This window comes from Blennius ocellaris (assembly GCF_963422515.1).
Source record: "Blennius ocellaris genome assembly, chromosome: 12".
NCBI lineage: Eukaryota > Metazoa > Chordata > Actinopteri > Blenniiformes > Blenniidae > Blennius > Blennius ocellaris.
The window spans coordinates 13,004,130-13,147,686 of NC_137661.1; the positions used below are offsets into that span (position 1 = coordinate 13,004,130).

A 143,557-nucleotide genomic window follows, 5' to 3' on the forward strand; every position below is an offset into this window, starting at 1 on the left:
CAGTTACACACAGGACCCCCGCTGAGAGCAAAGATGTTGTAAACAAGGCGCCACACATGAGATACTGCAGTGGGCGTCTGCGTGTGTCCCTTTGAGAATACATGTAAAGCACACAAACACATGCAAATGTCAGCAAAGAAGCAGGTGTCAGCATTGGCATTTCATTAAACACACACACACACACACACACACACACACACACACACACACACACACACACACACACACACACACACACACCCACACACACACACACACACACACACACACGTTAACATAAATGTATGTTAACATTTTCCAGACATCAAACTATGTATATATGTACTACATCAGGACCAATCACAAGGGACTTTTTCTTTATTATGTGTTGACACTGCAAATGAGGAAATATTGCAATAATAATCTATAGTTTAGATCTTTTCATCGGCTTTTTTAATAAATTGCTGCAGGATAAATGGTGTATGACTATTGAAATCAATTGAAAAGAAAGCGTTCCCCACAAAAAAATACAAACACATTTTTTTTGTTTCTTATTGCAGTTTTGAACTGTGTAATTTTCCCTTATACAAATATTTTCCTTATGTTTTACAGGTCTACACTGTTGCCCTGTAGAAAGCAAGAACAGCTGAAGTTCATAACTACTGTGTGGAGTTTTATGCTCTCCAAGTCCAACAAAGACTAAATCTATGCAGATTTTTCTTCTTCTTTTTTTTCTTGCCTGCTTCCGCTTCGACGGGTTAAAGATATCCCTGACAGATTAATTGGTCACTCAAAATTGTCTGCGGGAGTCATTATGTGCGAGGGTGTCTGTCTCTCTGTATTTGCCGTGTGATAGACTGGTGACCTGTCCAAGGTGAACCCTGGCCTTCACCCAGAGTCTGCTGGCAGACTGAGTTTAATAAACCAGGGGTACAAAAGACCTCACTCATTTTTTGGGGGACGTTCTGTGACATTTGATAAGTCAACAGAGCTAATAATCCTGAACAACTTCCAACAATGTGCAAATTGGTGCATCTCTATGACATCACGCAAATTAATTCGCCAGGTTTCGCCTATAGTCTGTGAATATCCACCAATGAGTCACCGAACAGGGAGACGGTGCAAAGCTGTGACAGGAGATGACCTATAATCAGTCTTATATGGAGCAGATACACCTCATACCTTCCTCGACTTAAAGGATTTGCTGCCCACATGTTGGTGCCAGATACCACAGGGTGCCCACGGAGCTCTCAAGGAGCCCCTGCCATCATGAGTCATGGCTTTCTTGGCAGCCAGCAATAAAACCAGCAGCCTATACAGCAGACGTGATTATAGTGTTTTGTACAGTGTATAGTACAGTGCATGTTGTCATAAGTACACACATTGGTAGGAGACCCACATAATCCACACATTCACATATACCATGTCAAACACAAGCAATATTTGTATGATAGGAAAGGTCACGTTTGTCATTTGAAAGCACATAGCCCACCAAAGGCTTCACTTTTAAACCCTCAGCAGGAGGGAAAAGGAGGGCATCCGTGGCTCTGGACACCTTGCTCAGGCAGTCGTAATTATGGAATAAACTGCGCTGCTCTTTTCCCTCCATGTCATTTGAAATAGTGGATTAAGAGCAGATTTGAAGCCTGGCCATCTGTGTTTTGCACTCGAGTGTGCTTTCTTATCTCATCTGAACCATCCACCTCTTACACAGCTCCCAGTCGCTTTTTCACTCTCCAAGCTGGAGAGGTCGGCTTAGGGCCTTGAAACTGGGTCATCGGTTGTGCTGCTATTTCAAAAAAAAAAGGCCTGGGTACTGGCTGCAAAGCTTCCTGGCCCTCAAACAGGTAGGGGGAAAGGGACGGCTGAAAGGATGGAGATGAGTAGAAAGGTCAGGACATAACAGCACAGTCCCATAGCTGGGGGAGATATTTTTTGGACAGCACACCAGGGTCGCCATGCCAGACAGCATTTGCTCCTGTACTCTGGTATAGTTGCAGGGGTTGTGGCCAAGGCAAAGACCAGAGGGCCTCAAGGTCACGGCCTGCCCCTCTTCTGCTGACAGAGAGAGGGAGGACTGGGGAGGAAAGGGCATCAAAAGCTGTACAAGGTGCTTCTTTTAGAGTCTAAATAAAACTGACTCCATTCCCTTATGCACGCTATGACGACCCCAGAGTGGCTTTGCTGTTGTATTTGCATGTGTGGGAGTCTGCTCTACTCTCACTTTCTTCTCTTTGTCCTTTTACCTGGCCAACCGAAGTCCCCCATAGTTGTTCTATGGGGGCGGGGGGTGTTCATACCTTTTTTCAAATACAGTGGGGCTAAATACCAGGTCTCGAAAACCCAGCTTGTGGCTTGCAGTACTACGCCACATTTCTTTTGTCTATTTGTCCTTCAATCGCAACCAGCATATGCACATTTCCTGTATACACACACACGACATGATTGCACCGACAAGAAATATAATATGCTTATGATTATACTTATGCCATGCTTTATTCAGCACCTTGTGTGTGCATAAATATTCTTTGCTAACATTCTCCCCTTTCTCACTTTGTTTAGTCATGGCCTTCAAACCAATTGTGACAACACACACATCAGTGCAGCGTGTTACAAAGAAGGGCTGCTGGGCACACGCTTTCTGAGGCGAGTGACAGGTCAGAAGTGCCACCTGTCCACAGGGGCCTCGGCTCTGAAATGTAATATCACTCAGAGTTAAACACAGATAGCCTCAGAGGTGTGCCAGTAATGGAAATCTGGCTACTGGGAAGTTTTTAAGCCATTTCTCTTTCAACGGCACTCATGTTCAGTTTTGTAATTAGATCGTCCAGTTTACCTGTTCATTGTGTCACTTTTGCTACAATATTTTCAATGAAATTATCTGAGGTATTTAGCTTCAGAATAACACAAAAAATTTAATACTGAGGCTCCCAAACAGCTGAATCAGTGTGTGTGTGTGGCTGTTATGATATTGTTGACAAGCTTGTATTATATGAAGGAAGAAAGATGGCCTATGAGGAGTAGTCGCTTCCCTCCTGACTGACTGGAGGGGTGTATGTTAATGTTAGTGTGTGTTGGTGTGTGTTTGACTGGCAGCAGCTGGTGAAGAGCCAGATTGCCGATGTGACAGCCGGGAGGGAGAGATGAAGCAGAGAAGCCAGCACTACAGTATGGCCATGTATGCTACAACCAGACGGTGTGTTATTGAGGAGCAATGACCACGCAGCAACAAACCGGTTCCAAGTGACATTTACTTGTACATTTCCATGATGTCGAGCACGCTGCAGCAAAGCAGTCACTTTGACGTTCGGCTTGCAAACCAATATTTGCACTGGACAGCTCCCAGCTCCGCTGAAAACCACTGAACCAGCTAAAGTGAAGATTTTTCTCAATTTAAGAGAAAATAATTCTTACTGCAAAATATTAGTTATGAAATAAATGAATTCAGTTGTTGATCATTTTAGCAAACCAAGAAGCTAATCTCGACTTAAAACGACTCAAACCTGAGGACATAAACTAAACACAACTGCTTATCTTAACATGAACAGGAGAAAAGATGGACACCAAAGAAAAAGGCAGTTCACCCAACTGCACCTGAACATTATCCAAAGCACTAGTCCCAAAAAGATACAACTAAATCCAAAACTATTCACAGCGAAAGATTAATTTAATAGTTGAGTATTCTGGCGATTAATCAAGTAATCAGATACAATTTTTTTTTTATTTCATTAAATTACTTGAACCTAATTTAATAGATGACAGAGAAATTAATAGAAGTCAGTTAAATGAACAAACAATTCAATTCCTCTTAAGATAAACATTTTTATTGGCAGACCGAACATAACCGCAGTGGTAGCTGCTTCTTTAAAGAAAATAACAATAGTAACAGTAATTTCACATTGCTTTTTAAGAAGGTGGAAATAAAAATGAAGGATAAAACTGAGGCATAATAATAAACAATAAATGTCTTTATCCACACTGATCTGTGTCTGTGTGCACGCTCAGTTCTTTAATGGAGTCTGTGGTTGCAATCCTTCATACTAAACCGTGGACAGTGGGCGCATGTCTGTGACAATCATGTTCAGAATGTTGCCTGTGAACTCAGCAGCTTGCGCAGTTGAACATGATGGAGCCCTCTGTACGAAGCTGTCCAAAGTACCACTCTGCGATTTACTGTAAACAAAAAAAAGGAGTAGAATATAATTCATTTGGTTATTTATTCATTGATTACTAGGCCTAAATTCATGGCTAATGTATATACATTAAGATGACCCTCCTCTCTGCAATACAATTATAATGAATGATGCCAATATTGTCATTAAAATAATATACCTAAACAAATAAAAGACAACGACCAGGTCTGACAACCTCTGATGTGTGTGTGTGTGTGTGTGTGTGTGTGTGTGTGTGTGTGTGTGTGTGTGTGTGTGTGTGTGTGTGTGTGTGTGCGTGCGTGTGTGTGTGTGTGTACGTGAGAGAAACAAAGCGTGTACATGCACGCACACAAGTGAGGGGTGCGTGTGTGTGGCACAATCATAATAATAACGTGAATGAAGAGTAAAGTAACAGTAGCATTTTAAATTCTGTGTAGTTTTCTAACGACGCTTCACTTATACACTTTTTCACATAATACCGAGCCATGTGGCCACTACAACATTTCCCCTTTTAATCAGCCATTATTCAACGAAGTATATGTTCTTTACCTGCCGAAATCTCCACCAGTGATCACTGATCTAAATTAAATACTTTTGTGAATGTGACAAACGTAATGTTAGACCTACCTGTTGGGTCCGCTCTGCAGGCTCGATGCATAAAGCGGATGCTTTCCGCTCAGGTGTTGTAGCATTGAACAAGTGCTGTTATGGAAAGCTCACTCTGTTTTGCAGAACACGCATTGTGCTGTGTTTTGCGTCCGATTTACATTATAATGCTCCCACACTTTCGACAGTTTACGTCGCTTTCTTTGTTCTCCATTTTGCATGTCGCACTTTGCATGACATCATCAAAAGCAGAAGTGGCATAAATGAAGCATCGAGTCAGAGAATTTTGCCTCGAGGCATTTTAGTAATCGACTTACTTGGATAACTTGAGGAACCATTTCAGCCCGAGACACAAGGCACATTTCCTCTATACACTTGCATTATTGAGAGTGTTTTGACTCAGAGTATCATCACCTGGATGGGCAGCAGCACCCAGGAGCACTTCTTAACCCTGAGGAAGGTGGTCCGCTCGGCGGAGTATGTTGCCCCTCTGGTGTTGTGACAGCGACGTTCTGGTTGTCTCAACATGTGGAGCTGTGGTATGAATAGAGTAGACACACGTTGAGCTGATGTTGATAGTCATGCAGGCAGGTTTATTCTTCCTCTGCGTCCTAAATCTACTCTTGACTATCCTTTTTAACACTTCATACAATACAAATAACACATTTTTACCCTCAAACATCCTTAACACCATTTTAAACAATATGAAATATGCTTAAATCACAAAACCATGAACCATTTTACTTGTCTAATATATACACTATTTAAAGTACAGCACAAACTCATATAATAACAAAACCTGACCAGTCGCCTACAATATGACAAATCTGATCTGATATCTACCTTGAAGATTCTTTTAACTTAAAAATATATCAGAATTATCATAGTGCATGAACATTATTCTTAAAGTGCAACATAATTCAGTTTAAAACTCATCTCAATAACTTTGGGTAACTTCCCTCACACACTATCCAACTCTGCTAGCGTTAGCAATAGCTAGCAGGCTTTATTAAGTGCTGTTCCATCCCCAATCTCTTGTTAAAACACCAATTTCACAAAGACGCCCCTTCTTGTCAATCCACACTTCTATAACATTAAAGTCTGCACGTTGGTCTCATTTTAAGTGACAATTTACTAACCTGTGCCATGAACAGAGCAGACATGTCTAGCTGATGTTAGTCATGCGAGGAAGGTTTACTCTTCTTCTGCGGCCTAAATCTGCCCTATACCACTCGCGCGATGCGCCCCCAAGCGGCTGAATGTAGGAGCGCGATGTGTATTTGGATGACCAATAAAATTAAATAAAACTCAATGAAAAATAAAATTCAATAGGGGTGTCTGATTTTTACTGTATCATCTTTTGTCCCTCTACAAGGGCACCACAAGAACCACCCTCCCGAACCGGCAGGACATTTACAACAAACGATGCAGGTTAAAGGTCAGGAAGACTCTGAGTGAGCCCCACCCACCCCAGCCACAGACAGTTCTCTCTGCTGCCGTGAGGGCAGCGCTACTGCTGCCTAAAGACAAACACAGAGAGGATGAGGAAGAACTTCCTTCCTCAGGCTGTCCGCTGTCTGAACCTTGGAAAATAAACCTGGCAATTTGCCTTGTGTATACTGTATACTTGCACTATTGACACTGGTCTACCTATAGTTATCTATATGTATCTATTTATCTTTTGTGTGCCTTAATTTTCTTTATAATAAATATTTTCTTATAGTGTGCTATTTTAATTATTGTGTGTTCTTGGTTTCGATATTCTTATCATATTAAAGCGGTTGTTTTCGGTGCGGAACATGTACTTAAAGCATTTGACTGCACATTATATTATGTATAATTGTTTGTGATTAACAAAGGACTTGACTTGACTTGTAAAGCTAGATTTTTGGGAAAAGGGGAAGACGATGAAGTGATTGCAGTCACATTAAATGTGCCACTGACTGCTGAAGTTGGGTCTGCTTTGGTGAGAGGGTGCTGATGTTCCAACTCATCGAGCCTCCAACAGACTCAGACCATGTCCCTCCACCTGAAACAAGACATAAAAATCATGCAGAGACAAAAGCTCTAACCCACACACAGATTTACAACTGAGCACTTCATCTGACACAGACAGCTAACACACAACACAAACATAATGCAAACAACATGGCCAGGGTTGGAGCACGCAAGTTGATCATAGTTGCCTCCAGTTGTCATATAAGAAAATAGTTTTAGTTCCAATAACATTGTTTGTTTTGACTCTGAGGCAAGGACTAATTATGCTGATACCAAAAGGAGGTATGATAAAAGAGGTGCAGAGGAGCATATGGACTGTCTGGCCAACACTCAGGGAGCAGCTCTCCATCTGCCTATGGCTGAAAGGGGGCAGAGACGAACAGTCACATCCTGTCAAAGCTCTGAAGCCTCAGACTCATAGAAGCCAGATCAGGATGGATGGAAATTGCTTGTTTATTGCTCAGAAGTGTAGGGTGGCTTTGCTACAACAAGCAGCTCTTTCTTTTGAAATTGGAGGATCTCACCGGGCTGACTGCATTTTACAGCTCAGTGCTTCAGGCTTGGCAGGTCCTTATAGCTAACAAGATGCTGGGTATATGAAGGTTTGAATAACCATTGTCTTTCAACAGCTGCCTTCAAGTTTGAGTTTTACTATCTGCCAGCCTTTGTTGAGGGTCACTCTCAATAAAGGCTGGCAATACTGCACCTGGTCACCTGCTAAAGATGACAGTGAGTACAGATTCCGTCCATCAGCCAAGTGTTGTGGGAATGGCACAGTGGCGATGATCCTCCATCCATTCATCTTCTACACTACTTATATCTTGGTTGTGGTAGTGAGGTACTTGAGCCAACCTCTCCTAACTATGGGTTAGGGCAGGCTACAGCCTGGACTGGTCACCAGTCCATCACAAGACAAGCACACAGAGACAGACAACTACACACTCACCTTCACACCTCGAGGCAGTTTATATCACCAAATAACCTCACATGGTAAAATAGTAAATGATAAAGCAATTTCATATATATAGCACTTTTCCACTGCTTGTGAATCCCTCAAAGCGCTTTACATCATTAGTTACAAAATAAAGAATAAGGAAGACTGCGGGAGCAGTCGAAACATGCCAGTCATGTTTCACCTCTTTGTCTGTAAAAAAAGAACCCATAACACAAAATTAAGACAGAAAAATGAAAATAATTCAGCCAAATCTATCCATTGGGAGCAATTTGGGGCTCAGTGTCTTGCTCAAGGACACTTCGGCAGATTTGGGAATCTAGCCTGCGTGTTTTTGGACTGTGGGAGGAAACCAGAGTGCCTGGAGGAAACACGCACACACACACACACACACACACACACACACACACACACACACACACACACACACACACACACACACACACACACACACAGACGCCTGGCCAGCATTTGAACCGGCAACCCTCTCACTGTGAGGCGAGAACGCAAAGCACTGCATCACTGTGCCACCTGGAGGTGATCCTCCGCTCTCTTCTTTCAACCTCTTGCCTGGAAAGGTTCAAGGCAGCTGAGTGAAAGGCAGCATTTCAAGTCTGTGTGAAGTCCTGAATCTGCATTCTGCACAGGGATGAAGGAGTTGAGGTGAACCAGGTTTTTCATCCAGATTTTTCCCTCAAAGGCAACTGGCCAACCCTGTGCAAGCTATCAGAGCATACTTGAATCGAAGGGTTGGAATAAATTGTTTTATTCCCAAATTGAAACCTTTTCGTTTATTTGTTGAAAGCCTAGGAAGACAGATTTTCTTACTGTTCGGTCAGACTGACAATCTGGCTCACGTTGGTGAACTGGGCTCAGAGTGTTAGTGTGGAATTGTTACCGGTTTGCGAAAGCTGAGAACTATTATTTTAAAAATGAAAATGCCTGATGGAAAACTGGTGTTTAAACTTTGATTAACCGGTATAACTACGCATTTATACTTTTTCCAGTGTGGCATTTTTTTTTTCCCCCACAGTTTTGAGTTACATTTTTACTATAGATCTGTTTGACTGGTTGGGTATTTCCTCCCCGTTGGTACAAGTACCCTGAATAGCATACATCGTGGCTGAATATTTGATCATAGGACAGCTCTGCTTGCTCTGCAACTTAGTCTCAGATTGTTGATGTGGTTCAATCTCTAAGTTTTGATCCTGAGACCCACCCAGACCCCTCACAAAGGGATAAGCATCATAATGAGCTTCTTTGTCTTAACTGTTCAATAATGTCTGGTTTTAGCCACAATACAGCCTTCAGTGCAGCGAGCGTTCACTGGGTTAATTAACTTTTGCTCATCTATGACTTGACCTGGATTAAAATATCATGTTTTGATCGCATATTTATTCATGTTTTGAACTTCAAATGAGGCTGAACAATTTTGGGGCCTGTTTACTTGAATAACACTCCTGGCACAAACCAGGCAGCCTTAAAACTTCATTAAAAAGTTAATTGCAGTGTACTTTTCAGTACATCATATGTTCTTTTGAATTATTATCGCAGGGTTCTATGGGAGCGTAATTTACTCGCTAATGATTGTTTATGTTTTAGCAAGCAATTTTTCATTCACCGTTTCCGTGAACGCCTTTTTTTTTGTTTTGTTGAATAGATGCGTACACATAGAGTTCTTCGAGTTTGATACAAGAAGTCGGCTCTCGGGGCCAACTTGTGACACACTTCCCGATGACACATTACTCGTTCGCACCAACCTCTGTTTTCTTCGCTCCCTCGAGCTTTTCTCAACAGACACGTCGAGTGGCTTTTGTGGCGTTATCTAGAAAATATAGCGAAAGTTTATCACTGTAATCAGTCTCAATTTCATTGCCATCCTATTTCAAGACAGGCCCCCACGAGTTAATGCCGTCACCTCACAGCAACACGATTCCATGCTCAAACCCCGCTGAGCGTCTTGACTTTCTGTATTGAGACAGATTCCAATTTAGCGTCATTGAAAAGTGGGTTAACGCCTACAAGCAATTTGTCTCAGCAGGTATGTATGCAAACGAGAATTTAAATACAAGACTGAGGAAAACATAACTCAACAATAACAAAGCGTGACATATAAACAATGAGAGATGCCGCAGGTATGTTAATCCCACCCCGTGATACAAACCTCAGTGTCTGAGCGCACCCCGTATTCCTTGGGCTGGTCTCGAGCCCCTGAGCCCCAAATATCAATTGATTAGGTACGCAGCGCAAACAAATGCGGCCATTTTTCTTTCATTCATGTGTTTTGTTACATTCACAACAAAACTTAATTTTATAAGTATGAAAATCAAATTGAAGTCCTCCCGTCTCTAATCAAACACAACAGATTACATTGTTTGTTTAAACATTTTATTGCTATGTAAAATTAAAAATCTCATACTTTAAATTAATGATTACCACTCTTAAATAATACGAACAAAATCAGGCAGAAACAAAACAAAAATAATATTTGGCATTTGTGAATTGATGTTCAGCTTTTGGGGAGAACTCAGTCAGATTTATCACTGCGTCACTGCTACACTGTTATAAATTGGACATTACAATGTGTGTCACATAAACAATCGTGTTTAAAAATGTCATAATCCAGTGGCGTCGTAAACAGAGCAGGTAAATGACAAAACATGTAACACCGTGTTTCTCCCTCTCAACATTTAAACTTGTCTATCTGAGGTCCTATCATAGTTTATGACATACTAACCAAAAAGAAAACAAAACTGAAACACATGGATCAGATGTGCTAATTATTGGCACACCCGTGAAATCCCTGCACTTGGTGGGGAAAAAGGCTGCGGCCGCTCATCTCAGGCAATTTCACTGCTTTTACAGTACAGTACATTTGAGCTGGTGAGCCAAGTCATTCAGTGTGCTCAACAATCTCTGTAACGTGCAACGCATCCTGGATAGCCGCAACACAGCCATACTCGGTTCGACAAATGCAAAAGTGTCTTCTTATGAGTGCAGCCGATACAAAGACACAGTAATTAATGACAACACAAAACTTCAAGTATCTTCAGAATGCATCTCCTCCATCTAATCACTATATCTGGGTCGAAAGGGGCTAAAATCAAGCATGCAAACACGACTAATGTGCAGCCTATTTCTTTTGTTGCGTCATTAGTGCATATCAGGAGCCGGGTGGGGGCTCTCTGAGAGGTTACAGTCTAAGATGTGGCATCAAGTCGGCTCCTTCTCTAACTTGGCTTGGCTTTTTTCTACATTTTTAACATTGTGTTCCCTAACAGTTCCTCACACAGTTAATGCATAACGCATCATCATTCAAGAGTGGTCCGTGCTCCACGTTTCTGGTGTTTAAGCAAAACTGCAAAAACCACAACATGAAATGAGCGTACAAAACTTAAATTAAGCAAAATTTGACTTACTTAACAGAATGACTTATTGCAGACAACAACGAAAAAAAAGGCATTTTTACATCCACTTGTTTTTAAATGAGGGGTGGCTTTGTTGATACCATTCCATAACTGCATACCGTATCAGGGTTCGATGCATTCATGAAATACCTTACAAAATAAATACATACATTATTCAAGAAATAAAGAAATAAACCTTGCATTTATTTGTTATTCTTTCCTTTTACAGTACCATGACTTGAAACTGTGTCGTGAGTATAATACAGCAGTTACAATGAAGAGAATCATTGTCTTGTTCACTGGGGGTGAGGATACCGGTGGTCTGCTGGTCTGAGCAGGGCCCAAATAAACCAAACCGAGAAACGCCCTTTATTTATCCAAAGTCATCCAGCCTCGCTTGGTTCTATTCTTCCACGAGGAGGCTGGATTGTGGTGAGGCCCCATCCGGTGTCCAGAGCTGCGCTGTATTCAGGTCCAAAATGGGATCGCTAAAATCTGAGTTTGGCGGGGTGGGAGTCAATCGTGGGAGGTTGAGGTCAAAAGGCGACGCGTCAGAAGCGAGGGTTGCCACTGTGACCTCAGAAGTGGCCCAACCTCGCAGCAAAAAGGCTGCGGGAGCGTGGCAAGGCCGAAGAGAGGCGGCCAAAGCTGGACGAAGGCCACTTCATGATGAACTGGGAGGTCACTGGCAGCAGATACCTGGACAGACGCACAAGACCGAGGGATGGAGGGATTAGGGGGAACGGATGAACATAATGAGAGGATTAGTCATGCAAAGGTCACAATTTAGAGGTCGGGGTGCCTTAGCCGGTACTGAGACAGCGAGCTGCCCTATTTTCATATATTGATTCTCCCCTTTATCTCCATCTCTATTAGCATATTACAACTTTAATAATGGTCTGGTCATTTCAAGGTATTAGAAATAAGAAAATGGCAGGAAAAGGGCAGGGGTAAAATGTGATATGAATATAAACTGGACTATTTTGTGAAGGGTTGTACCGGTAATGACCAATCACTGACAATATTGAAGAAAATATGATGTGTTTATAACATGCTGGTTTTGAAGGGGCATCAAGAGGGAGTGGTCACCCCCCTCAAAAAAAAAAATAATGTGATGAAACTATAGAGAGTGGCAACCCCTAATAGGAGAATAGAGAAAGAAGAAGGAGAAGAGATGGTGACAGCCCGCCCCATGCTTTAAGCCCTTGCTTCAAACACAGTGATGGGTGACATTCAGACGTTCATGTTTCATGACTCAAAATCGACCAAAAAAAGTTTATTATACATTTTTCAAAATCTGTGGTTTTTGTTTTGAAATTTGCCAAATGTTACTATTTATCCATCCAACATGTTACTAAATATTGTGTTGGTTTTTTTTGTAATGAGGTGACTTATTAACTAGATTTTTCATTTTATGTCAAATGCATGGTTTCCGTGTCTAGATTTTTTTTTAAACATATATCATATATGAAGTAATCATGTATCTTCCCTCTCTTTATTTTTAGGACACCTAGTGTATTCAACTTTGACCCTTACATTTGTGGTATCGTGAACAGAAAATCCTCACCTATCAATCCGCGCCATAGACGTCAGTACCTTTCTAAGACTTTTCTATGACACCTTCCACCGAGACAGAGCAGTGAGGCAGCTCCTGCTAACAGCGTTCCAGTACCTGAGAATGAGACCAGTGTCAGGGTGAGATAGAGTCAAGGAGGGGCTGAACCCTGCTCCCATCTTCCTTAGTTACTGTAAATGAGTCAGATATGGTGGTCAGAGCCATGTTAGATGAGATGATCAGATCCTGGACAGGGTTAAACTGAGGGTTATGCAATTGTTTGTGTTCAGTTCAGGACATGAGACGGGAAGTTTGAGCTCCAATTTTAAAAGAGATGTCCGTTTAAAAATGTTCCCCATCATATTTTCATATTATATATATATATATATATATATATATATATATATATATATATATATATATATATATATATATATATATATATATATATATATATATATATATATATATATATATATATATATATATATATATATATATATATATATACATATATACATATATATATATATATATATATATATATATATATATATATATATATATATATATATATATATATATGTGAGAGATACTTGTTTTAGTTCAACAAGCACAATGGTCAAAAGAGATATTCCCTGTGGAAACGTTTGGGATGTGACAATTTAATCAAAATGGCGCCACTGGGGCTGACGATTACAAAGTGAAGACATAATATCTTCTTTTTAGCAAGTGCCGGGACACTACACGTTTCCCTCTGACAACCCTCATTCCTTGTGAAATAGCTCTTGGACAAATTAGCTGAGCGACTTGTTCTGAAGTCAACCAAAAAAAAAAAAAAAAAAAAAAGGCACGTCGCTGAGGGCGTCCGTTTCAACACAGCCCTAGACCCAGGAGAGTGAGGAAGGATTTAAATTAACTTGATTTAGCCCAATGAGAGTGTCCTTGAAAAAGCTTCAAGTGGGCCGCAGGTATCCCTCCAGCACATCCTCTTCTTCTGTGGCTGGACTCTGAAGACTGGGCTCAGTCCGACACTCCTTAAAGTTCTGAACTGACAGCCCAGAGAGGAGGGCAGAATAGCGCTTTGCTGTCAGTCTTTTACATTTGTGTCCATTAGGCAGCTCACAGTGCCGTCTTAGAAGGCACATTTAGTAGTTTCATGTGGTGTTTTTCATGCCACCTTTGAATTTACTTCTGTTTTCCTTGTGGGGGGATTTTTTTCCCCCGCCTTAAGCGCTTCTATGAGATTCTTGCTATATCCACTGGGATTCCAACCATGGATTTGCGGTGTGGTTTTCCTCGTGCATTTGATAAGATTTTCACTGGAAACCCAGAGCCTCGGTATGGAAATGGCGGGAAAAAAAAGAAAGAAAAAGAAGAAAAAAAAGAAAAAGAAAATCAAATATTGAACATCCATTGGGGGCTGAGTGTGTGTTCTTCAGAGCTTCTCTGCTATTCACTTTGAGAATATTCAGCTCATAAAAAGAATCACTGTGGTGGTTGTGGCGAGGGGTGGGATTGAGAGGGGGCTTCTCATGTCCAAGCAGCTGATGTCTCTCCAGGCTATAGTTAATTGGACCCTCATTCTGCATCTTCCAGGTTCGTCCTCCTTTTGATCATGAAGAAGGTCTTCGTAAGAACGCGCACGCATGAAAGCCAGAGGGAAGATTGTTCACGCACTTGTGCTTTACTTCAATACATCAGTTGACAGGGAGGCAGACAGATACTCTGTGCTCCAGTCCGTACATGCAAAGCTACAATCTACCACTGTTCCACCTGACAGGCCCTCAACCGCAATTTTGCCATGTCCGTTGAGATGTGACTGCCACGGCGCATTAAGAGGAGGCCAGGCAAAGCAAAACACCATGACTAAAGGTGGCGAAGGAGAGTGCCGCGATCGCTGACGCGATCATAAACCAAGAGGCGGAGAGAGGCTTGAAGGTTATCTGCAGCCCACATTCAGCTCAACAACCCCTATTAACCCTAATTACTTGCCTCACTTTTCAGACAATTCAAAGTTAATAGAATCTGAAACTTTTGTCATCATGGGAAAATTGTCTTTGGATATTGACAGGCTTATTCCAGGCTTAACAGGAAAGTCATTAGCGGGGCTATTTGGTGACTTCTTCTCATCTTCCCACACAAACCAAAGGCTGTTGACACAACTGATCAGGGCACTTCACAAAGGAAGAATGCTTGAACGGGAGCAAACAGGTGTGGTCAACAATGAGACCCTGCAGACCCAAGCTAAAGTCTTGAGTTTAATATAAGCCAAAACGCTGTGCCACTTTATAGGCTGTCCATGTGTGTGTATGCACAGTGTGGGGCTTTTGAATTGAACAGAGCTAAATTATCTTTTTAATATTTCTGGTTTCAATGTTCCAGTGGCTGTGAGAGTCACACTTTAAGGCTCTATCAAAACTGGGCTCTGAGCCAAACAGTTTTCTGATTGAAATACAAAAGCTGAATAGATTATATATAATACATTTTGACTTGTTTTATTCTATAACGTGTCTACGCTTAAAGTCTTTGAGAAAATGTTTTACATTATAAAGTGTAAAGACTTCACAATCTTCACAATGATATGGATAATTTAATCATTAAAAACATGAAGATCCATGGGTCTTATAATGACATTGAAAATGACATATTTAGTAAAGGCTTTGTTAGAAGACAGGCTTATGTATATACAATATATATTTCCAGATTAACGGATTATTTGTTGTTTCCTTGTTGAATCACAAGGTAAAAAAAAACAAATACGAAATTCTCAATCTTCCTTTTGTGAAACAAGTATCATAAATTTGATCATATGCCACTTCATTGTCCTGTTTGAATCCAATATTTTGTTTGTTAGTTTTGTTGACTGGCTTAGAAACTATGTACTCCGTGAGTCTGTCCAGGAGAGGTCTTTTACAAATTAAAAATAATAATTCTAATCACTATTACGTGTATTATTAGAAATATTAGGTCACAAAATGTGTCGGTTTGTCAGAATTCAATTCCAAGTTTGTGTTTTAACCAACAATCTCAACAAATCACCTTTAAATTAGCAAACTTGTTTAGTCACTGTTATATTACTTTATGGTAACTACAATTATTCATCCAACTCACAATTTGATTAAGGCCTATCACCTCTTTTATAAAACATTTCCTTCATAGCACCTCAAACTTGTGGTGAATTGTCATAATCTGAATTCTATAAAGCTCTGTGGTCCCATGTGTCCTCTTTTAACTTCTTTTTGCTCTCGAGCATATCCTTTTTTTTTCTCTATCCGCTACCCCAGACCAGCACAGCATAAAGTCACCACCTCTGAGTCTGGTTCTGCAGGTTTCTTCCTCTTCAAAGAGATTTTTTCCTTTCCACTGTCTGTTACACTTGCTCATGTGGAGTTGTTGGGTTTTTCCTCTGTAAAAGTGCCTTGAGATGACTGTGTTGTATTTGATGCTATAAAATAAAACTTCATTCAAATACATTTGAGCTGTTGAAATTTAGGTGTAAATCTATGGAAGAGAATGCAAAATGATTGGGTCTGTGTGAAAAACAGCACTTCGTTCATCTGACCAATTTTTTTTTTTTTTTTTTATTTAATGTATTTTTAGGCCTGTGGATTTCTTTCTTACAGCAGAACTATTGTACATAAAATGTGGGACAGCAAGCAAAGTTGTTCATAGGAACATGTGAACACTGTGTTACAATGGTTTTGAAGAAAGAAAAAAAAAACTCGGCATATTCTTGAAACAGGCAGGGTAGTAAGAGTTGCAGTAAGTTTGAGGTTAGCAGAGTGTGAAGAGAGACGGATGGTTGTCATGTAACAGTGACATAACACATGCATGCACACCCGCCCTCTCACACACACACACACACAATTTACCCTGTCAGCTCATACATCAATGGGAAAATAATCGTAATCACTTCTCCGTTATCTAAAGTGGTAGTGGGTTGCAGCTGTCCTCAGCATGCCTTGACGGAGAGATGCGAACCACTTGTGCTGTGAAACTTCAAAACCATACGATGTGAGTCGAGCCATTTTCTGTCTTCTTGTGACAAGAAGAGAGCAGTGCTTACGTTGATCGCGGTGCAGGTGAGGCGCTCAGTTCTCACTGAGGACACTCGTACTGAAAATGCACTCGGAGTGAGATGCTTTGATAAAAGTGTTGAGTGAAAGGCATAGTTAAGCATGTAGCAGCAGCATGATTGGCCTGTGATGTACAAGCAAGCTGGCACAATGGTTGCAGTGACGACCAACAAGGCTCCAAACAGTCTGAATGTGCCTCCGTCTCCTGTCTCTTTCCCACTCAATACACTGTTTGCAGGTTTGACCGACATGATATTTGAAACACAGTCTCATTGCTGATTTAAATATTAGGTGAGGGGAAGGAGAGGAAGACATGGTAGACTGTTAGGTGTGCAGCCAGAGCAACCATCGTTAGGACAGGAGGGACAAAGCCTGTATAAGAGCTGTGAAGTGGTGGGATCAGCAGTGAGCAGTGGGTAGGGACTGTGCTGGAAAATGGTGGGGGGGGGGGTTTAGCAGAACTAAACCAAGCAGAGACCTGCATCGAGGGGCGAAGAGACGGAGGAAGAAGAGGAAGAAGAAGCGGCAGCGGCAGTGTCAGGAGTGGAGCCATGGGTAGAGGTCTGTCCAGCGGCAAATGGTAAGCTTTTTTTCCACAAACATATATAGACACAGAAGAAATAAGGAGAGACAGACCAATGCATGCTAAAATGGACTCTGAAGGATACCTATTGCAAATATATGGATACACCTGTGTACCATGTCATGCAGAATAAATGGTTGGAGTCCGACTATGGTCACACAGCTTATAAATTGATGTTCTTGAAAGAAGTGCTTTGAAATATGAATACTAGTATAAACAATAAAAAAGTACATAGTTTTTCAACTGTACACAAAGGCCGCAAACTCTTCTAACAGCTGAGGGTTTAATATAGTATGTGCAAAGTGATAGCTTGTTATATATTCACAAGAGTTATGAATCATGTAAAACGAGGCCTCAGGAAACAGGGATCTCTCTCTCTCTCCCTCTCTCCCTTTCTCTCTCTCCCTCTCTCTCGTAAGGTCATTTGCTGCACAGGCTCATCTGGGCTCTAATTGAATTAAGCAGGCCTCGAGGGGCCCTGGGCTAACCTGAGCGCTAATCTGTGGGCCATTATTTCCTGTTAACAGCATACTCCCTCTCTCCAGCGCCAGCCCAGCTTTCTCCCTGTCTACCAGCCCAAAGCATACGTGATTTAAAAGTTCACTCATTTTGAACCTGAGCTGCTGTCTCCTACGGGGATCAGCCTTAAAAATAGAATGATGCTGATTTCTGCTTGCTTGTTTTATCAGGGGTTTTGTGATGAAGATGATGGCTCTGGGGCTCCATGGAGGGGAGTGAGGAAATGTGTCCTCTGGGAGGTTCAATGATAGCTTTAGAAATTTCAAATCAAAGTTTTCTTGTCTGCATGATACACCCACTCTGTTTTTTGTCATAATGTTTTCATTCCAAAGGGAGATTTAGTCTATCACTGGGTGTTAGTCTGACGCTCAAACTGCATTAAAACACCTTCGCTTTCATTTCCACCTGCTCCATAATGCCTCAGGAAGTCGCTAAAAAAATATCCAAACATGTTCTCTTTGTATACGCTTTTATTTTCACAGGTGTGATCGTATCAATATATTTTGGAGTGTTTTAATATTGTTTGGCATCGTAGTGGCCTAGAGGTTAGAGAGGTGAGCTTGTGTTTGTACGTTCATCCTATCCATAGTTAACTATGGATAGGATGGGTTACAGCTATAAAAATATTTTCCCCAAGGGAATCACTTGTATAGTATGTTATTATTATAATAATAATTATTAGTATAATTATTACCATAATTAATAAACATGTGATGCACTAAAGTATGCTGTAAATGACACAAAAGGTAACTGTGAATATTCAGATTTTTGTATGAACTACTACCTGGTTTTCAGGTATTTGAATTAAGTCTCATTGCAGAACTGAAGCTCAACATCATACACGCCACCTCTAAACTTCATAGCTTCAACCTGGGACCACTAGACTGTGGAATTACCTTGAACATTATTCAGTTCCTCAAAAGTACTATGCCTTAAGTTTTGCAGTGGGAATGCTAAAAGAATCTTTGAAAATGAAGCACAGAGTGAGGCAGTGTCTCGGGCTTGTGAGTCTTTCTCACCTTGTATCGTCCCAATCGGGGCTGAGTCCAGTCAAAGAGCCACGGGACTCGTGCACAAACTTGTAGACGACCAACAAACAGTCTCGGCACAGCTGGACCAGCCGGCGGCAGCACTGAAGCTCCTGCGGTGAAACCACCTCACTGCATTTGCTGAAGATGGCCTCCCACGATGAACTGTTGAGCAGACACAATGGAAACTCATACATTGGAGGTGGACACATAACAATTGCGTGTAAGAAAATAACCAACATTTTGAGGGCTATTATTAATTTAGGCTGAAAAAAGACATTGTAAGTGCCCCAAAAATATATACATTAAGAATCACAACATAGTTTTCTAATAGTAAAACTCCAAATAGGTAGCATGTTAGGCTCATTTTCTTTTTTTTTCGATTTATTTAGTATCTCTGTAGTTATTGCACATTGTTGTCATACTTGTAAAATTATTTTTATACTCTCACAGGTCACAAGATTTTTGTTTCAAAAAGAATTTGATTAAGCTTAAACCGTATAATTCAAGGATGTCAAATATGAGGCCACATGTCAAAATAAGCTAACAAAAGGCTCCACTCTGGCCCGCCAAACCACCAATCAAATTGTAAAAATTTCAAACAAAACATTAATAAAAAAAAATGTTAATCTTAAGAGTCCTGGACAAAACACAACACTGAAGACCTAAATTGAGATATTGGTGATTCTGCCATGAAAGTCTATCAAACCTCTGGAGCACTACCATCCACCATGTTTACGCTGATCCGCAACAAGCCCATTTTGAATACTGCTATGTGTGATACATTAACCTTGATTGATGATGCACAGCAAACTGGAAAACTCAAACACAATTTGAATAATAATTAAAGTCGCAGCATAACAACAAATTGATTAATAATCCATTCGCCACTGTACACACATACAAAAATACAGATGTCACCCAGGATTTGAGTGTAAAATTATGTATATCATGTGCATCAAGATGACCACCCTGGATAATAAATATGCATGGCCTCTGTATGCACATACATTTGTATGCACTCCCTTATGCATGGGCACACAGAAAGACAGACAGGAACAGAAAGGGAGGATGAAACATATCCAAGTACAGTTAACCCCTTTTACAACCCCGGACATACCTCTGACTGTGAGAGAGCTTCGACAACTGAGACACACAATTCCAGGGGGTACTTTTGATGTCTACCCCCTTTCACTTCTTGGTAGGTGGGAGGCGCTTCTGAAAGGGTTCAAAAGTATGTTTCCATTCTTTTCCTCTAAGTCGTTTTCAAAGTCTGTTGAATTCATCTTGCACAATAGCTGCAAGGCCGTTTGATTGTTGTTAAGTCCCTTAGATAAAATATCAAACAGGAAACAGAGCAGAGAAGGGGGGGCTTCACTCGGATTTGGAGAGTGCTTTTCGAGGTGCACTGCTTTACTGTCTCCACATGACTCCAGGGCCCCCTGTTGGGTTCATCCATGTTGAGGCTATGGCCTGCTGTTGGATGGAGCTTAACAATAGACAAGCAAGCTAGTTGGATCATCTATGGCAGGCTGTGATCAGACAAAGGCTGCATGGGGCGCAGCATGCTGGGGGTGGCTGAGGCTCGGCTCAGGCTAATCCTTGCGGCAAATGCCCCTCCCCACGCCACTTCCTCTGCCTCTGTTACTTATTTATTCATTTATTGAGGGTTTCACTATGTCACTCTCCTCTTCCTTTGCAAACGTGGAGCATCATCTTCATTCCCTTCCATTATCAACCCGCTCATCGTCACCTCATCTTTGCCTTCCTCCGTCAGTGTCGACTGCCAAGGAACCATGTGGGGGTTGACTTACAACTGAGGTTACACTCTGAGCCCCTCTCCGTCGAGGGGAACACGGCCACCGAGCTTCTCAGCCATACAGAAAAAAGGGAGGGGGGTAATATGATATGCTCACACCTTAATCACAGATGGAATTAAAAGCTACTCGCAGCTGTTGGCATGTCTGTGTCATGTAAGAGTTTGTTAACATATATGTCTGTATAAGAGAGCTACTGGGCATCTTTTATGGATTATTGCACATATCAGTAAGTTGGCTTTTGTATGTTTTAAAGAAGGTTTATGTGAAGTTCTGGTTGTAAGCAGTTCAGTGTAGCCTGTGTCTTAGTAAAACAATGGAGCACACTTTGACTGCAGTGGGAATCATCTTGTGGGAAGCAAGATTACAAAAAAGCAACCCAAAAACAAACCTATAATAAAACTTCAGAATATCAGATGACGCCTTGAAGTAAATGAACGAAGAGGCCTTCCTTTACCTTCACCTACCTTTCTCTCTCTTTTTTTTTTAATACTCCCACCTGTGAAACAGCCCTGATTAAATTTGCACCCTGACTCCACAGAGTAACATGTTTCTTTCATGCCTCGGAGCTTTCAGTAAAAGTGCAGCGAGGTCTGGTCGATCTGTCAGTCATTCTCTTTCATTCAGCTTCCTTTTTTTTTCCCACAGTCATACTGAATGAAAAGGACAAATTGAAGCTCCTCTCACCGAAGCTGCTACGTCGAGGTGAACAGAAGGCTTGAGGACATGGGGAAATTACAAGGCACATGAACTTCTAGTTATGGAGATTTTGTTGCTCTGGAAAAAGTCTGAAGTGTTGATTCTGATGATTAAAATTAGATGAACATCCTGATTCATTCATTCAGTGATGATCAAGGAGATATAAAAGTTGTTATTGTCTTGGTGCTTTTTAAAGGTTCTGAAACCTCTTTTCATTATTGATTCTCACATGACTTTCATTTATTATTGCCTCAATTTGAAAAGAAATAGAATGTAAATTTTTAGAAAGAGAGTTGACTAAATCCAAAAATCTATATGAATTTCATAAAATCAATTGGGGGTTTTTAATTCTCATTGTTTACATCTATTACAGCACAACCCTGTGTATGGCAAAGCTCCAGTAACATTTTAAAATTACCCATTGGGAAAAAAATGTAAATAAAATTTCCACATTTTGATTTTAACACTTTTCACATTAAGTTATCTGTCTTGTAAAACAGCTTTGGATAATGGTTTGAACAAGGGACTGTAAAGCACATACACGAGGATTGGCTCCCAAAAATGTCAATCAAATCTGAATTACAACCCTTTATACACATAAATGAAGTGCATTAATATATGGAAATCATATAGACATCTCTTTGCAGGCCCATGACACAATAACAATCTCAATATTTTGCCAATATTGAACAGGTCTTTGAAGTTTTTCCCTTTTTCCTTTTAAACATAACCATGTTGTTATTGTCTAAACCCAAGTGTAGCAATCTATCATAGTATGATCCTTCACGCTTTGTTTCTATTCACCTGAAAAATGTTGTGGCAACTTCTTATATGAACCAATTCATTTAAAAATGCAGTAAATTAAATTGAAGTGGTCAAAATTAATTAAAACACAATTTCTCTCTCTTTTTAAAAAAAAAATTGAAATAGAGAAATGGCTTTTAATGGAAAATAATCTCAACAAAGAGCATCTGCTAAAATTAGTTTAAATTCTCTTCGGCCTTTTTGGAATAAACTTCAAAATTTGTCCTTAAGATAATAACTGTATGAACTTTCATTTACGAGATTGTTGTAATCAAGCAGATATTTTCAAGTATATTTCTATGAGCCACCAAAAGTTAAAAATTTTTTGGTTTTACATTGTTTTCATTACATTTGTATTAGATCTTTTTTTAAACTAAATAGTGGTGGTACTGTTTGGCATGTGAGACTACAATCTATCTAAAGTAAGGAGAGTGACATTTTAAGATATGAATAAGATAAAATAATGAGTCATTCTTAAAAATGATCTGTTGTTTTTAGCAACATTATACTGTATTTTATTTGACAGCAATTGTAGTGAAAAAAAAAACACATAACTGTTAACTTTGCAAACCAACAGTACTATATAAACGTCAGCCAAATAAAACTTGTCAGGTGATTCTGTGATGAAATCAAAATATCAAATATTCTGAAAACAATTGATGACAAAAGTTCTTGGTAAGATTTTGACTTCCATATTTAAAGGTCAAATTGGCCTACCCAGTGTTGGAGAAACAATTCCACAAGCCTTGACCATGACTCCAGAGCATTCGGATGAAGACGCGGTTAAATAGCCGGTAGAGGTGAAGGCTCTCCACATCGGGTTCCCTCCAGATTCGCTGCAGTGCCGAGCGCACATTAGTACGCACGATGTCCAATACCTGAGTGACAGAGAGTGGGGAGGGAAGAGAACGCCATCATGACAGCAATTAATGCTTTTCTATTTGAAGTGCATGACTTGGTATAATGTGATGAGCCTTTGGGCTTTCCCTTAAAAAACATCAGGGACATTTGTGATGTCGGTACACACAAATGCATACACATACGTAACACTGTCATATACGGTATATGCCCAAACACATCCTGAAACTAACTTTCATCAAAACATACAAACATTTAATGATAGTTTTGAGCTGTTTCAGCTCTGCATTTATGCCTTCGGAATCATGCTAGATTGCATGCACAGATACTCAACTCGCTCTTGTGTGTGCGTGCGTGCGTGCGTGCGTGCGTGTGTGTGTGTGCGTGCGTGTGTGTGTAGGACAAAACGTACCAGGGCAGACAGCGGAGAGTGTGGGACTAATTGCTGCACCAACGTCAGTCTTGGAGATAAGGTGTCAGAAGTTCCCAAGCTGTCGAAGGACACCGGCACCATCCTTCCATCTTCCTATCTTTTCCCACCTCACTCCCTTGTTTCCTATCTCTTCTTTCTCTTTTCACCCCGCTCAGAGAGCAGCGCTGTGGCTCTTTTGACTTTGATTCCTCGCTCCTCATTACTGATTTGCCCATCTGACTGTGTGTGCATGTGCAGTGCACAGGGGCAAGATTCCCCCCCACAGCAATAGGAGGCGAGCCGGAGACGTGCATACACACTCAAACAAACTGATAGATGAGTAAACACACAGAGATATGTTTTGGTATGGTAATCAGGTGGCAGAGCGGTGGGCGCCATGTTCCTGACCTCTGCCTACTGCTCATTAAGCTGCCCCACTCCAAATAAAACATCAGCTCGCGCCACCACAGCCCAACACACAACCGTGCACAGTTGTGTGGAAAGCCGCGGCTGAGAGATCACATCATTACTGACACGCCCACTGGATGCCATTTCACATCTCGTCCCCACTTCGGTTTTGTTTACATCCTATTTGGTGTCTATGCCTCTCACTGTCTGACATGGTAATGATCTTCATGGTTGTCTTATTTTTGGCTTTTTCTTCAAGTCTTTTTTGGGGATTGTTTTCATCCTTTAAAAGTTGTTCAAAAGCTTTCAGGGGAATAGGTGGGAGTGGTGACAGCTTGTCATAGTCACTGATTTTAACAATGTCCATTCACTACAGGGTGACAGCATAGAGCAAGCAATTTATATAGATTTCCAAAGTTGTCTGGGATTGACAGATGAAAAAAATGAGATATATGTGTTGCATTTCTGACTATGCAACACCTGTTGCTCGTAATAAAATTACCATTTATATATATGTATATATGTATATATATATATATGTGTGTATATATATATGTATATGATATATATGTGTGTGTGTGTGTGTGTGTGTGTGTGTGTGTGTGTGTGTGTGTGTGTGTGTGTGTGTGTGTGTGTGTGTGTGTGTGTGTGTGTGTGTGTATATAGTTTGTTTTGTTTTTTTGTTTTTTTGGGGGGGGGTGCGTATTCACTCCCTAATCAGTGATCTCAGTGAGCAATGTGCAATTAATTAGTGAAATGGTTGGGATTCCAAAAACATACTGTGTTGGTTACATAAATACATGTATGGTTATGTATTGTAAGTAATACAAATACATACATAGTCGGTGGTTGATGCAAATACCTGAAGTCAACCTGTCTTAAAGAGCGTTGGTCAGAGTTAAACTCAAGCTCACAAATCATGTGATCTAGATTCCAGCATGAAACTCACTTTACGTTGTTTGGTTGAATCCAACTTCACTAACCAATAGGAGGCCACCTTTGGTTTATGGTATTTCCAGTTGTCGAGGATCTGTGAGGAAAAGTCACAACACACTTGTTTTTCCAACATGTACAAAATAAAATGTAATACAGACTTAAGGAGGAATGCAGAAGACATAATGCACAGATGAAGCGATACTTCAATTTTATTTCATTTGTTTCCCAACAATACGCTGTTAAAAACTCAATGTCCTTGTTTAACAGGCAGTAATTGGACCTTGCAGCTGAATTACTGCCACAAACAGCAATAACAGAAGCGACAGACACTGGCACTAAAAAGGCAACCATTAGAAGAAAAAAAAAAAAACACCTTTTGACATGTTGAAACTTTTTATATCGGGTTCCCTGAAGTTTCTGTGCCTCTTTTAATCTGTCTGTCATGACCTGACCACAGAAAGCCATGCGAGACAATGGCTATATTTTAAGTACTTTCTTTCTTCATTCCCACAAGAATGTCTCAGAAATATAAGAAGCACATATGGTCAACTTCTAGACCTTATTCCCACAGTCACACTCATCCTGGCAGGGCTTCTGTCACACTTCAGCCCAGTAATGGAAATTGCAACATTAATGCGGTAGCTGTTACTCTAATCAGTTCTTGGCCATCACCTACTGGTCTGTGCTATAGAAAAGTTCCATGTTCTGACGTGAGAGGACATTACAGATGGAGCTTCAATCCCTGGCACAGAATTTGACTAATTACACAAGAAAGCTTAAATAAAAATCCAATTGGAAAGGTAAGTAAGAAACTGTTTTGTACATTACTAAAACGTCTTGTTGTTTTGTCCTTACAATGTAGTGTTGTGTCTGTATAATCTAATAAAAGCATAATATTTAAAACATGATGCCCTATTACTTTGCCTTTGCCTTTGTACAATACATGAAAGAAATAAAATTGGCACATATATTTACTCAGACATCAGCTTGTGTGTCTTTTATTGGTGGACTTAAAATTGCTAAGAAATAATAGAAAAATGAAATAAGTTCTGGTCTTTGGTTCTTTAGGACAGAATCCTGACGGTTTATGTGTGTGTTTTGTGTTTGTGTGTTTGAGAAATCCTTTGGGTATTTGCTGTTGTGCTCAAAAGCTGTGCAGGATATTCACATGCACTTGCTCCTCGTGCCAACAACACTGTGTACCTACACGCACTGTTGTTGTTGTCATGTTGACTTAATCTACATTTCCCCACCGGTGTGTATATCTTGCATGTCGTGTGCTAGATCCCCTAACAAACAGTGCTCCCATTGGGAAGCTCCAGTGTAAATTCCATGTGTGCGTCGCATGCACCCATGCACGGTTGGATTTTCAAGATTATAGACGACATTACATTGATTGTATTGTGATTCTACTTCAATCATTTCTTTCCTTACAGTTACAATAGCCCTGAACTCAATCTGCATGTAAATATAATTATTTGCATTATGGATTTGCATAAGGTACATTGCAGAAGGTACGCAGGAAACACTTTGCTCAGATTCTTGCTTACTCAGTTTGCGTTGCTCTCTTAGTTAGATACTTATGAACAAGGTGGGAAAGTGTTTACTGTGGCACATAATGGGTGTCTTCTCGTGAGCTGCGTACTCATTTGTCCCATTGTGTTGCATGCATAAACAAATTATCTTCAATTAAAGCCGAACACAACAAATTTGATACATTTCTTTTTTTTTGTCCACGGCCCCAACTGCAACAAAAAAGAGCAAGGTTTTCGGTGAAAGATAAAGGAGGCAATTATTCAGATACACACACATCGTTAGAGCAATTAGGCCTCAACTCATAGAATCATGGAAACAAAAAAAAAAACGTCAAAGATTGTTTCCATGCTAAGTGAACACCCCTCCCTTGAGGTAAGAATTCAACGGTACAGGTGCAGTTGCTCATCTGCGTTACCATGGTGTTCTCATTAAGGTTAGTTAACAGTACAGGTGGTGGTAATTGTCTCTCAGAGCCCTGACCCACCCAGATGTTTTGCGCACACGCACCCACCCACCCACGCACGCACGCACAAGCTTCCGGCTGTTATAAAGACACTTCAGCAGGCAGATGGCTTATATTACAACTAAAATGAATTAAAACACATTTTATTAGTTTTAGGAGTTTTGTTAGTCAGACATCTGTATTTGTTAGGTCATTATTAAGAATGACAAACCTCGTCTGTTTTTCTATTCTATTATGTAAGCAAAGGAGATTTTACTAAGCTAAATTAATAGATGTAAACCTTGCAGGAAGGTATGAAAGCTGTAAAAACAAAGCTACCGGTACTGAAAAAAAATTGTTATTGTCCTCTCATGCCTCTGTTCAGCCCAACAGAGTGCATATGAAGAAAAGTCAATGATTTTCTGCTTCAAAGTCTGCAAAGTGTTATTCAGGTGATCAATAATAGATGTGCAAGGGCCTCGCTCACCCTCTCTACACAAACTATAGAAAGATTGAAAACAGTAGTTAGAAGGACCACACACAGCAGTGTGACAGGCTGCATCTAGTATTTCTAAGTTATGGAGCTAATAGAGATGAACTCTAAACTTTGTGGCCAAAAGTGACATAAAAACTTTGTACAAACAAAAACAGGTATACTTAACCTCCGGTACCGATGAGAATTTATTTATTTTTTAACAATTGAGCATTTTGCTGGCGCTTTCAGGTTTTGTCTTAAATGTAAAAACGTAACAGTTAAAAACATATTAAATGCTTTCACAGCACTCTTATGATGCTCACGGTATGAACTGAAGGTCAGTGTCTGCTGCATTTTAATTATTTTTTCTGTTTACATTGGAAATAGAGTTCAACCTTTTCAATCGTAGGTATTTTAATAATTTACATATAACCAAATAAAAGTATTTGTGGTACATTTTCATCAATACACAGAAATGTAAAGAAACATAATTACGGTTGCAGACATTAGCAATAAGAGTCTACTTGACATTTTATTTGGACAATATTTCAAAAGATATTATGTGAGACACAGAGCGCTTACTGAACAGTAAATGTATATACAAACATAATTGCTGGATTTGACATCTAGAAATGATGAAACATTATAAGGGACTGCATAGACCGATTTTGCTGTTGTTTCAAAAATAGATTTATGTGATTTGGTTTTGAGAAAGCACAAGCAAAAGCGAAATGTGTGTGATGCTGACACCTTACCAGAAAAAGAAGAAAAAAAAAGACACTGAATAATACAGGGGAGCCGGAGGGAACAGTGAACGGCTGCAGACTGACCGACAGGTTGTCGCTGGGGTCACTTGAAAGACAATGGGAGCCAAGCCAGAATGAAGTGGCTACTGTGAAGGGAGGCAAGCAGGTCATTTTTAGTCAGGCAGCAAAGTGACCGCACCTGGCCACAAAGGGGCTCTGGGAATACATTGTGTCGGGACTTCTGGTTGACCTCTGTGCTCCTTGTTCAGCTCAACTCTATTTTCTAACCACTTCTTTTTGTAAGACTACGTGAACGCGCGCACACACGCATGTTCTCTAAAATCACAGACAGACTACACAATCACATATTATACAATGAATAGGCTGCACTCACTTCATCCAGTACAGCCTCTGCCTCTTCTTCTGTTTTTCCGGGAAACCTGATCCTCATAGCGGTGAGTACTGCCAGGGTCTGCCCCACCAGCTCTGCTTCCTGCTGTTTAGTCCTCAGATTTATGAGAGGATCACCCTTCAAACACAAAAAACGAAAAAAGAGGCCGTTTTAAGCCCAGCCTACCTGAACGATTACACACAATATTACTTTGCCACAACATTTGAGTCACAAAATGTGTTTTATTCCGAACACAATACAGAAAAACAAAACATGAATACAATTAAAATGAAAACTTAAGACGCTTAAAAATTTTCAGGAAGAAGCATAAACGTATCAAATCCTACCCCCTCTACCATCCATATGTTTGCATCGTGTGGTTTTCTAAAATGCATCTAAAATGCATGAGAACAGATTATCACATGTAAATCATATGTGTTTTCAAACATGTTGCAAAAATGTGAATGGATGCTTTGTATTACTTTACAATGTGTGTATGAGTATTTCTATTTTGCAGGTTTTATATATATATATATATATATAGTCTTCCACTCTTTTTGTTCTCAATGCCTGACATTGCTCTTTCAATCCAGTGTATCCAGAGATGAATTTGTAAAAAAGAGAAGGGAAAGGAGAAGGCCGACAGAAAAGTCACGAATGGTTACATAAAAGGTAATTGAGGGCTACAGCAGGCCTATGCAGTACCGAAGGAACTGTTTCAAAGACTCTTATCGGGTTGGGATACAATATACTGTAAGTCCGAAAAGCAAAGATAGTAGTGATAAAATGAGTGATGGCAGTGCAGGGGCATTTGTTTCTCTGACTATAGTGCAATCAAACTGGAAAGTAAATTGTGATTGTTTTCTTAAAACTCACTTGTTTGAACACGAGACACTCTCCAGATATGACAGCCCAAGTGTTTCAGAAAGTAGTTATTTTTTTGTGTGACTGAAAGCTGTAAATGTCTGTAAATGTCAGAGTGTTGAGTATCCTACTATATTGGAGTGGATGGTCCCCAGGCTGTTGCTGTGAGGTACTCGATGAGAGGAGCCACTGCGACTCAGTGAATGAGAGCGAAGGGTGGCGGAGCTGGGCCGAATGAGGGGCGTGGCCATGGGAACTGTCGGTCGAGTGGACAACGCCCGCACGTCATTGGTGGATGAGAGGGAAGAAATGGAGCGAGGGCAGGATATGGACCGTCTGATTGGGCCAGAGAGGGTTGGCGAGGCGGTGGGGGCAGTGCTGGTTTTGAGTGACTTGACTGGAGGTTTCCAGTGCATGCGACCTGCAGAGACAGACAAGAGATGAGGGAGAACAGAGAGGATGACTCACTCACTGTCACACTTTTATTTCTTTTCTTCCGACAGGTTGTCTCAGTTCCCCCGTCAATGTCAAGATCTCGTCTCGATTTCTAGCCCTTTCCGATTTTCTTTTGAAAGGAAGTGCGGCATTGAAACTCCCCATCGTGACACTTTAGTAAATTAGTCCAATGGCCCAGTTTGTGTGATGATAACAACCACAGCATGTGTCGTCAGAACAAGAAACTAAACAATAGCCCTGTCTGGGAGTGGGGCGGATTAAAGAGTTGCTCACTGCCTGTCTCCCTAACACATTGAAAAAGTGAGGCAGAAAACCTGCACTAATGTTCTGGATCACCTTTGAATCTCCTCCAGCTTGTTGACCAGCCAGTACATTAGTGTGTATTTGCCATTTGTTCAGTGTATGTGTCTAACATCAAGGGTGCACACATGTAGTTGTGTTTGTGTGTACGCGTGTGCCCACTGAATGTTCAGAGGCACTGCTGATGCCAAATCGGAGCATTATGGGGCTTAGTTGTTGCAGCCTTTTGGTGGCTTGGTATGGAGTAGGGCTTGGCAAGGTTGCCGTCTCCACACACACACACACACACACACACACACACACACACACACACACACACACACACACACACACACACACACACACACACACACACACACACACACACACACACACACACACACACACACACACACACACACACACACACACACAGTTGGCATTCTAATGGCTTTGTCCCCATATTTTGTGATAAATAGAAAAATCTCGCGCAATGGCGCTGTCTATTGGAAAGTGAAATTGGCAACCTATAATGCAACCAGAGATTCCAAGGTCGGCACATACGTTGCCATAAAAAGGTGCTCTTTTTCTCACATCTGAGAGCTGAAAATGAGTTGATGCATGCAACTTATGTGAATTTGAGGACATGCTTGACACTTATCATTCTCGCTTTAAAGCAGATTATTTCCACATTAAAACTCAAGGTGTTTTCAAGGTACACTACGAAAAGTGCCCTTTTCTTCTTTTTTGAATCAAATTCCTTCATCTCAGCCTTTATGCTCACCTTTACTGGAACTGCACTGGTCAGGACACCTTTGTTTTGTCAAGGGACTTATAGTGCTTCACAACTTTACTTACACAGTCCTTTACTCAGGAACTCAAGTCTAACGCCAAGGATCTGTTTAGCATTTTATCACATCAATTACAAACATAAAGAGCAGATTGCTGATGAACATTCATAATATATATAGCATATCTATCTATCTATATATATCTATATATCTATATATATATGCTCCGTAGGCACTGACCAAAGCAAGTCTCAACATTTGTAGAGTACTGTATGTGTATATGTGTGCATGTGTGTGTGCAGTTTGAAATATGTCGACATTACAAGTAGGAATATACTATTTGAAAACCTTTTTTAATGTGAAAGTCACACCAGGCAGGAGTGTATGTAATGAACTTGTAACATCTCAAGCTCAATTCCACTTTCCTTATTGGATCGTTATTTACATTCAAGGCTCACTATGTCACTCCTCTCCACACTAAATTCTGCATTACCACGAAATACAGTCCACCTGGAAACACAAATGTGCAAGTGTAAAGGTTTGCTTTAATAACGAGGCTAACTACTTGATTCAGATAAACATTTTTGGTGAAGAAAAAAATAAATGACCATTAAACAAAGAGTGTATGATTAAATATGGAAGAAAAAGTGGGGGGGGGGGATGAAAGAGAAACATGATTGCAGGAAACATAACCTTTAATAAACCTCTACATTCTGGCTTGTGTAATAAATATTTACTTTGACACATGTGCACAAATTGCTGCTCTACCTGAGCGCTCAGCCATGTTCTTGTCCTTGCTCTCGCCAAGGTCGTAGGAAACTTTCTTTTCTCCTCTCTTTTCTCCACTTCTTCTCCCCGCTGCTTTTCTCCTCTCCTCGTCTTCTTCATCCGAAGAGGAGCAGGAGTTATCAACGCTGCTGCAACTGGTGAAATCTGTCAGGTAGTCTGGTCGTAGACGCCTCGGTGTTTGACTGCACTCTGGCATGGTGGTCAAGGGCTGGCAAGGATATACAGGCACAAAAAAACACACAGCATATGTGCACTTGTACATCAGGGCAGCATGAAGAAGCGCATGTGCATACGTGCAAAGTCATATTCACAAATATACAGTCAAAAGTACACGCACGCACGCACACACACACAAATCTGCATGCCTGTGCTTTCCCACACTCACAAATAACTTTTTGACTTCGACTTTTATTTTATTTCTAAACCCTAAACAGAAGCAACAACAACATTCTTTTAACAAAGGCCCACAAACCCAGCAGGGACTCACAAGGACATAAGTACACAAGCACACCCACGTAGCAAGAAGTTGTGATGTTGTCAGCCTCGCCTCACCCTAAACCCATTACCATCTGTCACTGGGAGACCTGGTGGTGACATGGCAAGCCCAGTTGCCCATATGCGTGTCTGTTTCCTTGCAGGCTCATTATGCACAAACACACAATTACACGTGCACTGTCAGTATAAATGGGAACACGGTTGGCTTCATACCTTGAACAAATTCGACCTGATTGGACATGCAAAGGTTAAAATCAAAATTCATGTTGGTCAGAAATACCGTGATCCCTGATTTCTTCAGAACATACAATACTTACAAAAAGTAAGGAACGTTCAACTTTCAAGTGAAATTTCAGGATGAACCGAAAATTCACTATAACCTTTATAGATTAGCTTAACTGTTCAATGTTTCAGTGATTTTTGTACATCTTGCCGTTCTCTAACAAACCTAAGGGCAAAATTCACAACAGGTGTTTGATCCAAGAATGAATCAATGAACTTCCTGGCTCAATTAGAATTGGTATTTACACAGTCTTCCTCATCATGCTGTTATCATTTTAAAACCATGAGACCAAGATGACACTAGAGAATTGATCAACAGCACCTCGCCATTGCGAGGCTTCAAACAAGATGTTCTGAGACAAAAGTGTCGACTGAGTTAAGAGTGTCACAGACTGTCATCAGCAAGTTGAGCAGAGACACAGAGAGACTGGAAGAGTCACAGAAAGACATAGAAGTGGACGCTCTTTGGCTTCATCCCTCACTGATGGCCACTTCATTGTGACCAGTACCCTGCAGAACTGGATGATTAATGCCACTCAACTCCAGACAAATTTAAGGAAGGTGAGAGGCACCAAGTGTCACATCAGACCATTGGAAACCGGTACTCGTCAAATCAATGTGTTCTGTGTGTTAGACGACCTGAAATTTTACCTGATCACACCACCAGCCACAAGAATTCATAGACCAGGGAAAATTTAGAATGCACAAGGGACCAGTAGGCCTCAGTGCTGTTCTCTGAAGAAAGTCAATTCACTCTGAGCAGCAATTATGGCTGCCAGCAATGTTTGAAACATCAACGAGAGCGCTATGCATCAGCTACTGTGGTGGTGGTGGTGGTGGTACAGTGTGGAAAGGAGTTTTTAGTCAATACACAACTGCCCTACACTTTGTGAACGGTACAGTGACAGGCCCATACAACCTGGATAACATCATTAATCCAGTCATAATGCCCTGTATGAACAATGCAGGCCTAATTTAATCTTCATGAACGATAATGCTCCAGCCCATCAAGGTCACATCGTTGGGTAACGACTGCTGGAGACTGGGGTAACCTCAAAAAGAGGGGCCTGCACATTCTCCAGACCTGAATCACATAGAAAACCTCTGGGATCAGATGAGTCACCGTGTAGAGTCTCGTAACTCGGAAACCCACAACCTCAATGGCCTGAGGGCTGTCCTTCAAGAGGAGTGTGATGCCACGCACAGCAGACAATAAGTCAACTTGTGAACAGCAGGAGACGTCGTTGTCAAGCTGTTATTGAGGCTCAAAAGCACATAAGTTATTGAGACGTTGACATCGACATGGAAATTTCCATTGCACGCTTATACTTAAATGCCCTGCTTTCATGATATATCACTGGAGCATGATTTTTTTTTTAAACATTTTCCACGAATTCCAGCAGAATTGGTATTATGTCCCTAATGCTTACGCAGCTTTGACAACATCAATAGCCTGTGAATGCTGCTTGTAGACAACTAGAGGCATCTTGTTGAACTTTGTTCTTAGTTGCGCTCATGAACTGTCATCTGTCAAAAGCTCATTTTCTAGTTTGCAAATGTTTCTGAAATTTCATATTTCAGCTCCATGTAATGCTTTTTTGATAAATAGCATTTCAAAGCATTTCTCAGAGTCAAACGTATTACACAAACTCCTGCTTCTAAGTTAGTTTGAAAAATAAGTATATCGTCATCTGAAGTGAAACATTAACTGGAGAAGAAAATCTGAATTTATTATAATTTCTCCATAGGGTACACCAGTTTTTCATATCGCCCTTGCGTTCACATTTCTGTAAATTATATAAGATACTACATTTGTGTTTAAAAGCTGTTGCAAATTTAAATCTTTGTATGACTCCTCTAAGACATCCAAGGTGAAAATACTTATATTAGTATGTGATCTACTCATTAACAAACAAGCTCTTTATTTCAGTCTGAAGGTCATTAAATTGTGCGTCTATTTTATATCCAGGAAGAGGACACACTGATAGCATTAATAAAGCATTCATACATCTGTTATTCAAAAGTCAGCTTGGGCAGAGCTGTCATGCCACACAAATTAATGGGCAGGAAGTGATCACAGGGCTTACACAGTCACCGCCGGGTAGTCGTGTGGGTGAGTGATGGAGGAGGATAGAGACAGAGAGAGATTAAATACATGAGAGGAGAATAAAAGAGAAGATGGGAACATCAGATTGATGGGGTGAGAAATAAAAAGAGGGGAGAAGGTGAATCTGAGTTTGGCAGTGCTGTTGAACAGTAAAGAGGCTCTGAATAGGCAGAGAGAAACGGAAATTAAATGAATGCAGAAAGAAAAGAGAAGGGCTTTGGAAATGTAGTAGTAGTGTGGAGGCAGATATCAAGTTAAAGGGTGAGTTGAGGTGAAGGTGAGGTAAAGAGAGGGCAGCACTAAGAAGAACAGATGTAAAAGCGTTTCTGTCAGAATGGGTTGTCGGCTTTTTTGTGTTTCTGTTCGGTTTGCGCACGGTCGGTGGACATGCAATGCGGAATGTATGGAGGGGCTTTTAGGGGTGTACGACGAGAAAATAAAAATATCTTGATAACTTTTAAACATAAAACAATAACGATATCCTGATGATATCTTATATAATGTAGTTTCTTTACAAAAAAAAGGGGGGGGGTGTACTATGCTTCTTACATTGTCCCATTCATACCTCAGACTTACTTATATCTTCTCATTTCTCTCTCAGCTGCATCAATGGCTCATCTTCTCTCCATGCTCTCGTCTTTCTGCCCCCTCTGCTCCATGTCTTTCCAGATAATAACACTGGGAAACATTCTACAACGTATTTGTGAGTCTGATAAGTTTTGAAGGATATGACACTGTTTGCGATTTTAACACTTCATCTGAAAATGGCAACATTTGAACCCAGATTGACACAAATGCTGAGTATTTCTTCTTTATCTGTTTTGGCATTCTCTGAATTATATACATTGCTGTAATTTTGTTCTCTTTGTCCTTCTTCTCGTTATCCCCCTGATCTGATTCCTCAGCTCCATGTCTTTGACATCTGCCCTCTTACATTTTTTCTTCGCTCCGCCCATATCTGCACTGTTTTCAACACCTCTGGTTCTGCAAAACGCCCTTTAAAAATCATATTTCTATCTTCCTCACCTTGTTAGGACAAAGTCGTGGTATTGCAGGTATCATGTGCCGCTTCATTTGGACATTTAGTGACACGGATGTCTTGTTTCTGTGCACTGCACTCCCTGGCACGGAGGCTGTGTTTAAAGGTCTTTTTTTTCTTTTACAAAAACAAAAGAAAAGGAAGTCTTAACTATACCTACAGATGTTGTGAGATCTGAAACCCATCCGCGACTAAACGTGGAGTTATGGACGGTTTTATACAGCGCACAGGGTGAACTTGCGGGGAGGACGATTGTGCAGCAGGTGGACTCGGCCTGTGGACGAGCGCACACACAGCCCCATGTGTGACGTTTCTCCGCACTATAAAAGATTGATTAGCGGGATTTGCTGAACATGTGTGAAGATTCCTATATATTTCCTTCATGCTAGACACATCAAACAAATGTCCTGCCAATGGTGTCCCTGCGGGCATCATTGCACTGAAACAAAGATAGTTTGGGAGCCCCTTTCTCCAGCTGCATGCCATTCTCGGCAAACGATGGGCCACACCGAACCGCTGATCCTCCTCAAGAGGCCAGGCTCTCTTGCTCTACCTGCACGCGGGGTGACCCACCCCACCTGACTGAATAATGGGGCAGCTGAAGTAAAAAGGACAAAGAAAGGAGGTCAGGTGGTCAAAGAATATGACAACCTTGAGCAACTTGATTTTTTTTCTTTGGCTCTTTTACCATCTGATTTCCTAGTTCGTTACTTTTTGTCCTCTCTGCCCTCTCTGCCAGAACATGTCATTAGCTTAATTTCCGGCGCTCAGAAGCCAGTTTCCTTTAGCCACACTCCTAACCTCAAGCATTCCGCACACTGTTGGTTCAGTATCAGCTGATGGCTTGTGAGCACATCACCCTAAGGAGTGAATCCAGCTGTCAAAGCACTTTTTCCCCTTGTACTTGATGTCTCTCTCCACACACTCCAGCAACATTGAAACTGACAGAGCCCAAATTAATTTGGACAACAATAATTGTGTCTGAACAAATCCTCATTTCAGCTAAGGCCTCTCTAATGCAGCATTGAACTGCCCTGTCGAGTCCCTAACACACTCTTTAAGTGCTCTAGTCAATTTAACCCTCGAGTGAGAGACGGATGTGGAAGTGCGTAGAAAGGAAGAGATGGAGAGGTGAATGGAGAAGAGTGAAGCTGGGTGATGGAGGAAGAAATCTGCTGTCATGGGAAATCAAGGGTGTGTATAGGTGCATGTGACAGTAGGGGAGAGGCGACAGATAGACAAAAAGAAAGATAGCTCGGAGAAAACACAAGAAAGTGGCTGACAGCCGTCCCCAAGGGGAGCTGGGGTTTTTTTCTTTGCAGCTCTTTATGATTCTTTTTATTCTTAACTCTTAACCCGCTACCCCCCTGCCCCTTTATTTTTCTGAATCACATTGTATGTGCTGTCTATGGGAGTTAGCTGCAGGCATCCACCTTGCATCCATCCCCACATCCTGACACTCAACTTTGCACTTTTCCTCTCGTCCCATGAGAGTAGTGGACTCTCTCTCCCTCTCACTCACTCACTCACTCACTCACTCACTCACTCACTCACTCACTCACTCACTCACTCACTCACTCACCTTAGGGCCCCGTTGCCTGGTGGATTTGCCCATTAGCTTCTCATCGTCTAGTTCACATTGTTCCAGCAGATCCAAAATATCCTCCTCCTGTACAAATGTTGTTCCATTGAAAAAAAAAAGTACAAATCATCAGCAAACAGTAACAGAGTAGTTCAATCTTGTTGATAAATTGATAAGTTACAATAATAATGCTCTGAAGTTTCAAATCTCTAACATCCTTGAAGTCAAAAGAGGCGTGAGTAAACAAATATATTTTCTTTTAACGATTAAAACAGGGCCAGAAAAAAAAAAAAACGTAAAACTTCATAAGCATATGTGGCTTATCTGGAGGTTAGAAAAGAGGCCCGAGGTGAGCAGTCAATGCTTGTTGGCAGCACTCATAGAGACTGAATTTGGAAAAGGCAACCTTCCTGACTTCGCCAAAAAAAAAACACAATCCTTGGCCATTTGGCTATAGCTGAAATACAGGAAAAGGTGATTAATGTTGGTTCACAGCTGGGACACAAGGTCCCACTTGCTGCTCAAAAATGGATGAAAGGTGATTGTTCTCTTTCAGATTAGCCATCAAGCAGCTTTCGGGGCCCATGAAAAGGGCAGTGTGCCCCTGGTTTTCTGCATTAGTCTACATGTTATAGATGTGTATGTCAGTGGCATATGTGTGTGTCTTGAGCAATTCTTATTTCAGTTTTACTCTCAACATCAGTCGAGTCATATTGCTTCCTCTTTTTTCAAAAATGTGAAACTTAAAATTATAGTTTTTCAATTTATCTGACTTTTAAGTTGGCTTCAAATGTGTAACCTTAGGTTTTATATTTTAAGTAAATCAATAAGAACAAATTAAAATAATTTCTATAAAAATTTGAGACTATCAGAGTTAGTTAGAATGATCAATTACAACCTCCTTAACTATATTTTTTTATCTAAATTAACTTGTGAAGGTCGCATTAAAACTGGCTCTGCTGACCTTAATGAGCATCCCTGTACATTTGCCCTTTTTTCTATCTGCCTTGGTCGACAGATGTGTTCAATAAAGTTATTATGGCTGACCATTAAAACACACTGAGAGAGAGAGAGAGACAGAGACAGAGACAGAGACAGAGACAGAGTAATCACTAATTCTAGATTATTGTAAGAGTTTAGCAATCAGCAAAGTTATATACACATATTTCCATTAAAATGCTTTCCTGGGGTGTTTTTTTGTACAACTATTGACAAACAATTCTGGTTTCCCACTAAGATGTGAGAAGTTAATTGCACTATACTTACTGTGTAAAACACAACAAAAAGATACAAAAGAGAATGAGTTCACCTGCCGTCATGGCTATTAAGACTGGCTAAGTTGTTTACTTGTTTGTTTGTTTGTTTGTTTTTTGCTGATGGAACTACTACTCTGACATTTACAGGGTCTATATTTATAATCTGTCTTGTGCATCTCAAGGATTTTGTGGTCAAAAGACACTTGCTAAATGTATTCCACTCCAACAATAAAAAATGGAACAAAAACTTAAAGGGACCTGGGATACAAAGAGGTTTGCACAGTGGATTTAGTGGTTGGCACACATCTAACAGTAAAAGAAATCCCTGGTTCAAGGTCTGGCTTTAAGGCCTTGCTGTGTGTCATGTTCGTTCTGTGCATGCATTTTGTCTGGTTACTCCAGTTTTCTCACACGGTCCAATAATCTGTGTTTAAGGTTACTGACTCCTGGATGAGATCCTAGAACTCCCAGTTTGCCCAGTGACGGCAACTCTGGCAACCTGTCCACGGTGCTTCATGCTGGACTGCCTCCAACCAACCATTGGACCACAGAGGCCATCCTTCACTCCCCAGGTAAAGATTTGGCTACTTGGATTATTTTTGATTACTACTGCAGAGTTGCAGTTTGGAGAAGCTCTGAACGGGTTGCCCAACCATTACCATTTGGACCTTGTAAAATGTGTAAATAATGATGCCTTTTCTTCTCCTAACATATCAACTTTGAAGATTAAGTTTGAATTTAAATGTAAATCTGATCAATATTTTCTTGATAGAACAGGAACAGGCCAACTGAGTGCACACATGCTTAACACCTTTTTTTTTTTTTTTTCCACATTAAACACGAGGAAAAAATTGAGAAACAGGGAGATAACCGAGTGGCTCGGAAAATAGTGATAGCCAACAACAGACCTAACCATTTAATCCATACTTCTCAACCTAACTGTAGTAGATGTAGCACAAGGGGGTGATGCAAAGCCTTTAAAAACTCGTGTCTACAGCAAAGCAGCTGAAGTCAGGAGGATGCTCTGCACTCAAGCAGCATGTTATCACTGGGATTACACTTTCTTTGACAGTATGACAACTCTTGACATTATTCAATAAGAGGCCAAATGAAGCCAAGAAAAAAGCAAAGTGAAGGCATAATGGTACATGGTTCTCAGATTGGATATGTTTCTATTATACTTGCTAATAGCATTTTTTTTACAATGGAAAAGACAGTTCTTCTGACCATATCCAATCTTTTTGCTACGTTTCTGATAGACAAACTTTCCAGGTGGAACTTGATAACCATCTCTCTTAAATCAAGTGATATTTCTTCAGTCGTAGCCATCTTGACTATGTGAAGATTGTATGACAAATGGACTAAGTTATATAATTGACCGTAAATTTGAGTATGACAATTAAGGTGTCCAGATTAGCAAGTAATGTTTCATTTTGTTTAGTCTGAAACACCAGACAGCAGAATTATTACATAATTAGAAAATACAAGAACATGGGGGCAGTTTTGAAATGCATGCACTGGAGTTTTTGAATAATTTTTGGTCTTATTTTTACACCGTTTTTCAAAGTAGTTTGGTGCATTAAGGTTTTTTTGTTAAAAGCAGTCAAATTGTATCTAATGAGGTTGTTTGTTGACATAAACATGAACCATGGGGTCCAACCGGCACTATTTCTATTAAAAATAAGTCATTCAGATCGTGTCTGAAACATTTTTGCATAAAAAGCGTAATGTCTGCTGTGGCTATGTATTTATTCAGAAACATCCCCTCTTTATATATGTCAAGATTGGCATCTGACCAGCTGACCTCCAATAATGACAGTCCAGTAGTCAATCCTGATTGTGGTATGATTGAGCGACATTATCCATCCTTACTTTGATCAAAATCCACATCTCTGTGTGCTAACTAAATTAAAAAGCTGGGTGTTTCAGCTCTTCCTGATCTTTGATTGACACCTCCATACAGAATAATTCTCCACAGAGATTCCATTCATAGAAATGCCCATAATAACTTTTTTTTCAAAACCAACCCTGAATGACTAGAATATATTAAACAAAAACTGCAGTAGTTACATATGACAGTTCTCCATAATATTAATGTAACTAATACCCATACATATTCTACAATATTACTATTCAATTACAAAGGTATTTTTGTCATCTGCATCCATCCTCATCTGTGACTCTTCCTTCAGTGTATTTGAATGCTCACTCTGTATCTGTATTTTTTTTTATTGTTGTACTCTTCTCAGGTCTTTAAAAAGTATCTTACAAATAACAAAATCCCTATTGGTATCTGATTATCTTGAATTTCAATGAGTGAAAATGTTCACCACCAAAACAGTTTACATGTTTCTCTTTTCAAGTACTTGCCAGAATAAAGATATGTGATTTGGAAAGCACGCTTTTTAGAAGTGTTACTATTATGATATTTTTCTTTAAAAGCTCACTCTATTAACACAAACTATTTTTCATACAGAGCTGTTCGGTCCTTGTATTCCCGGAGCAGGAGTCTGGTTCGCATTGCCGGCAGTAAGTCGGACCTGTTCCCTGTGCACGTTGGCCTCCGGCAGGGGTGTCCTTTGTCACCGGTTCTGTTCATCATATATATGGACAGAATTTCTAGACACAGCCGGGGGCCGGAGGGGGTCCGGCTTGGGGACCACAGAATCTCATCTCTGCTATTTGCGGATGATGTGGTTCTGTTGGCCCCATCAAGCCTGGATCTCCAGCGTGCACTGACACGGTTCGCAGCCGAGTGTGAAGCAGCTGGGATGAGGATCAGCACCTCTAAATCCGAGGCCATGGTTCTCGACCGGAAAAAGGTGGCTTGCCCCCTCCAGGTCGGTGGAGTGCCCTTGTCCCAAGTGGAGGAGTTTAAGTATCTTGGGGTCTTGTTCACGAGTGGGGGAAAGATGGAGCGTGAGATCGACAGGCGGATCGGTGCAGCATCTGCAGTTATGCGGACGTTGTATCGGTCCGTCGTGGTGAAGAAGGAGCTGAGCCAAAAAGCGAAGCTCTCGATTTACCGGTCGATCTTCGTTCCTACCCTCACCTATGGTCATGAACTATGGGTCATGGCCGAAAGAACGAGATCCCGGATACAAGCGGCTGAAATGAGCTTCCTCCGTAGGGTGGCTGGGCGTACCCTTAGAGATAGGGTGAGGAGCTCAGTCACCAGGGAGGAGCTCGGAGTAGAGCCGCTGCTCCTCCACATCGAGAGGAGCCAGCTGAGGTGGCTCGGGCATCTATTTCGGATGCCCCCCGGACGCCTCCCGAGGGAGGTGTTTCGGGCATGTCCCTCCGGTAGGAGGCCTCGGGGCAGACCCAGGACACGCTGGAGGGACTATGTCTCTCGGCTGGCCTGGGAACGCCTTGGGGTGCCACCGGAGGAGCTGGAGGAAGTGTCTGGGGCGAGGGAAGTCTGGGCTACTCTGCTCAGACTGCTGCCTCCGCGACCCGGCCCCGGATAAAGCGGTAGCCAATGGATGGATGGATGGATTTTTCATACACTAACGTCCAACCCTTGTAAAGAAGATTTTGCCAAATGCAAGATGCACACAGTTAAGCACATGTTTGTTTTCATATATATTCATATGTCATCATGTTTTTATTGGAATTAGAAAATAAATAATAACCACTGTGTGGCCAGCCACTGTTATCGAAAGTGAAGCTTCTTCAGCGTTAACTTTGACAAAGAGAAAGAATTTAGAAAAATATGGAGAGACCAAGAGTGTCTAAAACTGTAAATAAATAAAAATAACATTGTTGGGTGGGATTTGATTTGCTTTTAAAAGCTAGAGTACAGAGCACAATAAATGTATTTGAGAAGACAGAGTGAATGACAGTAGGAAAAGTCAGGCAGATAGAGAAAGAGCGAAGAAGGACACATTGTCAGATGTTCTAACATAAACCAAGGACTGCGGCACACTTTCCGCATTATTTGCGCATCCTTTTTTTTGCCTCTGTGGACAGAATCCTAATAGAAATGCAAGTGTTTTTTTTTTCTTTTCTTTGGAATGTGCTTATCCACAAGTGTCTGCACGCTGTGTACATGTTTGACTGTGGGCCGTTGCTGGTTTTAGTATGATGTGTGTGTGTGTGTGTGTGTGTGTGTGTGTGTGTGTGTGTGTGTGTGTGTGTGTGTGTGTGTGTGTGTGTGTGTGTGTGTGTGTGTGTGTGTGTGTGTGTGTGTGTGTGTGTGTGTGTGTGTGTGTGAGTGCGTGCGTGCGCGTGTGTGTGTATGTGTCCATGACGGTCTGCCACTGACGTACGTGCCTTCATTCGTTTCAGAGGATTATTCATTTCCTTTTGAAGTGAGGCAGCTCGCCCGGCAAGGAAGGTCTGAAAGGCGGCTGAGAGCAGGCTTTCATACTTTTCCAACAGCAGCTTGTCGTCTGGGGGGTAAATACGTCTGTAGGCCGCAGAGACAGTGAGAGAAAGGCAAGGAGAGTGAGGGAGGAGTGACAAAAAAAAAAGGAGAAAGAAAAGACAAAGCCAAAATGTTATCAATGTGGGTAGAATGGAGAGGGGTAAAAATGATATAGAGATCGAGAGAAAACATAAAGGAGATGTTGAGTGTGACGTGTGGAAAAAAAGAAACAATGGGTTGAAGCAAAGAGAGACACAAAGTGAAATTAGGAGCAGTGACAGAATTGGGAAAGAAGTGGTATTGAGACATAGAATACACACGGGCGAAGCAGAAGGATGGCAACATGAGGGAAAGATAAAGAAAATATAAGAAAAAAGACCATAGTCTCAGGGATAGAAGGCCAGAAAGAGGGGAAAAAAACATGATAAAAGAAAAGGTGAATGGATGGAATAACGGAGAGCAGAAAATAGTGGTGGGCAGATAAAAATACAAGAAGAGGGGGAAAGATTAAAGGTGAAATTCATTTAAACCTGAATCGTAAAATGGGGAGACAGAAGAAAGACAAGTAGAAGGATCGAGTAAAAACAATGAAGGAAGGAGCCAAGAGAAAATCTTTGTTTTTAAACTTTCTAAACTTGAATTGCATGCTTTTTTTTTTTTACCTGGTGAAATGGCTTTTTACACCCATTATTCCAATCTACGATGTGCATTTTGGTGTTTCACATAGCCTTCGTCCATGCCCTCAAGACTAAACTAACAGTGTTCAGTGTTTATCTTCGGCCCAAGGGGTTTAGAACAATGTATAAACATCGGCCTGATTATCCACTAATACATCTCCAAACGCCGCTGTCTTATCACTCTGGCCATCATATCAAAACAATTTTCAAGTTCTAATCCAAATAATATATATAATAAATACTTTGGCATTTGCAAAGGCATTGCAAAGAGCCAAACTATTAAATCAAAAGGATTATCCAAACAAAAAATATGCAGCTAGAGGAAGTGCCTCTAAAGCAGCAGTGAATACACTACAAAAAGGAGACTTTTTTGAATAAGAACAAAAACGCTATTAGTACCGAGCTAGTCTTGTATTATATGTGACATTGAATTATAGTTCAAGTGCAATGCCAGGCTCAACAATTTTCACCATTAAAATATGTACTGCACCCCATCTGCCATTTACAGTTTTATGCCGTTACTGTTCCACGTGCATGATTTCCATACTGTTGAGGTTGACCTAGTTTGATGTGTTAATTTCGTTACTGCGGTTCAGATCAAGACTGCTGAGACCTGAACCAAACACTTCAGTGTCTTCCCCTGGCGCAATTCTTTATATTTTTCAGTGACTTTTGTGAGGTGATTTTCCATCATGGTGCATGGACCTGGATCTTCTATCCCCTGAGACACATGCTAAAAAACTATGAAAAGCTCTCTTCATAACAGTTCAATAAACGACAGAAATTGTAGCACCTGAAAAGAGACACAACATTTTTTTTTTTGAGAGAGTGGGATAATCCAATTAGAAGGCGAGGCTTACGGTCAAGATTTAATTGACTGTGCAGTCTTTTTGGAAACCTCTCCCCCTGAGCAAATCCATAGATGATTCTTCAAAATTAAATAGAACAAAAAAAGTATTCACATCCTGGATTCTTACATGAATCCTTCATTTTGCATTAAACTAAAATGTCTTTTTTTCCCCAGCCTTTAGTGGTCCGCTGATGTGCCAAATGAACAGCAACCACCAGCTGATGCTCCCTCCAATGTCAAAGGTCTCTCATACAGGTTGCCTGTAATAGCTGAATGTAAGTAAGTTCATTACCCAAACGCATCAAATGAGAAGCAATGTGTTAATCAGACTTCAATGCTGGGACCATCACACTATTTGAATGCTGAGAGGCCTATATTGGGCGTGCTCCAGACAGACCTCGGCCTGTCTGATTGACTGTCTGACTGCCTGTCGGAAAAGAGGAAGGAGGTGACAGCATTTCATGCAAGCCCAGATCAGCATTCCCACTAGCCAGTAAGTCAAGTGATGAGTCAAGAAGTCATTCAGACAGCTTGAACGGTGTGTCTGTGTGAGAGGGAGGGGGAGGGAGGGGGAGAGAGAGAGAGAGAGAGAGAGAGAGAGAGAGAGACAGAGAGAGAGAGAGAGAGAGAGAGAGAGAGAGAGACAGTTATGTCTGTTTGTGAAAAATATCAGGAGTGAGGGGACATGGGAGATAATACACATGTGTACTGCTGGACAGAAGGAACCCCCCCCCCCAAAAAAAAAATAAAAAATCAACACAATCATTCTATTTACAGATCCTCAAGAATAATTTGAAAGGATAGATTTAATGAATGTTGATTAAAAATCACAAGTGACAAATCTGAGTCCCTCTAGTGTCAGATTTCGTTTTTCCCAGCCAGAGTTTGAGGAAAAGAGAGTACATGAGTGGGCAAAAGAAGAAAAAGGAGAATATCTTTCATCTGTCCAACAAAGTATGTCTGCTAATTCACGCTTCTAAAATCCAGTAAATTTAAACGTGCGTGCTCGAAACTATTAATGTAAAACTTGTCATAGCATCCAAAATTGGTTCTAATTTATTGGTACGCCACTCCATTTAACATATGTTAAACATATCTCTTTCATATATCTTTTATTCTTTTGAGAGCCTGTTCCTTGGCAAATATAGAAATGTAAGCCGCTGACACAGACAGTGGGTGGAGCTTGTGGGCAAGGCAGCCTCCTCTGCACTGGTTTTATATTCTTTCTTACCTGTAGTTCCCCAGATGTTGCTTTTCATGTTCTTCCCTGGAAATCTGCTTACGAACCTGCGCCAATCGTTCTTTCTGAAAAAGAGATGAAATCTTTAAGAAATATGGCCTGAATAAATATTTTACCAGAGGTCCTGAAGAGAAATAATACAGCCATGTGGGGGGGAAAAAAACAGACCTGAGAGAAACATGGTGCAGAAGGAGCCTAGCTCATCAGTGACTCATAATTTATCCCATTTGCTCTCCTATTAGTATATTACAAAGGTATAATTGTGGAGCTCAGTTGGCCAATTTAGCATAAAATAGGTAGGAGACGTCTCGCTGACGAGCATAGCAAAATCATTGCGTAATGAGTAAATGTACCTTCAATGGACCAGAACCCTGTATTGCACTTCATCCAGAACAGCACTCAAAGAAGAGGTGATGCCCTTAAAAAAAAAAAAAAAAAAAAGTGCCTCCTCACTATCTTTCCCTATTCCACTGATGACTGCTGTGGCTAATCAAAAGGCTAATCAAAGAGTGTGGGAGGCGTTGACGTACGAGTAGCTGCCACTTTATCCCATATAGATGAGAAAAGCTTCATTTCACTTCAAGAAAAAAAAAATCTTTAAATGTAAGCTTGTCTCAGATAACTTTGACTCTTTTGACACAGAGTACGAAGGCAGTGAAAATGCCTTTTTTTGGATGAACTTTTTCTGTAATTTCAAGCTTCAACTTGTATTTGAAGTGTATAATACACTTGTGTATTATACACTTCATTAGACTGTTTGAACTGTCACAAATTTCATGTTTGTTTTCTTTCTTTCTTGTATCCGCGTGTTTACCGGAGGTCTCTTATGCAATGTCTGTCTAAACATATCTCCAATAACTATCTTGTCTTGATACTCTGGAGAAGAACTACGTGAAGCACTACTTGAGCTTTATTGGCAGAAACTGAATAGAATAGAATAGAAATACTTTACTAATCCCAGAAGGAAATTCTTTGCAATGTTGCTCCACACAGAAAAACACTTAGAATAAAAGTTGAAATGCCAATAAAACAGAATATACATTGAATAAGTAATATTGAATCTTAATATCAACAGGGATAAAGGGAGAAATTGTGACTGGTACAGGAATAGAACATTTAATTCACAGACAAAACACAACAACCACTATTTACAAGGAAGAACTATAGAGCCTTCTGGCTAAAGGCAGGAAGGAACTTCTGTGGCATTCTGTACTGCTCTTTGGTGGAATGAGTCTGTTGCTAAAGGTGCTCCCACTACTGACCGGAATATCATGGAAAGGGTGAGAATCATTGTTCACAATGGATCACAATGGATCTCTGTTTGAACCGAATCCTTTCAACGCGTCCATTTTAATCCCCAGCAATCATTACGTTCCCCATGATGAGAGGCGGGAGACAAAGCTTGAAACTCCTCTTCTGCGCCCAACGCCATCGTCTCTAATGTTGTGATACATCCGTTTTTTGGTTTTTGTTCAGGTGCTTTGTTTTCCCTCTGGATCCCCTACATGTCTTCTTCCCAGCCTCCTGTGGGAGGTCCAAGAGGTTCTGACGGTCCGAAGGGTTTACACCGACGCTGACCGGCCTAAGGGCGGTCATCTGTTCCCTCGTGACACAAGCAAGCCGACCATTGGAAAGTAAACAGTGTCAAAAGAAAAGTCCAGTCACAATTAAGTCTGATAAAAAGGGCATGTTGGATAAACTGGAGAAAAGCTCACCAACACACCTGGAAGAATGAATCCAAAAATGACGAAAAAAGTTCAAATAAAGCAAAAAGCAAGAAGAAAAAGCTGCATGAATCTTGCGCACATGCACTGCCACTCCTGATTGGTACCTGATGAGGTCTACTGCTGCACAACTTTTGTTGTGTAGATTTGAATATTTGGGTGAGGAAATGAATGAGGCTTGTTATCTTTAAGAAGCACTACTGTACAAAGATGGTTGGTATCCTACTATACTTCCATTGGTCAGTGGTCAGTATCTCTCACATGTAAATAATTCGAAATTAATGAACTGCTCTTGTAGCGTGTGTCTCACCAGTTCTTCTCGTCTTCGTTCTAATGTGTGACGTTGCTTCTCCCAGTCTGATGAGGCAGCTGATAGCTTCTTCATGGAGCCATGTCCGTAGAGCCGTCTCTGAGCTTCTGCTTTCTGCTGGGCCAGGTTACGTTTCTTATCACTGGCTCTGAATCAACATGAAATGAGTGAGAAAATTTTTTTTTTTAATACCTGTAAGTAAACTATTCTTACAGCTTTGTTTTGTTTTGTTTTTTGGTAACAATATAGTGCATGTGTGCAATGGTTGTGTCAGAGCATTGTAAATATAGATGAATTTGTCTTTTGATCATCAAATCAATGTGAAAAAGTACCTAAAAACAAATCTACAACTGCAAACAATACGAGATGTAAACAAACCCTGAGATGAACAGACAGTTAATTCTGAACAAGGGAGCCAATGCAGTTTGGAAAAAGGGCAATTCATTTTCATCAATCACTGGCCCTTTAAATTGGATATTGAGTGCTGTTGGGGGACTGAGGTTTATCAATGTCCGGCCAGGTCTGAATTGATCCCATTTGATACAGTTGGTGTTGTGAGCAGAGACAAAAGCCAATCCCACTTCAGCACACCACCAACCCCTCTTCCTGGGAAAGTGACGTCATAACTACATAAGGAAAACCTGAGCAAAGAGCAAAAACCTCACTCCCTCTGACATGAACATAAGCAGTTTGATTCCTGCTGCCTTTCAATACCTCCTCGACTTTATTTGCCATGAACAAAAAAAACAACAAATGTTTCCTTTTAATTTGTTAGAACACAACGAAAATTAGCCAGGACACAAATCATTTTTGATAAGAGATTTTTTTTTGTGCCAGTCAAACAGGGGCGGGATGATGGAGAGAGTTTTTATATGGGCTGGCTGCACAATGCACAACACTCGGCCAAAGCAGATATATGATGCCATGTGTAATTGCTCCACTGTGTCTGTTTGTGCAATTATGTGTTTGCGAATGTTTGTAACTAGTAGAACCGCAGCTATATTTAGAGCTGTAAGAGAAGGACAAGCACAGAGATAACACAAGGGCAGAGATCCAGAGGTCTGGTGTGAAATGATCAATCAGACGGCAGACTTATTGTAGCAAGGGGGCAGAAAAGCATGCCAGTACACGCAGGCGCGCACGCACGCGGCATGTCTGACTGAGCACAATAAAGGAATACTCTAGCTTTGTCTTTGTGTCCACAAACCATACACAAATTTAAACCTCCCGTCAAATTAAGACAAATGCTGCAAGTGTTTAATTATTCTAAAACCAAAGCCTGAACATGCCAAAATACTATTGAGGAGATTTTCAAGACGACCAAACAAAGAAATTGATTTGAATCTTCATACTTTTCCTGTCCTATAACGTATGTTGTCACATGAGTTTTAGATGATCGATTTATTTGATGTATTGTACTCCTGGGTCTAAAGTTTAGACTCAGGAGTGCAATAGACTCTAAACTGATTGCATATACCTGCATACCCATGCTTATGTGTACAGGGCCATTGCAGAAAACCGTACCTAATGTTGAGGAGTTTCAGAGCATTGAGCAGCGCCCCTTTCTTCACATCATAATCAATCTTCTGATCGGTCCCAAAGCTTGGAGCTCGATTGATCTGCCACAGAACAGAGAAGAGAAACAAGTAAATTCGGAATGTTCTTCTGCGTCGTCTCTTTTTCTGTTGTTTTCAGTTCAGCAAAGAAAAATGCCCTGCAATGAAACAAATGGATTTAGGGCATATTTATACAAAAACAAAAAAGATAAACCTGTTGACACTAGAAAAGGAAAGAAGAAGAACAGAAAAAAAAGGCATAGAGACATGGATGGTGAGAGTTTTCTTCACTTTGAAGGACACTTTGTAGCCGTTAGCCTTTGCCTTGCCATAAGTTCTGTCTGTCACTTTGTCCTGCATGTTTGTCCATGCAGAACAGCCTGACTCTATATGTGTGTGTGTGTGTGTGTGTGTGTGTGTGTGTGTGTGTGTGTGTGTGTGTGTGTGTGTGTGTGTGTGTGTGTGTGTGTGTGTGTGTGTGTGTGTGTGTGTGTGTGTGTGTGTGTGTGTGTGTGTGTGTGTGTGTGTGTGTGTGTGTGTGTGTGTGTAAACAGATTGTGTAGGTTAAATGCTCCCCACATAAATGACCCTGTATTATGACAAAGTAGCTTAAGTATGATGGTTGCATTCTAACAGAGCAACACCCTGCCGATAGCACCATTACACCATTATAACTTACAACAACTCTGTTATTTTTACTTTTTGTGAGGTCCTCCGTTTCACCCCCTATGTGTATAAACCATTATGTGACACCGGATTAGGACTAGGTAATTCAAAGGAAGAGCAGAAAAAGGCCATATGAACTTGCAAGTCTAACTGGAATTATGCTTTCATATAAGGTAACTTCAGTTGACAATGCAACAAATTCCGGTAGAAGCAATGGCTCAGATGAATAAACTTGGATTTTTCAGATGAGCCATCTGAAAAATCTGCCATACTGTTCTTCAGCATGATCACCACATCGCAGATCATTGTAGACTAAAATGTGTTTCAGACCTATTTCTTCATATAGAAATATACTGTAGATTGATTAATCTTTCCATCAGTTTTCTTCAGAGAAAATAGCTCCGTACACAACAAACTGTCATCAATAGTTTATTCTGACATCTTTGTTTCAGAACCACCATCACCTCGTGCCGCTACTGGACATACACAAGCTTACTGGGATTGGACCATGCAGACCAGCATTCACTCGCCACGAATACACAATATTTGGATGACACTTCCTGCTTCCTGTAAATGTTACACAGCTCATACTGATTTTGAGTATATTAACATGTAAGATATGCAACTTCTTAACAGTCCTGTTTGCAAGCGAGAAGGCCACTCACAGCCTCATTGTCAGCAGGTCCAGTTCAGCCAGATCTGGAATGAAGGATACTGCCCACCGGTATGACTTCTCCGTTGAAGGACAATGCCAAGGAATACCTGCCTGCAGACACCACGCCTCCAGATCCACTTGTAGCCCGCTGCCTTTGTGTGAAAGTCACAAAGGTAAAAGGCTAAATATGGCTTCCAGCAGCTTCCTTTCTGGTCTGTTGTCTTCTCAGTCTGGCATAAGCTACTGAAGGACGCTGTAAAATGGCATGCAGGGAGCTCGCTTCACCGGGCCAAGTGTTTCCATTGTCTATTAAGAGGGTGATTTTACATGTGTGTGTTTTATTGAGAGATCCCTTTGCCGTCCGAAGTGACGAAAACATTTTTTAATGAACTTATTAATTTGCCAAGCTGAGCAGCTGTGGTAAGATTTTATCTTTCGTCCCCTCCCTTCCAAGCCCATAAATCATTGTGCTTTAGCAGACTCCTTGGACTGAACATCTGCTCCCAATACACCCACACATTTGCTCTTATTGACAGTTTTACCCTTTTCTGGACCTGCCTCTTTGTCTTCAGGGCCAACATAGTACACTATGTAGCAGGCAACCATGTGTATCCAACACCCAGTGATTGACTTTTACCCTAATCTTCCTCCATCATACACCAGTATGTCCCACTGTACTCTTCATGGACCAGCAGCTTCAAACACCCCACCACCAGCTTGCAAGTTTCAGTTCCAGTTAGGGAGCATGACAGAGTCTCTACGTTTGAGGTTAGGAATAAAACATTTTCCATATAATAAAGCTTACAGTTAGGGTTGGTTCAAGGCACCCTTTATAATTTTCTAATTAAGCTGCTATAGGTTTCCTCCATAGTGGGCAATTTCTCTGCACCTTCCTGCAGCACTCTGACAGAGAAACTGAATGGCCAGAACCTCCTGCCCCCCCCCCCCCCCCCCCCCCCCCATCTAATTTGCAAGCAAGTGAATTGGACAATCTGTTTCCGTCTCTATGATATCATTTACTCTCTTTCTAAAGGCATTTTTAATTAAGTTTCTATATTTCCAGTGGCGGGCTGTCAGGCCTGCAGAGAAGGCCTTGCAGGCCTTAAGAAAATATCTGAATCACAAACTGATGTTATTTATATTTTGTCCATGAATACTTATTCAATAATTCCAAATGTCCACCTATCTCATAGCTTGTCCCCTGGCTGCGCCGCTTCCATACTTGTAGTTTTGCGTTAAAGCACTTAACCAATTACATTTCAGCCATCATCTGTTGCCAGGCGTCATCAAAATCTGCCTTTGGCCTTCACAGTCAATTCCGAAGGCATCTGCAGCATAAAATAAGTGCCGATCACGTTTTTGCTTCAACTAATCAAATTTTGAGTTGGCAACTCCACGCCTTGTAGAAGGTGTACGGCTACATCAAGAGCCCGATGATTGGATCGTCAAACTTTACTCGCCAGTGAGAGCTAACTGCATCTGTGGTGAGCTGCAAAAAATATAGTTGTATTGATTTAATAACAGGTTTGTCGACCTACAATGGATGAGGGAGGAGAAGAAAGTGATTTTGTTGTAATTTATTGGTGAAGCCATTTTCAAGACAGACTTTTCAAGGGGTCACTGAATGCACGGCAGCGCTCCCTGAGCATGAAGCTGGACCTTGCCGACACAAGATTTCACAACCACGAAAAACTGACGTTTCATGTTTGCCAACCTCCTCGACCCCCACGAGTTTTGGGAATAGGAGAAACATTTCCCGAATGCAGCCTCCTTCAGCTAGACTCAGACATGGAAACACTTTGGATCCGTCCTGTTAAAGAACAGAACTGACTGTCATGTATGCCAGCTGATTTATGAGGAACATCTGCCACTGATCTCCTTGACCTTCGTCAGCAGACGATTCTGAGTCAGGGCATGAGGGAGCTTCAATGGTGATAGAACATTCATGATGGAACTGAAACATACAGAAAATCTGTACAAATGATTGTGGAAAGACAGGCGGATGGCTTTTGTGTTCAAATAATCAGGATATTAAGTGAGTTAAATTATGTTATTTTCCTTAATAATATTACATTTTTATTAGTTATTATTGATGCTTGCTTTAATGCAGCTGAGCTTCAGTAGGAGAGTTGTGCAGTCCAGGTCTATTTCTAAAGTAAAGGCATTTATTCTGGCTACACAGGTAGCTACCCCTGATTTATACCGCATTTCTGCATCATAACATGTTTTTTATGGCCATGAAAAGTTGCTGTGGGGTGGACGGATTCAGACCGAGCCCTACTGAAGGTCGAGGTCTGAAATGCATCCACTGTACCTTTCAGATACAAAATATATGGTAAATGTGTAAGGATTAATTGGGCCACACGGCGGAGCAGTGGTTAGCACCCTTGCCTCACAGTGAGAAGGTCATGGGTCATTGTGTAAGAGATTGCATGTTCTCCCCGTGGGGTTTCCTCTGGGTAGTCTGGTTTTCTCCCACAGAAATAGGATATTAATACAGTACAATAAAATAAAATAAAAAAAATAATATGTGATGTTCCCCAAGGCTCAATCTTGGATCCCTTTCTTTTGCGTTTTTACAGCCCACCTTGTTAAAGTCACTACTTATTTTATACTAGCCTGCTTTGCTTTGGCCTCACATGTCAGTATATAAACAATGGTTGTATTTCATTGTATCAATTGTTTCTGTGTTTTAGACATATTTCAATAATAATTGAAAACTAAGAGATAACAGGACCCAAACATGTCTGCTCAATGGAGGACTGCTAATAGCAGAAGTCGATGTCAGGCTCAATATTCATCTTTCCCAGTGGACCTAATCTGCAGTCAGAATGTGTTTTTACATCAGAAACACTATCTGTCCTGTTCCTATCTCCTTTGATAAAGGCCGTTGGACACAGTTCAATACTTCAAAGCAACACAACAGACAATTGCAAGTCGTAATTTCAGCATGAGAGCAAAACTGAGCTAACTGAGATTCTATTGTGCAATATAGATCCACTTTTTCATCCAGTCAAGAACGCGGGTAAAGGATGATTAAAAAGGCTCAGGAGAAAAACACATCAGTTCGTAACATCAAGTAATTTGAAACCACAAACTTTTTGGGGTTTGCGTGTCTGAAAACCAAGCCTCACAATGTGAAAGCTCTTTTCGACATGTGAATTGTATCTCAGGTATTATGCGGCTGCGTCTCAAACTCCATCCCTCTTTCTCTGTTCTTTTTAACAAACCATTGCTAATCCTGACACAAACGTGCTGACTGCTATATGGCTGATTTTGGAACAGTAAAGGAAAAATAATATTTCCAACACAACCAGCCTTCCAGAAACTGACAGCCCCATAGTGTATTCAGCAATACATTAGGTAGGCCAAAGAAAGCTGTGACTACTGAAAGATTATTTATTAAGGTAATTAGCCATCGTTTAAAAAGAAAAAAAAAAAAAAAAACTAGTATTCTGGATAGGTATAACAGAACTAGTAAAACTGACACAAATATCCTTGACAATCTGAGGTAGCTATTGATGGTAGACACATCCATCTATAAAAAGTAGAAATGTGGTTTTACAAAGAAAGCTCCATGTGTGTAAATTTATGTCGCTGTGTGCATAAGCACTCACAAGATTAAGAAATGTCATACTGAGTTGGAGCTGTCAGTGAAGTATTGGTACACTCTTCCTAGAGCCAGCATTGTTGGAATCTTCTCCAGTGTTACAGACAGTAGCTCCACAAATACCACAGGTAAGCTACTAAATCCTCCCCAGTATGAAAGTGGGTTTGTATAGAAATGCCTTTCTGAGGGTCTGTGAGCACCCATATGTGCGTTTTTTGATACAGCAACCATTTATCACAAGGTGGGTGATGAATGTCTTCCGGCACAGTGAGAAAAATAGGAACAGAGACCATATCCAACTCTTTCACTCAATAGAAAGAGGTATACAATGCATCCCTCTGTGCACTAAGGACAGGGCTTCACTTCGATCTCCTCACCGAAGACAAGAAGAAAAAAAAAAGGCAAAGAGGTCTGTTTTCATTTAGAGCACTCCCCAATGTGACAGCCACAATGAAAAGAGTATGGCTTTAGAGCACCGTAGCCTATAGGTAACAACCAGACTGGCAGTGATCTTTGTGACGGTTGTCTTGTTACCCGTCTTCATTTCTTAGTTTGATTTGCAATGTCAACCTGTCAAAGGATAGACTGGCATTGCACTGCTCACTTTCTTTCTGTGTGCTTCCAAAGTTTTGGGGGATTTATTTTTTTGATTTTTTTGTCCCTCTCCTTCCATTCACTGCCTGTCGCACACTCCTCAATGGTTTCTATTCCCCACTCCATTTATTGATGTCTTCCACTATGTTTTGTAACTGGTCACCACCTCCTTCCCACCCACATCCCTCCTATTTCTTGCTCCCTCTCATTCTCTGGTTGTTACTTCTCTTCATTCCACTCTCCATGTTTCTGTGTTCTCCTTTCCCTCTCTGGCAGAGGAAGTTGGGCCAGTCTGGTCCTAATGAACCCCTGCAGGCTACCAAAACCCCCACTCTGATTTCCTTAAGGGACTCTGGCAGGGTCGTACAAGAACCAATCGTTGTTCCAAGATGCATTCAATAAAAATGTCAGATGAAAAGATTACAAACTTCTTTTTTACTGATCCTTTGATGTGTTTCAGTATCAGTATCGCATCAACATAGGCTGAACATCAATCAGTCAAGAAACAGAAGGAACACATCAGCCCATAATTTTTCACAGGACATATTTATCTTCATCTGATCATCCAATTAAAATATTCAGAGATCAAAAGATGATCTGCTGAACAGTAAAACTCAACCGAATATAGAACAATTTTTATGTCAGCATCTGGAGGTGTGGTTGAGACGTACAAGTAAGCTGCTGTTGTTTAGGAAAGCAGCTGCGGACTAAAGGTTGTTGTAGCTGAGCCTCATTACTTTTTGAACTGGCTGTTTTGTCTGAATTGTCTCAGAATTGCAAGTCGATCTACTGATCTTTATTACAGGCCCTCAAGTACAAACAGAAAAGAGGAAACTGAACCTTCAAATTGTACATGGCTTATTTAATTTCACATACTCTATTAATTTTTGGACATAGGGCCTGTCTCACAGTGTTTTGCTTACTGAGGCATGGGAGGAAGAAGCATACTGCTTAAGGTTATTTAGTTAGCAAATGGCAACCAAACAATAAACGCAAACCCCAACAATAACATTGGTATTAAAATAGCAACAGGCCATCTTGCATAACTACAGTGAAGGAACTGTATTCATACTATAGTGTGATAGTAAAATTCCATTTGTATCAGTTATGATCATAGTAAGTTTTTCTTTTTTTTCTTTTATTCATAGATTTATTCATATGATCCTTTCCCTCCTTGTTAGAAATGTAGTGGGCAAAACAATTTAAACTTAATGCTTGTGGCTTTGTGACTACTAGTCTCACTTTAATAATATAGCAACAGTGCTAGATCAACAGCAATCAGCTGCTTTATTTCCAAAACAAATTGCTTCCTCACATCGACATCTATTCTGTGTCTGGAATACTCTCTAACACAAGTACAAGAGCTGCTCGTGATTAATCGGTTCAGAAAAACGACCCCCCTCCCTTATTATTCCTGGCAGTGTGTAAACAACCACTGCTTTGACAAGGCTCCCATTTTGCCCCTCACACTCAAGTATATCGGCACAGTTCAACCGCTGTCAGAATGGAGCGTTTGTTGCCACACAATGGTGGAAAGAGAAAGGGAGGCAGAGGGAGAGAGAGAGAGAGAGAGAGAGAGAGAGAGAGAGAGAGAGAGAGAGAGAGAGAGAAGCCGAGCATGAGTAGGAGAGCGACAGAAAGACGGACAGCTGGCCGCCGTGTTGAGTTGCTCTCTTGTTTCAGCCGTCTTCTCAATCACGGTTTTGTCCTTTTTGTGGCATTCTACGTGGTCCTCTTGGACGTGGGGAAACCTTAGCAGTGTGCCGGTAAAGGTCCTGGGAGTGCCAATGCTTTCGCTTCGCCACCAGTCAGCCTGACCTGCCTGACTGGTTGAGTGGCAGGCAGGGGTCAACGAGTCTTGCCTTTGGAAGACATCATATCAAAAAAGGGCTACAAAGAATCAAAGGTTCACAACGTTGTGCAAAAAACAAGGTAAACATAGTAAAGAAGGTGCACACTAATCTGCACAAGAATATATCATGAAAGCTTTCCCTGAGGTGTAGCCATCCGTCATAAACATGCAGAAAATATGTAATCCTCTCACACCACAATTTCATATGTCAGGTATAAATAGTTGATGCAGTTCATATTTCTCTTTCTAAATTGCATGCATGCACACAGACACAGTCACTGCTTAATGCCACACATGTCTGATGATAAATGACTAAATGTTGGGGTATGTTTTCAACTGCCCCAAATACAAAGCCCATGCACTCCTAATTTGATACTTATTCCATGAAATAGTCATGTTGGGGGAAATGGATGTGAATAGAGACAGACAGTCTCATACATCATTCTAATTATTCTTTAATAAACTGATGTTGAGCACACAAGTCCCTACTGCCACCTAGGGTTCACAAGTGGAAAGACACCCCATCTGAGGTGAGGGCACTGCCAGTGTACAGTTTAACAAGAATGAATCACACAAAGTTCCAAAGACGAATCAAAGGCAAAAGGAGAATGAAATATGGAAAAGGGGCAGGAGAGCCTCAGAATAATAATAGAGTGCATCAAACTGTAAGTATTGTCTATCTATTTTCATCCTAAAATATTCAATCAAGAGGGGATGATAATTATTTGGAGAGCACAGGTATCCAATAAATTCCTCTTTAATCATCCAGAATACACAATCATGTTTGACTCAGCTCTTGTAGGGGTTAGGAAAAACTTCTCAGATTTCCTGGAGAAATATAAATATGTAAAGCGCAGGCTCATTCTCTAAGCCCATGCTGTAAAATTATTTTTGAAGCAGCAACGAATTAGGTGACTACTCTTAATTTCTATTCCACACCGCCCATTTTATGCAATACTTAACGCAATGTATTCCAGACAAGAACAAGAACTCTTTTTTTCGCAGTGTATACACAAGTGTGCTGTGCGTGCGTGAGAAGGTGGGAAACAGTGAAAATACTGTATGTGTTTATTTCTGCGCGTCTGTGTGATTGTATGTGTTTACAGTTGCCAGTACAGACGACTTCCCACAAACACATCCCCAACACAAACACACGCACACATACACTTCCACTCAAACGAAAAGGAAATCTGGATTATGTTGGCTGAGGTTCGGACAAAACTCATCTTGAAACAATTGGAGACTGAAAACAGAATTAAAGTTGCAGGAAGGGGTGAAGAGAGGAGGTGGTGGGGGTGGGGGGGAGGTGGTGGGGGGGGGTGGGGTTGAGGACTCACCACACTTTGTCAGAGCAGTCCAGCTGCAATTTGTTGACCTGTTGTTGTAATGCCCATTCAAACATGCACAAACACTCAGAGATGCTGACGCTCTTAGACACAAACAAACCCACGGCACAGTTGACCGAACTACGCCTGCCTCATTAGTTGCCAGTCATTCTACATAACCGCCCCGAAGAGGTGAAGGACAGGAATAAAAAGAGAAAAAAAAAAAAAGGAAGATGAATGGGGAAGTGGTGCTTAAGTTGTTTCCAGCATTAATCATGCTGCCTTAGCTTCAATGGTTGATTGTATCTCAACACAGAATTATGACAACTAAAACACCATGAAACGGTATCTTCACCCTGGCCTTTTTCTGGCACAATTTTAATTGGTTTGTATATATGTTCTACACAGAAAACCTTCCTGCCTCACTCACTGGACAAAAATATGGGACTGTTGGCAAGAGTTTGATCATAGGCTAATCAGAAATCCAACCAGACACACGCACGCACACACACACACACACACACACACACACACACACACACACACACGCTCACGCACACAGACGACCAGAAAACTACATATACAAATACACAAACAGATAAACACACAGACTCACCCACAGCCATGTTCCACATGATGTGTGTTTATGATTCTTGGACAACTCATCCACGGATGAAATTTCGGAAGTTTTAGGAGAAAATAAATCCTGTACAATGTACTTTTATATATTATTTCTAATTGATACTTTATATATGTTTCATATATCTAGTATATGTCTATATATATTTAGCATGGTATGATATGGTTATTATTCTCGCGAAGAATGGTCTTCTTTGCGCACATTAAAGTTGGTACTCTCTTTACTCGCGTAATGATATTGTCACGTGTGTTGCATTTGTGCCACATGTAAGCTGCTGGTCCAATAGGAGTGCGGCGACCTCAAGTAAATTAACTTATTTTGAGTCGCATTGGGTTTGGCGTGGCGTTCTTTATCACTCACACATTCTCATTTTGATACACAAATATGTGCTTGCAGGATTTATAGATTGATAGTACATTTTGTTTCTGGTGGTAGTTCCTGTAAACGAATTATCATTGACTGACATTGCAAGATTTGTTTTTTCACCTCACAATAAAACTAAGAAAACACTCAATGAACTAATCAAAGCAAAGGCCTTGGCTACAACAACAGAAGATACTGTTCAAGCAGACTGCATGTGTACTTGATGCATGTGTAGGTATGTGTGTCAGCATGCACTCACTTGACTGTGTTTTTTTATGAAGTAAAGAAAAAAAGAAAAATAAAGGCTCAATGAAACGCCTTTCCAATACAAGGCACAGATGCTGTCTGGGCTGTTGTAATGAAAGTGAATGTATCAGGTTACGACATTTGAGCAAGTGAGTGTACATGTGTGATTGTGCTTACGTTGTTCTGATGTTTTGAATGTCTATAGGAGGGAAGACCCGTGTTGAAAACGCTGATGAATTAAGATAAAGATCACACGTCTCTCCTTTTTTACCATTTGTTCTCTCCTCCATGCTTTGAGCACAGTGTCTGCTTGATACTTGGCCTTGGTTTGAGAGTCATTATTCTTGTCTTCTCTGTTCTCACCCCTTAGTGACAAGCTATTTAGTATATGTGTGCCAGTGTGATGGATGTTTGTTGCGTATCTATATTGGTTATCAGTGTATTTGCAATGATTACTCTTTGTGTTTGTCTGTTTACAAAAAGCTGGTATGTCGCATCTTGCACAGAGGTTTTCTTGCAATGGCAACGTAGCAAGAAATAGAAACATTGTCCCATCATCCCAGGAGTTTCGTAATACACTTTTTGAATAACTTATAACCATAAAAATAGCAGTGGCCATTTTGGTGGTGAATAATTGGAGGACGTGAAAAGCAATCACGTTTCTTTTACCTCCCGTCCTACATAAACTCAGAAAACAGCTGACAAAAATACAAATGCAAAGGACACAACTAATATCATCTGACAGTTTCTTTTACATGATACCATCTAGCTTTCAGGTTTCCGGCTGACTTTGAGCCTACACAGGTTGAACTTTCATTTCCTGGCTATGGGTTTGCATGTCTAACAACCAGCTTTGACGTTTTAAAGAGTTACGAGAGGACGTTGTTGGAACAGCAGTCTGGTTAAAGCCGTGGCGACGCGTTGCACAAGTAATTCACTCTGACACTGATAAGGAAATCTGAGCAGTGGAGTCTACAAATTAAAACAAACCTGTCACACCCACAATATGTTTCAACTCCTAGCGCAATTTTTACTGTTTTTTGAGAGACTTGGTGGCTGAATTAGAATGAATAATTTAAAACAATGGGATAATGTGGTGAAATGGATATAGTTTACCCCAAAATGCTGCAAATGGGGTATTCTGAAAAATTAAACTTAGACCTGAGGGCTTGCCATTGGGTACCGTTAGTGGCAATCAGCCTATAGGCCAGACTGAGTATTGTGTCCCTGTTGAATAAGAACGAATGACAGTGGGGTAAAAAGTGGTAATAAAGTTATTTTCAGGCTTGACAGCATCCGTAGTGAGGATGTGAGAAGGGGGTCTCTGTGCGTACAACTATCCCCTGACTAATCAGTTGGATTTTGGAAATAAATGATTGTTGCTGTAAATGTTGCGTGAAACAGAAGCTGTGTGTGTGTGTGTGTGTGTGTGTGTGTGTGTGTGTGTGTGTGTGTGTGTGTGTGTGTGTGTGTGTGTGTGTGTGTGTGTGTGTGTGTGTGTGTGTGTGTGTGTGTGTGTGATGTTAATTGATGAGAATTATAGAGAGCTGCTACTAGCACAGGGGGGATCATTACTGCTGGAGTGGAACAACTGCATTCACGGCTGTTTACTATGACACACACACGCACACACACACACGTGCATGCACGCAAGCACGCACGCACGCACGCACGCACACACACACACAGTGTATCAGCAGTCAAAAGGAACACAATCCTTTTGCCTCTCTCTTGTGCATCATTTTGTTTTGTACTACAACTGTTCAGCCACACATAAAGAGTCAAGCAGGGCAATAATAGCACATTAATTCCACACAGAGGGAAAACAGCAGCACCTGAAATCACAAACATGCTCTTAAATGAACTTCTTTTCTTTCACCCAAAATCTCCCATTTTTATTTTCGGTTGCATGATGGAGAAAAGCAAACAATTATCCCCAAGGCATTTCCCATCCTTGAGTCAGTTTGTAGGAATGAGGTGGGGGTGCTGCCACTTTGGGTTAAAAGATTTGGGTCACACTTTAACTGACTGGCTGGCATCAGAGTGGTGAGACAGAAATCCTGGAGTGGACTCTGAATTCAGATTTGTTTCCCAAATGACTGACACTTGACAGACCGACGGAGAAAGAATAAAAGACAAGTACCTCTCTCTGCAATCTGCCATCCTGACCTACATTTCCATACCCCTGACAATATGCTGCACTCTGTGCATGCATTCTTATATGTATGCATCGGTGTGTATGATAGCACGGATGCATGCATGCATACTCACGGTCATACGCAATCATATTCAGCGTAGAAGGTTCTCTCAATGTGTTCAGGTATTTTACAACGATGCAGTCCAGACTGTGGCGTTTGTGCGGATACAAGAATATGTAAGCAAAATCAGTGTGTGTGTTTATGCTTTCTGTCAGACTGTCGTAAGATCTCCCTCCCTCCTGCTTATGTCAAGTGATGTCAGAACTTTCAGCCGTTCTCTCATTTATATTACCAGACTGGTGAGATTCAACAGGATTTCATTCATAACAAAAGTGAACGTACCGTTGCATCATTACTTTAAAAGTCAAAATGCAATCATTTTGTATTGTCAAAAAAAATTGCATTATAAGATAAGTTCCTTTACATTACATTGCGAATGTTCTCGGTATTTTTTAAACACTTCTTTGTGTTTGCAGCATTCAGTAGAAATAACAAGGAAAACAGAGAAACACACTTATTTAAATTCACAAACGCACAAAAAATAAGGAATTGTACCTCCAATAGCCAGGGTTTGAGTTTCCGGTCGAGGATGATGTCGAAGCCCAGGATTTCAAAGCAGACACTGTCGCTCCCTGGTGGTTGGCCTGGGCGACACATTCGGTAGGCATGCAGCACATGGGGCTCAGCCACTATTAACGTTTTCACCACCAGCTCCTGGCAGGAGACAGAGGGAGACGCAGAAACAGAAGAGACCAACGTTTTATTTTTCATGTCGTCAGTTGCTTTGATCCATAGGCTGTAGCTTTTTGATAGCTACAAATTAAATGTCTTGATAACCTGAAAATGGTGTCATTAGGGGTCTTACTTTAACTGAAGGTTGAAATTGCAGACAAATGACTGCACCTTTAGATTCAGGGAAACACAGACAATGAATCAATCATAACGCATTCTCAACCTGTAACCTTACAGAGATGGGAAGAGAGACAATCTGTGATTTCTGAATCCTTCTGTGGCTCCAAATAATAATAAGACGTCAATGTAAAATCCAAGGAGAAACTAAATATTACTGGCAACAAGGAATTTTGTCACATGTATTGGCGGTAGTCCATGTGCGTGCTTGCACGTGTGTTTTTGCATTTGTTTGCTGGCAGCTGCCAGTCTGCCCACTCTCACTGTGCAACAGGGGCAAACATGTTCACCCTAACACACCAACACACAATACACAAAGCTTCCCCTGCAGTTTGCTCAGTCTAGTCTAACTGCTGAGTACAGGAGAAAGGTATGATGGTCTGGCCTCAGCCTGATAAGGAAGCGAAAACCACGTTCTTTTCCTATGTCACTCACGCAACTCTATCCACACGTCAGCCCTTCCACCCATCTGAGCCACAGGCTGCCAAACACAAACACTTGGTTCCACCGCCATCACCAGCATTTATGCCTGAAGTCCCCAATTCTGGCCGCCATGTGTATCCACATCACCTCACTCCTTATCCTGAGCCCCCAGCACTGGCCGACATCTTAGACATGTGCAGACAGACTTAGTGGTACAAAATGTTGTGTTAAGCCTTTTTATTTCTGTGCCTTTTTATTTATGCTATTCATTGGTATGAATAAAAACAATATTGGTTAAAGTTACTCTACCAGATCAAATCTTTAAAATATAGTTGTCACACTATGAAACACTTCTGCACAGAGAATAAACCAATACACAACAACTAGACCATTACCAGTCATTTCCACAAATTTCCAAACTGCAATTCCTCAAATCGATCACACCAAATCCAATATGTTTACAAACAAACTGGATTTTTTTTTTTTTTTTAGCCATCGAACTGTGTTTATGTGTCACTTCTGGGATATCAAAGATGGCGTCGCAGCAGCTCACATGAAAATATCAATGATATTTGACCAATTCGGTATGAAAAAAAGCCATATTCTTATAAATGATTGATTACATTCAGACAACACCTCAATAAATACTTTGGAAACTTGTGGTGAAGAATAGTGCTGAAAAAGCTTCTTTTTTTTCTTTATAATTCTCAACTATAAACTTAGTAAAAACTTGAATTAATGAAACGGCGAAAAAAAACCCAACAAGAAAGGTATACTTTTAGACACTTGCATTCAACACATTGTTTTGGGGATTTCTTTTTTCTGCCTCTGTGTGTGTTTTACAAAAACAGCAGGCTACAAAAACAAACACATTACTAGTCAGACCCTGCTTTCAGAATTTAAGCCCACAGAAAAAACCTAAAGCCTTTCTACTTGACCTTTGGCCTCATACCTTCATCAATAATACCTCAATGTGAAAAAGATGTCAGTGTTTCACAAGGGGAAAAAAAACATATGCAGTCTTTTTAAACCCCAGAGACGATCTTTGGGAAAACAAAATCTCTGCCTGTGACCATTGGCGGAAAGAGTCAGAGCAGTCTGCAAGGTTAGTACTGGAACAAGATGTAAGAGGAGAGATGAAAGGAGAAGAAGGGAGAGAGAGCAGAGCAGAGAGCGTAAAGACAGAGTGAAAACAAAGCACAGTGTGTGAGTGTGAGTGTGAGTGGACAGCAGTAACACCAAAGTATTGAAACTTCTGAAGAAAGTGCAGAGAAAAAAAAATGTGAGAGCAACAGAAGAGGTGGATGGTCTGGCTGAGTCAGAGAGTGACACTCTGGTGTGTCACTAGGGGACAAGAAAGATGTGAGACAAAGAAAATTACTTATTTTCTTCAGTCCACCTCTTCATTCCCGGTTCTGTTTTCCTTCCGAATTATTTTACTCCCTTTTCAAACAAGTTTAATCCAGATGTAAAGCACACATGATAAAATTGGAGTGTGTGTCTCTTGAATCCTGGATCTTTTTAACTTTGTTTGTTTCTGTTGTTCTTTTTTTTTGGTACTTGTTAAAAAAAATTAAGATTCATTCATTCATTAGCGTAAACAGAATAAATGATGTTTTATAGTGCTGCATTCCAGGACAAAATAGAGCAACTGGTCAGATTATACAAGCCTAATAGGAGAAAAGAGTACAGCTGCTCAATTAAAAATATCAATTGATAAATTGGTCCAAAATAAAATTGTGGTGGTGTAGAGCCGATGAACGGGAGTCAGAGGCGGAGTGTCCAGCAAGGCACTCCAAACTTTATTTTCCATTTTAAGAAACGCTTTTCTTTTCTCTCATTTCTTCTTTCATTTTTTTCCTCTCATCTCTCCAACGGAGCGAAACACGGTGTAACAACAAAGCGACTTCCGCTCGGAAACAGCGTCTCTCTACAAAATCAAGTTCCCCTCCGCCCCACAGTAACTGGGCGAATTATGACCTGAACTGATCACCAGAGTGGGGAGCTTTATTTTGTAGAGAGGCGGGGTTTCCGGTCAGTAGTATTTTAGTGTAACAGCGTGTGCGCTGCGATCTCTTGTTGGAGAGAGAAAGAAAAAAAGAGTTATTAAGAAGTATGGATTAAAGGAGAATAAAGTTTGGAGTTACTTGCTGAACACGACGCCTCCGACTCCCGTTCATCGACTTTACAACATTATCGTTTTTCCTTGATTATATGAATTTTGAGAACGTCTGGAGCCAAAATTGTAATCACAATTAAAATTCAATTAATTGAGAAGCCCTAGAACAGAGTGAGAAAAAGATACTAATGCAAAGGGAAAACTTCGGGACGAGGAAGGTAACGAAATGTGAAGTTTGATGAAAAGAAGAAATATAAGCTTGTGCTGAGTAGAGGATAATGGGATTTCGTTTTGAACTTCAGTACTGCTAAAATGCAAGCAGACCACAGAGCTAACATAAAGCACTGACAGATGACACATCCAGAGTGGGTCAGGACTTAGGGACAAAGACTCAAAGTCATGAAGAAATAAACAACAAAGTCATTCAGAAGGGAAAAAGAATCAGGACTGAAATAAAAGTAACTACTGAAGAAGCCATGTAGGTGGCTAGAATTTGGCATGTGGACATTTATGGTCAGCTGCGTGTGCATACAATATGTCTTATTGTTGGCATACGTGTGTGAACGTGAATGCATGAATGTCTATGAATGTCTATGTGTGCGGGTCCTGACTTGTATCTGTGGGTCAAAGTTGATTATATTTGATTGCAGAAACATAAATAATATTTTAAGAAAAAAAAAAAAAATAGAACAAATCAGATTCAATCATTTTCAAGTTAAGGTGTTTGGTTGAGCATAGAGCAGTGCCAGATAAAGAGAGCTCACCCTCCAGGAATGATGTTTTCTCTAATGTCTTCCTGCATTTAAATAAGCTCACTGAATCAATGTCATAAAAAAATCATATTAAACCTCAGCTGGTTCACTTGTGTGAGGCCCAAACTATATTGGTGAGAAAAAGTATGTGTCCATATGGAGGGTTACAGATGTGGATGCATTCACTTGTTAGCATTTGTGGAGTGTTTTGTTGTTGTTCAATATATCATTTCTGTTAGGGAAGAACTATTGTAGTACAGCTGCATGTAGTAGTATCTGTGTTTGCATTTGTTTGAGTGAACTACCCACGTACAGAGACATCTCCCCAGAACTTGGCCACATCATAGTCGTTGGCACGGAGGAACTCTGTGAACCAGCAGATGGACCTCTTGCTGCCTTTGTCCACTGTCTCATCGCGCTCAAAGTTCTCATTGTGTTTGTTGACTGAGTAGTTGGTCAGATGCATGAAAAGCTGACTCTGTATAGACAAAAATGAATTAGTTAGTTGTGTAAAACAAGTAAACATCTTTTAATACATTTTTCACAACATCAAAAATCTAATCTGCAGAGCAGCCATAAATGTAATTGGTTCCAGATGGCATGTTTTGTTTGTTGGTGTGTGAAAATGTTACTTTTTAAAAATTTTCTTGGATCCCTTTATTCACTTGTGATCCTGAAAAAAAAAAAAAAACTTCTTTCACCTCAGTCTACTCCCACCTATTAGTCAGTTATATCTGATTATTGGTCCGCACACCGGGCTTCAAATCGCTGTCTCACAGGAGAATGCAAATTAAAGTTAAGACGAAGAAACTGTTGAAGACTCAACAGTTTACCAGTCAACACTATAAAATATGGGCTGCAACAACGTCTTGAAAAATATATAATTGAAACCATTAGTCTCAAGTTCCTCTTTTTCAAAACCAGAGTTCTAACTAACGTGACATACTCATTTTGTCTTGATCACCCATCCGATAATTTGGTTTTGCAACATAGTACAAGCCTACAATACAATGCCAAATATGTTTCTCCAGAACAATAAGTGCAAACATAATGGAGTAGGAAAAAGTAGAAGAGGATGTGGTATAGTGAAGTAAATCAGGTCATTGTGTGACCTTCTAGTATACGGCCAAAAACGATGTGTTTATTACGTGAAACGGCATTCTTGTGTGGACAGGCCTTTAGAAGCATCCCATCCTGCAAGGGCCACAGGTATTAGCAGTTACAAGCGCATGGCTCGAATGCATCATTTAACGCTTGACTATATAATCAGCGGTTGAGTAATGCTTGTTGGATCCCTCTCTTTAAACACCATCCCTCATATTCTGAGACAACACATCCTTGTCCTTCGCCTAAAAAAGGTATTAACTGTGTGACTGCAGGCCACTTCAGCCGCTGATGGCTGTCTGGGAGCCGCTCTCCGCGGGACTGAACATCCATCTCTATGGAATGACTCCCTCTGTCATGTGCTACAGACTAAGACAATACACACTTGTGTCACGAGAGCCATGCAGCATGTCTATGCGTGTGTGTTCATATTTTAGATGAGCGTCTCTCCTGATAGGAAGCTGTGCGTGTGTGTTGTGCGTGCCAGCATGTACGTGTGTGTCCGTCCCATCATGAGCAAACAGACTGTGCTTCACCAGGTGCAGCACCTCAAGGCAAATATGAGCGGCTTGATATTACAGGAGACACCTGGCATGTGGACATTTTTGCTCAGCTGTGTGCATTCAGGATATCAGTGTGTGTGAATGTCCCTAAAACACAAATTGACATAAAACAAACAGACAATAAACATAAATAGATTGATTGAATATTTTGATTGTGCTAAATTGCAGAAGCATGGATACTAAAGATGCATACAGGTTATGCAATGTTGTTATCAGATACATTTTTGGTGTGTGTGTGTGTCGGGGGGGGGGGGTGACTCACCAAGTTGGCTTCACTGGGCGCATGGTACTTCTCTGTGCCCATTCTGACCAGGCCATCGTTGTACAGGAATATGCGGAGCGGATCACAAGAAGTGACGAGGACATAGATGCGGAGGTCAAACTTGTATCCCTCCATCAGGAAGGGCTTGTCCAGGTACTCCTGAACTATAAAGTGCTCATGCACTGGCAGCTTCTCACAGTTGCGGATAAGTGAGATCCTGGATCGACAGAAACATTATTAATCCTCGGGGGAATTAGGGTGTCGTCAGCAGCATAATAAAATATGGGATAGTAAAGACAAAAAAGATAATTAAAAAAGTGATAGATGGGACCATAGAAGAGACCATGAACAAGACTAATAACATTGGTACTGTTTTATATACATGTTGGAGCAAACAAGACACAGCTTTTATGGCTTAAAATGTAATATTTCATTACAAAGTCATTTGGAAAAATTGGAGACATAATTATGGTGTGACAAATATCCCGTACTATTAATCTTTACAACCCTAGAATGACTTTGGACTTCTGCTTTTTTAAATTACTGGATAATACCATAATCTCAAGTATTATATGGAGTTAAGAGAGAAAAGGAATGTCCATGCTTTGTAAACAATAATTTCAACCCTTACATAGGACATTCAGCCTTCAACTGAAAGTGGTAAAGAAATTATGGTATTCATGTGAGCTTCTATAGGCATGCAGCCCTGGATGAAAAAAAATGCAAATAGGTGTATTGAGAATTAATAGAATAAAATAGAATTCTTTATTGCCATTTATACAGATTGTGTTACCATTTCCTTGTCTTTCATGTCTTATCAAATTCTTTCAAATGCATGCAAGCATTCAGAGACAACACAAATGATGGTTTGTCTCACCCAAAGCCTTAATATAGGTTGTAAACCTTTTTTTTTTTTAAGTCAAACTGCAGGGCAGTGCAAATGATCCATCAAATGTTTTTGTTTTTTAAAACTGTGAGCAGGTTAATAGAAGTGGGCATTGCGCTCTGTTTTAAACTACTTTAATCCGCTTGCTTTGGTCTCATGTCAGGGGTGCTCAAGTCTTACAGTCCACAGACCCTTACTAGCTCAAGACTCAAGAAGGAGGTGCATTAGTTTCTGTACATCCACGAGGGGATTTTTTTTTTTTTTCTCTAACTGTGCGTCTGAAAGGGAGAGGCTGTCTGAACGTGTGTACTGAGGGTGAGGGGGTCATTTATAAACAATCCTCCACTATGTAGAAGCAAAGCAACTGACCTGTATCACAATCACTCATAGTTAAGGTTGACTTGGGCTAAATTGGTTACATGCGTGACCAGGAAGGCTCCATTACACACTTGCAAGCATGCACACGGCACACACAAACAACACTCAGCCAAGATGTAATGACTTGATTGTTTCATTCATAGAGCGAGCGGTATGGGATATTGTGGCACCAAGCTACCAGAGGGCAAACATTTCTCTGGCTTCTGTAATCAAAGTAAGAACGTACAGTACCCCGAGAATGAGAGCAGTGCTGCCTTGGCTGTTGTGATTTCATCAAATAATTAATGCGCTCAGTTAGCTCTAATGAAGCAAAAACACTGAAATAAAGTTGGAAAACTTCAAATGAGGCTTAATAAATAAAAATAAACAGATTAGGATCAGGTATTATTTGCCAAAGAGTGATAAACTAATAAAATACCATTTTAACTCGGTGTCCATTCCATAAGGACTTGGTTAAAATCCTCCGAGTGTTGGGACTCTTCAGTGTAAAACTATTTGTTTTTTGGGGTTCATAAAACAGTACTTCCAAATGTCATCTGAGTTGTGTTAAAAAAAGAAAAAAAAAGGCTTCATTGGCCTCCTTATCACAGTGGATGAACAGAAAAGAGCAGGAAGTCATTTGGAGCCTGATCAACAAGCGGAGGGGCCACCCGAACAGACAGCAAGCTGAGTGATGAGGACGGGGTTAACAGTGTTAGTTAGTTGAGTTGAAATAGCTGAGGAGAAGACGACATGATTGATGAGCTGCGGTCGTCAGATAATCACGGCCCACTCTCCCCTGCCTATTTAATTTGCCACTGGAGGGGATCTCGCTTTTTTTTTTAAGCTCCACACACGCTTTTATTTTGTTTCCCCTTATAATAAGCTGGGCTTCAGACACAAACAATAACTTCATTTAGTTGGTCGACAGAAAAATAAATTACAGGGGGGAGAGATAACTTAATTTCCTGCCGCGTCACACCATGCAAAAAAGAAAAAAGGAAAGAAAAGAAAAATCTAATCTTGTGAGCCGCCTGCTGTTGAGTGGTCGAGCTAAACTCATCATCTTTCATATTCTTAATGTATTGCAATAATTCAGCCTTTGCTGCCTTTTATTCTTTAATAAATAAGGGCTTAGTGCAGCATGGAGGATAAGTAATGCTCACATTATACCAGAAAGGACAAATTCAAAGAGAATTACAGGGGGAGGTGAGGCACACTGAGCTATTTCTACTTCAATATCCCCACCTATTGGTGCCAGAGATGAAGGTACTCAAAATTATTTCTTCATGTTTCATACCCTCAGGGATTAAATTTCAAAGAATAAGTCCATAAAAAATATTGCACAATCTGAAGAATTTGAACAGATTGCGAAGTGCTCCAACGACAAATATGTGAGATGTAAGCATACATATTCATTTTAAAGCATAGTGAAATCCCAAAATATATATTTACTGTTGTGGCACTCTTTGATTTATTTATTTAATTTACGAGACTGAATTATCTGAATCGATGAAATTGGAACCACTTCATCTGTTTTGTCTGAGAGGCCTTGGCCCCCACGAAGATCAGCAGAAAACCTATTCAGCTTGAGTACCATACAAGTATCTGTGGCACAAAATTATACAATCAGTTAAAAAGATTGTAAAAGAGACAAGGGAAAGAGAAAAATGAATAAAAGAAAGGTGGCATTACCAGGAGCGAGGTAGAGCTCATTTTATCTGACAAAACACAAATAGCAACCTGGACAGATCAAACGCCCATCTGGGTTTTCCCAATCCTATTTAAATAATTTAGAAACTATAAATAGCCATTCTTAAATTAATGTCAAAAACAACATCACAGTCTTGAAACTTAATGGTATCTTCGACTCAAAAGTAAAGACCCAACAGGTTGGACTGGATTTTAACTGAATCAACAGCTGTAAATAAAAGTCATTTTACAATGCTTGCACGTAAAATGATGCTATTTAGGGACAGAGCGCCCTGCAGCAGCCTTCTGTGTCAATTCTCTAGTCTGACCCGTCTCTGCTGATGGTGCTTCATAAAAAAAATCCAGTAATCACACGTGGAGACTTCAGAAACAGGGAACCGTGTGTATGTGTGTGTGTGTGTGTGTGTGTGTGTGTGTGTGTGTGTGTGTGTGTGTGTGTGTGTGTGTGTGTGTGTGTGTGTGTGTGTGTGTGTGTGTGTGTGTGTGTGTGTGTGTGTGTGTGTATACCCTGAGATTTATGATCAAGGACACTGACATTCACACCGTCTCAGTTCAAAAGCTCAATCTGGTCCTAAACCATAATTCTATTTCCATAGACACAAATGTCAGGGTTGCAAACTTCTTATTGTCTTGTCCCGTTTGCTCTCCTAACAATTTTTTTTTTTTTTTTTACTCTGCATCTTCCCAACCAGTCAGTGTCACCCTGTCAATGTCAGTCAATGTGAAGAGACAGTATACATGCTAGCCTCTGACCTACCCATGACCCATGGCTCCGTTGGCAGGTTTGACAATGAAGGTCTTCTGCTTGCGCTTCCTGCGTAGCTCTTGGACATAGTTTTGGAACTGCGTGTACTCAGCAGGGAAGATCCAAGTTTTGGGTATGAAGCTGTACTCTTGAGCCTGGCACTTGACCATTCTTGAAATATTCAGAAAAGGGACAGTGGGGAAGAAATGTACATTTTTAAAATACTAACAGTTTAAGGATTCTTTTTTTTTTTTTTTTTTTTTATAATTCAAGGAGGGATGGAGCTTTTAATCCCATTGCACTGCCTACATACTTGGCTCATAATTTTGGAGTGCTACAAGTATGCAGTGGTATTCTAAGATCAAGGTATCCTTGATGCTAATTTTTTTTTTTTTCCATGCATATGCAACTAAAGCAAAGTATCTTATTTGGTGTTAAGAAAAACAGAAAACTTACTTGGACATGTTCCTTGCAAGGCAGTCTTTGCGGCAGATTTCGCCCATGCCAGGGAAATGGTTAATTCTCTACAGAGGGACAAGCAGACATAATAATGTTGTTAGGGCCATTACGCCACTCAATTCCAATCCCACCCCTTCATAAAAATGAGCACATTAAAGGCAGCAACCTGAAGTGAGCTTACAATGTTCTGACATTTATGCCCAATTACAGACTCAAAACAAAAAGGTGACGCTGAGACCTTTCTCAACCCTTATTTAGTTTACCGTGTTCTTTTTTTTTTATATATATACTTTAAAAGGTTGGGGAGGGAAGAGGCAGGGAAAAAAAAAAAACGATCAATCTCAACTCAGAGGGGCCAAGGTAATTGGTTCTGCATCGCAAGCTCCTGCAGTGACAGTTGAATGAATTGCTTTGAATGTGCTGAAAGGAGGGTGGAGGCAAAGGAAAAACTCTGGGTTTTCTGTATTCTTTGACCAAATGAGCCTGAACAGGGACGTTAATTAGGCTCATATGAGCAGAAAGTTGACAGCAAACTCTCACAGTACATCACTGAGAGGAAAAAAAGGAAAAAAAGAAAAGAAAAGAGAGAAAAAGAGTGAGAAAGAGAATGTGTGATTATTATCCAAACGAGACAGTTGTAATTATGGATTCGGAAGAGATTGCATAATTACGCTAAAGCCGTGGGATTACATGGCTTGTGAGGGCAAATCAAACCCAATTGTTGAGAGTCTTGTACTTTTGCTGCAAACAATTATCTTATGAAGCGACACAGTGGCATGAAGGAGAAAAAAGAAGCAGCGAATCACCAGATGCATGTGAAAAATGGGCCACATTGTTGCATGTTAAGCTGTTAAAGCAGTTGTTATATTCAATTTACTGAACTGAACTCTTGCTGCCCCCTCCCATCTGATCATGCCATACTCCTTCTGACTAACCAGTGATTCAATCGATCATTAGTGCCCAGTCTAATCAAATAAGCACGATAGACGGCTAATGTTCCTCAGAGCTGAGAGTAAGCAGTCAAGTTCACTCAGCAGGACTGGGGGTGGGGTCAAACAGAGGTAAGATCACTCTCAGAAAAGCATGAATACTTCAGATCAAACCTTGCTGGGGCCTTTCTGATCAACATCAGTTCTGAATTAGACCACCACCACCATTTGAAGTTCACGATCCGTGTGTGTAAACGTTATCGCTCTCCGAGTTCAGCCAGGTTTTCTATTTTGCTGCCTGTCACTGGCTACCAGGGCTCTCAGTAAATTGAATCTTAACTGTTGCTCTCCTTTGCTGAAAATGTCCCAAGATGCTAGATGTACGATCTCTGCCATCTGCTTTCAGTTTTGTTTCATTTAGATTTTTTCCTTCTTTTTTTTTATTGTTTGTGTGACTATGTGCCTGGGAGACATGGGGAATTTAGAGATGCCACATTGTACATGCAGAACTACTGCAGAACATACTTTTACCTGTTAAGTTTTATTTTCACTCTATTAAAGGCTGGATATAAGAACTTTCTTATCCAGTCAGTTTTTTGAAGATAGACTAAAACAGTTTTTACTTCAATGCACACATCACAATTATAGTTCATCAATGTGTTTATACAGCTTGAAACGCCTTTGTTCTATATTCATGTATATGTTGTTCTTAAATGCTTACAGATGTTTAACTTGAAAAATGTAATATTGTGATTTAAACTTTACTGTTCAGAGGTATCTTATCTGTCAACTTTCAATTGAATCCAAATACTTTGGGGGGATTCTGATATACCTACTAAAGTGCAAATTCTTTTTATCACGTTTTAGTATAAAATATTTAAGATGCTTGAGGCAGTTCGTGGTAGTTTATCAGATTGTTCAACTTCAGGACAACTGCAACAAGTTCCGTTTTGCAATTACCAATAAAGATATATCAAAACTTTTATTGAAACTATAATCTGAAAGTTTGGAAGGTTGAACATGATTCATCTTAAACCCTTTTATTCAGATGAAATATTTCTTAAAGTCCTAGATATTGTTTCTACTGTTTTATCTAATGCTTAGACGGAAATTGTATTTTATCTTTCCTTCTAACGATACATGTTTTTAGAAAGAAGTTGCTTTAATTTAAATTCAAAATTATGTTAAACATATAAGATCTTTTTTGGGGGGGAACCAAGATACATTCATATGCTTTGAGGTTTCATGTGGGAGTTGATCACGTCCAGAGCTATTGGCCACTGAGCCGCTTTTTTTAAAAGTACACCACAAAGGTTAAGTGGCACATTCACCTGGTCAGTACAGCAAATTGGACCTGATACCCTTTTTCAGAGCATATAATCTCTCTGCTATAACCTCTGGGCTCGAGTGTCCCCAATCAATGTGGACTGACGTGACAAGAAACTGAAGCTGTGCCGTGTACCTGATAATTCCTGAGCTCAGCAATTTTCTCATGCTGCACCGCTGAGTCATTCCAGATGAGGTTGGCAGTCTCATCGTCATCTCGGGTCTTGATGAAGTCCATGTCTTTGATGACTATACGAACTGTGGACAAACACCCATAATGTTTTCTTTTTCTCTCAAAAGCACGAGCAGTGCAACCATTTTTTTTTTTTTTTATCAATTTTACATAGTGATTTCAAGAAAATAACCAAAATGAGCTTTGAGACATATCCATGAGGAAAGGGTAAATTTCAAATATCGAAATGAAATACGATGTGGCTCGACAAATAAAATATTTCTGCTTACAGATCAATATTTCATTCCGATATTTTGCGGGGCCTAAATTTGGTGTTTGCATACATTAGGGGAGAAATGAGTCTGGTAGATTATAAATCAAAAAGCTCCCAGCTATATTTACCATTCATGGAATGGTGGCAAAGCAGCCGAACGTAATGCCTCTTTCCAAAAAGATAAATTGTCTCTAATGCTTTCAAATCTCAACGGAAACCCCATAGTATGAGAGATAGGTGGCAAGCCCATTTGAACATCAATCCAACGACTATTCATTATTCAGGGAGTAATGAAAAATTCATATGCCCTAACGAAACAAGGTATTAATTAATTTCTTGAGAGCCTTCATAAACCTGGAGAAGGCTTGCCTAATGTTGCGTGATAGTGCTTGAATGGGCAAAAGATGCGACTTCATCAATCTGTTAACATCAGTAGAGGCTAACAGTGTTTCGCTAACTGGAACAAGGAAGATTTGCATCACAGCAGGCTTATGCTCACAGTTAACAGCAGGATCTAGAGTATAACAAGGCCATCATCAATCCTTTCCTGCATATCTTACTAAAACGATATCCTCAGGGCCAGAGTTTATGCTCCTTTCTCAGTGGGTATAAAGCAGATTTCCAACACTGCCGTCCGTGACTTTTAACCTTTACCTGCAATACAATCAATTCTGTAACGAAAAAGACAAGGAGGAAAAAAAGACAACGGCAAAAATGAGCCATCCATTTGGCACTTAGTGTTAATTTTGCTTCAGAATTGCCAGCCTCTACTCTCAGAATGGCCACTGTGAGGGTCTCGTCACAGCAAGCGGACTGACTCACAGCTGGACGTCCATCTACCTACAGAATCCCGACAGCCTCCAACTTCTACTTGAAGCTGCTGACTCTTTAGTTTCATAGGTTGTAGTTTACCCATGAGAGCACTGCTGCCACAATATTTTGAACATGTAAGGAGTGCTTACAATGCACTTTTAGTACAATCTTTAAAAAAAAAAAAAAAAAAAAAAAAACCTCAATGCCAAGTTAAATTACTTCAACAAAGATTTGTGTATGAATATAAGGTCAATGTGTCTCTGTGTAAACTGGTTCACTGGACTGCAACTCTTTTAAGTTGAATTTAAGACAACAAATTAAAAAAAACAAGTCTCTTTGAAACAATCCACCCCAGCATATTACATTTTATTGTTGAGGCAACGATGTGATTAGATTTGTGGTGTTTTGAGAAATTGAGTAAGTCACACTAAAGATAATAATAAATAGATTATCTTGGTGTTATGATGAATTTATCTTATTGTTTCAAACCAACCATAAAATTATTTCTCACAGATTTTGTTTTGTTTTGTGCATGTGTGTGTGTGTGGGTAGCATTATAGAATTTTATGTAGGATATCATCCTGTTTTATTAGCAGAAAACAAATTCTGATATATTGTGCATTACAATCATTTAATATTCATCATAGGAAGAGATATTGTGAAAAATGAGAAACTATGGTGAAACAAATATTACATAGGAGTGCAACTACAAGCACTTCTACCATTTTTGGCATACTCTGCTGTACATCGTCATTAGCATCAACACGAAAAATCAGTTTCTTTTCAATGTACACAAGCCACTGACTGATCAAATGTTACAGGCATGCTTCAACTTCTACTCAGAATGTTTTTGTTTTGTTTTTTTAATTCTTGTTCAACATCTATATTGTAGTTTGTGTTGTTGTCAAAGCTTTTTTTTTTTTTAGCATATTAGAATTAAGTTACAATACCTATTTCATATTTTGTGCCAGCAACATTGGCAGTAATTGTGCATTTCTTCTTTTTGGTGTGCACCTTCCTCTTCCCACTTTTCTGGCGGGAGCCCACAGATCTTCCATTCACGGGGGACGCTCCTTGATCCTCTAGAGAACAAGACGGCATAAAACAAGACTGACAACTCAATAGCGTTTGTTTATGAAGCCAAGAAGTGAAAAGAATTGGAAATCCGGTCTGTTGCAGCTCCGTGTATTTGAATATGATGTGTATGCATGTGCATAACAATGGTAACAGGATATCAGTGTCATGCTGTCATTTTTGGCATACTTCAACTTTTTTTTTTCTTCTTTTTTTTTAACTTACCTCCATCGTTGGGAGAGGAGGGCATCTCAGGTGCTGAAAAAGAAAAGGGGAAAGCCAAGCTTTCTGCCAGGCTTGGCGGGTGGGCCTCGCAGGATGCTGAGAGCACCCTCCAAGGGCTCTCTCACACTTGTACTAGTTACTCTTCAATGGCTGGGGTTGTATGAATGTTGTGGTTTAAAATGGCCCAATGGATCATCTGGGCATCTCCCTGGCAGCTTTCAGCGGCAAAAACAGCAACAGTGGAATCTGAGAGGGCAGGGGAGCCAGAAGGAGTGGGGAAGAGTGAGGAGGAGGACTTCTCAAGGGTCTACACAACTCCAGCTTATTTACAGCCCCAAGAGGAGAAAAGGTAGGAGGGGGTGGACAGAGGGGGATGCCTGGAGAGGAGAAGAAGAACAAGAAAAAGCATTTTACTGCTGCGGAAAAGCAAGTGGAAGGCTGACTGTTCAGAAGGGACTATAGTGCACATTGTGGATCAGTGTGTATTTCCTTCATTCGATGTAAAGCAGTGTTAACAGTAGCACAAAGGCCTATTACAGGGGACATCAGTCAATCTGGCACTGGACAACCCAGTGAGAACGCCATGCTAATCTCACACAGCAGTACCACTAATAAAATAGTCTGAAGCTGTGCAACGTCTGCTGGAATAATTGATATCCCATAAAAATCACTGTGAAATATTAGTGCAATTGTCATGTAAAGCCTCTCCAGCAGCACCCCGTTGTGCCTTGTGCCAGCTGGGTTTAAGGGTATTAACTGTATAACTGGGAGGTCACTTCATTCAAACAGATGGCATCTTTAAAGTGGTGTGTTAAAAATATGCCCCAGGCTACGAACAGTGTGGGAAATGAACACGGGTCACCAGCCAAACTCTGCTGTTACTTAGTCATGGTCAATGGATGCATCTTCAAATCACTTTTGCCAGTAATCAACCATTGTGAAAATGTCCTATAAAATTACAAATATGGAGAGTGTGGAAAATATAGTTGTTCCATGATGACCATTGTTCCTTTACAGCGAGAAGAGTCAATGGGATTTGAATACTTTCTTCCCTTTTCTGTTGGAGGTGTTTGGGGTCTCTTTTTTATTTGTGCTTGTTCTACATAGTTTGCCCATTTTAAGACCCAACCTGCACACATGTAACTGTCCATAGGGGTCCAACAAGCCAGAATGTTTAAGTGTTTTACATATACATTTGTTTAATTGTGATGATGTGGTGTTTCGGGCATCATTGATGTGTGTTGGACATGTGAACATTTTTCTCTGCTTGGAGAACCTTGGAAGTGGCTTAATCCTGGTTGCAAAAATATTGTAAATTCAATCAGAAGTCACCTGAACCTCATATTATGGTTTAATTTATAAAACATTTTTTTTCTCAAAGTTTGACAACACTATATACAAAACAAAGAAAAACACACTCATCAAACAGAATCCAGTGACAAAAAGGTTTTCTGTTATATATTGGGGTCTTTTGCATGTTGTCCCCATGTGTGTGTGTGATGTTTCCTCCGGTACCTTCCCACAGCACAAAAAACATACACACATCACATGTCGAGTAGACTGAATGGTGTTGCCTCTTTTTCAATTGAGAAAGAGATCAACAGTAGCCTCTAGTGGTGAGAAAATGTTAAAGAATCACTCTTTATATTGACTGGTGATAACAGTGTACAGTGTCCAGTCAAACAAGCGCACATGCACACTTAAAAGACACTTAAATACAATTCTACAAAGCATCTCTATCTATTCTATCAGCATCCCCACTCCCCACCTTTTTTTTTTTTTTTAACAGGGAATCAATTAAGGGCTGCACAATATATCCCGTTTATTAGTATCCTAATATCTACATGCAAAATAAAATGTATATATTGCAGACAAACTAAAGTGCCAAAAATGATGGACTCTGCTTTGCCTGTCAGAACAAATCCTAAAGTACAAAGACTTTAACGTGATTTAATCAAATTATTCCGGTAATCTCAAATCAAATCATCAAAATACTCAACAGCATTGTTACATATTGCACATTCATTTCACTCAGTACAAGTGAGTCAAGTTGACGGGACATGGTCAGGTGTCTTGGAAGGCATTTCAACCCTTATCCGCTTCTGCAGTACATACCTTTAATTAAACCAACGAGTTTGACCAAGTCCAATTCACCTGATTAATTTGCTTTGAGATTTTTACTACCTCGACAAATTAGAATAACAAAATATTTGAACACATTGATTGATCACTTTTTCACCATCAGCCCCATGGTCTGCATGTATTATCACACAACATGGATCCTGAGAAGGCATGGAGGGGCAAAGACAAAGCAAATACCGTAATTTCCAGACTATAAGCCACTACTTTTTTCCACACACTTTGAACCCTGCCACTTATACAATGACTGATGGGGAATTTATGAAAATAAGAGCAATCCCTGTCCTGTGGTGAAATTCCTGTCCTGTTACAACGTGGACACCTGCGGCTTATATATACATACTTTTTTTTCTTTCTTCTTTTTAAATTTTACGGGTGCGTCTTATATTCAGGTGCACTCAGTAGTCTGGAAAATACGGTAGCCTGAGTTAAAGCAAGGCAACCTGCCCTGCTGAGGATCTGCCTCCCCCCACCTCCCAGTAGTGTGCTGGTTCTTTGTATAAGAGGCAGGCCACACTGTCTCTATAGAAGCACTTAGCCTTCTGTGTTGTGTAAATCCTCACCAACAACTGCGGGTCTGATACACGAGACACAACTGAACCCTTATGAATACAACCCTATGGCGACAGCACACAGCATCATCTCTAATGCAAGTCATTTGAAAATTACACACAATCCCCAGACAATTGCTCTGACGTTAGTCCTAATTATTCAGTGCAATATTGCAGGGTTATTCATTTATAATTCAATGAACAATTATTCTTTTTAAACAAATATTGCAGCTCAGTATCATCAGTGTTTCAGCTACAGAAGACATTTTGAATTAAAGATAACATTTTGAGGGTGGTAATTTGATATGGATCACCCAATATTAGTGATGTAAACCACCTTGTGTTCAGCTTCAAAGGGAAAAACTAAATATCACTGGCAAATACAACCTTAAGTGTTCAAATATCTACACTAATATTGTGATGTGGCTCTCATTGTGGATCTGAGAACAAGAAGTGGTAGTCTGGCTGTGATGGAAGGTCGCATTGGAGGCCTTTTTGTATCTCATTGATGAATGACCCAGCACAAGGAGGCCTTGTCATGGGTCTTTTGTTGGTTGTTTTTTGTTGTTGTTGTTGTTGTTTATCTTCACCAACAAAGGTTTATAGTTATGTTTTTGGTTGTTTGTATTTATTGGTTTGTATGTATGTATGTATGTATGTATGTATGTATGTATGTATGTATGTATGTCACCAACTTTTTGCAAAAACTATTGACCCCAGTTGCATGAAATTTGTATTTTCATGAAAATCTTCATTTGTCGCAATACCACTATTTCCCCAGCAGAGTGAGCCAGAGGACCATCAAGGCAGAGTTCAACGTGACGAGACGAACGCAGAGCGCGCGCACGTATACTCGAACACAAATCCACACGCTCGAACACGCACACACACACACACACACAGTAGAAAGTGAGCACTTCATGCTCTTTTTGTCCAGCCTTAAAAGCAAAAATAAACGCATGTCTACCTTTCTGGGTATTGTGTTGCAAAATGTTCCTCTATTTATCCAATACATGCAAGTCATGTGTCATCTCGTGTCATCAATATGTGCATTGTCTGCAGCTTTTAGTTGTAATTTTTTACAGCAACGGGAAACCTCATTAAACAACACAAATAGCTTTGAAAGAAGTGTACCAAAGGAAAAGCAGAGCCTAAATGGCCAACTCCATTTCCACATGACAGGCTGTGTCACACCTACAACTACCAGCAGTACATCCCTTAGGGTTTGTTTTGTTACTGCATCCTTACATGAAACTACATCTTGAGAGTGGCCGTCAAATACTAAATCAATAGAACGGCTTGGGGAAACGCCACTTAGCCTTGTGTCGTGCTGAAAGAGCATTATTTGCAGGCACGGGTTCTTTTCTGAATGTACAGTAAGCTCCAGTCTTGCATTTACAGCAGTACAAACACCGCAGGGCTTGAGGAAGCATTCAAAAGAGATAGTGGGAAAGAATGAAGTTATCTTTGCTGTTATGACACAACTCTATTATTGAATGAAAATGTAAATAAAATATGTGAAGAGCAACATTTTAATATAAATTATACAAAAACTTTTTGGGTGATTTCATAATTGAAAAGCAATTAGGTCAAAAAGAGAATGTCGACAAAAAAAGGGGGAGGGGGGTAATGTGACATAATCAACCTAAGGCTAAAACTCATCTTAAATATAGCATTAAACAAAATACAGAGAAACTGTTCCAACATGCCTGGAATTGTAAGCATACATAGATAAATTTAACATGCAACTATATTTTAAAGATGTTTCCCTGTGTATCGGAACACTGGTTCACAAAGTAAATAAGAATCATATTTCAAGGCACTGCTTTCAGTCACTCATTATCAAGCGTAGACTGGGGCTACAATAAATCAAGTTTTCCTAATTTTTTTACATCGTTTTTCTGATCAGTAGAAATTTCAGGGGAATAAACACCATGAAAAGTTAATTCCTGTTCTCACAGGGATAGTGGTGCACAGCTATTTTGTTTTGACCGATAAAGAAGCGGTGCTCCTCCTAAATGTAGCTTTAGAAAACAAAACAAACAACAACAAAAACACAAGAACAGGCACTGCTGTTCACACGGGGATATTTCTATCCGTCACAATTTGCAACGTCGTGTTTTGATGCTGTGGTGTACAAAATGTGGCACTTGTTGATGAAGTCTAAAACATACAGTAACAAATACAGTGAGAGCAGTATTGTTAAAATATCATTTTTCTTTTCTATTTCACTGCTGCACTGCTGTGGTCTACAAAGTACAATTGATGAGTTTATAATCATCATCACACCAAAGTAGCTGGTTTAGATGTAGTGGCCAGTAGGTCTAAAATTAGCTATAACCAGCTACCTTACGTTGGCTTCGTGCCTTTTTTTTCCAGATATGAAGAGGAACAAGTGTGGGAGCAGTCAGCCCACAGGGTACTGAAATACACCAGCAAACGGAGAGTTTACAGTAATTCAGGCAAAACTGTTCCATTTAATACCCTGCTTCTGTAAGCATCAGATATTTCACAATTGCTTTATGATTGTTGATGTTTGTTTACCAGTCCTGCACTGTTTCAGTGTGCCCTCACTCCCAACACACCTTATAGTAATGATGGACTGTTATAAGTCTTTCTGCCAAACTGCAATGTGCTGATACACGGCTGCTACACTACAAGACTTCATGATGCACAAAGTTTGTCAATGTTACCAGGAAACTCATTTAGAAACCTTGCAACATATGGATGGACTATTTTTGGGGAAAGTAAGACAAGTAAAAGAGAACTGTCTCACTTTCAACATGGTAACCTGGGGGTGAGTGTATGAACGCAGGTGCATCAATATTTGGAGTAGCATTGCAGATTAACACCGGTATAACTGAGACAAACAGGTCCTAAATATTAAAGTAAACCACAATAACAACATGTGGTCTGTAAGTGGCAAACTGAACTATAAACAGAACAGAATGAAGGTAACCAGTCACCAAACGTTGTGTGTTATGTAATGAAGCATTCCCCGGACGAAAGAATAAAGCTCTGCTCAACGTAACCGGCAAAAGTTGCACTGTGCAGGAGAAGCGCTGAGGGCTGGGCTGAGCCGGAGAACCAGCGGGACGAGCAGTGCCTGTCACCGCGGAGTCGGTGTGGTATGTTCCAGATCACTGGAGAGATTGTAGGCCACCCCATCTCCCGAAACACTCTATTCTGAGACCGCGGCGAATCGGATTTGTTGGATCTCGCGTGAAATGCCAAGGAAACGCCTGCGATCGCAAAACCAGTGGCCGCGAGCCACGGACAGGTGTACAACAGCCACCGTCACCCCGGATGCTAACGGGCTCCGCTAACGCCACATGCTAACCACTTGCATCGGTCAGGTGGAGGAATCAAACAGCCGTTGCAATGTGGACTCAACCAGTTAAACTTGTGGCGCCGCAGGAACATGGGGAAAATAAAGAGAGGTCCCCGCAGAGCGATTGTGGGCGTCTCCAGATAACGTTGCTACAAACACAAACACCTCCGACGCGCTGTGCGTTAATCCAAAGGGGACATAATGACCCCTACTATTCCTAGCAAAGGATGCACAGACTGAGCAGCCCGTCAACGGTACCTTATTTATTCCAGGCAGTGCAGCTCCTCCTTGGCCGCTCTCATCCGGGGGACGCGGCTGTCGTTCAAGACTCCAGAAGCGGGCGTCTCTCTCTCTTGAAGAGCCGCGCTTGATTTAAATGTGTTAATAATGTCTGCTGGAGCGTTACTACTGTAAATGGACGTTGTTCCAGGGCAGAAAGCAGTCAGTAAATTGTAGTGCTCGCTTCTGCAGAGTGTTGGAGCGGCTCCAGGACCAGGGTTGCCAGATCGCGCGACAGAAACAAGCGACCAGGTCTTTGAAAAAAAAAACTAAAAAAAACGGAGAGGTACTGATTTATTTCTCTCTCGACACCAGAAGTCACGTGATCTTCTGGAGACATTTGGAGTACCCACACTCACGTTCTCAAAAGTATTACTTCCAGTCTCAGCAGGCTGCAGGCACTGTATTGTGTCCTGAATAAGGTTCCTAATTAAGTTTCTGAAGGACATAGGTATTTGTCAGTTTGTATCTTACCATGTTCCTGAATAAGTGATCTGTAACCCTTTCCAGACATCAATATTGATTGACTTCTTTCTTTTTTTTTTTTTTTTAAGATGCATCCCTCTGTAATTGTTAAAGGATCAGACAGGTCTGCAAAATCACTGTGCAAATGCAGTGCATTTTCCAGAGAATGGTGATGAGTAATATCTGTTTAAAATCATATTGCTTTCACATCTAATAATAATGTTGGATGACATTTGTCTGTTTGCATGCATAAAGTTATATATGTTAACCCATGTAATTTTGACTTGCACTGCTTTCTTTGTGGTCTGTGGATCAGCTTGGCAATAAAGCAAGTGGAACCTCATTTGTAGCGATTTCTGAAGTTATTTTGCACTTTGAGTTAAGGAAAGAATAAAAGTACATACAGTTAATTGGATGTAAAGTAAATATTTGTACCTCAGTTATAATATGAATACTTGGTGCTGACCTCTAGGCCTCTGGTTTGCTACACAATAATTCTATTTTTGCTGTATTTATCTTGTTATTGTTAATGTTATTGACTGTGTTTTGTCTCTTGCACACTGAATTAATACATTTTAGTTGTGGAAAAGTCTTTGCCCATCAAAGAATGTGAGGAGGTCCTCAAGGGAAAACATTCTCCGGTCTTCGGGCTGAAGAGAAAGTTTGACCAGGGCACTGAGGTTGGCTATCAGGACAAACCTTTATACAAATAACTGAGGTTTTAAGGATTGAAGTATTCTGAAAACACAGTGTAACACAGCGGTGCATGGCTGACATTATGAAGTTCTGTATTCTCCATACTTCAGTGAGCACAAGAATGAAGTGGCTTTAAAAGTTAATTGAAAAACTGGATCAATGTTTGTCTTTGTTTTTTGAGAACTTAATTCAATTCAATTCAACTTTATTTATACAGTGCCGAATACAACTAAGTCCTTTCAGGGCACTTTTTACAGAGAAAATCCAATTAATCCACATGAACAAACATGAGCAACTGTGGAAAGGAGAAACTTCAGTTTTTAGAGAAAGAAACCTGCAGACTGGGAAAGAGGCACATGTTGGTGACATGTAATAGCGACACATGGTGACTGAAGCTCATAGTCTTTCCCTATGGCAGCATAACTAGAAAAGGGTCCAGGATGAGCTGGACCAGCTGTAACTGTGAGTTTCATTAAATAGAAAAGTCTTAAGACTAACCTTAAAAATCGAGACATGAGAGAATAAGCATTACAAGAGGAGCTTGTTTCATTTGTATAGTTTAATCTTGGAGGAGACTGTCTTTTACCCAGGCTTCATGAAAAGTATTCACATGCTGTCTGGGGACAACAATTGGACAGTATGCGTGTTTTCAGAGCCAAGAGATGCAACTGCTGGATTTCATCTTCGATATCATGCTTCCAGAGGTAAGATGGTCAGTCCGGCTTGCTTTGGAAATGGAAAGAAATGATACGGTTTGTCGGTTCACAAAAGTATCAAAACCAGTTTGACAAATTATGAAGGTTAGAGCAAGCGAAATTAAGGAAAGACATTGTTAAAAAGAAAAAAAAACTACAATTATCTATGTTTACAAGTAACTGTGAAATAAAATTTTAAAAAAAACCCGGTCACTCATAATAAACGGACTTGGCAACCCTGGGAAAAACCATTCCGCGTTGTACGGAGGGGAGAGTGACGTCCATAAAGCGCTGAAGTTTGCAATCGCAATCTGAAGCATGCAGGACATCTAGTGCCCATATCCGTATGAATGAGTCACCACATACTACATTAGCTATTTGTGAATTTTGAAGTGATAACAAAAAAAGATTTATTTCGTGACATTGAATATGATTTGTAGGTTTCACGAACTCGCAGATACAAACACAGGGCTCCCTGGCAATTGTGTCGCTGACCGTGGTGCTAAAAACAACCCCGCTGGTAATGGGCGCGTCCCGTACCGAGGTCGTTAACGTGCTGCTTTCCCACTTCACTCCGGCTTTAGTGGGACTTCACATCAATCGTGGTTAAACAAATTACAATTAAACTGATAAATGTAGAAAACATTACATTTCAATTGTGTGATATAATTGTAGGGGAAGTAGAAAATGTATGTTGATCGATTTGGGTTTTTTTAGACATTGGAATTGATGTGCATTACCATTTTCTCATTAAATAAAACTATTTTAAAAAGTCCCAAAAATACAACACAACAATGAAACAATAATGTTGTTGGTGGTGGTTTTGGTGGGGCGATAATCACGGGGGGAAAAAGAGAAATAATGAATAAACGTGAGTGATCTTCTGTGTTGTTGATATTGTGTAATGTTACTTAGGTGATTGGTACATTTGCTGTTTTCGATGTATGCAGACCATGACCACAACACCATGTAAATGTATTCTTCTTTTTAAAGACACACACACACACACACACACACACACACACACACACACACACACACACACACACACACACACACACACACAATCAAAATATTGACAAATTGTAACACAAGGGGAGATCGTGCACCAGCAATTACAAGTCAAAGGTACAGCAATGTTGATACTTGTGAACAAAATACAGTGAAAATTTAAATATGGTTTAGTTCAAACTTTTTGTATGTTGTTGCATAGTAATATTCCATGTGTAGTTGTTAATGTTGTTGCCCTGCTCCTGTCCTGCTCCTGTTGTTGTTGTTATTGTTGTCGTCCTACTATGCATACCATACATCGACATGTATTATTTCCGACTGGTCATGAAGGCAGCATTGCACCCATCCAGACTGTCAGTATGGTAATTCCCACACGACTTGAACGCAGCACAAAACGACAGCAGGCAGAGGTGAAAAGTCTGGATCATGTTGTCATTCCAGCGGAGGCATACGTGAACGACAAAGGACCTTGTAAATAAAAAAAAAACACCGAGGCAGTTAGCAGAGCACGTCGAGGTTTTTGTCCACCAACAGGAGACATTTATGTCGTATTCACCCCATCAGCTAGCACCAGCTGTATTTTGTTAGCTAGCTGACGGAGGACCCCGTTAGCTAACCACCGCCACCGTCGCTCCCAGCCAGCTGTGAATCGCCCTGTCTTCCTACGATGGGAAACACGGCAACTGCCAAGAAAGGCAATGAACAAGAAAGCGGTGAGTATCTGGAAGGCCTCCAGCTGACCTGCCAGTTGTTTAAAGTGAGCTATTGTACACGGGGAGGCTTCTGATCAAAGCCAGTGGGGGAAGCACCGCTTAGCAGTCGTTGACCAGCGTTAGCAGACAGTACGATAGTATGGGCTGCAGAGCAGATCCATCTTTGGTAGGGCAGTTTACAACCTCTGTCTCCCCTCTCCGAGCCATCTCTGTCAGCTTAGCTCCACAGAAAATGATCCCGCAAATGATACAGTCAGGCATTTTATTTTTGTTTTCTTCCAAAGTGACACAGGCGAAGATGACAGTGGCATTACTGCCTTATCCAGGGTTTCATAGTGCTTAATAGATCATCAAACACCCATTCTGGGTGGTCATTAATATCCCAATTAACCGCAAAAATGAAATACTTAATTTGAGTTACACAAGAAGCGCGTTTTATGTCCAAAAGGCTCACATCACGTGCCTGGAGGCAGATAACATCAGCAAACACTGGTTTCTACTGAAGCTGCAGTACAAGGCTTGGTCACTGCTAACAACAGGTACCTGATAACCAGTATAACAGCATCTAGACCTCAACGGCCTCTTGATGTGGTGAAACCACATTTGTATATTTGATTGTGTATTTCTTGTTTGTTTATTTGATACACAACAGCTACTGGTGTAATTTTTTTAAGCCCCATTGGGTTAAAACTGATAAAGCAAGTCAGTTGCCATCATGAAATGTGCAATTAAACAAAATGTTAAGCGATCCAAGCTCCCTTACCATGGCATCACATATTTGTATTGATGCTAGACCATCCAGAAAGAGTTGCACCCTTATCAGCCTAATTACACCTGTTGAAAAGCAATTTTTCCAATCGTATGTCCTGTATTAATCACATAGAAGCAGTAGCCAGAGAACAACCTATTGTGTTTCGTACGCATTTGTGAGTAATGACCAGCCTAATCCACTCAACTGTGGCATAGTGGTCTGTCTGGAGAGGTTGATCTTGACCTGCTTTCTGATTGGCAGTAATTCACAGTCTCACAGTCTTGTGACTCAAGCCACTTGTAGTTTTAAGTCATGTGTCCAATAACATTGTGATGCCAACTACTAAAGCTTGTTAACTTCTTATGATCATTTAGACTTAAGGCTGTTATTTATAAGTGACGTATACGAACGTAAATCTAAACTCATTTTAGATTTTACCCACGCAAGCCTTGAGAAGAATGTCTGCACCTTTGGGTCAGATCATACAGGGCGACTTGTATTTAAGACGATCACTGTGGAACACAACCGCCAGAGAGCACGCTAACCTGAAGAGTACTTCCACTTCAGTTTGTCTGTGGGTGTTACAGACTTACACATTGCTTATCAGCATTTTGAAGTTCACATAATTCGAGTGTTTTCACATGCAACTTTGAGGCTATCTCAGTGGGCCTTCTTTAAATTCTATATCTTTGTCAGAGCAATGAAAACATTTGTTTGTGAGACAAATGAAATGTGCTTCAAAGACACAACATGGACATGCTGTTGAAACTGAAGCAAAGTGCTGAAACAGGAAGCTGAACTTTTTGTGGTTATTCAAACATTACAGAGCCCTTGATAACATACAGGAAGTCAGTACCACTGATGTTCAGTTAGACAGCTCTCATTTTGCCTGTGAGCTTTCTCGCTCGCGACGTCAAAATGGCCCAGGGAAAAGATCAGTCCTTTGCCAGCCGTTTTTTCCACAGATACCGTAAAGGTAGCCAGGAGCACAAAGGACAGGAGAGTGAGGTGCCTCATATCTCTGAATTCACCGTCATGTGGGATCAGTTCAGTAAGTCCAGTGTTTGTATTCTTAATTGTGTCGAATGCCATCTTCCGCTGGCTGGGTTTGATCTGCTGGGAGATGGAGGAGCCCGTCACCTTACAATTAATCAGGTGGTTTATGTGGTCAAAACTCAACGGGGACTTCAGTTTTTACATTTAACTTTCCTGTTTTATATGCTCAAATGTTCAGCCTTCATGGGTTCATTGAGACCATAAATAATTGTTTTATCTTTCTTTCTTTCTTTTTTTACAATCTTGAATTGCCTTCCCCACCAGATTGCCATCACCTGTATGTTCACATATTTCAAATCCACAAGGGACGTTATTCAAAGTAGATGAAGTATAACACTTTGTAGAGCAGGCCATTTGTTGTGCTTCAGTTGTTTATATCATCTTGATATCTGTGCTCTGTCGTTTGTGTACATTTGTGTACTGTTTAGTGTTTTTCAATGATGACATGTTTTTTGTTTTTTTTAATGTGAGCTTTTTGCAGTGTCTGTTAAATCAGTCTTCTTTATGATAGTGAAATCCTGCAACAGCAACAGGACAGAAAGCCAAACATAGAACTAAAAGTCGAAGGTATCTTCTGTACAGATTCAAAGACAGATTTAATTGTCAACATCAAACGATGATGATATGTAATTGCTGTGCAAGGAAAAAATTTTTTTTTCAGTTTTAGAGTTAGTTCAGTTGAGTTTTGATTAATCTTTATACCAAATAAACAACATTTCACAATCGAAGTATGTTATTACAGTGTTGTCTGTCAGATGGTAAGCGTGTCCAATATTGTCTTCTCCAGTGTCATTTGTTGTCTGAATCTAACATTTTCTTGTTCTTAGCTCTTCATAAATGTCTCTTCCTCTCTTTCTCTTCTCCATCATTTCCATCCATGTGGGTGAATGTTCCTGCAAACCCTTGGTGAACTGTAGAGACTTTTGGTATGCTCATTTTTCCATGAGAGGTCCCAAGTCATAGAGAAAACCTTTACAATCTGTTGTAGGCATAGTTTGCTCACATTATACTACACCTAAATATTCACAGTTGAAGTGCTGTGTATGTGCAGAGTTTCCACGCAGTTCACGCAGTTTCTATTTGGATTTTTTTTTGTCAACATTACAAAGTGTACCACCAGTGACACATGAGATGCCTTTCAATAACTCTTTGACTTTGGACACCTCATGTCTGCTGTGACTTTCACAATGCATTGTCTTTCGATTGCCTGCTCCGTAGTCTTAGTTATGTTTGGCATTTTGTCGTTCTCTCTGCCTATTGTTGACCCTCTCCCCTCCCCGCTCCCCTTTTACTCTTACCTTTTCTTGAAAGAGATGCAGAATAGCTTGTCTTGAAATTGGCCAATTCTGCAAAGCCCACAGAGCTCTTTGCATCACTTTACGAATTAAAATTTCCTGCTTAGATGTGTGTTGTTGAATTTCAGAATAAAGGTATTGTTTGCTGTTTTGTTGAAGTAGAGTCCTACTTTCCTTGTACTTGACATTTGCCTGACCTTAAGATGCGTTTGCCCCTAAACGTGTGACTTGCCTTACTTTGTTTTCCTGAGCACATTGAATTGCCCAATTAGTTTTTTCTCTGAATATTTTAACTGACTTTGCCTGGCTACTAACTTTTGTAATTATTCTTTCATTCTCTCTCTCTCTCTCTCTCTCTCTATTTCTTCTTTTCTTTTTTTTTAATAGTGAAAGAGTTCTTAGCTAAAGCCAAAGAAGATTTTTTAAGAAAATGGGAGTGTCCGGCACAGGTAGGTTTTCACTCTTTATAACCTGCTTCATCGACTTTAAACTTTCAACTGTTTTCTTTGTTTGTTTGTTTTTAATGAGAACAGCCATTAGACATCAGTGTGATAGCATCTGGCTTTTTCTCTTTTAGTTCTTCCTGCTTCAACCCCTGTTTACTTAAATGCAAGTTGAATTTGTAATTTTATTGAATACCTTTAAATGAGTAAAGATGAGGCATGTTTGATATCGACAAGCTGCTTTGGAAGAACATTAATTGTCTCGTGCAGAATTCCACAAATTAGCATGGCTTGTACAAGTTTCACATGAAACTTACTCATTGAAATGATTTTTTTTTTTTTTTTTTTTTTTTTTTTTTAATGGTGGGAGTCTGCGACCTTTGACAAATTTCACATCGGTTCAAATCTTAATAGAATAGCTACTATCCTATGCCCACCCTTTGCTGCGCCAGTTGTGACAGGTAAAAAAAAGTCAAGCCATGGTCTCGTTCCTTCTCCACAATATCTTCCACACCTCAAATCAGCAGAAACTCTCATCTCTCCGTCTTACCAGTTGAGCACAATTTTTTGCAGAATTTTCAGCAACAGCCACTTGGTAGTGGCTGTGTTTAGAGTAGATGGATTAGAGATTCTTTTATTGTCCCATAATGAGGACATTTGCATTGTTACAGCAGCCAATAGATTAGTTAAAGAAAAGACGATGAACAATAAATAAGTATGTAAAAACAACAAATACTATAAAATTTAACGACATTTAACATGTAAATAGTGACATTTTGAGTCACTTTACCATTTACCATGTTGACCCATTATTATTATTGTTAACCTCACAGCTTTATTTTCCCACTATTTTGTTTTAAGACAAGCTCAATATATGATGTTATTTGTATGAGTATTATTATTATTCTTATACATGAGAAGCACAATTGGGCTCTCGCCTTAATAGGACGCAATCCGGCTCAATGCCATCTTCAACTATAAGCAATTGGCTGAAAATGTCGGAGATCTCCAGCAAAATGTAACACCATCCCATTTGAACATGCAGACTTTGTGATACAGTTGCTTTATTGCATAACATTAGGCTGTACAGATATACCTATTATGTGAGTGAAGACAGACTGCAGTGGTGTCCGTCATAGCAGAAGATGTAGTCAAATTACAAGCTGTCTGACTTTCACTGCTAATGTGTTTCCTCAGAGCACAACGTGCTTGGATGACTTTGACAGGTTCAAGACTCTGGGCACTGGCTCATTTGGACGAGTAATGCTTGTGAAACATAAAGGAACAAACCAGTTCTATGCCATGAAGATCTTGGACAAACAGAAAGTGAGTAAATGATTCTTTTTAAAGTCCTCACAACCCAGTGTTGTAACGCTGGCTTGTTCGTGGAGTCGAAATCCCCCCAATCATGCTTTATAAACGTGCAGACACTTTGTATCTCAGAAAAGGAAATGCAACACTTCCTCTCATGCAATACCAACACGCTCTCAGTGGAAACCTCAAAGCTGCTTCTGACAGTGTTTTCACTCTTTAAATAATGATGTGAAAGATGTCGAAGCAGGTTAGCACGTCCACCGTGGGTTTCTCACACACCAGTGTTTTGTTCCCTTCCATTTTCAGTTATTTTAGGACGTAAACGTTTGACTTTATGCTTTGGTTTTATAGTTTCTCCAGTGCAGTTTTTCGACCTTCCTCTTTCAATTTAGTCGTGTTTTCTTAACTAAACTCCTATTAATTTCTCACAGACTTGCGTTCACTTTTTTTTTCTTTTAACCCCCACCGCCGTACATTTCTTATATTCCTTTTCCAATGGAAATGTTGCAATAGATTACTCAATAGTCGCCAAAAGTTTCCATGAAAGTACATAACAATGAATACATTTGTTGGCACCTTCTTGAAGGTTTAGGTGTGTATCACAATAGAGGTTCTGGCTTGTTGTTCTAAAACGATCTGGTGATTTGGTTGATGTCTCAAACACTGTTTGCGCTGACATGCCAGTTTGATATCTGAGACTTAAGTCTTCTTACAACAACAAAAAAGACAAACGTTTGTTTAACAAAGAGCTACCAAATTAGATTGGCCTTTGTCTTCTTACTCCCGAGCTCACGGACACAGTATTGACGAAGGGAATTGGCTCCTGATGCTTTGTTTCGTCTCACAACTCACAATGATTCAACAGGCTTTCAAAAATCGTTATCCTCGTAACTGCCTGATCAAATAACGGTGACTTTGATTAAAAAAAAGTTAATATTTACAAAATAAGGATGCCTACTTTGGAAAAAATCTTGTCCTGATGTAATTGTATGAATTAAAATTGACACTGTTGCAGTGAAAATATAGAAACAGTGCACCAAAAATGTTCCTATCTGCTTATCTTCGACTTTGTTTTTTTTGTCGTTTGTTGTCGTTTGTTTTGTAGGTGGTGAAGTTGAAGCAGATAGAACACACACTAAATGAGAAGAGAATACTACAGGCTGTCTCTTTCCCCTTCCTCGTCAGATTGGAGTACGCCTTTAAGGTACAGGACAGTCCTGTGGCATGTATGTCACAGTGCTAAATTGAATATACCCGCATGGCGTGTTTGTTATTTGACATTCCCAAATAGTGTGCATCCATTACAAAAAAATTTATTTTTTAAAGTATAATGCTTTAATTGTCAGGACAACTCAAACCTCTACATGGTGATGGAGTACGTACCCGGTGGAGAAATGTTCTCACACCTCAGACGCACTGGAAGGTTCAGGTATTGTGTTAAATTTCTATTACTAAAACAAAGTGATGAAGGACTGTTGTTGATGAAAGTGATGAAGTTGCGAGAGATTCCACCTTAACCTGACAGGACAGTGATAACAGAGATCCTCCTCTTCAGTCCAGAGCTCACCTGTGTTCAATTACTGTACAGGTTTCTAACTTTTTTTTTTTTTATCTCCTTCAGTGAACAACATGCAAGGTTTTATGCAGCTCAGATAGTACTCACCTTTGAGTACCTTCACTCCTTAGACCTCATCTACAGAGACCTGAAGCCTGAAAATCTGCTCATAGATCAACATGGATATATCCAGGTAGGCACATCATCACTGTCGAGTTGATCCTACAAAATGAACTTGACTAAAGGGTCACTGACAAATCATCTGTCATATTTAAGTCACAACCTACTGATACCCGAAATGTAATGGGGGTACTCCGCCCTCATAGGTTTTCATGGCAGGCGAAGCTGGATTCCACAGGCACCCCAGCTCGCTGCCAATCTAACTGACCAAAAGCTGTTGTAAATTGAAGTCTCAAGTTTAATTTACACAATTCAATTTGGGCTTTTGTTCATAATCTTGGCACAGACAATCGGCACAACATTGCCTTTACATCCATGCGCTCATCATGTTGTCGTTATTGCTCATTCCTCAGGTGACAGACTTTGGCTTTGCCAAAAGAGTAAAAGGGAGGACCTGGACATTGTGTGGAACCCCCGAGTACCTAGCTCCAGAGATCATCCTCAGCAAGGTGAGGCCTGTGAACGCGACATAGTACCTGTGGGGCGGCTGTGGCTCAGTTGGGAGAGCGGTGTCAAAGTGTCCTTGAGCAAGACACCGAGCCCCCAAAATGGACCGATTGCCTTGCATGGCAGCCACCTCTCATTGATGTGTGAATAAGTGAACGTGATTAGCAGTGTAAAGCGCTTTGCTATTCACTTACTATTCCGCGATTTTAAAACGGTCAAGTTTGGATCTCTGGTGATAATACTGGATCTTATTTCCTCGGTTCTCTCCTGCAGAAAACTGGAAAGTGCCGACTTTCGTTTTAACGTGGACATTCATGTTGAGATAAATGGAAGTGAAACATTAATGATTTGAAACTAAATATTTTTTTGTTGCCAAACTGGATTGTGTGACAGGTTGAGTCAGTCAGATGACCTGAATCCATCTGAATACATGCGTCTTCTAGACAAAGACTCATGACACAGGTCACTGCTGTACAGGTCTGTGACGTCATTACCAAGAAAGATATCAAACAGAGATTGATAAATGATGGTGAGGCTACTTTAATACTGAAGTGTATTACATTCACTTCAAATCAGTAAACTTTCCTTGAAGTAACCATCAGGTTATATAAATTTTTTCTTTCTCATTTTGTCTTACAAATATATGTTAAAATTGTATCGTAAGCTCTCACTTGCATGGGTTAATGTTGATCCTGTTGAACCTTCTATGGTGCCTTATGTGTGAGAAAAGAGGTTTTTTTTCCTATGCTAGATGTGTCTAAAGACAAACACATCCCCCCTTCTTCTTTTCATGACATCTTAAGTCAGAAAAGGCGACATTTCTAAATGTATACGTTTCCCAATTGTAGATATCGAAATTCACAAATTGAAAATTGTGTCATTAATCCTTCTGCCTGAAGTGGAAAAAAATAAAACCAACATATTTCCAGTGACGCCGGTAACACGTTACTCTCATATGAGCACTTTTTTCAGTAACGAGTAATCTAACGCATTACTATTTCCAAACCAGTAATCAGATTAAAGTTACTTATCCAAGTCACTGTGTGTTACAAGACGACTTTCTTGTCTGCAAAGCTGCTTTATTATTAAACTGAGCCTGGTGCTCTTTCGTTCTCCTCCAAATGGAAACACACACACACACACACACACACACACACACACACACACACACACACACACACACACACACACACACACACACACACACACACACGGCATGCTCACTTGCCCCGCCCCCTTCTCCACCCTCAGCCAATCACAGGCCAACTCACTTTTACAGGTAACAAAAGAAATGGAACAAACAAATGTTATCACCATACGATATCATTCCAACAAGAATACAACTGCAGAGATGTTATACTATTTTAGTATTATTTTTTTTTCCCCAATCAATCAATGAGAGACTTTATTTGTCCCTGAGGGGGAGAATTAAAAGGTTGCATAGAGCAGGTGGTGCAAATCAACAAATAGATAAATAGTGCAACAACAGACTAAAACTACATCGGTTGGTAAATAAATACCCACCGATGGGGTGTGTTTTCGGCAGCTGTTGAAAGTAACCAAAAAAGCAACTTGTATTACTTTTAAAAACAAGTAATCAGTAAAGTAACCAAGTTACTTTTTAAAGGAGTAATGGGATAGGTTTTTTCAAGGTAACTATGGAACCGCTGCATATGTCGCAACAAACCTGCCGTAAACCAACAGTGTGTTTATTTTTCTTCCAGGGCTACAACAAAGCTGTGGACTGGTGGGCACTTGGAGTTCTCATTTACGAGATGGCTGCTGGTTACCCTCCTTTTTTTGCAGATCAGCCCATCCAGATCTATGAAAAGATTGTGTCTGGCAAGGTATGCAAAGATAGCCACGGGTCAATTCCAGGTTTAAATATTTGTGATATTTGACTGCTCTCTCATTTCTCTTCTTGCCTTTCACACATTCTACATTCACTTGTTGCCCAACTAACCAACTGAGCACGCCGACGTGAAACAGGGAAGCTTTTGGTCTAAATGTGTCTCTATTTATAGTCATTGTTCACACTTATTTCTTCTTTTGTACATGGAGAGCATAGCTAGACTGAAGTCAAATTCCTTGCTTGGCCACCATAACTAAGACCTGTTTTGTTGTTGTTGTTGTTTTAGGTAAGATTTCCCTCTCACTTTAGCTCTGACCTGAAAGATCTCCTGAGGAACCTGCTTCAGGTTGACCTCACAAAGAGATTTGGCAACCTGAAGAACGGTGTAAATGACATCAAAAATCACAAGTGGTTCTCCACAACAGACTGGATTGCCATCTATGAGCGAAAGGTGAGCCTTCATTTTGACTTTGCTCTACAGTGATCTGACACGCTTCCAGTGACGCGGTCCGCAGTGCACGAGGCGCTTGTGGGTGTGAGAACAACTGCACATATGTTCCTGTGTGTTTGTCAGGTCGAAGCTCCCTTCCTCCCGAAGTGCAGGGGACCGGGGGACACGAGCAACTTCGACGACTATGAAGAGGAGGACATTCGTGTCTCGCAGACGGAGAAGTGCGCAAAGGAGTTTGCAGAGTTCTAGTGAAACGGGCCACGGGTCCCATCAGGGCTCTCGTGTTTCGGGATATTTGCACTCTGTTTGAGGGGTTAACGTGGAACTGAGGCCATCATGTGCTCAAAACAAATGCCTAGTTCCTTCATTCCACACAGCTGAATGAGGTCCTTTTTGCCATGATCCTGCGTGCAGTTAGCACTAATCTATACACAGGCACATTATGCACACACCTGTTGTGCTGCATCACAAGTACTAGACCACATTTTAATTGTTTGTTTTTTTTCTTGTCTGTTTGATACTTATGAGTCCCCCCCCCCGCCCGCCCCACCCTTTTTTTGAGTTTGTATTGGAAAAAGCAACGTGAAACCTAATGTTATTCCCATTTTTTTCAGCGACACAATGAGTGATTGATTGTATTAGCTGGTGTTACACATAATGTGATTTTGAGCTTTGGGGAATTGAAGGGATCTTATTTTCTTTTTGTTTTGGTGTTTCAATTGGACGGAGGTTACCAGTCATCTGCCTGTTACGAACCAGAGTGTCATTTAGGGTACAGGTTGGTTTTCTTTAACCAACAACACTGAAACATTAACCATTACTCATCATTCTGGTGTCCTTAGGACCGAGAATATATGTATTAGTACATTTGAGCATATACATAGAAGAGACATTTTAAAAAAGACTTTTCTTTGTGAAGCATGACCAAAATTCAATCAAAGAGAACTGATGTTTAGTGAAGGAAAAGAAACACTGAGAACTTCTTGAAGTCTTTCAGTTTTAGCATTCTGACAGTTGAAGAGATGGATTAAGCACGACAAGTGATGTTATCAATCAGAACAGTGTCGGTGCTGTGTTTGCTGATTAACTGTAGCATTGTTTATCCATATCTAGTTACAGGATAGTTCCATTTTTACCTCAGTTTTGGTGCGGTAGACACTGAACAAGTCATTACATCACTGCACACACTCGAAAGAAATCACTGTTTATACGACATAAAATATCAATATACATATACAAGTTTATCAACATTGCATTTTTCAATAGCTGATTTTTATTGATTTTTTTTTTATATATATATCAAAAAGGACAAGCAATGTTGGTCACTTGGACTCACTTTGTCCAATTTGGTTGCTTTTTTTCCCCCAATTTCTGTTCTAACTCGTGTTTCAGGAGACCACTCCAAAAAAAAACAAATTGTGTATCTGCCATATATGTTTTGTTTTCATTTTTATTTTTGCATGTTTGTCTTGGTTATGCCGCGAGTCACACAAGCTATTAGTGCTCTACAAGTGTTTTTTTGTTGTTGTTCCTTTTACCTTGAATTTGTTTTATCGTGTGGAACATTAGCGCTGTTGATTAGTCCTTTTAATCTGATGACACAATTCCATAAAGCAAATACCAAACCATTTACCTAGTTAATGAAAGAAAAGTGAAATATCATACCAGTAAAGTATTTTATTCATCCTGGTCAATACTTATTTGACCCGTCTGCTAACTTAAGTTGTAGTTCATTGTCTCTTTGAATTATTTTCTAACCAACTTGGACACTGTGATTGATCAATATTTGCGCATTTCTTTTATGGAATTGGTGAAATGTGAAATTTTCCAAGGAATAAGGTCAAATATCTGGCTTTTGAAGTTATCATTCTTTTCGTGTAAGTCACTCCTTTATATTGTTTGTGTGTAGTCGATTCATACGTTTTCCAGTCTGAGGTTTAGATGAAGGATTCTTCTATACCATGTACCGTTTATGTCCCATTTATTCTGACGTATTGCCTGTCCTTGCTGCTGAAATGTAGTCCTTGCCTCGACAAACTCTTCTCCAGTGTGATCGGTAGATGTATTGTCTCTGAAGAGTGTGTCAAATGCTGAAGAAGGCCACCGCGTTGACTTGTAGGTCTTTCAGCTGTCAGGAAAGTTCAGCTCTCTGTGGATCTCTTATATCTTCTTTGTCTCAAAATGTCCTTCACTGGGAAGTCAAGAGTTTGAGGTAATTTCTGCAGGTTGGACACTCAGGGCTGTGAGAAAAATCTAAAGTTTTAAGTTTCACATTGTGTCAGAAACAACGATGTGCTGTTGATGGCCTTTTTCTGTCGTTGGTATGTTCAGTTTCCGGTCGTTTTCATTGTTTTTCGACACATTGCTCAAGAATTTGCATAGACAAAAAAGAAGCAAAATAATCAAATTCAACAATCGTAAACAACCAAATGTGAAAAGGGACTGAAAGCTATTTTTAGGTACTGCTGTGGATAGTAGATATTCCTTAATTGCTAAATTTACACTTTTGTTTCTACTCAACTGAGCACTTGATAACATTTTACAATTTATTTCATTTCAAAGACAGCTCTTCCTTAAGCTATTATTATTTATATTAATAATACATTTTATTTATCAGCACCTTTTAGGACACCCAAGGTCATGTGTATAAAGAACCTGTTAAAATCCAGTTAAACATTTATATTTAGAGATTATTTTAAGATAACATTTAATATTTACACTTGCATAGTTCTGAGCATATGCGAGACCCCAAATATTTTATTTGCAAAGGATTTATCAATACTGAATATATTAGAGTATTTATTTGTACCATTTTCTTTATTTGACCCTATTAAAATTAAACATTCATAGTAATGAACATGATTACCATAGTTAATGCACACTGACACCTCTATTGCCTATCTAAAATTGTAGCTCTTTAAGTTATTTCTATGTTTCTCAATTTTTTTCTTACTCTGTGCAAATCAACTTCATCAAAGTCGATCCAACTGTATTTTGGCAGTTTGAAATGCGACCAGAATGTTATTGCTGAATCCACCATACTTCAAATTGGAAATATTCTGGGGAAAATAGAGCGGGGAAATTAGCATGTTTCAGTCTAAACTGCCTGTTGTGTGTAAATGATCCCAGAACATGTGCAGAAACTTCCCCACCTCCCTCCACCACCATGTGTGTAATAATGTTTGTCAGATTTGATGTAAACAATCGCACTTTTCCCTGAGCCACTTCGCACTCCTGACTGAAGGAAATCAGTCTATGAGTTCATCATAGCTAGTAACACATGCCGATATGGGATCAATAATCTGAAATGTGTCTGTATTTAGTTTGTGATTTTTTTTTTGTTTTGTTTTGTTTTTATTTCTTGCACACCATTTAGACGGCTGACACGTTTTTTCCCACCCATATTTACTTGTGTTTGCAAGGGAAATATACTTTGCTGTAGCAGATTTTATGTAACAAATGGTATGTCACTATAATAAATTCTTTTTATTAAAATCTGTGGCTGTACTTGGTCTGGATGTGCATTAGGCGGTCAACGAGTGATCCGTCACACGAGGACTACAAACTCCGGACACACTGCATTTCCCAGAATCCTCTGGTGTCATGTGGGCGACAAGCGAAAGCAATTGAACAGCGGCTAGTTGGGCTTTACTTGATTACATTTTCATTTTATCGAGCGACAATCGGAAATGATTAAGTAGTGAAACACATCTGTCTTCACGGGACTTTTTCCTCATTTGAATCAGGATCGCAACTTGGCCGAGCAAGTTGTCGTCAAGCGGGAATCTACTGAAATAAGGTAACTGTTAGATTTCATATTAGCTCGCTGGGCTAACTATCCCTGTTAGCTTGACGTTAATACAAAACACGAAGAGGCGGAGAATAAACAATCGCTGGTTCGTCAGGTAACTACATATTTCGCCCTGCCGATCTGAGCTAATGCGTGTTTGTAATGTTATTGTATTTTTTTTTTTTTAACAGCGTGATTTTTAGGTCGTCACGATCGCTGTGTCCAACACTTCGGGGTTGTTTTGGCACGACTTGTTTGCTGTATAAAAAAAATTAAATTAAAAAAACTAAAATGTCGATTGTTGTACTGTGCTCCTGTTATTCCAGCGGAGACGTCCACTGAGCGCCAGGCTGAGGAAGATGGTGAACAATGATGGTTTTTGAGCTGCCGACACACTGAGTTCTCTGAGAGTGGACATCTAATGAAAAATTACTGCAACGTAACAGATTGTAAGAGTCTCGTTTTGTCCCCGGTTCAGTGCTGAAGTCAGACAGGCCTGGAGGAGACGAGCTTTCACCCACCAGCAGTCACACCACAGCATCTGTCTGTCGGTGCACTTTGTTTGCTGTTTCATCGACAGCCTCCTCCTGAACGCTGCTCCAGGAAACAAAACGATCGAAAATTATCTTTAGAAATACAACTGAGCCAGCACAGAATCCCAGCCCGAACTAATAAATTATCAATTTTCGTAGGAAAAAAATAAAAAACGAAATTATTGAATTATAATTGCAAGCTTATAGTTTCATAATTTCTGTCCCAATTTGATGAAAATTCCAAATTTGCTATTTTGTATACATTCCGACTAATACAGTAAAGGCTTTAATAAAGATGATTAGTCCAGGATAGGGTTTTTTCACTTTTAAAAACAGGGTAGTATTGTGTGATGGATATTTTTGAGCTTTTAACATGTTATAGATTTGCACATAATTGTACTGCATTCTCACACCAAAAAAATAAAAATGTCAATCTTTATGAAGTCACCAGTTATTCTCAAAGGCCTTTGGTTTAATGAAAGAAGAGAGCATACTTTATTCATCCCCTGGAGAAATGATTCCTCTGCGTTTCACCCATCCTATGCACGGTTAAGCGTAACTTCTCTCAGTATGAGCAGCAGGCTGCCACAGTGTGGAGCCTGGGAGCTGTGGAGGTGCAGAATGTTGGTCAGAGAGGCACAGTGGTGCCCTGATGGCAGTAGGATTCATTTCTGCAAGCCTGTGATCCTCAGGCCCCTTCTCTAACCTCCGTCAGCACTGCCCAGTTAGAGCTTAGTTTTATTTATGGCAACAGACGGTACTTAACTGCATAGTTTACTAGTCCAGTAATATTGACGGGTGCTACTTGTTCTTTCTGTGTGGCATGCTCATTGGAAACGAGCTGATACATCTGACACAACAGATTGGGCAAAGGCTGGATTGTGGCACAATTGAGAATTTACTTTGCGTGTTTGACTGTAATGTCGGAATGTAATTCACTTTAAGAGAGTAGAAAAATGCAACTGCAAGTATTGTATTGCTATAATTATCTTGCTGTTGTGATTACTCATAGCAGTTTGTTAACATTCCTTATTGGAAAAGTAAAGTCACAAATAAGCATACTATAATCATTACATACTAATACATACATACTAATGTACTTTCTCTTAGCTATGGACACATGACCTTGTTGGTTTCAATTAGAGATTCTCAAACTAGTATGCAACTACGGCAAGTCAATAATAATACATTTAAAAAAGATATAAATACAAATTATTTGAAAATATTAAAAAAATCAAAAAAGGTACAAAACCTAGAATGAAAAAAAAAATAATACAACACATGAGGCCTGTAGCTAAAAAGGGCAATACTGCTACTGTGTGTTCAGGCCACCTATAATGTACTGTAGTATTGCCCATTATGCTCCAATTACACTCAAATTAATTTGCAATTCCACTGTGCAGGCCTTGTGAATTCAGAGTTATGCTTGGTCTTTGAAACACGCTAATGCTACTACCATGCATACCATACATGATACACTATAGGCAACAGTAACCCCCACCCCCCATCAAACAAAAAAAAAAAACATTCCCTTTCACCAGGCAAAAAGCGACAGTGGAAGTGGTGCTTTCCAGCTTATATCTTTTGGGGTTTGATTATAGTTAGAGAGACAAGAATAGGACAATAAAACAAAGCAGTTGGCAGCATAGTAATCCACTCAATTGCTGGAAGAGAGGAGAACAAATCACAAACTTCAGATCCACAGCCCACTATTGCTATAGAAAGGTACAGAGAGAAGAAAGCACCAACTACAGGAGAGAAACAAGGTCATTGGTTTGAAATGGGACAACCAAGGCAATGGACCAGGGGACTAAACTGCGCTTCAGTCTTTAGAAAACTTGTAACAAACCAGTCGAATCAAAAATGAACAAATAGAACCTCTTTAAACTGAAATAAGAGGATTTATAAATATGGAAAAATTTGCCTTTGCACCCCAGAGTATGTACTTTGAACAAGGTTAAAGGTTTCCGGTGTTTGATAGGAAATTCAGTAGATAAATATTCACCCTGTATTTGCTCGCTCTCCAGTGCCTGGCTATATTTGTGATTGAATCTTCCAATTGTCCAGCTTGATGGAATTGTATCTTCAAAACTACAGAGTTGTACACAGTGTTATCGTAATGCTTCCATCTTATTTTCATTTTATTTCAGCTGGCATGGAAGACAAGGCTAATGGCTCTGTTGAAACCAAAAGGTAGGTCCTTCACCTCTAGCATGACATGTTTTTGTTGTTTTATATATTAATTTGTCAAATAGCTAACAGAGATGAGTACATGTTCACATTACAATAGACTGATTATTTTCTAACCTGCAGCCCAGTGGAAAATGGTCAGTTGCCAGACCCTTCCAACTGGGGGGTTGTAGACGTTGTCAACTACTTCAAAGCTACAGGGTTCGAGGAGCAAGCCACTGCTTTCCAGGATCAGGTTAATTACCGTCAGAATTTGTTTTGTCAAATCGAAATGGACTAGATCTCCAACTAATCGTTTCTCTCTCTCTCCGCCCGACAGGAAATTGATGGAAAGTCCCTGCTCCTGATGACGCGTAACGATGTCCTGACAGGGCTGTCCATAAAGCTCGGGCCTGCGCTAAAGATCTACGAGTATCACGTGAAGCCACTACAAACCCAACACCTCAAGAGCAATGCCTCGTAGCACCGCAGGTCAGCCCAAACACCCGCCTCAGTGACAATCATGTGTCAGGAGAACCGCTGCCAGATCAGCTGGCACTTTGCAAAGACTCCTCGGCCCACAGTGGCATCTTAAACAGGATTTTGAGTGCTGTATGTTTTTATAAGCATGGACTCCAAAAATGGATTGCACATGGTGTCCACCGTTTACTGTTTCACTGTTTCATCCATTCTCATTGTTGCTGCTTGAGTTATGTCGTTCTTTTTTTTTGTTTGTTTTCTTGTGTTTTAATTTAAAGGGGATCAATTGGGGGAGAATACAGGTATGATTTATCTGCGTGTGTGTTGTACATGGGTGTGTTCACAAAGTGAATTAAATTACAATGTGTGACGGCAAATCGCTGCTAAAACAATGATGGCAATTGAGATCTAAACACATGGATGTAAGGGAGTTCTGTGTGCAACTCAGAGAGCTGCAGAGATAGCAAATCATTTTGCAGTCCAGAATCTAGAGTTTTCCCTGAATTGAATAACTTGAAGTTTCCATGGTAATTTTTTCGAGAGATTTGAAGAAGAGTTTAATGCAAACAGGGAACAGCCAATCATAGGAGACAGGACTATGAACCAATACTGGTATCGGTTGTGATACCACATGGCATACCCATATTGTAAAAGAACTGCGATACGAGTATTACATGTCGTCATTTGTCAGCAGAAGGTAAAAGACATTTATTAAGTCCTCATAACAGTCGGCGCCTCCCTGGACGGGACTTTAACCTATCATATGTCAGGGTACAATAACGACTGGCTCCGCCCACTTACTGCCAAAATGAAAAAATACTCATGCCAGCAGGTGAAAGTGCCAGTGGGTTTGTGCTCCTTTATATTTTGCTTATGCTTGAAGCAGCATTTTCTCCTCAAAGGCCACAATATCGCTCATGCAAGCAGGGATATTCAATCTACGAAAGCTGTGGAAGTTCTCATATTAAAATGTGTGTGCACGGCTGATTGACTTGCGAGCGCTGCTCCCTTGCGTCCACGCACATTGATTTTGTCACGGATTTGCCGTCATTATGATGGTTCCAAACAGTGTCTGTATATAAGATGATATAAAGTTGAAAACTGTGTATGGTCGGTTGTCCCTGAATGCTTTGATACACAGAGTATAATTGTCAAGCTTTTAATTTTGCCCTCACATAGTTTAATATTCAAACTGCACATCTGAGTCCACAAGTCTTGGCATGTAAGAATAAAGCTTTTTTTTTTTTTTTTTCCTTCCTTCCTTCCTTTTCCCAGACACACACATACCTACCTGTGGTGCTTTTAACATTGCAACACAGACATCTGTACTGAAGTGTGTATGACTAATGTATATGTGCAACATAACACTGGAGTTTGAATATTTGACCCCAAGATTTGCAATAAATGGTGCTCTTTTCTTCACCAAAGAACAATGTCAGAACTGAATGTGGGTTTATTTTATTTCTTTTTATTTAGGGCCATATTCACCCTTCACAGTCAACAGCAAATTATACCTTTGCCAGGTCCTGGGTTGTATAGCTTCATTGAAGTTATACAGGATGTCAGGTTCTCACTTAAAAGAACATTTACATTGACGGTCCGATTTCAGCAGCACTGGTTTCTGATTGTTGTGCAGCTTCACAGTCGGGCTCGCTGTTTCCTGCGTACAGTCCCCGCAATGTTCCCCGAGGGGTTATCGAGGGGAAGAAGTACCTTTTGAGAGGCAAAGTAAGGCGTTAGAAGATGTTAGAAACCATGTCTATTCCTCCTTAAACAAATTTTAAAGTTAGTTGCAAATGTGAGAACTTACTTCATCTTTGTTGCTGAGACCCATTTTGGTCATGTCAATGGTGAAGTAATGATGGTTGGGCATAACAATCTCTATTTCTTCCATCTAAAAGAAAAAAACACTTTTTCAACACTTATGGTGAAACTTTGAAGCGGGGTTGCCTTTGTACCACAATTTTCAACCTTGATGTGATTTATTTTCACAACAATGCACAGAAGTCCTCTCGTTTGTAGTATTTCCTTTTTGAAAACATTTAATTATCTACCCACACAAAGTGCTTGTAGGAAGAAAAAAAACAAGTTTTAATATTCAATGAGACACTTGACTTCTCTCGATTTGTGTAAATGGGTTTTAGTTTGAAATGAATGCAAGAAACAAGCAATTACTGGCTGCACAGTTTAATTCATTATAATAAGCTCCCGCTTCCATCTGTGCAGGATCAAGTTGAAAATAGGATCGTAGAGAAGGTGTCCGTTTTATACCCGTCATGCTTTTTATTGTATTAATTATATGATTAAAGGAACGCAACAAATTATTTTGAAGTGACAATACTTGTCGACAATCACACTTTTGGCCTTTATATTCCTATCCTGTTACCACTTTCAGCATTGCAGGCCTTCTCACAACCGCAAGTCCTAGATTGTATATATCAGAACATTTTAAAACTGCCATGTTGAAACTGATGATGTAGAAAATTAAGGTTATTTTACAAAGAGCCAGAAGCAATCATTCCAATTCTCTTTTTAAATTTCTTCAGCCATGACATCATTTTACTACACCATGTTGTTCTGCGATGGTTACGTTTGTGTTGTCATATCTTGGGTGTCCCTGCTGACGAGGGTCACGAAAAAAATAGAAGTCAATAAGTGACTCTTTTTCTGAGATCAGGAGCAGTATATTGATTTCATGGTGACGATATCTCACCTCAGGAATTCTGTCCAGGGCCAAGACCTGGGATTCATAGAGGGTCTTCTGGACAGAGGGTGAATACTCCCCGCGATCATAAGGCCCAGCAAACCTCTCAATGATCGTCTCCTTCACAGTCTTCCTGTGACATGATTATTCGGCATTATTGCTTTAGCATCAAGTCTTGTATATTGTGAATGCAGACTTCTGTCAAACTGGTATTTGATGGATATTTACCAGGCAGCATCAAAGTTGACATCCTGAGTGTTGTATAGCCACCGAGAGTAGACAGAGGTGCAGAAACATCTGTCCTTGGTTGCTTGCAAAGTAGTGAAACGGTCTTGGAGGAAGCCTTCAAAACCAGACTGGGTGGTTTTTAGCACCTTCATGTCCTTCAGTCCACTGTGGACTACAGGGGTGCCTGTGTAGGACACAGAGTTAGTGATTGGAAAATATATCTGAAAACCCATTTAAACATGTGCATAAAAATGATGAGATGTAGTAGTTTGTGGTTTAGTGCAGATTGTTGTTTTTTTTTGGAGATTACACATGTTTACACTGCAGAACAAGTGAAGGCCACAACAGATCAGCCACGATGACAGTCATCGATATCGATTCCACAGAAGCAAATTAACTATGACAGTGTCTTTTAAAAGAAAATTGACTTTGTGTGCGTGTGTGTGAGAGAGAGAGAGAGATCACCATTGAGATTTTGTTCAACGTCACAGAAGCGACAAGCCTCTGGACCGAAGATAAATGCATGAGCATGCTCGACTCCATTCTGAGAAAAAAAAAAGTGAGACATTTTCTTCATCAGTATCTAATGAAATTAAGGAGCACTTCAATTCCATCCAAACCATTGATCCAGGAGCCAAACATGAATTGTACCTTCTCCAGTCTTTTCCATGGAGCTTCCTCCATGTAAACCTTGGCCTTCAGCACATGGTTGAAAGACGTCAGGAAATGATTACAAATATTCAAGGAAAACTCTTCAATGTTCTTCACCTGTAGGTGTTAAAAAGAGACAAGCTTTAAATTCAAATGGCTCAGTTTTCAACTAATTGAAGAATCAATAAGACAAATAAGACTCAGATAAAGCCAAGACAAACAAACGAACAATAAAAAAAAAACTCTTGTGAATTGGAAATCAACAACTTAAACTTGTACACCAGTCTAGACATTGTCCCCAAAACACAAAATCCATTTGTGTTTTAGTCTCCATTATTATATATTGTGATATGGAATCTCACATTTTTATAAGCGCTTATATTTTGTCAAAATGGGCTCAGTTTGGCAGTTCAATCCCCCACCTCGTTGTGTCCTTGTGTTGACGTGTCCTTGGGCAAGATGCTGAATCCCAAGCAGTTCCCAGCACTGTGGTGACGACCTTGCACTGCAGGCCTTCACCACTGATATTGTGTGGGTGTGAATGGGTGAATGTGACGGTATCGTGTGGAGCGCCTTGAGACAACTTGTATACGCAAGTGTATCTACGTAAAGTCCATTTTCAGTGTACAGTGAAACCCCCATTCCTACCTTTTGTTAGAACGTCAAGTTATTTGTTGGCCAAATTTGCTACCTGAACAAATAATGGCTCCTGGTGCATTTATGAGCAAATACGAAATGGGACTTTTACGTCTTTCACCGGTGTAATATGCATCTGAAGGTGATCGAACTGGGAGGTTTCAGCGATTGCCCAGATTAAATTTGTTTTCGCTCTATATGGAAGCTGTTTTAGTGACACAATTAATCTCACTTTTGGCACAAGTAAGTTGTTATTTTGTTTATCTTCATACTGGTATTAGTTGCTGTAGATGAGGACAAGTGGCTCACCAGCCTATCACAGAGAGGCAGGCAACTCAACGCAATCACATTGACTCCTAAGAGCAATTTGCATTCACCAATGATTGTGTTGTTTTACACTCACTGACATACAGCTGTACATAATACTGACAGTTTGAGCTACAGGTCCAACCAGTTTTCTGTTGAAATAACTGCAGTCTTGGGTTTGTTATTCCTGAAAAGCACATTGAAACCAAGTTCTATACTATAGGTTTGAAAAAGCCCCAAAATATAACCTGCTGCATTTCTGACTGGTATATCATAATGTCACAACTATACAACAATTTTTGTTGCGTAATTAGCATCTTGCTGCATTTTATGAATGAAAGAAAAATGTCTTGGAAATAGCACAGTGCTCCCACTTCATTTAACCTCAAGCAATTAGAGAAGTGACAGTCTCTTTAATTGCTATTAAAATGAGGGCTTGTGTATGAAGTAGTGCTGATTGGGGAAGTGACAATGGAATGAACTTGGAGCTGTGCTCTTGACGGAGATTACAAGCTGCAGCACATCACCGTGTTCCTGAGGGAGCAATCGCAGACTCACCCCCTTGAGCTTGGCCAGAGCGTGGACTGTGTTCTTGATGGTGTCGGTGGGGATGATGTCCGAGTTGTCTCCAGCCAGATAGTCCTTGCGTGTCTTGAGCGTGAGCTCCACATCAGCCTTCAGCTCGATGATGGAGTGGCGACTCCCCTGCCTCCGGATTACCAGCACCTTCACTGCATTCTTGCCGTAGCCTGTTCGCACAAACTCCACATTCTGCGTGGACAAATGCCAAGTTATCAACACCATCCAAGTCAGCATTCACTTAGAAATATTTGTTTACCATTGATTATATATTCAACATTTGGTAGTTGTTCAGTGCTATTTTTGTACTATTTGTTGTGATGAATGCAATTATTGAAACAAATGCATTGTTCTGGGTTGTGACATTGTTTGACTTGGAGATGATTGAACTTGATAACACTTGTGGTACCTCACTAAACATGAAATAGCAATAGAATCGGAGCAAATATACTTTTTTTCCCTTGAAAAGACTGCAATTTTCAAACTGTTAGATTTTGTCATTTTCATCATGCAAAACAAAATCAGGATTTCTAATACTGCTTTTTTTTTTATTTCTGTTCATATTTGATGCAGGACGTCTCTTTTTTTATTTAGAATGCTACCAAATGATGAAAAAGATTTGAATCAAACTCCATCATAGAAATACGGTGAGTTGAAAACTTGAGATTATGCTTATAATTTTGCAACATGTTGAATAGTTGAAGCAGATCAATACAATTCTGTTATAAATAGTGCTAAATAGTTTTCACTGTCGAAATGTTTCTCTTTCAGTAAAGCAATACCATAAATGTGCATAAAACTGACATTTGGTGTCTCATTGAATATTAAATGTTGAACTTAATTTGTATTGAAAAGAAAATATCTGTTTTGCAGCATGCAAGTTGAAAAGTAGTTCACAGTGCTGACTCCTGTAGGTTATTGTTTGACCTCACGGTTGCTGACCCCATGACAATTTGACAGATTCATGCTCTGAAACGTTTAGGGGAGTCACATTATCTGAAAAAGTCATCATGTTGTTTATGAGTGTGTGTGTGCACGTTTGGTCACTGGGATACACAAATTAAATTCGGAGAAACGAAACAGTTACCTGAGCCGAAGCGGTTGTCATGATGCCTTCTTCTTTACTTGCTGACAGTTAGATGACCTCGGTCTCTCACCCCGTCTCTGGCAGAAGGTGCATCTTCCAGTGTTCCAGCATTTTGTGGAGAGGGAGGTGCTGCCTTTGCACTTCGACTTGTGGGAGTTACCTTAAAAGACGTTCAACCTGTTGTGCTCCAACCATAACTGTAAAATGTGGAGATGGTTGGATTTTCTATTCCTTCAGGCTAGTCTTTCCATCTGACCTCGTTGAACTTAACACTACTGCATAATTGAATCGGTGTCAAACTAATAGCTTTAAATATCAATGTTTTGGATGAAAAACATATAATCTGCCTGCAGACCTTTAAAAAACCTGAAGTATACCAGGCTACTTCCCAATCCATAAATTCTTTTTACGAGAAGATTTATTAAAAAAGAAATGCATCATTTCACCTTTTGTGTTTTTTTTTTAACACCATCACTACAACACTGGGGGTTTTTTTTGTTTGTTTTTATTCCACTTTCAATTGCATGTCTAAAATCAATTGTGACCAAAGTCTACTATTAAGTAACACATTATCTGAGCACAGTTTCGCAGCACTTGTACCTGTGGTCTTCAATATGGTTTTGTTTCAGTTCACTTCAGTATTAAGAATAGCTGTGATTTTGTTTTTCGCTTGATTTTACATCTTTTGGGGCTTTTTTGAATAGTAAATCAAACTAAAGACATTGCCAAATGTACAAGTTCCATTTGACGAAATAATGCTGTGGTCCAAAAAAATTATCCATCCATCCATCCATCCATGAGCAGCAACCAATCCCACCAGAGATGTAGGTGAGAGATGTAACAAGCACATCACAGTAAACACAGTAAAATGTTATACATTCTTAATAGCAATTTCCATGAGGGGCTCAGACTTTAAAAAGCGTTTCTCAAAATGTTTTCAAAATTAAATATGTGCAAACACGACTTTGTTTTCCTCTTTTGTTATATGTGATGAACTCTGGTATGTGATCAAGTCAACAGGATTGGTAAACTGGGACTGAACCATCTTTGCTTTAAACCAAAGTAACCACAGGCCTTTGTTGGTTTATTATACCCCCCCCCCCCACAGTAAAGCTCTTGAGAAAAAGAATTAATCCCTGGAGGGGATTAATCCCCTGTTGTAAGAGCAAAAACTGTTCTGACACCGAAAGGCTCTCAGTCACAGAATATTGTTTGCCCAACATGCCGAACAGGACAAGGGACAAGAAAAAGGGAAAAAAGAAAAATGTTGATTTCCTAATTCAGTGCAATAGCATGGACATGATATTTCTATTGTATCATGCTTAATTTTATACTTCGTTTCTCTAAATATCTTTGATTTAATTCGTCAATGATCAGATTAACTAAAAAACACTTTCATTTCACAGCCGTTTCATAGTTCTATGGTACATTCTCTCTCGCGCACATGTACGCACGCGCACATCAGCATATAATTAAAGTCTTCTTTAAGTGTTTCATACTGTCTCTTAATGAACCCTTTATCTTAATGTGGTTGAACTTTTGTAATGTTGGGGCCAGTTTTTTTCTATTGATGCCGATATCCTTCCTCTGATGAAGAGATATGGAGCTATGAACGAGCTTCACATGATACATTTGTCAACAACAGAGTATATTCTTGGAACTTTCATGTTTTTCATGTTATGGAGATAAAGTTATGAGCTATCCAGAAAAAGAAAGAAGTATGCTAAAAGAAATAAAAAATACATATTAATTAATACATTTTAGAAAGTATAGGCAGTTTCTAAAAACACATTAGCTCGATGATATATGGTCTTCACCAAAAAAAAGCATTCTAATGGATGTAAATATCGTGATTTCCATAAACCCACACAGTTTTGTCAGCGCTTCCATCTCATGTGACCATGTCTTTTGACTTCCTGTTTTCTATCTACAAGCAACTGTCATCTGTCAAAGCCACTCAGTCATAACACACTCAGTTTCACAGCGGATTAGTCCTTTTTATTTTCCACTGTGTTGACTGCAGCTGCAGGGGTCACTCGACATGGCTGCAGACTGCAGTGTATATTTCCAGATTATTGTCATGCTTTTCTGCTGCACAGGGAGCAGTAGTGACATTTCCTGCAGGAATGAGGCTGGTGAGCCAGTGGATTGGTGAGTTTATCGCATACATTTTCATTATCGATGACAACGCAAAGCATGTTGTTTACCTAACCGGATTTGACTAAATCTGAGGCTTTAGTTCTTGAAATGCATCTAATCTTGCTGCACAGAAATAGACAGTTTGTTTTCTTTTGTGTTGTTATTTTACACAAAAACAAATGTATGACAATTCTCCCCAGGTTTATCATCTACAAACTGCCAAAGGACAGGATTGGTGACACCGGGAGCGGGGTAGATTACATGTACCTGGACTCGTCAGTAGAGAAATGGCAGATGAGTATATTCATGATTAACAGCAGTCAAGGAGCCATAGGGAACACGCTGAGCCAGCTTTATAATGGAGAAGTCTACAAGGTGATTCTATGTTCCTCTTCTTTAAGTATATTTTAAACTCAACTTCCTGAGTGAGACCCTTGTCTCTATAATGTGGTTGAACTGTGGTGACGCTTGTGCCAATTTGCTGAAAAGATGGTGATTTTTTCCACCTATGAGGAACTGAAGCTGGACATGAACAAATTTACATGATTATTCACTAATAGTCTGTTCTTGCACCATTTATATTTTTCACAATACGGAGGAAAAATTATGAGGTGTCCAGAATGTAGCGAATAGACAAACTATGATAAGACTAGCCAAGAAAACTAGGGAACTTGGGGAATCATGTTCAATTATGACAGTTTTGTTGAGATGAAGATCGAATGTGAAACAACAAACATTGTTCACTGTATCATGAATACTTAGGATGGGTTGAGCAGTTAAAATAACTTCCAATAAGTTATGCAGGTGTACGTCCCATTAATGTCATAGTGTGTTCACCAGCATGACAAGCTGTTTCACCATTTTTCACCACCAATGTCAATAAATGCACTGGGCAGAGATGGAACTTATGCCTGTTATTTTGTATTCACAGGTCCATGCATGCAAAATATCAGAACATTTTGATGTATATATATTCAGGTTTTTCAGATAATATATGATTTTAAAAAATTGACTTCTAGTCTAACAGCTCGGTTTATGCACTCTACAATGATGGACCACCAGTCCTGAAATACATCCAAGGATATGGACACACAAAAGGTAATCATTGAAAGAAAAAAAGACAGTTTTTATTCACTCATTTGAATCATTACCTGTACAATAATTTTGTATTGTGGACGTTTCAGGAATGTATTACTTCTATCTCACTGAAGATAAAGCTGTGCAAAATAACAACTTACATTTTTTAATAGTTTCAATAGTAATTTTGTTTCTGGTAGGTAAGCATATCTTATGTCGAACATTAAGATAAAGAAATGTAGCTTTCCACATTTTACAGTCAATGCCTTCGAGAATACAATGCTGATAACCAAAAAGCTGTGGATGCTGTGTGAATGCAACAGGATGCAGTGGTTTGTAAATCACATAAACCCAAATGTTTTTACCAGGAGAATATATGGACATATTAGAAGTTTAAAGTGAGTGAAAGTACAGAGGCAACAAATAAGGTGGAAAAGAAGTTGGCACCGATTAAAAACACATGGAGGAGCGTTTGACAACAGGTCAGTATCATTTCAGAGCAGCTTACCATCTCAGATGTTGAAAACGAGGCAAATGTTCACTAATCTGCCAAAAGTTGTCGAAAGATTGTGGATCAATTTCAGAACAATTTTGCCTGCACAGAAAAAAATCTGTGCGTTTGTTGGCCAGATTAATCAAAATCGGAGGTTATTTATAGAAACCAAATAAAGAGGAGAATGGAAAATCCAACACATTGACAATGGGGGGTTGAAATAGTATATATGGTTATTCCAATCTAGACAACATCTTTTCCAGGGAAGACTTCAGCAAGACATTGCTTCATAATAAACCTCATACAGTATCCATTAAACCAACAAGTGTCCAGGTGCAGTCCAGACCTTACACCAACAGACAACAACTGACCCATCATGGAACCAAAAATCTACACTGTAAACCCGAACAAGCTCACAGAACTGAACTATTCAAAATGTTTTGAGTTCTGTGAGCTTGTTCGGGTTTATAGTGTAGTAATGAAGGCCTTTAATCCTTCAGTAGACATGATTGGGACAATATTCCTCTCCTAACACTTCTGCAGTTGGTCTCCCTCCTGTCAGTTGTTAAAAGAAGAGGGGACGTTATACATTGGTAAACATTGGACTGACGCAACATTGTGGTGCCATTAAATGCAAAACAACTTGATATTTTCCATGACAATGTATTGTGTATTTCAGTTTTTAAAAAAAATCCCTGCTATGTTGTTTAGACTCTACTGGGAATATAGTATAGCTTCAGCAAATCTATATTCCATTTTCATTCAACAATGCATCCCAACTTTTTGGAGATTTTCAAATTGGCATAGTTTGATGTTGACTATGAACATTTTGTCTCTTTTTCTGGAAAAATTATTTGAGCATCTCACTGTAAACATATCATTTTTAAGGATAACACTTAGGGATGATAGTTTAACCTGGACCTGCAGCTTGTTCTGAATATGCGGTGCACTGCCATTAATGCAGTATAATGTGGCTATCTTAGGAACAATTAAGCCACTATAGTGGCTTTTTATGTAACTGGAAAAATATTTCTGACTTGTAGTAGACTATTGCAGGAACCGCAATGTTGCAAAATACAAACTGGTCGATAGGATTTTGGCGTCAGGGGGAGGAAACGGGCAAAGAGCATCCGCCTGATAACTGCTGTGAACTATGAGTTGGCCTGACACAAACCTGGTGGCAATATTTGCAGATGCACACACGCATGGTCTGCATGCAAGTGTGCATCTATATGTGTGCTTTCATTTATACAGATGTGTTTCTTTGAATCCTGCAGGGGTGCTGCTCTTTGACCACTCTCAAGGTTTCTGGCTTTCACACAGCATTCCTCATTTCCCCTCATTCCCTGAAAAGGGCTACTTTTACCCCTCCTCTGGCAAAGTCAATGGTCAGACTGCGTTCTGTGTGACCCATCCGTATGAAAACTTCATTCTTATAGGTGAGTGAACACTCATGAAGCAAAATGGCTCAAATTACTCCAGCTGTGTACTGCATATGCACCACAACATTTAAAATAATAAAACAAAAATGTAAAAAAACATAGTAACTTGAGCTTATCCAAGACCATCAGTGGCTTTCACATATGCAGAGTGACAAGCGTGAGTACACCCAAAGAAAATTCTTGGGGTTCTTTTAACATAATTTCTAACAATAAAAGAAATATATTTGCAGTATCTGAATACCGTATATTAAATGACAATATCATCACAATTGTAAACATACCACTGCAGGTTAAGTGGCAGGAATGGATATGTGAACCCTTTGGAATTGTTTTCAACAATATTTCAATATGAAATGTGATCTGATCTATATGTGAGTTGCAAGTACTGACAATCATGAAATGCTGGACCTAATGCAAAAACAATAGTCATGCTATTAGTAATATTTGATGTCTTCATTTATTGTATGTATTAAAACATGCTTAGTGCTGGTGGGAAATGTAACTTTGAGACTAATGACTCCATAAATAAACTAAATGACTGAGGTTTGTCTATATTTATTCTCATTTACCCAAGGAAGAGACAATTGAATCAGGTCACCTGGACTTGGGCATAAGTCTGGAAAGATATTTTGCCTCTGATCCAAAGTGACTTCAGTAGTCCATGCTGTTCCTTTCATGCCTTTTCATCAGCCACTAGTGATGTGGTGACAAATACTACAAATTGGAAACCTTTTGTGGGCTGAGACTGACAGCTCAGGTTACCTTCAAATGTCGCCACCACAACTTTACAAAACCTCAAAGGACACCAACTATATCATAGGCTGAATGTTGAGGGATCACAGACACTGAATTACATGTTGATTTACACTTTGATTTGGTTCTGTGCATCAGAAAGACAATAATTACAATCATATTGAATGTTTAATATGAAAAAAAAAACCATACTGATATTTTGACATTACAATCGTTCCTGCAGTGTACCATGCAGTTGTGTCACATGGACTAAATGTTATTTATTTATTTTAAGCAAAGCAGTTGGCCTACCTTTACCCACGCTTCTACAACTGCTCCGTGCCCGCTGCTTTCTTGGCCGACCTGCCACCGTTGGCCCAGTTATGTGAAGGCTCCAAACCACAGCTGACCTCAGATAAGCGAATGGAGCAGCTCTTTTCCATCCAGGGGGAGAAGTTGGTCAGCTTTGTGAAATCAGAAATCTTTGTGGATGGTAAAGTATTTTTCATTCAAAACAGCACAATAGTGTTCAGCACTCACACTTAGAGACCTGGGGTCACTGATGGAGTCTCTGTGTGGGGTTTGAATGTTATGACTGTGCCCAAGTGGCTTCTCTCTATCACCACCCTACTAAGGAACCTGATATTTGGGATAGAAAAATCAGATGTGTTCCACAGCAGCTCATGTGATCTGCAGAAACTTACAGCAGTGACCCATGAGACGTGACATTCAAGCAGCATAATTATAGTCGTCTTAAAAATTGTCTCTACTATAAACTTGTCAAAATAGCAACAACAACAAAAAAAAAAAACAAATCAGAAAACACTTAAATCTTCTTTTGCAGTGTTTCTTCATCTAGTCCTTTCATCTCCACTTCTCTCAATCAGACATCTACACAGGCTGGGTGGCTCAGGCTCTGGATGCCGACCTCCTCGTGGAGTCCTGGCAGAGACAAGGTCACGAGCTGCCCTCCAACTGCTCTCTGCCCAACCACACCATGAACATCAAGAGGATTCAACTTTCTAAATCAGTCCTGTTCCAGTCCTACCACGATCACTCAAAGTGGTGTGTTTCACAGGCTTATAAGGACCAGGTGACCTGCCTTGGGGATCTCAATCGTGTGCGGGCCCAACTGTGGCGTGGTGGAGGACTGATCTGTTCCTTCAATCCGTTGATTTACAAGGCCTTCAGGCAGGCTGTGGATTGGTACATTGGCTGCTAATGATGCAGAGTGGCTGAAAGAAATTCAGTCTCCGAGGCTTCTCTTTGTTTGAAAATATGCAGGCCTGCATGGAGATGTTTCATGTTTTGAAGTATGAGAAGCCATGAAGCCAAACAAAAAAAAGACTTGTAATTTGTTTCAATTAAACACGTTGTTGTTTCTTCTAACTGACATGCAATTATACATCTTATATATCGTTTTTTTTGAGGGGGGATTTGCATCTTTTACTTATTTATGCAAGGGATTTCCGTTAGTACTCATGCCCCCACCCCAACCTGCTGATAAGCCTGAGTTTGTGTGACTGTCTGCCTCGCTTTGGTGTTTGCTCACTGGTGCCCTGGCGGTCGGTCCTGCATGTACCCTGCCTTTGCTCCCTAAAAGTTCGGATTTGCTCCAAAAGCAATACATCAATTAATGAACAAACGAGAATTGTATTTTAAGAGCAAAAAGCAGTCCTACCTAATGGTCTGATTATCCAAATTACACTGAATATGAGGTTGAGAAAATGTCATGGCTTCAATCATGGCACATGGATCTGGGCCAGGCGTGGTGCTGGATGATCTGAAAGTAACAAAGCCATGTTTCTCCTCAAGGCGCTGTGATGCTCGACAGACGCAGTGGAGTTTGGCTCTCTCACAGTACACCGACATTTTCTCAAAGCCAAACACACTTCTGGCACAAAACTGTAAATAACAATGCTCAAATCTTCATGTGCGTTACATACCACTTTGATCAATTCCAAACAATTGGTCAGTTATTGCTTATTAATTTTGCCTTTATGTTGTTGCTGCATGTTGTTTTTAAAAAACAGATAATAATGCAGTCAAAAACACTTTCATTCCCTCGCATTTCAGCTCAGATACCTCCATGTGTATTCATACAACTCATCTACACCAGAAAACATTCCTGATAACCTGCGCTGTGTCAGAAACCGAAAAGGCTGTCCAAAGTTTAACAAGAAGGTTTCGTGTGAAGACACTGAACTTCACCGCGGGCAAAGATTTGATCAGCTTCTCTAAATCTAGAAGGTTTACAGATGGTGAGTGAATTTATGGATTATACATGATTTCAAAGGTATAATAAAATGTATTATGGAATGGATAACTCAAAACAGACGTTCATTACTCTTTTAGTCTTGTGATGTTACATTCATCTGAAGTATTGAATTTGTTCACAATGTTTAATATGTAAGGGACTGCACAGTCAATAAACAAGCCAATTGTTGACTCAAAAACTGCCCCTTGGTTTAAAAGCATGTGGTTGTTGGTCTTTCTCTAGCACCCTGTAGCCAAAAAGTTGATAAAGCGGTGGAGAATATGGATGCATTAAATTAATCTCATCATGTCTACAATGTCAATAAAGGGGATGATTCTATCCAGGATACTTGGGATGTATGAAGTGGTGTGTGACTTCAGATGGTGGCTGGGCTTGCATCGCTGATATGAACGGGGAGGAAAGCCAGAAGGAGAGAGGAGGAGGAGCAATATGCATCAACAACACATCAGTGTCGAGGGCTTTCTATGAATTGATCCCACTGACTGAAGAGTGTAAACGACTTCATAATACACAAGAGAGATAAAGTGTTACCAAAACACACAGTTAACACACATCACAAGACTAAAAGAGTAGTGAACGTCCGTTTTGAGTTATCCATTCAATACATTTTATTATACCTTTGAAATGATGTATAATCCATAAATCCACTCACCATCCGTAAATCTTCTAGATTTAGCGAAGCTGATCAAATCTTTGCCCGCGGTGAAGTTCAGTGTCTTCACACGAAACCTTCTTGTTAAACTTTGGACAGCCTTTTGGGTTTCTGACACAGCGCAGGTTATCAGGAATGTTTTCTGGTGTAGATGAGTTGTATGAATACACATGGATGTATCTGAGCTGAAATGCTAGGGAATTAAAGTGTTTTTGACTGCATTATTATCTGTTTTTTTTTAAAACAACATGCAGCAACAGCATAAAGGCAAAATTAATGAGCAATAACTGACCAATTGTTTGGAATTGATCAAAGTGGTACGTAACGCACATGAAGATTTGAGCATTGTTATTTACAGTTTTGGGCCAGAAGTGTGTTTGGCCTCTAACCATTGTCTTTTGTTGAGGTTCCTATGGATAGCCATCAGGACTTCATAAGAACAATACATTTTACTCTTTCATAATACATATGTAGAGACCAACACCATCAGCAATTACACCCACATGATTTTGAGCAAGAAATTTTGAAACCTTGCAAGAATCGGACTCCGAGTCCATTTTCAAACTTAGTTTAAACCTAGTTTTTGTTTTCACTGGACATTTAACTGCAACTTAATTCTGCAAAGAGGCTGCTTTTTGGCCTCCTCGCCACTAGGGGTCAGACTTTGTCATTGGTAGCCTCTTTCACCCGGAAATGAAACAGGCGTCCGTCTCCCCACACGTGAAAACAGTAGCTTGAGCAGACATGGATATTACGGAGGTTCCCGTGACTCCGGACAGTAAGGCGAAGAAAAAGAAGAATAAGAGCCCGAAGAGGAAGAAGGGAGTGAGTCAGGAGGGAGATGGAGTCAAACCGGAGAAGGCGGGAGACGACGAGAAGAAGATGGAGCCAGCTACAACTACGTTTCCCCCCACCTTCAGTGTGTCCGAAATCAAGAATAAACAACGGAGACACCACATGTTTATGAAAGTCAAGCAAGAAAAAAGAAAGGTAAACTTGCAGACCAGTGACTATTTGAAGCTACAACTCTGATAGAACAGGTGTGCGTGTGTGCGTGCGCAACTTACCGGTGAAGTCGTTCAAACGTTGTTCAAGGAAATCCCTTAAATCCCCTCCATGAAGCTTTCAGAGTTTTTGGTAACCAAAAGGTCAGTGTGTTGAATTCAGCAATAAACATCACTAACGAAGTACCAGAGCTACAATGGTAGCATAATGCAAATGATAATCTTTTGAGCCTGGAACAATCCATGTGGTCGTTCCTGATCAGAACAAGAAAACTCAAGAGCACTGATTGACAACACCTGTGATGTACCTTGATTAATCAACATAAGACATCTGGGGCCTGTTCACACCTGGCGTTAACATGCGTTTTGGGTGATCTGATCACTAGAAGAGCCCGAAAGACAAGTGTGAACAGGCACCAAAGCGTTTTCACTCAAGCCACTTCCCAATGTGGTCCATGCTGCATTTCCACAGCATTGGTGGCGTGAACAGCATGTGTTGTGGACACAAGCTGCTAGGTTGTAATCGGTTCAGGGCCAAAAGCAAACTCAAATCATGATGCTGCCTCTACCATGCTTTACCATATGAATGATGCTCGCAAGCTGTTGTATGGTGTACATTTCCAAATGTTCTTCCGTAACAATTATTTTTTTGGGGGGGGGTTATTGAATGTCTTTCACCACGGAAGAGAGAAAGCTTTGTGTGTTTTTGTTTGCATAATCATACCAACTAATTCAAGATGTGCAACCAAAGTTTCTTATTGTCTTTCCACTTTATGTTGCTGCCTGTTATTTATCAATGGGGGGGACATTTTGTCAATTTGAGGTATTTCTAAAAGTGAAACGGCATCATATGTTATTTTTCTTTGTTTTCTAGGAAAAGCTGCAGCTGAAGAAAAAGAAGCGAAAAGAGAGGGAAGCTTTAGGTGACAAGGTGAGGGTTCTGTTCTTGTGTTGTTTGAGATTTTGTCCTATACTTCAAGACGTATTTTAATAAATCATGTCCATTATAGCAGCAGCATTAGCTTTGAACTTTTCTTCTGTTACTCCTGCAGGCGCCACCAAAGGAGGTCCCTAAGACAATTGAGAACCAGAGAGTGTACGACGAGACAACCGTTGACCCAGAGGATGAAGAGGCATGAGCATCATTTAAAGTTTTTCTCACCATATGTTGATAAATCGGCATACATTTGTGATTTTTAATGCATTTTGTCCACAGGTTGCTTTTGATGAAGGAACGGATGAATTTTCGACCTACTTCAAAGGATTAACAAATCCCAAAGTGCTCATCACAACATCAGACAGACCCAGAGGGGTATGTGGATTATCATTTTAAATGCTTTTGTTGTGCTTAATTTTGCTTTGGTGTTGCTGCAGTTTTAAATGCATGATAGTACTTCAAGGCATTTTGACATTTTGACATTTCCTTTATGTTTCCATCACTGTTGACGGTGAGCTAGTCCTATAGAGTCAATAGAAATTGCAGATATTGGTGCCAAACCAGAAGCTGACTATAAGACAATCTCACTTTTGCAGACCAATTTGTCATATGCAAATCAGCTTGCTGCTTTTCTCTCAACCTGTTTCATGCAAAGGAGACATAGAAGTTGTATGAGTTTGGGTTTGTTGAGGCTTATTCTTTTAATTTGACAGTTTTTGTTCAACACACACTCTCTCTCTGTTGTTCACCCTGCAGAGGACTGTAAAGTTTTGTGAACAGCTGGCCACAGTGATCCCAAATGCACACGTGTACTACAGAAGGGGTTTGGCTCTCAAGAGGATCATCCCACAGTGCATTTCCAGGAACTTCACCTACCTCATGGTCATCAACCAGGATCGCCAAGTGCCCAGTATCCTCACAGGAGAGAGGATTTACAGTGACCTATCAAGTTATTATGATAATCCAACAAATTCTACAACTATTTCTGTAGAGCGCCAACGTTTCTTTTCAGATTAGAGACACAGCAGAAAACAAGCCAAAACTAGTGTGCCAGTTTACTCCCAATTATATACTTTCAGTCACGCTTGCTTGTTGCATCATAGAGCTCAGATGGCAGAGATCACGTTTCAACAGAAGGACCTCACAGCAATCACACAGGTTTGATTCAACTAGAATAAACTGGAGAGGATTACATTCGAAGTATTCCAGCAATGAATGTGAACAAGTGAAGTGAGCCGTTTTCTTGTGTCAGCACCCTTAACTACTTTTATCAGCCGGTTTGGTTCTGTGCCACCTACCCGACGGGCCGACTGCACACTTCAAAGTCAGCAGTACTCGACTACGCAAGGAGATGAAGGCAAGTTGACGAACCAAACTCTTCTGATGGCGCTTGGTCACGTTTCATCTAGTTTAGTTGACTGTTAAAATCAGGAAAAGATAACCGCATGATTACAGACGGTTTTTAGTAAGTAAATTGTACTCAATTTTTGCACTCCAAATTTGTGTACACGAGACCGCTCCCGAGTTCATTACATCTCACCATTGATTGTATAACACAGACAGTTGCTTGACCTGAAACATGGATAGTTTAAGTTTAAAAAAAACTGTTGGAAGTGGCTATAAAAGCATAATATACAACAGAAATGTGCATGTCAATGAAGCAGTTCTAGTCTTTAGTGTCACCTCAATGCGACATGTAACATACGGACGCTGAGAAGGTTGTTAGTTCTAGTGTCATATTTAATAGAATCTGGAAACTTATAAACGTGATTTTGGTATTAAAACATCTATGGCTATTTATTAGTTCAGTTGTTCTTCAGAATCAGTTAAAGAACTGGAGTACCTCCTCATTCTTGATCAATGCTGTATGTTCAGGATTTAGAATATAAAACCTGTTTATTGCAGCACTGCTGCTAAATTCAACCAGTGGTCGTACAAAAAAATAACTTTCCAAAACCTATGCTGTTTAAAAACTGGGCCATTTTTCACTCCTGCAGAGAAAAGGTAAAGAACCGACGGAGCACTATCCAGAGGTGATCCTCAACAATTTCACCACTCGTCTGGGACACAGCATCGGCCGGCTGTTCGCCGCTCTTTTTCCTCAGGATCCTCAGTTTGTGGGTCGACAAGTTGCTACCTTTCACAACCAGAGAGACTTCATCTTTTTCAGATTCCACAGGTGTGTGTTTGCTCCTGTGAATTGTTCAACCCTCCTCGTTTTGAAATGAGAAAGTCGATTGAATAATCCGTTGCATCTCATCAAGGTATATCTTCAAGAATGAGAAGAAAGTTGGTATTCAGGAGCTGGGACCTCGCTTCACCCTCAAACTCCGCTCTTTACAGAAAGGCACCTTCGACTCAAAGTTTGGAGAATACGAGTGGGTCCTCAAGGTACGTTGGAGCAAATTAACTTCAATACATTTTTCATTACCGTTTGCCAAAATTCCCATACAAACATAGAAGCTCTTTTTTTCTTCCTGTGTTCACTTCACCCTTTAGAAATCCTCTACATGTCCTGGAGGAATTAAATGTGACAGAATAGCTTTTGTTGTGCTCATTTGTGTAAAAACTTTGTTTGTTTTCAGCGCCACGAGATGGACGCCTGCAGACGGAAGTTCCAGCTTTAAGAATAAAAATAAAACCTTCCCAACAGGAAATCTTGATCTAATTTCAAAGATATTAGAGCTTTCGGTTGACTTGTACAAGTGGATTCTTTGACAGTTGAGTTTTCAAGAGGATGAGTTCCAATGGTTAAAAATTCATAAGCTCACTGTACTCTTGATACAGCTTTTGGAAACATCAACACTAATGTTAGACATCTTTCCTGTACTTTAGAGCAGGGCTGGGAAACTCGTATTACTTCAAAGGTCACAAACGGCTCAATTGGATCAGATTTGTAAACTACTCGCATGAAAAATCTATACAAATAAATGTTTTTTACCCCTTGTTTTAATGCAACGTTTTGGCAAGTCTTTTTTGTCATTTGCATTAGTCTTTTTCCAGCAGCCTGTCATACATGTTTTCACCATCTCCCCCTCATAGTGGTGGTTTTGAATCTACTATTGCATTAGCACACAGTGTATAATTGTGACAAATGAAGTACCATTGATATTGTCATCACTCCTACTTTGAAGTTGTTTCAGGTTATTTGCGTTCCGTCATCAGATCTGTGTTGACATTTAAGATTCTGTTCTTGACAAATTATAAAGGAGTCTCAACAGTACGATTGCAATTTGTCTGAAGATAAACAAATGCGTCACAATTTACTTTCTGTATGTGAGAATTTTCAAAACTACCACACATTACATTTGTTAAATGTATTTTATTGAAGTACAACATTTAGTAACACATTCAAATGTGGAATCACTTTGTTTAATCATTCATGGAAAAACTACACTTGAAAAGGCACGTGTGAGTTGTGTTATTATGCAAAAAGTTTAAGGAATCTTTTTTGTGTGAGCACCTGGAAATCTTTCTGTATGTTTTTATCAAGGCAAAATTATATATAAAACAAACTTAAATTAGTTATTTGGCCCAAACACTCCTGAGACAATTCCAGTCCATGAAGCAGGATCCCGCAGCTCCTCCCCACAAAGTCCCAAACCTGCAGAAATATCAAATGTTAGCAATGTACTGCACTACTCTTCATTCAACAGCTGTCCTTTCGGGGTGATGCACACAACATTAAATACTGTGGCATTTGCTGTGACGATACATTGATTTCTAATAATATAAGCACGTATGAGCACATATTGACTTTTACTGAGTGATTGATAAATCTGAGGCAAATATGCTCTAAAACACTAATCTGTAACACGTACAGACCAATTCCTTTGTTTTTGTTGTTCACTGAAGACTTTTGTTTCCGTCTGCTGCTCCCGTCAATAAATATTAGCTGGCCTGATGCAGGAGCAGCCATGCAGCCCAAGCCATGACAGTACCTCCACCATGCTTCACGTATGCTTTGGATCATAAGCAGTTCCTTTCTTTATCCACACATTGGAAGAGAAGAATCTTGGACTCGTCTGTCCATAAAATGTACCAGAGCTTTTTTGGCTCGTCTCTATATTTCTTTGCAAATTCCAACCTGGCCCGATTCTCACTGCCGATGAGTGGTTTGCATCTTATGGCCTCTATATTTCTGCTTTTGGAGTTTTCTAATAGTTGGGGCACGATACCTTTACTGCACTGTGGAGCTTGTTGGTGACACTTAAGATTTCTCTCAGGTGTGAATGTGCCTCTTTGAAGATCTGCAATCCCAGTGCTTAAAGTAGAATAGAAGATGGGTGGATTATACTTTAACATTTTATCCACCTTCTAGTCTGAACTATTAACTTTTAAATAATGCGTATGAAGGATTCTGCATGTGGAGAGCTGAAGAAAGGTGACCTCAGAAGCCTGACCCACACAGTGCTGACAGCTCCGCTCGTGTCTCTACCATAATGATAAAGGCAGGACACATATAGGGATACTATTAAAAGGGGATGTAGAACCTAATTTATTGTCTTTCAGTGGTAAATGTTCAACAAGGGGGTAATAGCCTTTGACTGTGGGGCTCCATTTATCCAGGAGGGTGGCCGGCCTACACGTGTGTCAAGCGAGCCGAAGCTGCCGTGGAATCACCCGTAAAGAGAGCCGTGCCATGTGACTGGTGTGCGGACAGAGTGATGCTCACAGGGCGGAGGTCTGTCGGCCGGTCGCCGCTATAGGAAGGAGCAGACCTTCTGTGGTCTGAACGGGTTGTTGCTGGACGACATGCCGGTGAGCAGCGGGTCCTGCTGGGCGTTCTGGATGCAGAACTGCTGCAGGTCCGCCGCGGCCTGGGACACCTGAGGAGATCCGGAAAAAAAAGTCCCTAAAAGTTACACTAAAGTTAAAAGACCCCCACTAGGAGTGAGATCCGAGACGTCCGTAACAGGCGACCGACGGACAACACGCCCTGAACGAGAGCTCCGCCGTTACCTTCACTCTGTTCAAGCCCGCCTCAAGACGCAGCTGCTGCACGACCTTTTTCATCGCTACGATGTTGGATGAGCCCGACATTTCCCGAGATGTGCACGGAATTGGCTCCCGGTACAACAAAATGAGACCAAACTTTGTGAAAGCTGCTAACTTCTTCCACAACAGAGACTTTCCGGTTTCCTGTTGGAGGGCGTGTCCGCGGGAAGGTGCGTTCAGGATTCTCGGAAATGTACAATTCGGCATGCCACACCGTTTTTAATCTTGTCTTTCGGACTGTTGCACTTAAAGACAATCTAGTACTATAAATTTGTGTTTTGATAAATTAAAAGTTTTTTCCCAGCATGCATACCAATAAATGCAGTACAGATGGTGAGTTGCTTCCAATTTGCTTTTGAAAATCAAAGCAAACGTCATGAATTACAACAGATTATAGGGATTAAATGAAAAAAAAATTTTTTTCTCTTGCATCTGTGTTCTCACTTTCACTCATATTTGAATCACATTTCATATTTGTTCAACCTGGACAATGCAGGTATGTTGTATTTCGGAATTAAACTGATCTAATTGTGCACCATGACTTGGTTGGAGGAGCAGTCGCCTCCCAATCGGAAGTTTGCAGGTTCGATTGCTTTGGGACTGCTCTCACAGTTGAAAGGTGTTATGTGATATTTACCATTTATTGTAAACCTTATATCAAAAATAATACACCTTTCTGATTTAGCTTGATAAAATCCCCTGAACGACTGAATTTTTTGTATGATGGTTGGTGAAAAGTACAAATTCCAGTGTTGACATGACAGCAGTGATTTTCCCAGATGACTCCCACTGCACTGTGGATGCCCACGTCTCATCATATGTGAAGGTTAACGATAAATGGGATGTAATAAATGTGGAGAAATAATTCCCCCTTGGGGATCATTCAAGTTAAATCTTGGGAAATTGGTTAGCACTCTACTCTCACATTGAACAGCCACAGGTTCAAATAACGGCAAGCCCTTCCCGTGTGAACGTATCTAGCCAACTAATTCTAACCAGCTTTTAGGAAGTTCAGCAAATTAATTAAATGAACTCCTATAATCATTTTCCAATCCAGTCACTTTTCCTACCGTCCCTGAAAGCAGCGTCGGGGTAATACCTATTGCGACCTCTAGTGGCGACAACGTCTAAGAAAAATACACAAAATGTAGCAATTATCTAAAGTTAAAACTACAGTTGAAATCGTCATGTAATACCGATTTAAACTTGTAGTAAGGAGTTCGCAAAGGGCGGATGAGAGTTTAGAGACTTTCTACAAGCATTACCAGCAGGAGAGCAACCGCAGCTGGCACTCGTAAAAGAAAGTCCTCTGGACAACTGAGTGTGTTTGATCACAGCAAATTGTTACTAAGCAGTGGTCCACGCCTCCACGAGTCTGGGCAAATGAGAGTAACACAGATCTGTTCACACTGATCCCCCTGCTTCTCTGTGATGATGGAGCTGTCCTGTGAGTCTGTGAGATGTGCAGAAGACACAAGACCAACCAGCTGCAAGGTAGGTAAAGGAGCTTACTTCACATTGCAAAATGTCCCTGTGTGCACATTTTACAACTATCGCCCATAATGAAGCTTATTGCTGTCATTTATTTAGTTTGTGGAGCTCCACGTGCTGTATGTACCAGGTGACCAGTGGAACGTGAAGCTCAATAAAGCGCCCGCCGAAGCCACAGAGAGCTTCATATCTGCAGGCTTCATCAGGTGAAGAAACATAAGCCATCTCACTGAGAGAGAAAACAAACTATGTTAGTTTGGATGCGCTCTTTGACGTTATGTTTCCCCTGTGAAGAATAGAAGTGCACATGCTATTAGTACTATAATACAATTTCTTTGGGTTTTTCAGTTTAGTAGAGGACCTGTAGTTAAGTTGTTTATATTCTATTTATGATTACACAATTGCTTCAAAATTTGCCATTTTTGATTTTGTTTTATTCTCTTGAATGGCAAACACTTGAGTTTAGTGTGTGAGAAAGTTAAAACATATACATAAATCATGTGTAAATTAGATATAAGGAAGCAGAAAGAAAGAAAAAAAGACTGTTGAAGGTATCTTCTGCATCTTGAAACAAACATCTCCATAAAGACCCCAATCAAGGGCTGAACAAAAATCTGTTGTGATCATATGCTTTGTAATAATTCAGTGATTTTGAACTCTATTTTCCAACATTGTGCTGTGAGGGTTTACCCTGATGTCACCCTGAAGACTCTGAGGGGTGAGCTGGGCGCTCTTCTTGGTGCCGAGAGGAGCGTCAACAAATTCTCCTTCCTGAAATGTGTGGGTCGCAGTTTGGCTCTGGTAAGTGCATCTTGCAGTGAGCTTTTGTGAGGCTTGGCCGTGTTTTATCAAGCAGACAGTGGAGGCATACAATCCAAACCGTTAACCATCCAGACATGCTATGCTGATGGGGGTGAACTGTGTGAGGAGGAACCCAGTTTTTACAGCAACGTTTCTTTTTACAGCTACAAACTTCCTGTCTATTACAGGTCAAAGGCAAACAGGAGAGAGACCTGAAAGTCAAAACATTTGCCCCACCCTATGTATGTTTGCCTTTTGTCATTTTCTTACCAGGCAGATGATGTTTTTGACTCATTTTGTCCCGGTTGAGCGCAGGTAATGAATTGTTTCCTCTTTTCTGAAGGCTGAACAGCCAGAGCTCTACCTGTTGCCTATTGTGGAGAGCGACAGCAGCGTCTGCTCTCAGTCCCTCACCCCGGACACCAGCAGCAGCTCCTCAGACCACCAAATCTATTACCAGCCTCCCAAGATGTGCAGCCTGCCAGCAGCAACAAAGGGGCTTGTTAAATTCCCCCACATCCCCCAGTGTTCCCAGCAGCAGCCGCCTCCCACCCCTCGACTGGAAGAGGAAGAGGATGAGGAAGAAGATGATGATGATGACGACAGCTACAGCTCTTCAGCAGGAGAAGGAGGGAATGAAGAGGACACTCTCTTATTGACCAGGACAGCAGAGCAGGGATTTTGCCCTTTGAAGCCACAAGGTCACAAGCCATCACAGCTGGTTTCACTGAATATAGACAAAAGTAAAGACGCTATTCATTCAATGTTCCTATTGCAAGTGCAAGTTCAAGTTCTTGCGACGAATCTTTTGCATAGCCTGACCTTACTTTTCTTTGTTTGTGTTTAATTTGTGTTTTGTCCGAAGCGCTGATAATGGTTACTTCACCTCTGTGGTGTCTTCTTTCACTGTCTCTTCATCTGCCGCTTTAGTGCGAGGTGAAGCCGACTTGGTTCAAAGGACAGCATTGCCAGACAAAGAGGGAATCTGCAGAAATGGGAAACAATGTCACCGAGGAAACGGGGTGGCTGGGAATTCAGGAGTGACGGAGTCTCTGGAGGACAGAGATTCAGGATTCTCCCTCACAGACGGGTATCATGCAACTCAAATTATGGTCTTTAACACTCAGTGCAGGAGATTTGAAATGTTGCTGTTGTGTGCCTATTTTGCAGAGCTGGAAAATTGAAAGAGGCGCACACACCGAAGTTCATCATGAAGAAACGAATGAACGGGGTAATGCGTGGTAGTTGTACGCTTGGGAAACCTATTAAGAGAAAATCAGTTTGGCCTTTGGACTCCTGAAACATTAGGATTGTTTGATGAGAAGCTTATGTCTCAAACTCTGCTGGAACCTGGCTACATTATTGGAGTGTTACCGGATTTGAAAGTCCTGCCAAAATACACAAGAATATATTCAGATTTAGAATTAACGTTTTCGGTTTAATCTGGTTTAAAGGGAACAGAAATTCCAGCTGGGATGACGCAGCCGGTTCGCTGCACTACTCCACCACCAAGTCTTCTTTTGGCTACGGGCGCTCGGCAGTCAGCTGCTTCTCCAGTCTTTAACACAAACAGTAAACACAGCTTGTAAAACACCCCTTGCAGTTATGCCAAAAAAAAAAACTGTACTTTGTTTTTATAGCTTCTATGTCTTTAAGGAGAGGAACTCACTGAAGAGCTCAAGCTGGTGAAGGAGGAGAGGAAGCAGCTGGAGTGGACCAGACAGGAGCTGCTAAGAAAGGGGAAGGACTTGTTAGCCCAGAACCGGCACCGCAGGAACCAAGGTGGGCATGAAAGTGTGGATAATGATGTATATCTATCGTGATATATTTCACTATTAATTAACAAAATGGGGCTTGGCAAATCTTTCCTCCCGTTGTATTTATAATGAAAGTGTTAAAAAAAAATTTGATGGGAAAATATCTCCTCCCTCTTCTGTATCTTACTGACTCTCACTACCATTTCTGTCTAGCGCGTGACAGTTGGAAAAAGAAATACTTTGAAACCAAGAAGGCCACTGCACCACTGGAGGAGAGTCTGAAGGGCCTAAGACAAGAACTGGAGACATTTTACAACAAACTTCTGCACCAGCTTCAAGTCAGAGAGACCAGGGGAAAGCCAAGGCGACAAGGGAGATCCTCCACAAAGGTGCAAAGTAATCACAGTACACGTCTGAAAATCCATCCGTCACTCCTCCACTTTATCTTGGATTAGGTCGTTGGAGCCTGGAAAGGTTTCCAGTGGCGCTAGGATAAATGTCAGGTTTCGTCCAAGCCAGGCGCACATACAGTGCACAGAGCTGTATAATGATGACGAGCTGAGTGCAAGCAGCCACATAATTTATATTTGCCAGTCAACTTTACAAGAAATAAAGGGTAATAACAAAACAAAAACAAGTAAAAGGTAGTAAGTTCAGTTCATTTTTATTCATATAGAGCCAAGTACAACATAATCTGCCCAAAGCACTTCACAATATCGATCAATATGAATTATTTTCCAGAGAAGCTTTAATTGACAAGCTTCTCAAAATGTCTCCAACATAGTGATTTTATTTACTTACGTGGATATCTATGTTTTTAACCATTAAACGTATACATTTCAGAATGAACTTATAATACAGATCATGACAGAGACCTATGAGATTGACAACTTGAAGAGGAAGATAGAAGATGCCAGGATGAAGCTGATAACGGAGACAAAGGTAAGTTAAATACAATGACCATTGCTTGCTGAGCTAAAGCGAGTCGACTGCTCTGCTGAAGCATGGACTTTCTTTGTGTCGTGTAGTTGAGGAAGCAGGCGGCAACGGAGCTGAGATCACTGAAGGCTGAGCTGGCCCAGAAGAAGAGTCAGTCTGGACTGAAGGGACATACTGCACGGGACAGAGCGACAGTACAAAGCAGCTCCATCTGAGCCCTAAAATACAAAATCAAACATCATCTTTTGTCTTTTTTTTCCCCTCTTACATTGAGTTGTGACAGTTTGGTGCTATTGTGCCCTTTAAACTTTAGTTATTTTGTAATTTTTCGGAATTGCATTCCTTTTTAAAAAAATAAAATAAAAAGTCACTCCAAATACTTCAGTGTGATCTTAAATTATCTGCTTTGATAGTACAGGTCTGAATCCACCACTGTAATCCACACAGTTTCATAGAAGAATTTGCACAAGTAAGCACTGCAATTATGTATGTAAAATTCATGACTCCCAACAGATTAATCAAAAGTTTTATTTATGACAAACAATAAAGTGCACAAATCAGAAGATCAATCTCAATAAAAAAAAAAAAAAAAAACAACCAAGAAAAACATTCTTGAGGAATCACAGTTCAAATCACAGTTTTTTTTCAGCAAGCACAGAAGAATGTCTGACAAGTAACCAGATTCAAGGGCAACTGCAGTAAAAGTCACAATAAAAGCTGAAGTGCAAGCGGGCATCCTAAAGTTACAAAGCCACGCCCTGTTCCCGCCACAAAAGGACATATTGGCTTGGAAACAAGCAGGGGATGGCTCACGGATGGTGAGAAGTTTTTGTCGCGGTGCAGAGTGTAGGCCAGCTAGCATCCGAACAGGGCATTCCACATCATTGTGGTCTGCTGCCTGGCGACTGGATCAGCGCTGTAGTCCAGGATGTTGCCGTTCCACATGCCAATACCCCTCAATCCTTTAGCTTTCACTGCATCGGCCTTGGGACAGATGCTTTGTGGGTCGTCATACCAAACCTGATGAATCTGTCCGCTCTGGTCCTGTGGGGAAGAAAAGAAAAAAGAAAAAAAATTCGAGAAACTATTAAAACAAAATATGGCTCCAACCTTTGTTTTGGGAAGGCTCCACCCAACACCAAGAGGCTGATTTGCAAGAGCATTATAGAGCTGTTACAATGAGGTGATTAGTTTTGTTTGACAAGTGACGCTGTGGTAACTTGGGTGGATGCCGGCTATTTCTTCCTGATTTATTAAGTTGTATTTCATTCAGACTATTCAGAAGTGAAGCTGGTTGAGCTTGAACTCAGCAGGAAGGGCAAATTCAGGATCAAAACATCTGACACAACACAAAGCTCCATGTTTCAAAAGCAAGCAAAAGGTGACTCGGTTTAAAATGTGACACATCGTTTCTGCACCTTGTAATTGAAGTAAGGAGCCTGCTGCTTGTCATCCCACAGCCTGCCAGACAATGAACTGTTGACCTGCTGCATGAGCCACTTGTAGGGTTTTTGTGTTCCTGCCGCGTCGCTGCAAGGGGCTCCACGGAAAGGAACCTTGGCTATCGAACATATTCCCTCCTGGCAAAAGACACTGGCTGGTAAAGCGAAACACACATCGAGTAATATGAACAGGAAAGAGCCTTTGGAGTAAAGGAAGGTAATCAATCTGTGGAAAACAACAAAGTCACACAAAAAAAAATGGAAAGAGAAGGAAAAAGTGCATCATAACTTTATCTTTATCCAAATCATCCTTTCCCTCAGGCAGAGGGATGATACTTGAGTCAGGATACATGAACATTCATTATTCTGTCCATTTTATGAGACGACGTCATTCCCAGAGCTTTGCCAGGAGCACAGCTAAACACCAAAACAACCAATTTCCTTTCATTGGCAAACTTTTAAAATGACGAAATGCCTTACCTGGGAAAGGTTGAGACATGGGTAATCGTAGCCATACCATGGCAGTCCCATCACTATCTTTTTAGGGTCAATCTTCATATCCAAGTATTGGTCATACGCTTCAAAATAGCAGAATGCCAGGCATGTTATGTGGTGGTCATAGTTTCACAGAAGCACGCCGAGTTGATCTCATTTGTCACCATTGCACTAACCTTCCAATGTTTGAGTCCGTGGAGCATTTGCCATGGCAATGCAGTCGTCCACGATCTGGCTCTGCTCATCGTATGACATCACAAACAGCAGGTCACAGGATTCGGCGATGGTGACATAATCATAGCAGCGCTTGTCAATACATCTGGGGGCCCAAGCAGCGTCAAATGAAACCTAGAATTCAGAGATTAGTGAGAATCATTGTGAGACAACTTTGCGATTTACAATTTAAACCATCCATGCGTTATTCTCCAAAGTCACTTCATTCAAGTGAGACCAATGGGGCCTGAAGCCCACAAGTCTGTCACACAGTCATGACACACCTGCAAGCAATTTGGAGTCATCGATTGACCTAACAAACGTGTCTTTAGATTGTGGCATGAACTCAAGACTGCCAAGAAAAAAGAATCACACAAGCTGCACACAACAAGGCCAAACCGCAATCTTCCTTCCATTGATGCAAGAGTTTATATCACAACTAGACAAAAGATATTGAGTTGTTATCTACGAGCAGTCCAAGTGTCTCATATGATCAGCTGTTGCTGCTGTTTTTACCCCCGTCGTTAAAGGAGATCTTACAAACAAATAGACAAATAGATTTTTTTTTTTACCTGAGATCCTGGGATCTCCCTGTGGAAGGCCTCGGTGGTCTCTTTGACCAGAGCCGTCAAAGCATAGTACTCCGGTGAGCCGTTCTCCACTGCCTGTTCGATGTCTATGTTGATCCCATCCATAAACTGACTCTTGGCTAAGCTGACCTTGTCCATTATCCATGCTGTCCTGTTGTCTTGGTCCACAATATAGGAGAGGGGAACATCACCTGTTCCCACCAACAGGTGAGGAGTCAGATGGAAAAGTGGTTGGTAAACTACAAACATTGTGAGGATCAGGAGAGCAAGATCATATAATATTAGAGCTGCTCATTATGGAAAAGAATATAATCACAATTATTTTGGGCAATATTGAAATCACAATTATTTACATGGTTATATAATTCAGAACAGCATTTATTGAACATGTTTGTTTTTTTTAAAGACTCCTGTTATAAAATATATAAAAATATCTTGTAATGTAGTAGTAAAAGTAGTTGTTCTGCACTCAATCGTTTGAAAACAATAAATAAAGAAAATACAATAAGAGCTAGATATACTTGAATAAATAAGTCCAACATAAATACTTTGCTAAATTGGTCCAAAATAAAATATTGGTGGTGGAGAGCCGATGGACGGGAGCCGGCGGCGGTGTGTTCAGCAAGGAACTCCAAACTTTATTCTCCATTCAAACACACTTCTCAGAAATGCTTTTCCTTTCTCTCATCTCTCCAACTGACCGCACATATGGTGCAACAACAAAACTACTTCTGCTCGGAAACCCGGCCTCTCGACAAAATAAAGTTCCCCACCCCCCCCACTGTAACTGATCACCACAGTTATTGTCTGTACGTATTTATAGTGAATGACGGCGGGTAGGATCTTCGTAAATTCAGTGAACTACCTATTCCTTTTGAGTATCTACTTTGTATTCCTTGTCTCTTCTTTTGCAGCCTGTGTTTTAATTGATTATGCTACTCAAATAAAAAAAAAAAGAAGAAGCCCAGAGAGTTTATTTTTACCTTTCAGTACAACCCGTGCACCTTGCGAGTGAGCGTAACACATGAGTTCAGCGTCATACTTTCCAAAGGTTGCCACAGTCGTCACCATGCTCCAGTTATAGGACTTCCAAGTCTTTCCACCCACATCAAAGACAAACACCTGCAACAAAAAGAGGGAAGACATGTTTAGAAACAAAACTACTACAAACATTTAATCCTGTAAACAGCTGCCTTAATCTGACCACAAACATTGAACTGTCATAAACAAAGCAGAGTTGAAGATAAAGATGTCGTCACCATCAATGCTTCTTAATTGATTAAATTATGATGTAGTCAAGCTTGAAAAATATTATATAATTAAGCATAAACTGCCAAGAGATAGCAGGGCCTTGACTGATGTAAAAGTACAAATATTGGTAATTATCAATTGAATAATTTAGCAGTGGACTGAGTTTTTAGTGATTCCCTGGATAGGAGGCGTTAACTGATCACTCCCTGCTCTCATAAATGGACTGATTCAAATATGATGCTCATTCAGTTTAACTTTAGTAAAATGCAAACAGATTAATTGTAAGAGATTACAACGACATTACCGTATCCCACAAACAATTTTAAAAACAAGCTGCATCATTGGGCACTCACTTACAATTTTAATGAATAGGCAAACATGTAGAGAGACATTTTTGTACCCAATAATTCACATAACACTGAGTTACTTTTGAGAAAAGTAGTTTGAGCTCTTTTCTTAGTTTGTAGCTATTCTGGCTGATTCAGCCTGGATATGAGACCATTTCTGAAAATCACTGTGGCATGCAAGTGAATCCAAAATGAAAACTAAATGTTTGTTTACATATACTGGAAGTTTCAGGGAGCCACTAGAGGGGCTGAAGAGCCACATGTGGCTCCGGAGCTGCAGGTTGTAGACCCCTGGTCCTCCAGAGGAAATTGAAGCCTGACATCTCCAATCCTAATCTTTTTGATTGATTTACACTAATTATTTACACTAATGGACAGACAGACAGATAGAAGCCTTTCAGGAGCTTTGCGGGATGAAAATATACTACATAAACTAAACATAAAATGGTCTGAAATAGCCAGTGCAGCTTAAAAAACATAATTATTGAAGAAATGAAAGTTGTGTCAGACGTTATTTACACTGTCACGAAGCGAAGCTTCAATGTCCCTCGTGACCCGCCTGACTTTACCTCAAAGTCCCTCTGCTGTGTGATCTGTTCGCAGAGCTCCGGGCTGTCACAGGGACACCCGCCGGACCCGCAGACGACAAGCAGCGACAACAAGTTCAACAGAAAGCCAGACATTTTTCCCCCAAAGACACGCGAAAAGTCGCAGAGACAAATGAAACCAAGTCGGAATGAGGACGACGCCGAAGTCAGACTCCGTTTGATGCTGCTGTTAAAGGGGAAATCAAATCACTGAAACATATTTAAAAATTCTTCTTCTTCTTCTTATGTGGTATGGGTTTAACGAAAATGTTCAGCGTACTTTAACACTATTCAGAGTTTTTTTTGTCATTATGTTAAAGTTGTTTTAGTTATACAATTATCTCTCGCCTCAACTCTCAAATGGCAAGCTAACTTCAGAATGACGGGTCAGTGAGTGTTTATGTATGGCGAGTGAAATAGGACAAACTTCTTCGTTCCTCTATTGGTTTTTAAATGTCGTTTTGTTTGTTTGTTTTCATTAAAAGAAACAAAATAGAATAGAATAGAATAGAACTTTTTTAATCTTTTACAGGGAGTTGCTTTGTTCCAACATGACTGTCTTCAGTGTCTGAGATGGAGATAATTTGGACATATGATCAAAACTACAACCAATGAATACAGTTCTAGAGTTTTCAAGTTTCATAAAGTATAGACTGCTAGTCACACATTTCCTCAATACCCTTCATTCATGTCAGATTTTTGATTTACACGTAATACCTCCACAACATTGGATGAGGTTTGGCTACTGAAGTACATGTTGTTTGTTTTTTTTAGTTGTTTTTTTTAGGGAAAACCAAATCAAACACACACAACCTGAAAGATAATAACAGAAGATCTTGCCAGCAAAGATTATTAGTCTGTGTGTCTGTGACTGATGTAGATCTGAAGATCTGAGCATGTTTAATGTGAGGTTTCCAGAGGATGTTTCCGTCAATTACCATCCCCAGAGACCCACACCCTTTATCATAACTTTTACGTATTCTTGCCCCTTACAATTACCTAACAACATACGTTTCGTTTTATCAAAACGGAATTGATTGACATCAAACCACCTTTTAAATTTGTTTAATTCAGATGTGATTTCTTTAGTGAGCTGTTTCTAGTTCTCCCCTCTCCAGAAAATATTTGTGTCTTTAGCAAACAAAAAAACCCGAAGTATTTTAGAGATTTTATGTCATTTATATCAAGAACAAACCGTTTTTGACCTAATACTGACCCCTGGAGGACACCACAGATAATGTCCAACATGAAAACTGAAAATCACCCATTTTCACAAGCTGTTGACCAGATCACTCCAGTTTATTGATCAATATCATGATTTATTGTGTCGCCTGCCATTTTGAGGTCTTTGAACACTCCTACTGCACATTTATTTTTGTCTACAGAGATAATGATTTCTTCGATTGATTTTATTAATCCCAGCGAGGTGGATCTTTGTCATCTGAATCAATATTGACATTCAGACAGCGGTTTGTGTTTGTCAATACATTTGTTAAATTGTGAGCAATACATTTTGAAAAATTGTGAGAGTAGAGAAATGAGCCTGTAACTATTGAATTGGTGTCTGTCTCCAGTTTTAAAAAGTGGGATGACTTTTGCAGTTTTTATTCTATTTGGAACTTGCCAGTTTAGAAAGACAAATTGCAGCTGTATGTGAGAAGTTGATGAATTGCATCGATAACCTTTTTGGCTATTCTCATATCTACTGTATACCGTCACAGTCAAGTGATGTCTTGCTTTTTCATTTATTTATAATATCTATTATTTCACTCACCTCCTCTGCTGTTCCACCTATCAGATGATCCAAGATAATGTTGATGTTTTTTTTCTGCCAGATTTGGGCCAACATTTATAAAACATCTGTTGAAGTCATTAACCACATCATTCATATTATCAAGGTTTTCATCATTATTAGTAAAATAATGCAGGTAAACTGTGCTTTGAGCTATACCTAATGACATTACTCAATATATTCCAAATGCTTTTAATATTGTTTTTATTTGTATCTAATATTTTGAGAGTAGTATTCTTGTTTAGACATTCATAAAATGGTTGGTATTTTATTGTTATATTTTTTTAATTTATACCCCACTCCTTCAATTCTATGTTTAATGGATTTTCTACAGAGTGTGCCCTTTTTTGGGTGTAATTTTGTAATCCTTTTGTGATCCACGGTGTGTCTAACTACTTGTATATTTTAGTGTTTGTTTTTTATTTTTATTTATTGGACAAATATCATATATACATTTAAAGGTACATAACGGTATCATATATTAATTCAATAGTATCATAGAGGTATATAGAAATGTTTCATATGCTTTGTCAATAACATATCTTCGCTTAATACTGACTATTAGTTCTGTTTACACAGATCTTCTTTAAATGCATTTATTATCTCTTCTGTCTTCACTCTATTAAATTGTTGTCCTACAATCTATTCCTCTTTCCTGTAGCAGCTGTCATACATTACAAAAACTGGCAGATGGTCACTGGTATCATTAATAAATAATTCACTTCCTGTTTTATCATCTGCTAGGTTTGTGAATATGTTATCTAATAAAATGGTCCTATGAGACGTGGCTCTACTGTGTCTGATGATTTTAGGGTCGAAGCTTAGACTGTACATTGCATCGATAAATTCTTTTGTCAGTTTGTGATCATTTGGGTTAAGCAGATCAATGTTAAAATCCCCACAGATAAACAAGACCTTCTGAGTTGAAGCTGTATGTTTTCTCAACCCAATCCCGGAAGATTTCTTGGTTAGAACCTTGTGTTCTACAAATGCAGCTTACAATAAAAAAAAAAACAATTTTCAATACAGAGTTCAACTGTTCTGCCTTCAAATACATCCTTAACTATCGTTGTAATTTTTTCCACCACTTTATACTTCAGATTTATGTCCAGATAAATAGCTAATCCTCCACCAGTCTTCCCCTCTCTGAATAAGTACAATAGTTGAACTCGTATCCATCCAGGTCAAAATCAGCTCCCTTCTCAGTGCTGATCCACATTTCAGAGATGGCAATAATACTGAAATGTTGTATGAACTGCCAGAGATACTGTTTGATTTGAATAAAGTTTGAATACAAGCTTCTGCTGTTGAAAAGTTAAGTCATTATGGGTTTGATTCTCATCTTTGCAGAGTCAACAATACCTCAGAGCAAAGTGACACAAGCCGCTCACAGGTCAGTTCAACACGACCTACATTTGAAAAACAGTGCAAGATTAGATCATCTTTTGGATGCAGCCAATACAATACTAATTATTTTTGCAATCAGCATGTGGTTTTTCACTTATTTTACATACAATTACTGTTTAGTCGACTCATCTGAGGCCTGCAGAAACACATTTATGGTGTGACGACATCTATGGAGATCAACATTTTGTTGATATTATTGCATTCGTGTGATTTAATTATGATATCTTTATTTAATTTAATTAATCTATTCAACATTAATCATTCCCATACTTCTCTGTTGTTTGCTTTATTATTAAATATATGTGTTTAAACCAAAACATTTTTGACAGTTGTTCCTGCTTCATCTTTATTAGCTGTCAAAGCTCTTTGTAAACTTGTTTTTTTTTAAGGTGCTATATAGATAATGATATCATCATTATTAGTAGAATTTATTCTTGGTTGTGTTATATATCAACCTCTCTGAGGTCCACATCGGATTAAGCCTTGATCTAGGAAAGGGATCCGGGGTAAAAACTAATCAAGTCTATGTTGGAAGTTTCAATGACTGAATTCCATTAAAAGCAGAATCTATGTGACAAAAAGTATGTTAAAAACAAAATACATTGTGCATCATTTGTGTTTTTGTCATGCCGTGAAATTGGGAAATTTCAGGAAAGTCAGGCATCAGGTTAAGACAACAAACTGCATCTTTGATGTGTATTTACTCTGTTTAATCTGCAGGATCAGGGCACTGTAACATCAATAACTTTGACAACCAATGTTTAGTTAGTGATACAGTTTGATAGGCATAGTCAGCAAAATCTACCTATAAAAGGAAGAGCTCTGGTCTCAGAAATCCACATCCACCAGCCATGAGGGTGCTTGTGTTAGCTCTTGCAGTGGCCTTTGTGGGTGAGTATGTCTTCAGACATTTCAAACTCGTTAACTTGTTCAAATGTGATGTTAAACTTAACTTACGAAGTGGAAAACATACTTTTTTAAAATAATGATTCTGACAATGCTGCAATGATTTAAAAATTACAATAATTCTATAAAGAGTAAAGTGTAAGAAAAAAGGATTTACATTTGAACCCTTAGAAATCTATTTCTGCCTTAGCTTACAGTAAAATGCTTTTATTTTCTCTTCAAAATATGCTTGAAAAAATATTGGAAGTTAAAAGTGATTGGAAAATAAAGCGAATTCTTACTATAAATAAACAAATCTTTTGTTTCCAATGAACACTAATTTAACTTTTCTTATTCTATTTTTCAGCTGCCAACCAGGTTAACCACGGTAAGTTGTTTTATTGAAATTAAGGCAGAAACAAGTCCAAGTCCATTTCAAAATACAACAACAATGTAAACAGATTTGCTAAGATATCTTTTCCTTTTATTCAGTCCCAGAGTTTGTTCAAGGACAGACATACGTCTACCGATATGAAGCCGTACTCATGGGAGGTGTGGCGGAACAGGGCCTTGCTCGGGCTGGAGTTAAAGTCCAGAGCAAAGTTTTGATCCGTTCTCTCGGTGCCAACAACGTCATTCTGAAGGCAAGGAACCTGCATTCATATTTTTACCAGAAATAATGAAAAAAAAAAAAAAAAAAACAATAAACAAAATACATTATGAATGCTTTGATTTGCAAATCAAACTATTGTAACTCTGTAATATTGATATATTTCTCAAAACTCTCTCTTGTCTTTGTAGCTGGAAAATCCAGAGTTATTTGAGTACAGTGGAATCTGGCCCAAAGATGCTTTCCTTCCAGCCAACAAGCTTACTTCAGCCCTCTCTGCTCAGCTCTTGACACCCATCAAGTTTGAGTACACCAATGGTGTCGTTGGTAAATTGTATGCACCAGCAGCCGTCTCCGAAACTGTGCTGAACATCTACAGGGGAATCATTAACATCTTCCAGATGAACATCAAAAATACCTTGAATGTTTACGACCTTCAAGAGGTACAATTTTCAAACATGAACTTAGTTTTGATCAAAAATCCAAATGCTGACACTTTTGACAAACAATATTTTAATTTGTGTGCACTAGCTTGGAGCTCAGGGTGTGTGCAAGACCCAGTACACCATCTCTGATGATCTAAAAGCTGAGCGTATCTATCTGACCAAGACCAAGGACCTGAACCAATGCCAACAGAAAATTGTAAAGGACATTGGCTTGTCTTACCTTGAGAAATGCGCTGAGTGTGAGAAAGTAAGTACTAATGTCCACTCACTACTCATTTCTTTTGATGAATATATCAGTGTGCTGGTTTGATGACTGTGTTGGTGTTGTTGATGCAGAGATCAGAGGCCCTGAAGGGAGCATCTTCCTATAACTACGTCCTGAAGCCCGAAACCAGCAGCTCTCGGATCTTGCAGGCAACAGTTACAGAGGTCTACCAGTATTCACCTTTTGAGATCTTGAATGGTGGTCCCCAGATGGAATCTAGGTAAGTGTTACATTCTGATGTATTTGCAGTTGATCTAATGTTTTGCAGCCTCTTGGTCAGATAAAGTTGTTTTTCAATCCACTAAATGAAAACAAAGACCTGATTCAGCTATGTGTAGAACACAGTGTCTTACTGGTGATTATTAACTATGATGTATATGTACTCACAGGCAAAACCTGACATTCCTGGAGCAAAAGGACTTACCAGTGAAGCCCAGCGCCACTCAGTACCTTCAGCGTGGATCCCTGCTGTATCAATTTGGCAGCGAGGTTGACCAGACCCCTTTCAGTCTTCTGAGGAAAGATGAGTCTACGGTAGTTTATGGAATGACACTATGATCAAGTTTGTCTGTAATCCATGGGCTGTCTATACATATCCATCTGAAATGCTTTGGGGGTTGTTTTTTTTTTTGTCAGATTGAAGAACTTCTGGACCATTTGGTAGCTTCTAACAAAGGCAAGGTGCACGAAGAAGCTCCTCTTAAGTACATTCAGCTCATCCAGATGTTGCGTCAAAATGGATATGAAAGCATCCAGACTCTCTGGACTCAGCACAAAAAGCAACCAGATTACAAGTAAATGCGTTTTTCATTCCGGAAAAAAAAAATGAGACAAAATCTTGCTATGGATGATTAACAAAACGTTTCCTATTTGTAGGCACTGGATTCTGAATGCTATCACTGCCATTCGTTCTCACGCTGCTCTGAAGTTCATCAAGGAAAAGTTTCTTGCAGGCGACCTGTCCACTATGGAAGCTGCCAAGGCTCTGCTGGTCTCTATTCACCTGGTGAAGGCTGACAATGAAGCCATCAAGTTGGCTAAGGCAAGTCAAATGATAAAATCATCTTTTGTATTTACAAAGACGAAAAAGCTGTTACCTATAATCAACAATATATTCCACTAGGAAATGATGGGGGAAAGCAAATTCCAACAGAAAAAAGTTCTGCGTGACATCATCATGCTGGGCTATGGTACTCTGGTGGGAAAACAGTGTTTGGAAAACCCAGATTGCTCTCCTGACCTCGTGAAAGTATGTATGATCCAATGATCTCTTCACATGCTCGAAATTCATCTATGACATCAGTAACTCTATTGTTTTTCATTTTCTCGCAAAGCATGTCCATGACGGTCTTCAAGAGGTTGTAGACAGTCGCCAAGTTGAGGAGATCATTATCCGTCTCAAAGTTCTTGGTAACGCTGGACACCCTGCTAGCCGTAAGTCAATCCGCAAAGTCTTGCCTGGATTTGGCACTGCTGCTGCTGATCTCCCTCTGAAAGTTCACATTGAAGCTGTTCTGGCCTTGAGGAATATGGCTAAGAAGGACCCCAAGATGGTGAGAGAATATTTTTCTGATTAGATCTGTTGACAGAAATAAATGGCATATGCAGTTGTACCTAACAGCATTGACCTTTGTGATTTAGGTCCAGGAAACAGCCATTCAACTGTTCATGAACACAGAACTCCACCAAGAGCTCCGTATGGTTGCTGCTATGGTCCTGTTTGAGACCAAGCTCTCTACTGGTCTGGTGATGACACTTGCCGATGCCGTCGTCAAAGAAAGAAACCTTCAGATCTCCAGCTTCATCTTCTCTTACATGAAGTCCATGAGAAAGAGTATCGCTCCTGACTTTGCTGCTGTGTAAGAGTTCAGAATATCTTACTGTCTTTTCTGCTATGGATTAAAAAAAAAAAAAAAAAAAAAAGACAACCAAAAAACCCCCCAAAACAGCAGGTAATAATGTAAGAAACATTTCATTCTCTTCTTTTAGTGCTGCTGCCTGCAACGTTGCCATCAGGATTCTCAGCCCCAGACTGGACAGACTGAGCTACCGCTACAGCAGATCCCTCTATGTTGATACCTACAACTGTAAGTGAAGAATAGTGTCTTTATTCATGAGAGATTTCAGACTGTTACACAGTATTTGATAGATTTTTATCTTTTGCCTGCAGATCCCTGGATGGTTGGTGCTGCTGCCAGTGTCCACTACATCAATGAGGCTGCAACTATTATGCCAAAAACCATGGTTGCCAAAGCTCGTACTTATCTGGCTGGGGCCTACGCTGATGTTATTGAGGTATGACCATGTCTTGTGTCTATGCCTGAAAAGGAAGATCCCCATTATTTTCAAATCAGTAAATTCATTATGCATGCTTTCTATGTATTTATAATATACATTGGAGGTACAACTTCCAATCTATACATGAGGAACGTTTCATCCTTTTAATACAAAGCAAGACCTGTTGGCAAAAAAAAGCAAAAATAAGGAGAGTTATTTAAATGACAATTCAACTTATCTTTCCTCAATATTAGACAAAAAGCTACACTGTGCAATTGTCTACCACGTCTTCTGTTTGAGCTATTTTATGATTTATTCATGACATTGGTGTAAATTTTGTTGATTGTTAGTGATGTTACAGTTACTTTTTTTAAATGTATATCAATATGATTGCATTTGTTTTGCATTTGAACAGCTTGGTGTGAGAAGCGAGGGAATCCTGGAGGCCTTGATGAAAAAACAGAACATTCCTCAGAATGAACAAAGAACCACCAAGATGAAGGCAGTCCTTAAAGCTGTGAGTTTAAGGAGCAATTTCAATGTGGAAAGACACATTTCTAAGTAATTAAAAAAAAAAAATAAAATCTTGAAACTTCATTTCTATCACAGCTTTCTCAATGGAAGGCTGAACCTTCTAGCCAGCCACTGGCCTCCGTATACGTGAAATTGTTTGGACAGGAAGTTGCATTTGTCAACGTTGACCAAGCCATCGTTGAGCTTGCCACTGAGGTAGTGTATCAATCAGGCTTTTGCATGACTAAAAAGTAATAACAGGTTTTTTGCAGAAAATTCTGAGTCTCACAAGCAACTTTATGTTTACAGCTCGTTAATTACGTTAAGGATCACTCCAATGGCAAGAAGGTCCTTGAAGCTCTGGAGTCCGGTTACCACCTGAATTTCGCTCAACCACTGCTGCTTAGTGAGATCCGTCGCATCCTTCCCACTGCTGTTGGTTTGCCCATGGACCTCAGCTTGTACACTGCTGCAGTGGCTGTTGCATCCGTTGCAGGTACGACTTGCCAGTGTTTTTTCACTGTGGAGCAGACGAGCTAATCATTAATTCTGATGTTGAAAATGCATTGTTTACTATTTGGTAAAAGGGAGGTTGGTAAAAAGCCATGTGCATGCATAGGGCATAGGATTTAGTAAGCTTTTTCTTCATCCTACACCTTTTTATACACATTCTGTCTATATTTTAAACTAATGTATTTTTGTTTTTACTTTCATAAAAATAAATGAATGAATAGCGCAAGCCACAGTGAGCCCACGTCCAACTGAGAGTTTCACTTATGCCCAGCTGCTGAAGTCTGACATCCACATGAAAGTTGCACTCAATCCAAGGTAAATCCTCCCTACCACTTTCACCACAATAATCCTTGACAATTTCTTTCCCAACAATTACAAAATGGCAGTAACTGCATAGAGATACCCTTGTAATTGATGTTTTCTGTTTCCTGCAGTGTCTCTGCTCATACCTATGCAGTCATGGGTGTTAATACTGATTTGATCAAGGCTGCTG

General features: G+C 40.1%; 9 protein-coding genes across 16 annotated transcripts in view; 5 read left to right on the forward strand and 4 right to left on the reverse strand.

The window, feature by feature from the left end:
- Positions 1-11,674: 11,674 nt before the first annotated feature.
- On the reverse strand, positions 11,675-76,412 carry ttll7 (tubulin tyrosine ligase-like family, member 7; the record flags this gene model as incomplete). Its single annotated transcript, XM_080505796.1, has 20 exons — positions 76,305-76,412; positions 75,956-76,087; positions 73,883-74,004; positions 71,489-71,556; positions 71,045-71,203; positions 67,332-67,548; positions 65,716-65,880; positions 61,755-61,913; positions 49,019-49,113; positions 47,495-47,642; positions 45,452-45,525; positions 42,600-42,735; positions 37,069-37,155; positions 31,543-31,771; positions 29,380-29,669; positions 28,388-28,522; positions 24,808-24,888; positions 22,898-23,058; positions 18,852-19,025; positions 11,675-11,795 (listed from the first exon to the last, which is right to left on the reverse strand). Exons 1-20 carry the CDS (start codon positions 76,327-76,329, stop codon positions 11,675-11,677), a joined length of 2,778 nt encoding a protein of 925 aa, XP_080361922.1. The 5' UTR covers positions 76,330-76,412.
- Positions 76,413-85,895: 9,483 nt separating this feature from the next.
- Positions 85,896-98,942, forward strand: prkacba (protein kinase, cAMP-dependent, catalytic, beta a). Its single transcript, XM_080505800.1, has 10 exons — positions 85,896-86,184; positions 89,674-89,735; positions 90,927-91,055; positions 92,149-92,247; positions 92,390-92,472; positions 92,665-92,791; positions 93,132-93,227; positions 94,950-95,072; positions 95,364-95,528; positions 95,652-98,942. Exons 1-10 carry the CDS (start codon positions 86,139-86,141, stop codon positions 95,775-95,777), a joined length of 1,056 nt encoding a protein of 351 aa, XP_080361926.1. The 5' UTR covers positions 85,896-86,138; the 3' UTR covers positions 95,778-98,942.
- Positions 98,943-99,186: 244 nt separating this feature from the next.
- On the forward strand, positions 99,187-115,852 carry samd13 (sterile alpha motif domain containing 13). 7 transcript variants are annotated; one of them, XR_013936841.1, is made up of 7 exons: positions 102,366-102,512; positions 110,791-110,842; positions 111,031-111,205; positions 111,850-111,928; positions 113,678-113,839; positions 114,875-115,067; positions 115,462-115,598. XR_013936841.1 is itself a non-coding variant. In XM_080505643.1 (7 exons), the coding sequence occupies exons 1-7, from the start codon at positions 102,494-102,496 to the stop codon at positions 115,794-115,796; spliced, it is 1,020 nt and encodes a 339-aa protein (XP_080361769.1). In that variant the 5' UTR covers positions 102,366-102,493; the 3' UTR covers positions 115,797-115,852. The 7 variants fall into 7 exon arrangements, 4 of the variants coding, with proteins under 4 accessions (XP_080361772.1, XP_080361771.1, XP_080361769.1 ...); XR_013936842.1 differs by having other exon boundaries at positions 114,878-115,067; XM_080505643.1 differs by having other exon boundaries at positions 114,870-115,067; positions 115,462-115,852.
- uox (urate oxidase) lies at positions 104,139-107,829 on the reverse strand (the record flags this gene model as incomplete). Its single annotated transcript, XM_080506554.1, has 7 exons — positions 104,139-104,213; positions 104,311-104,394; positions 105,214-105,337; positions 105,433-105,616; positions 105,898-105,976; positions 106,084-106,200; positions 107,584-107,829. 7 exons carry the CDS (start codon positions 107,827-107,829, stop codon positions 104,139-104,141), a joined length of 909 nt encoding a protein of 302 aa, XP_080362680.1.
- Positions 115,853-118,216: 2,364 nt separating the features above from the next.
- Positions 118,217-122,347, forward strand: rpf1 (ribosome production factor 1 homolog). Its single transcript, XM_080506902.1, has 9 exons — positions 118,217-118,494; positions 119,383-119,439; positions 119,561-119,641; positions 119,725-119,820; positions 120,202-120,355; positions 120,720-120,802; positions 121,443-121,624; positions 121,710-121,836; positions 122,031-122,347. Exons 1-9 carry the CDS (start codon positions 118,249-118,251, stop codon positions 122,070-122,072), a joined length of 1,068 nt encoding a protein of 355 aa, XP_080363028.1. The 5' UTR covers positions 118,217-118,248; the 3' UTR covers positions 122,073-122,347.
- Positions 122,348-122,752: 405 nt separating this feature from the next.
- Positions 122,753-124,596, reverse strand: LOC308137732 (guanine nucleotide-binding protein G(I)/G(S)/G(O) subunit gamma-5). The gene is made up of 3 exons (XM_080506535.1): positions 124,408-124,596; positions 124,121-124,274; positions 122,753-123,049 (listed from the first exon to the last, which is right to left on the reverse strand). Exons 1-2 carry the CDS (start codon positions 124,486-124,488, stop codon positions 124,149-124,151), a joined length of 207 nt encoding a protein of 68 aa, XP_080362661.1. The 5' UTR covers positions 124,489-124,596; the 3' UTR covers positions 122,753-123,049; positions 124,121-124,148.
- A 1,260-nt stretch (positions 124,597-125,856) lies between these two features.
- spata1 (spermatogenesis associated 1) lies at positions 125,857-129,829 on the forward strand. 2 transcript variants are annotated; one of them, XM_080506718.1, is made up of 12 exons: positions 125,857-125,937; positions 126,034-126,140; positions 126,618-126,735; positions 126,900-126,977; positions 127,079-127,478; positions 127,666-127,825; positions 127,906-127,966; positions 128,190-128,307; positions 128,392-128,517; positions 128,706-128,881; positions 129,336-129,434; positions 129,521-129,829. In XM_080506718.1, exons 1-12 carry the CDS (start codon positions 125,875-125,877, stop codon positions 129,644-129,646), a joined length of 1,632 nt encoding a protein of 543 aa, XP_080362844.1. In that variant the 5' UTR covers positions 125,857-125,874; the 3' UTR covers positions 129,647-129,829. The 2 variants fall into 2 exon arrangements, with proteins under 2 accessions (XP_080362844.1, XP_080362845.1); XM_080506719.1 differs by having other exon boundaries at positions 126,924-126,977; positions 129,521-129,827.
- Positions 129,830-129,968: 139 nt separating this feature from the next.
- Positions 129,969-134,457, reverse strand: ctbs (chitobiase, di-N-acetyl). Its single transcript, XM_080506720.1, has 7 exons — positions 134,339-134,457; positions 133,155-133,293; positions 132,154-132,362; positions 131,545-131,716; positions 131,354-131,451; positions 130,850-131,011; positions 129,969-130,475 (listed from the first exon to the last, which is right to left on the reverse strand). The coding sequence occupies exons 1-7, from the start codon at positions 134,450-134,452 to the stop codon at positions 130,287-130,289; spliced, it is 1,083 nt and encodes a 360-aa protein (XP_080362846.1). The 5' UTR covers positions 134,453-134,457; the 3' UTR covers positions 129,969-130,286.
- Positions 134,458-138,985: 4,528 nt separating this feature from the next.
- Positions 138,986-143,557, forward strand: part of LOC308137150 (vitellogenin-1-like) — a gene marked incomplete at both ends in the record, with an annotated part of 22,285 nt that continues 17,713 nt past the window's right edge. The window contains 17 exons of the mRNA XM_080505724.1: positions 138,986-139,084; positions 139,242-139,493; positions 139,582-139,743; positions 139,833-139,981; positions 140,151-140,295; positions 140,398-140,555; positions 140,638-140,803; positions 140,885-141,010; positions 141,096-141,314; positions 141,403-141,620; positions 141,751-141,848; positions 141,932-142,056; positions 142,454-142,555; positions 142,663-142,767; positions 142,861-143,047; positions 143,286-143,379; positions 143,499-143,557. The exon at positions 143,499-143,557 is cut by the window's right edge and continues 127 nt beyond it. Coding sequence (XP_080361850.1) covers positions 138,986-139,084; positions 139,242-139,493; positions 139,582-139,743; positions 139,833-139,981; positions 140,151-140,295; positions 140,398-140,555; positions 140,638-140,803; positions 140,885-141,010; positions 141,096-141,314; positions 141,403-141,620; positions 141,751-141,848; positions 141,932-142,056; positions 142,454-142,555; positions 142,663-142,767; positions 142,861-143,047; positions 143,286-143,379; positions 143,499-143,557 — 2,464 coding nt within the window. The remainder of the gene's footprint in view (positions 139,085-139,241; positions 139,494-139,581; positions 139,744-139,832; positions 139,982-140,150; positions 140,296-140,397; positions 140,556-140,637; positions 140,804-140,884; positions 141,011-141,095; positions 141,315-141,402; positions 141,621-141,750; positions 141,849-141,931; positions 142,057-142,453; positions 142,556-142,662; positions 142,768-142,860; positions 143,048-143,285; positions 143,380-143,498) is intronic.

Bases quoted from the DNA above. Each gene is read 5' to 3' on its own strand.
- prkacba (XM_080505800.1), top strand. From the start codon at position 86,139: ATGGGAAACACGGCAACTGCCAAGAAAGGCAATGAACAAGAAAGCG. The intron at 92,792-93,131 runs GTAGGCACATCA...CTCATTCCTCAG, and splicing joins ATCAACATGGATATATCCAG to GTGACAGACTTTGGCTTTGC. The intron at 95,073-95,363 runs GTATGCAAAGAT...TTGTTGTTTTAG, and splicing joins AAAAGATTGTGTCTGGCAAG to GTAAGATTTCCCTCTCACTT.
- spata1 (XM_080506718.1), top strand. From the start codon at position 125,875: ATGATGGAGCTGTCCTGTGAGTCTGTGAGATGTGCAGAAGACACAAGA. The intron at 126,978-127,078 runs GTATGTTTGCCT...TCTTTTCTGAAG, and splicing joins AAACATTTGCCCCACCCTAT to GCTGAACAGCCAGAGCTCTA. The intron at 129,435-129,520 runs GTAAGTTAAATA...TGTGTCGTGTAG, and splicing joins AGCTGATAACGGAGACAAAG to TTGAGGAAGCAGGCGGCAAC.
- rpf1 (XM_080506902.1), top strand. From the start codon at position 118,249: ATGGATATTACGGAGGTTCCCGTGACTCCGGACAGTAAGGCGAAGAAA. The intron at 119,440-119,560 runs GTGAGGGTTCTG...TTACTCCTGCAG, and splicing joins GGGAAGCTTTAGGTGACAAG to GCGCCACCAAAGGAGGTCCC. The intron at 120,803-121,442 runs GCAAGTTGACGA...TCACTCCTGCAG, and splicing joins GACTACGCAAGGAGATGAAG to AGAAAAGGTAAAGAACCGAC.
- samd13 (XM_080505643.1), top strand. The intron at 110,843-111,030 runs GTGAGTTTATCG...AATTCTCCCCAG, and splicing joins GCTGGTGAGCCAGTGGATTG to GTTTATCATCTACAAACTGC. The intron at 113,840-114,869 runs GTGAGTGAACAC...ATTTATTTTAAG, and splicing joins TGAAAACTTCATTCTTATAG to CAAAGCAGTTGGCCTACCTT.
- ctbs (XM_080506720.1), bottom strand. From the start codon at position 134,452: ATGTCTGGCTTTCTGTTGAACTTGTTGTCGCTGCTTGTCGTCTGCGGG. The intron at 132,363-133,154 runs GTAAAAATAAAC...TGGTGGGAACAG, and splicing joins TGCACGGGTTGTACTGAAAG to GTGATGTTCCCCTCTCCTAT. The intron at 131,012-131,353 runs GTAAGGCATTTC...GTCTTTTGCCAG, and splicing joins CATGTCTCAACCTTTCCCAG to GAGGGAATATGTTCGATAGC.
- LOC308137732 (XM_080506535.1), bottom strand. From the start codon at position 124,488: ATGTCGGGCTCATCCAACATCGTAGCGATGAAAAAGGTCGTGCAGCAG. The intron at 124,275-124,407 runs GTAACGGCGGAG...GGATCTCCTCAG, and splicing joins CGGGCTTGAACAGAGTGAAG to GTGTCCCAGGCCGCGGCGGA.